The sequence below is a fragment of the Anthonomus grandis genome, chromosome 22 (assembly GCF_022605725.1).
Source record: "Anthonomus grandis grandis chromosome 22, icAntGran1.3, whole genome shotgun sequence".
In the NCBI taxonomy this organism is placed as follows: Eukaryota; Metazoa; Arthropoda; class Insecta; order Coleoptera; family Curculionidae; genus Anthonomus; species Anthonomus grandis.
Window position 1 is genome coordinate 40,797,565 of NC_065567.1, and position 144,179 is coordinate 40,941,743.

At 35.9% G+C, this 144,179-nt stretch overlaps 1 long non-coding RNA gene across 2 annotated transcripts in view; it reads left to right on the forward strand.

The window, feature by feature from the left end:
- The first annotated feature begins 143,024 nt into the window (after positions 1-143,024).
- Positions 143,025-144,179, forward strand: part of LOC126748555 (uncharacterized) — a 4,314-nt gene continuing 3,159 nt past the window's right edge. For both annotated transcript variants that reach the window (XR_007664761.1, XR_007664763.1), the window contains exon 1: positions 143,025-143,050. This is a non-coding gene — a long non-coding RNA (uncharacterized LOC126748555). The remainder of the gene's footprint in view (positions 143,051-144,179) is intronic.

The following is a 144,179-nucleotide window of genomic DNA, read 5'->3' on the forward strand; positions in this document are numbered from 1 at the left end:
GCTACTACTGACAGAAGTCGAGATATAGATTTCCAAACTTTGGGTTTTTGGTGCATATATATGGAAACTGAAAATTTGTATCTCGGTTAATAAAGGAGCTACGACTTTGCGAATAGTCTCGTTGGATTCAGAACGCTGAAACTAAGACAAAACCGTTGGATTTTTAAAGCTACTACTGACAGAAGTCGAGATATAGATTTCCAAACTTTGGGTTTTTGGTGCATATATATGGAAACTGAAAATTTGTATCTCGGTTAATAAAGGAGCTACGACTTTGGGAATAGTCGCGTTGGATTTAGAATAACGAAACTAAAATAAAACCGTTGGATTTTTAAAGCTAGTACTGACAGAAGTCGAGATATAGATTTCCAAACTTTGGGTTTTTGGTGCATATATATATGGAAACTGAAAATTTGTATCTCGGTTAATAAAGAAGCTACGACTTTGGGAATAGTCTCGTTGGATTCAGAACGACGAAGCTAAAATAAAAACGTTGGATTTTTAAAGCTACTACTGACAGAAGTCGAGATATAGATTTCCAAACTTTGGGTTTTTGGTGCATATATATGGAAACTGAAAATTTGTATCTCGGTTAATAAAGAAGCTACGACTTTGGGAATAGTCTCGTTGGATTTAGAACGACGAAGCTAAAATAAAAACGTTGGATTTTTAAAGCTACTACTGACAGAAGTCGAGATATAGATTTCCAAACTTTGGGTTTTTGGTGCATATATATGGAAACTGAAAATTTGTATCTCGGTTAATAAAGAAGCTACGACTTTGGGAATAGTCGCGTTGGATTTAGAACGACGAAGCTAAAATAAAAACGTTGGATTTTTTAAGCTACTACTGACAGAAGTCGAGATATAGATTTCCAAACTTTGGGTTTTTGGTGCATATATATGGAAACTGAAAATTTGTATCTCGGTTAATAAAGGAGCTACGACTTTGGGAATAGTCTCATTGGATTCAGAACGCTAAAACTAAGGCAAAACCGTTGGATTTTTAAAACTAGTACTGACAGAAGTCGAGATATAGATTTCCAAACTTTGGGTTTTTGGTGCATATATATGGAAACTGAAAATTTGTATCTCGGTTAATAAAGGAGCTACGACTTTGGGAATAGTCGCGTTGGATTTAGAATGACGAAACTAAAATAAAACCGTTGGATTTTTAAAGCTAGTACTGACAGAAGTCGAGATATAGATTTCCAAACTTTGGGTTTTTGGTGCATATATATATGGAAACTGAAAATTTGTATCTCGGTTAATAAAGAAGCTACGACTTTGGGAATAAACTCGTTGGATTCAGAACGACGAAACTAAGACAAAACCGTTGGATTTTTAAAGCTACTACTGACAGAAGTCGAGATATAGATTTCCAAACTTTGGGTTTTTGGTGCATATATATGGAAACTGAAAATTTGTATCTCGGTTAATAAGGGAGCTACGACTTTGGGAATAGTCGTGTTGGATTTAGAACGACGAAGCTAAAATAAAAACGTTGGATTTTTAAAGCTACTACTGACACAAGTCGAGATATAGATTTCCAAACTTTGGGTTTTTGGTGCACATATATGGAAACTGAAAATTTGTATCTCGGTTAATAAAGGAGCTACGACTTTGGGAATAGTCGCGTTGGATTTAGAACGACGAAACTAAAATAAAAACGTTGGATTTTTAAAGCTACTACTGACAGAAGTCGAGATATAGATTTCCAAACTTTGGGTTTTTGGTGCATATATATGGAAACTGAAAATTTGTATCTCGGTTAATAAAGGAGCTACGACTTTGGGAATAGTCTCGTTGGATTTAGAACGCTGAAACTAAGACAAAACCGTTGGATTTTTAAAGCTACTACTGACAGAAGTCGAGATATAGATTTCCAAACTTTGGGTTTTTGGTGCATATATATGGAAACTGAAAATTTGTATCTCGGGTAATAAGGGAGCTACGACATTGGGAATAGTCTCGTTGGATTCAGAACGCTGAAACTAAGACAAAACCGTTGGATTTTTAAAGTTACTACTGACAGAAGTCGAGATATAGATTTCCAAACTTTGGGTTTTTGGTGCACATATATGGAAACTGAAAATTTGTATCTCTGTTAATAAAGAAGCTACGACTTTGGGAATAGTCTCGTTGGATTCAGAACGACGAAACTAAGACAAAACCGTTGGATTTTTAAAACTAGTACTGACAGAAGTCGAGATATAGATTTCCAAACTTTGGGTTTTTGGTGCATATATATGGAAACTGAAAATTTGTATCTCGGTTAATAAAGGAGCTACGACTTTGGGAATAGTCGCGTTGGATTTAGAATGACGAAACTAAAATAAAACCGTTGGATTTTTAAAGCTAGTACTGACAGAAGTCGAGATATAGATTTCCAAACTTTGGGTTTTTGGTGCATATATATATGGAAACTGAAAATTTGTATCTCGGTTAATAAAGAAGCTACGACTTTGGGAATAGTCTCGTTGGATTCAGAACGACGAAACTAAGACAAAACCGTTGGATTTTTAAAGCTACTACTGACAGAAGTCGAGATATAGATTTCCAAACTTTGGGTTTTTGGTGCATATATATGGAAACTGAAAATTTGTATCTCGGTTAATAAGGGAGCTACGACTTTGGGAATAGTCGCGTTGGATTTAGAACGACGAAGCTAAAATAAAAACGTTGGATTTTTAAAGCTACTACTGACAGAAGTCGAGATATAGATTTCCAAACTTTGGGTTTTTGGTGCACATATATGGAAACTGAAAATTTGTATCTCGGTTAATAAAGGAGCTACGACTTTGGGAATAGTCGCGTTGGATTTAGAACGACGAAACTAAAATAAAAACGTTGGATTTTTAAAGCTACTTGATGTGTATGTATTTAATTTGAAATAATACACAACCTTAATTTATGAGAGTATATTTTCGACTGGCCGGGAGATACAATAAATGCCGTAAATGCCGTCGGTTTCGAGCCGGCAAAAAAAAGGTAACAAATAATAATACAGCTATGCGGTGTAATGTAAATAAACAACGGATATGGAACACTACTACTGACAGAAGTCGAGATATAGATTTCCAAACTTTGGGTTTTTGGTGCATATATATGGAAACTGAAAATTTGTATCTCGGTTAATAAAGGAGCTACGACTTTGGGAATAGTCTCGTTGGATTTAGAACGCTGAAACTAAGACAAAACCGTTGGATTTTTAAAGCTACTACTGACAGAAGTCGAGATATAGATTTCCAAACTTTGGGTTTTTGGTGCATATATATGGAAACTGAAAATTTGTATCTCGGGTAATAAGGGAGCTACGACTTTGGGAATAGTCTCGTTGGATTCAGAACGCTGAAACTAAGACAAAACCGTTGGATTTTTAAAGTTACTACTGACAGAAGTCGAGATATAGATTTCCAAACTTTGGGTTTTTGGTGCACATATATGGAAACTGAAAATTTGTATCTCTGTTAATAAAGAAGCTACGACTTTGGGAATAGTCTCGTTGGATTCAGAACGACGAAACTAAGACAAAACCGTTGGATTTTTAAAGCTAGTACTGACAGAAGTCGAGATATAGATTTCCAAACTTTGGGTTTTTGGTGCATATATATGGAAACTGAAAATTTGTATCTCGGTTAATAAAGGAGCTACGACTTTGGGAATAGTCTCGTTGGATTCAGAACGCTGAAACTAAGACAAAACCGTTGGATTTTTAAAGCTACTACTGACAGAAGTCGAGATATAGATTTCCAAACTTTGGGTTTTTGGTGCACATATATGGAAACTGAAAATTTGTATCTCGGTTAATAAAGGAGCTACGACTTTGGGAATAGTCGCGTTGGATTTAGAACGACGAAACTAAAATAAAAACGTTGGATTTTTAAAGCTACTACTGACAGAAGTCGAGATATAGATTTCCAAACTTTGGGTTTTTGGTGCACATATATGGAAACTGAAAATTTGTATCTCGGTTAATAAAGGAGCTACGACTTTGGGAATAGTCTCGTTGGATTCAGAACGCTGAAACTAAGACAAAACCGTTGGATTTTTAAAGCTAGTACTGACAGAAGTCGAGATATAGATTTCCAAACTTTGGGTTTTTGGTGCATATATATGGAAACTGAAAATTTGTATCTCGGTTAATAAAGGAGCTACGACTTTGGGAATAGTCTCATTGGATTCAGAACGCTGAAACTAAGGCAAATCCGTTGGATTTTTAAAACTAGTACTGACAGAAGTCGAGATATAGATTTCCAAACTTTGGGTTTTTGGTGCATATATATGGAAACTGAAAATTTGTATCTCGGTTAATAAGGGAGCTACGACTTTGGGAATAGTCTCATTGGATTCAGAACGCTGAAACTAAGATAAAACCGTTGGATTTTTAAAGCTAGTACTGACAGATTTTGGTGCATATATATGGAAACTGAAAATTTGTATCTCGGTTAATAAGGGAGCTACGACTTTGGGAATAGTCGCGTTGGATTTAGAACGACGAAACTAAAATAAAAACGTTGGATTTTTAAAGCTACTACTGACAGAAGTCGAGATATAGATTTCCAAACTTTGGGTTTTTGGTGCATATATATGGAAACTGAAAATTTGTATCTCGGTTAATAAAGGAGCTACGACTTTGGGAATAGTCTCGTTGAATTCAGAACGCTGAAACTAAGACAAAACCGTTGGATTTTTAAAGCTACTACTGACAGAAGTCGAGATATAGATTTCCAAACTTTGGGTTTTTGGTGCATATATATGGAAACTGAAAATTTGTATCTCGGTTAATAAAGGAGCTACGACTTTGGGAATAGTCTCGTTGAATTCAGAACGCTAAAACTAAGACAAAACCGTTGGATTTTTAAAGCTACTACTGACAGAAGTCGAGATATAGATTTCCAAACTTTGGGTTTTTGGTGCATATATATGGAAACTGAAAATTTGTATCTCGGTTAATAAAGGAGCTACGACTTTGGGAATAGTCTCGTTGAATTCAGAACGCTAAAACTAAGACAAAACCGTTGGATTTTTAAAGCTACTACTGACAGAAGTCGAGATATAGATTTCCAAACTTTGGGTTTTTGGTGCATATATATGGAAACTGAAAATTTGTATCTCGGTTAATAAAGGAGCTACGACTTTGGGAATAGTCTCGTTGGATTCAGAACGCTGAAACTAAGACAAAACCGTTGGATTTTTAAAGCTAGTACTGACAGAAGTCGAGATATAGATTTCCAAACTTTGGGTTTTTGGTGCATATATATGGAAACTGAAAATTTGTATCTCGGTTAATAAAGGAGCTACGACTTTGGGAATAGTCTCATTGGATTCAGAACGCTGAAACTAAGGCAAATCCGTTGGATTTTTAAAACTAGTACTGACAGAAGTCGAGATATAGATTTCCAAACTTTGGGTTTTTGGTGCATATATATGGAAACTGAAAATTTGTATCTCGGTTAATAAAGGAGCTACGACTTTGGGAATAGTCGCGTTGGATTTAGAATGACGAAACTAAAATAAAACCGTTGGATTTTTAAAGCTAGTACTGACAGAAGTCGAGATATAGATTTCCAAACTTTGGGTTTTTGGTGCATATATATGGAAACTGAAAATTTGTATCTCGGTTAATAAAGGAGCTACGACTTTGGGAATAGTCTCATTGGATTCAGAACGCTGAAACTAAGGCAAATCCGTTGGATTTTTAAAACTAGTACTGACAGAAGTCGAGATATAGATTTCCAAACTTTGGGTTTTTGGTGCATATATATGGAAACTGAAAATTTGTATCTCGGTTAGTAAACGAGCTACGACTTTGGGAATACTCTCATTATATTCAGAACGCTGAAACTAAGACAAAACCGTTGGATTTTTAAAGCTATTACTGACAGAAGTCGAGATATAGATTTCCAAACTTTGGGTTTTTGGTGCACATATATGGAAACTGAAAATTTGTATCTCGGTTAGTAAAGGAGCTACGACTTTGGGAATAGTCTCATTGGATTCAGAACGCTGAAACTAAGACAAAACCGTTGGATTTTTAAAGCTAGTACTGTCAGAAGTCGGGATATAGATTTCCAAACTTTGGGTTTTTGGTGCACATATATGGAAACTGAAAATTTGTATCTCGGTTAATAAAGGAACTACGACTTTGCGAATAGTCTCGTTGAATTCAGAACGCTAAAGCTAAGACAAAACCGTTGGATTTTTTAAGCTACTACTGACAGAAGTCGAGATATAGATTTCCAAACTTTGGGTTTTTGGTGCATATATATGGAAACTGAAAATTTGTATCTCGGTAAATAAAGGAGCTACGACTTTGGGAATAGTCTCGTTGGATTCAGAACGCTGAAACTAAGACAAAACCGTTGGATTTTTAAAGCTACTACTGACAGAAGTCGAGATATAGATTTCCAAACTTTGGGTTTTTGGTGCACATATATGGAAACTGAAAATTTGTATCTCGGTTAATAAAGAAGCTACGACTTTGGGAGTAGTCTCGTTGGATTCAGAACGACGAAACTAAGACAAAACCGTTGGATTTTTAAAGCTAGTACTGACAGAAGTCGAGATATAGATTTCCAAACTTTGGGTTTTTGGTGCATATATATGGAAACTGAAAATTTGTATCTCGGTTAATAAAGGAGCTACGACTTTGGGAATAGTCTCGTTGGATTCAGAACGCTGAAACTAAGACAAAACCGTTGGATTTTTAAAGCTACTACTGACAGAAGTCGAGATATAGATTTCCAAACTTTGGGTTTTTGGTGCATATATATGGAAACTGAAAATTTGTATCTCGGTTAATAAGGGAGCTACGACTTTGGGAATAGTCGCGTTGGATTTAGAACGACGAAACTAAAATAAAAACGTTGGATTTTTAAAGCTACTACTGACAGAAGTCGAGATATAGATTTCCAAACTTTGGGTTTTTGGTGCACATATATGGAAACTGAAAATTTGTATCTCGGTTAATAAAGGAGCTACGACTTTGGGAATAGTCGCGTTGGATTTAGAACGACGAAACTAAAATAAAAACGTTGGATTTTTAAAGCTACTACTGACAGAAGTCGAGATATAGATTTCCAAACTTTGGGTTTTTGGTGCACATATATGGAAACTGAAAATTTGTATCTCGGTTAATAAAGGAGCTACGACTTTGGGAATAGTCTCGTTGGATTCAGAATGCTGAAACTAAGACAAAACCGTTGGATTTTTGAAGCTAGTACTGACAGAAGTCGAGATATAGATTTCCATATTTTGGGTTTTTGGTGCACATATATGGAAACTGAAAATTTGTATCTCGGTTAATAAAGGAGCTACGACTTTGGGAATAGTCTCGTTGGATTCAGAACGCTGAAACTAAGACAAAACCGTTGGATTTTTAAAGCTACTACTGACAGAAGTCGAGATATAGATTTCCAAACTTTGGGTTTTTGGTGCATATATATGGAAACTGAAAATTTGTATCTCGGTTAATAAAGGAACTACGACTTTGCGAATAGTCTCGTTGAATTCAGAACGCTAAAACTAAGACAAAACCGTTGGATTTTTTAAGCTAGTACTGACAGAAGTCGAGATATAGATTTCCAAACTTTGGGTTTTTGGTGCATATATATGGAAACTGAAAATTTGTATCTCGGTTAGTAAAGGAGCTACGACTTTGGGAATAGTCGCGTTGGATTTAGAACGACGAAACTAAAATAAAAACGTTGGATTTTTAAAGCTACTACTGACAGAAGTCGAGATATAGATTTCCAAACTTTGGGTTTTTGGTGCATATATATGGAAACTGAAAATTTGTATCTCGGTTAATAAAGGAGCTACGACTTTGGGAATAGTCTCGTTGGATTTAGAACGCTGAAACTAAGACAAAACCGTTGGATTTTTAAAGCTACTACTGACAGAAGTCGAGATATAGATTTCCAAACTTTGGGTTTTTGGTGCATATATATGGAAACTGAAAATTTGTATCTCGGGTAATAAGGGAGCTACGACTTTGGGAATAGTCTCGTTGGATTCAGAACGCTGAAACTAAGACAAAACCGTTGGATTTTTAAAGTTACTACTGACAGAAGTCGAGATATAGATTTCCAAACTTTGGGTTTTTGGTGCACATATATGGAAACTGAAAATTTGTATCTCTGTTAATAAAGAAGCTACGACTTTGGGAATAGTCTCGTTGGATTCAGAACGACGAAACTAAGACAAAACCGTTGGATTTTTAAAGCTAGTACTGACAGAAGTCGAGATATAGATTTCCAAACTTTGGGTTTTTGGTGCATATATATGGAAACTGAAAATTTGTATCTCGGTTAATAAAGGAGCTACGACTTTGGGAATAGTCTCGTTGGATTCAGAACGCTGAAACTAAGACAAAACCGTTGGATTTTTAAAGCTACTACTGACAGAAGTCGAGATATAGATTTCCAAACTTTGGGTTTTTGGTGCACATATATGGAAACTGAAAATTTGTATCTCGGTTAATAAAGGAGCTACGACTTTTGGAATAGTCGCGTTGGATTTAGAACGACGAAACTAAAATAAAAACGTTGGATTTTTAAAGCTACTACTGACAGAAGTCGAGATATAGATTTCCAAACTTTGGGTTTTTGGTGCATATATATGGAAACTGAAAATTTGTATCTCGGTTAATAAAGGAGCTACGACTTTGGGAATAGTCTCGTTGGATTTAGAACGCTGAAACTAAGACAAAACCGTTGGATTTTTAAAGCTACTACTGACAGAAGTCGAGATATAGATTTCCAAACTTTGGGTTTTTGGTGCATATATATGGAAACTGAAAATTTGTATCTCGGGTAATAAGGGAGCTACGACTTTGGGAATAGTCTCGTTGGATTCAGAACGCTGAAACTAAGACAAAACCGTTGGATTTTTAAAGTTACTACTGACAGAAGTCGAGATATAGATTTCCAAACTTTGGGTTTTTGGTGCACATATATGGAAACTGAAAATTTGTATCTCTGTTAATAAAGAAGCTACGACTTTGGGAATAGTCTTGTTGGATTCAGAACGACGAAACTAAGACAAAACCGTTGGAGTTTTAAAGCTAGTACTGACAGAAGTCGAGATATAGATTTCCAAACTTTGGGTTTTTGGTGCATATATATGGAAACTGAAAATTTGTATCTCGGTTAATAAAGGAGCTACGACTTTGGGAATAGTCTCGTTGGATTTAGAACGCTGAAACTAAGACAAAACCGTTGGATTTTTAAAGCTACTACTGACAGAAGTCGAGATATAGATTTCCAAACTTTGGGTTTTTGGTGCATATATATGGAAACTGAAAATTTGTATCTCGGGTAATAAGGGAGCTACGACTTTGGGAATAGTCTCGTTGGATTCAGAACGCTGAAACTAAGACAAAACCGTTGGATTTTTAAAGTTACTACTGACAGAAGTCGAGATATAGATTTCCAAACTTTGGGTTTTTGGTGCACATATATGGAAACTGAAAATTTGTATCTCGGTTAATAAAGGAGCTACGACTTTGGGAATAGTCTCGTTGGATTCAGAACGCTAAAACTAAGACAAAACTGTTGGATTTTTAAAGCTACTACTGACAGAAGTCGAGATATAGATTTCCAAACTTTGGGTTTTTGGTGCACATATATGGAAACTGAAAATTTGTATCTCTGTTAATAAAGAAGCTACGACCTTGGGAATAGTCTCGTTGGATTCAGAACGACGAAACTAAGACAAAACCGTTGGATTTTTAAAGCTAGTACTGACAGAAGTCGAGATATAGATTTCCAAACTTTGGGTTTTTGGTGCATATATATGGAAACTGAAAATTTGTATCTCGGTTAATAAGGGAGCTACGACTTTGGGAATAGTCTCATTGGATTCAGAACGCTGAAACTAAGATAAAACCGTTGGATTTTTAAAGCTAGTACTGACAGATTTTGGTGCATATATATGGAAACTGAAAATTTGTATCTCGGTTAATAAGGGAGCTACGACTTTGGGAATAGTCGCGTTGGATTTAGAACGACGAAACTAAAATAAAAACGTTGGATTTTTAAAGCTACTACTGACAGAAGTCGAGATATAGATTTCCAAACTTTGGGTTTTTGGTGCATATATATGGAAACTGAAAATTTGTATCTCGGTTAATAAAGGAGCTACGACTTTGGGAATAGTCTCGTTGAATTCAGAACGCTGAAACTAAGACAAAACCGTTGGATTTTTAAAGCTACTACTGACAGAAGTCGAGATATAGATTTCCAAACTTTGGGTTTTTGGTGCATATATATGGAAACTGAAAATTTGTATCTCGGTTAATAAAGGAGCTACGACTTTGGGAATAGTCTCGTTGAATTCAGAACGCTAAAACTAAGACAAAACCGTTGGATTTTTAAAGCTACTACTGACAGAAGTCGAGATATAGATTTCCAAACTTTGGGTTTTTGGTGCACATATATGGAAACTGAAAATTTGTATCTCGGTTAATAAAGGAGCTACGACTTTGGGAATAGTCTCGTTGGATTCAGAACGCTGAAACTAAGACAAAACCGTTGGATTTTTAAAGCTAGTACTGACAGAAGTCGAGATATAGATTTCCAAACTTTGGGTTTTTGGTGCATATATATGGAAACTGAAAATTTGTATCTCGGTTAATAAAGGAGCTACGACTTTGGGAATAGTCTCATTGGATTCAGAACGCTGAAACTAAGGCAAATCCGTTGGATTTTTAAAACTAGTACTGACAGAAGTCGAGATATAGATTTCCAAACTTTGGGTTTTTGGTGCATATATATGGAAACTGAAAATTTGTATCTCGGTTAATAAAGGAGCTACGACTTTGGGAATAGTCGCGTTGGATTTAGAATGACGAAACTAAAATAAAACCGTTGGATTTTTAAAGCTAGTACTGACAGAAGTCGAGATATAGATTTCCAAACTTTGGGTTTTTGGTGCATATATATGGAAACTGAAAATTTGTATCTCGGTTAATAAAGGAGCTACGACTTTGGGAATAGTCTCATTGGATTCAGAACGCTGAAACTAAGGCAAATCCGTTGGATTTTTAAAACTAGTACTGACAGAAGTCGAGATATAGATTTCCAAACTTTGGGTTTTTGGTGCATATATATGGAAACTGAAAATTTGTATCTCGGTTAGTAAACGAGCTACGACTTTGGGAATACTCTCATTATATTCAGAACGCTGAAACTAAGACAAAACCGTTGGATTTTTAAAGCTACTACTGACAGAAGTCGAGATATAGATTTCCAAACTTTGGGTTTTTGGTGCACATATATGGAAACTGAAAATTTGTATCTCGGTTAGTAAAGGAGCTACGACTTTGAGAATAGTCTCATTGGATTCAGAACGCTGAAACTAAGACAAAACCGTTGGATTTTTAAAGCTAGTACTGTCAGAAGTCGGGATATAGATTTCCAAACTTTGGGTTTTTGGTGCACATATATGGAAACTGAAAATTTGTATCTCGGTTAATAAAGGAACTACGACTTTGCGAATAGTCTCGTTGAATTCAGAACGCTAAAGCTAAGACAAGACCGTTGGATTTTTTAAGCTACTACTGACAGAAGTCGAGATATAGATTTCCAAACTTTGGGTTTTTGGTGCATATATATGGAAACTGAAAATTTGTATCTCGGTAAATAAAGGAGCTACGACTTTGGGAATAGTCTCGTTGGATTCAGAACGCTGAAACTAAGACAAAACCGTTGGATTTTTAAAGCTACTACTGACAGAAGTCGAGATATAGATTTCCAAACTTTGGGTTTTTGGTGCACATATATGGAAACTGAAAATTTGTATCTCGGTTAATAAAGAAGCTACGACTTTGGGAGTAGTCTCGTTGGATTCAGAACGACGAAACTAAGACAAAACCGTTGGATTTTTAAAGCTAGTACTGACAGAAGTCGAGATATAGATTTCCAAACTTTGGGTTTTTGGTGCATATATATGGAAACTGAAAATTTGTATCTCGGTTAATAAAGGAGCTACGACTTTGGGAATAGTCTCGTTGGATTCAGAACGCTGAAACTAAGACAAAACCGTTGGATTTTTAAAGCTACTACTGACAGAAGTCGAGATATAGATTTCCAAACTTTGGGTTTTTGGTGCATATATATGGAAACTGAAAATTTGTATCTCGGTTAATAAGGGAGCTACGACTTTGGGAATAGTCGCGTTGGATTTAGAACGACGAAACTAAAATAAAAACGTTGGATTTTTAAAGCTACTACTGACAGAAGTCGAGATATAGATTTCCAAACTTTGGGTTTTTGGTGCACATATATGGAAACTGAAAATTTGTATCTCGGTTAATAAAGGAGCTACGACTTTGGGAATAGTCGCGTTGGATTTAGAACGACGAAACTAAAATAAAAACGTTGGATTTTTAAAGCTACTACTGACAGAAGTCGAGATATAGATTTCCAAACTTTGGGTTTTTGGTGCACATATATGGAAACTGAAAATTTGTATCTCGGTAAATAAAGGAGCTACGACTTTGGGAATAGTCTCGTTGGATTCAGAATGCTGAAACTAAGACAAAACCGTTGGATTTTTGAAGCTAGTACTGACAGAAGTCGAGATATAGATTTCCATATTTTGGGTTTTTGGTGCACATATATGGAAACTGAAAATTTGTATCTCGGTTAATAAAGGAGCTACGACTTTGGGAATAGTCTCGTTGGATTCAGAACGCTGAAACTAAGACAAAACCGTTGGATTTTTAAAGCTACTACTGACAGAAGTCGAGATATAGATTTCCAAACTTTGGGTTTTTGGTGCATATATATGGAAACGGAAAATTTGTATCTCGGTTAGTAAAGGAGCTACGACTTTGGGAATAGTCTCATTGGATTCAAAACGCTGAAACTAAGACAAAACCGTTGGATTTTTAAAGCTACTACTGACAGAAGTCGAGATATAGATTTCCAAACTTTGGGTTTTTGGTGCATATATATGGAAACTGAAAATTTGTATCTCGGTTAATAAAGGAACTACGACTTTGCGAATAGTCTCGTTGAATTCAGAACGCTAAAACTAAGACAAAACCGTTGGATTTTTTAAGCTAGTACTGACAGAAGTCGAGATATAGATTTCCAAACTTTGGGTTTTTGGTGCATATATATGGAAACTGAAAATTTGTATCTCGGTTAGTAAAGGAGCTACGACTTTGGGAATAGTCTTGTTGGATTCAGAACGCTGAAACTAAGACAAAACCGTTGGATTTTTAAAGCTACTACTGACAGAAGTCGAGATATAGATTTCCAAACTTTGGGTTTTTGGTGCATATATATGGAAACTGAAAATTTGTATCTCGGTTAATAAAGGAGCTACGACTTTGGGAATAGTCGCGTTGGATTAAGAACGCTGAAACTAAGGCAAAACCGTTGGATTTTTAAAACTAGTACTGACAGAAGTCGAGATATAGATTTCCAAACTTTGGGTTTTTGGTGCATATATATGGAAACTGAAAATTTGTATCTCGGTTAATAAAGGAGCTACGACTTTGGGAATAGTTGCGTTGGATTTAGAATGACGAAACTAAAATAAAACCGTTGGATTTTTAAAGCTAGTACTGACAGAAGTCGAGATATAGATTTCCAAACTTTGGGTTTTTGGTGCATATATATGGAAACTGAAAATTTGTATCTCGGTTAGTAAAGGAGCTACGACTTTGGGAATAGCCTCATTGGATTCAAAACGCTGAAACTAAGACAAAACCGTTGGATTTTTAAAGCTACTACTGACAGAAGTCGAGATATAGATTTCCAAACTTTGGGTTTTTGGTGCATATATATGGAAACTGAAAATTTGTATCTCAATTAATAAAGGAGCTACGACTTTGCGAATAGTCTCGTTGGATTCAGAACGCTGAAACTAAGACAAAACCGTTGGATTTTTTAAGCTAGTACTGACAGAAGTCGAGATATAGATTTCCAAACTTTGGGTTTTTGGTGCATATATATGGAAACTGAAAATTTGTATCTCGGTTAATAAAGAAGCTACGACTTTGGGAATAGTCTTGTTGGATTTAGAACGACGAAGCTAAGACAAAACCGTTGGATTTTTAAAGCTACTACTGACAGAAGTCGAGATATAGATTTCCAAACTTTGGGTTTTTGGTGCATATATATGGAAACTGAAAATTTGTATCTCGGTTAATAAAGGAGCTACGACTTTGGGAATAGTCGCGTTGGATTTAGAATGACGAAACTAAAATAAAACCGTTGGAGTTTTAAAGCTAGTACTGACAGAAGTCGAGATATAGATTTCCAAACTTTGGGTTTTTGGTGCATATATATGGAAACTGAAAATTTGTATCTCGGTTAGTAAAGGAGCTACGACTTTGGGAATAGTTGCGTTGGATTTAGAATGACGAAACTAAAATAAAACCGTTGGATTTTTAAAGCTAGTACTGACAGAAGTCGAGATATAGATTTCCAAACTTTGGGTTTTTGGTGCATATATATGGAAACTGAAAATTTGTATCTCGGTTAGTAAAGGAGCTACGACTTTGGGAATAGCCTCATTGGATTCAAAACGCTGAAACTAAGACAAAACCGTTGGATTTTTAAAGCTACTACTGACAGAAGTCGAGATATAGATTTCCAAACTTTGGGTTTTTGGTGCATATATATGGAAACTGAAAATTTGTATCTCGGTTAATAAAGGAGCTACGACTTTGGGAATAGTTGCGTTGGATTTAGAATGACGAAACTAAAATAAAACCGTTGGATTTTTAAAGCTAGTACTGACAGAAGTCGAGATATAGATTTCCAAACTTTGGGTTTTTGGTGCATATATATGGAAACTGAAAATTTGTATCTCGGTTAGTAAAGGAGCTACGACTTTGGGAATAGCCTCATTGGATTCAAAACGCTGAAACTAAGACAAAACCGTTGGATTTTTAAAGCTACTACTGACAGAAGTCGAGATATAGATTTCCAAACTTTGGGTTTTTGGTGCATATATATGGAAACTGAAAATTTGTATCTCGGTTAATAAAGGAGCTACGACTTTGCGAATAGTCTCGTTGGATTCAGAACGCTGAAACTAAGACAAAACCGTTGGATTTTTAAAGCTACTACTGACAGAAGTCGAGATATAGATTTCCAAACTTTGGGTTTTTGGTGCATATATATGGAAACTGAAAATTTGTATCTCGGTTAATAAAGGAGCTACGACTTTGCGAATAGTCTCGTTGGATTCAGAACGCTGAAACTAAGACAAAACCGTTACATTTTTAAAGCTACTACTGACAGAAGTCGAGATATAGATTTCCAAACTTTGGGTTTTTGGTGCATATATATGGAAACTGAAAATTTGTATCTCGGTTAGTAAAGGAGCTACGACTTTGGGAATAGTCTTGTTGGATTTAGAACGACGAAGCTAAGACAAAACCGTTGGATTTTTAAAGCTACTACTGACAGAAGTCGAGATATAGATTTCCAAACTTTGGGTTTTTGGTGCATATATATGGAAACTGAAAATTTGTATCTCGGTTAGTAAAGGAGCTACGACTTTGGGAATAGTCTTGTTGGATTTAGAACGACGAAGCTAAGACAAAACCGTTGGATTTTTAAAGCTACTACTGACAGAAGTCGAGATATAGATTTCCAAACTTTGGGTTTTTGGTGCATATATATGGAAACTGAAAATTTGTATCTCGGTTAATAAAGGAGCTACGACTTTGGGAATAGTTGCGTTGGATTTAGAATGACGAAACTAAAATAAAACCGTTGGATTTTTAAAGCTAGTACTGACAGAAGTCGAGATATAGATTTCCAAACTTTGGGTTTTTGGTGCATATATATGGAAACTGAAAATTTGTATCTCGGTTAGTAAAGGAGCTACGACTTTGGGAATAGCCTCATTGGATTCAAAACGCTGAAACTAAGACAAAACCGTTGGATTTTTAAAGCTACTACTGACAGAAGTCGAGATATAGATTTCCAAACTTTGGGTTTTTGGTGCATATATATGGAAACTGAAAATTTGTATCTCGGTTAATAAAGGAGCTACGACTTTGCGAATAGTCTCGTTGGATTCAGAACGCTGAAACTAAGACAAAACCGTTGGATTTTTAAAGCTACTACTGACAGAAGTCGAGATATAGATTTCCAAACTTTGGGTTTTTGGTGCATATATATGGAAACTGAAAATTTGTATCTCGGTTAATAAAGGAGCTACGACTTTGCGAATAGTCTCGTTGGATTCAGAACGCTGAAACTAAGACAAAACCGTTACATTTTTAAAGCTACTACTGACAGAAGTCGAGATATAGATTTCCAAACTTTGGGTTTTTGGTGCATATATATGGAAACTGAAAATTTGTATCTCGGTTAGTAAAGGAGCTACGACTTTGGGAATAGTCTTGTTGGATTTAGAACGACGAAGCTAAGACAAAACCGTTGGATTTTTAAAGCTACTACTGACAGAAGTCGAGATATAGATTTCCAAACTTTGGGTTTTTGGTGCATATATATGGAAACTGAAAATTTGTATCTCGGTTAGTAAAGGAGCTACGACTTTGGGAATAGTCTCATTGGATTCAAAATGCTGAAACTAAGACAAAACCGTTGGATTCTTAAAGCTACTACTGACAGAAGTCGAGATATAGATTTCCAAACTTTGGGTTTTTGGTGCATATATATGGAAACTGAAAATTTGTATCTCGGTTAGTAAAGGAGCTACGACTTTGGGAATAGTCTCATTGGATTCAGAACGCTGAAACTAAGGCAAAACCGTTGGATTTTTAAAACTAGTACTGACAGAAGTCGAGATATAGATTTCCAAACTTTGGGTTTTTGGTGCATATATATGGAAACTGAAAATTTGTATCTCGGTTAATAAAGGAGCTACGACTTTGGGAATAGTCGCGTTGGATTTAGAATGACGAAGCTAAGACAAAACCGTTGGATTTTTAAAGCTACTACTGACAGAAGTCGAGATATAGATTTCCAAACTTTGGGTTTTTGGTGCATATATATGGAAACTGAAAATTTGTATCTCGGTTAATAAAGGAGCTACGACTTTACGAATAGTCTCATTGGATTCAAAACGCTGAAACTAAGACAAAACCGTTGGATTCTTAAAGCTACTACTGACAGAAGTCGAGATATAGATTTCCAAACTTTGGGTTTTTGGTGCATATATATGGAAACTGAAAATTTGTATCTCGGTTAATAAAGGAGCTACGACTTTGCGAATAGTCTCGTTGGATTCAGAACGCTGAAACTAAGACAAAACCGTTGGATTTTTAAAGCTACTACTGACAGAAGTCGAGATATAGATTTCCAAACTTTGGGTTTTTGGTGCATATATATGGAAACTGAAAATTTGTATCTCGGTTAGTAAAGGAGCTACGACTTTGGGAATAGTCTTGTTGGATTTAGAACGACGAAGCTAAGACAAAACCGTTGGATTTTTAAAGCTACTACTGACAGAAGTCGAGATATAGATTTCCAAACTTTGGGTTTTTGGTGCATATATATGGAAACTGAAAATTTGTATCTCGGTTAGTAAAGGAGCTACGACTTTGGGAATAGTCTTGTTGGATTTAGAACGACGAAGCTAAGACAAAACCGTTGGATTTTTAAAGCTACTACTGACAGAAGTCGAGATATAGATTTCCAAACTTTGGGTTTTTGGTGCATATATATGGAAACTGAAAATTTGTATCTCGGTTAGTAAAGGAGCTACGACTTTGGGAATCGTCTCATTGGATTCAAAACGCTGAAACTAAGACAAAACCGTTGGATTCTTAAAGCTACTACTGACAGAAGTCGAGATATAGATTTCCAAACTTTGGGTTTTTGGTGCATATATATGGAAACTGAAAATTTGTATCTCGGTTAATAAAGGAGCTACGACTTTGCGAATAGTCTCGTTGGATTTAGAACGCTGAAACTAAGACAAAACCGTTGGATTTTTAAAGCTACTACTGACAGAAGTCGAGATATAGATTTCCAAACTTTGGGTTTTTGGTGCATATATATGGAAACTGAAAATTTGTATCTCGGTTAATAAAGGAGCTACGACTTTGCGAATAGTCTCGTTGGATTCAGAACGCTGAAACTAAGACAAAACCGTTGGATTTTTAAAGCTACTACTGACAGAAGTCGAGATATAGATTTCCAAACTTTGGGTTTTTGGTGCATATATATGGAAACTGAAAATTTGTATCTCGGTTAGTAAAGGAGCTACGACATTGCGAATAGTCTCGTTGGATTCAGAACGCTAAAACTAAGACAAAACCGTTGGATTTTTAAAGCTACTACCGACAGAAGTCGAGATATAGATTTCCAAACTTTGGGTTTTTGGTGCATATATATGGAAACTGAAAATTTGTATCTCGGTTAGTAAAGGAGCTACGACTTTGGGAATCGTCTCATTGGATTTAAAACGCTGAAACTAAGACAAAACCGTTGGATTCTTAAAGCTACTACTGACAGAAGTCGAGATATAGATTTCCAAACTTTGGGTTTTTGGTGCACATATATGGAAACTGAAAATTTGTATCTCGGTTAATAAAGGAGCTACGACTTTGCGAATAGTCTCGTTGGATTCAGAACGCTGAAACTAAGACAAAACCGTTGGATTCTTAAAGCTACTACTGACAGAAGTCGAGATATAGATTTCCAAACTTTGGGTTTTTGGTGCACATATATGGAAACTGAAAATTTGTATCTCGGTTAGTAAAGGAGCTACGACTTTGGGAATCGTCTCATTGGATTCAAAACGCTGAAACTAAGACAAAACCGTTGGATTCTTAAAGCTACTACTGACAGAAGTCGAGATATAGATTTCCAAACTTTGGGTTTTTGGTGCATATATATGGAAACTGAAAATTTGTATCTCGGTTAGTAAAGGAGCTACGACTTTGGGAATAGTCTTGTTGGATTTAGAACGACGAAGCTAAGACAAAACCGTTGGATTTTTAAAGCTACTACTGACAGAAGTCGAGATATAGATTTCCAAACTTTGGGTTTTTGGTGCATATATATGGAAACTGAAAATTTGTATCTCGGTTAGTAAAGGAGCTACGACTTTGGGAATAGTCTTGTTGGATTTAGAACGACGAAGCTAAGACAAAACCGTTGGATTTTTAAAGCTAGTACTGACAGAAGTCGAGATATAGATTTCCAAACTTTGGGTTTTTGGTGCATATATATGGAAACTGAAAATTTGTATCTCGGTTAGTAAAGGAGCTAGGACTTTGGGAATAATCTTGTTGGATTTAGAACGACGAAGCTAAGACAAAACCGTTGGATTTTTAAAGCTAGTACTGACAGAAGTCGAGATATAGATTTCCAAACTTTGGGTTTTTGGTGCATATATATGGAAACTGAAAATTTGTATCTCGGTTAATAAAGGAGCTACGACTTTGCGAATAGTCTCGTTGGATTTAAAACGCTGAAACTAAGACAAAACCGTTGGATTCTTAAAGCTACTACTGACAGAAGTCGAGATATAGATTTCCAAACTTTGGGTTTTTGGTGCACATATATGGAAACTGAAAATTTGTATCTCGGTTAATAAAGGAGCTACGACTTTGGGAATAGTCGCGTTGGATTTAGAACGACGAAACTAAAATAAAACCGTTGGATTTTTAAAGCTATTACTGACAGAAGTCGAGATATAGATTTCCAAACTTTGGGTTTTTGGTGCATATATATGGAAACTGAAAATTTGTATCTCGGTTAGTAAAGGAGCTACGACTTTGGGAAACGTCTCGTTGGATTCAGAACGCTGAAACTAAGACAAAACCGTTGGATTTTTAAAGCTACTACTGACAGAAGTCGAGATATAGATTTCCAAACTTTGGGTTTTTGGTGCACATATATGGAAACTGAAAATTTGTATCTCGGTTAGTAAAGGAGCTACGACTTTGGGAATCGTCTCATTGGATTTAAAACGCTGAAACTAAGACAAAACCGTTGGATTCTTAAAGCTACTACTGACAGAAGTCGAGATATAGATTTCCAAACTTTGGGTTTTTGGTGCACATATATGGAAACTGAAAATTTGTATCTCGGTTAATAAAGGAGCTACGACTTTGGGAATAGTCGCGTTGGATTTAGAACGACGAAACTAAAATAAAACCGTTGGATTTTTAAAGCTATTACTGACAGAAGTCGAGATATAGATTTCCAAACTTTGGGTTTTTGGTGCATATATATGGAAACTGAAAATTTGTATCTCGGTTAATAAAGGAGCTACGACTTTAGGAATAGTCTCGTTGGATTCAGAACGCTGAAACTAAGACAAAACCGTTGGATTTTTAAAGCTACTACTGACAGAAGTCGAGATATAGATTTCCAAACTTTGGGTTTTTGGTGCATATATATGGAAACTGAAAATTTGTATCTCGGTTAATAAAGGAGCTACGACTTTGCGAATAGTCTCGTTGGATTCAGAACGCTGAAACTAAGACAAAACCGTTGGATTTTTTAAGCTAGTACTGACAGAAGTCGAGATATAGATTTCCAAACTTTGGGTTTTTGGTGCATATATATGGAAACTGAAAATTTGTATCTCGGTTAGTAAAGGAGCTACGACTTTGGAAATAGTCTTGTTGGATTTAGAACGACGAAGCAAAGACAAAACCGTTGGATTTTTAAAGCTACTACTGACAGAAGTCGAGATATAGATTTCCAAACTTTGGGTTTTTGGTGCATATATATGGAAACTGAAAATTTGTATCTCGGTTAATAAAGGAGCTACGACTTTGCGAATAGTCTCGTTGGATTCAGAACGCTGAAACTAAGACAAAACCGTTGGATTTTTTAAGCTACTACTGACAGAAGTCGAGATATAGATTTCCAAACTTTGGGTTTTTGGTGCATATATATGGAAACTGAAAATTTGTATCTCGGTTAATAAAGGAGCTACGACTTTGCGAATAGTCTCGTTGGATTCAGAACGCTGAAACTAAGACAAAACCGTTGGATTTTCAAAGGTACTACTGACAGAAGTCGAGATATAGATTTCCAAACTTTGGGTTTTTGGTGCATATATATGGAAACTGAAAATTTGTATCTCGGTTAGTAAAGGAGCTACGACTTTGGGAATAGTCTCATTGGATTCAAAACGCTGAAACTAAGACAAAACCGTTGGATTCTTAAAGCTACTACTGCCAGAAGTCGAGATATAGATTTCCAAACTTTGGGTTTTTGGTGCATATATATGGAAACTGAAAATTTGTATCTCGGTTAGTAAAGGAGCTACGACTTTGGGAATAGTCTTGTTGGATTTAGAACGACGAAGCTAAGACAAAACCGTTGGATTTTTAAAGCTACTACTGACAGAAGTCGAGATATAGATTTCCAAACTTTGGGTTTTTGGTGCATATATATGGAAACTGAAAATTTGTATCTCGGTTAATAAAGGAGCTACGACTTTGGGAATAGTTGCGTTGGATTTAGAATGACGAAACTAAAATAAAACCGTTGGATTTTTAAAGCTAGTACTGACAGAAGTCGAGATATAGATTTCCAAACTTTGGGTTTTTGGTGCATATATATGGAAACTGAAAATTTGTATCTCGGTTAGTAAAGGAGCTACGACTTTGGGAATAGCCTCATTGGATTCAAAACGCTGAAACTAAGACAAAACCGTTGGATTTTTAAAGCTACTACTGACAGAAGTCGAGATATAGATTTCCAAACTTTGGGTTTTTGGTGCATATATATGGAAACTGAAAATTTGTATCTCGGTTAATAAAGGAGCTACGACTTTGCGAATAGTCTCGTTGGATTCAGAACGCTGAAACTAAGACAAAACCGTTGGATTTTTAAAGCTACTACTGACAGAAGTCGAGATATAGATTTCCAAACTTTGGGTTTTTGGTGCACATATATGGAAACTGAAAATTTGTATCTCGGTTAATAAAGGAGCTACGACTTTGGGAATAGTCTCGTTGGATTCAAAACGCTGAAACTAAGACAAAACCGTTGGATTTTTTAAGCTAGTACTGACAGAAGTCGAGATATAGATTTCCAAACTTTGGGTTTTTGGTGCATATATATGGAAACTGAAAATTTGTATCTCGGTTAGTAAAGGAGCTACGACTTTGGGAATAGTCTTGTTGGATTTAGAACGACGAAGCTAAGACAAAACCGTTGGATTTTTAAAGCTACTACTGACAGAAGTCGAGATATAGATTTCCAAACTTTGGGTTTTTGGTGCATATATATGGAAACTGAAAATTTGTATCTCGGTTAGTAAAGGAGCTACGACTTTGGGAATAGTCTTGTTGGATTTAGAACGACGAAGCTAAGACAAAACCGTTGGATTTTTAAAGCTACTACTGACAGAAGTCGAGATATAGATTTCCAAACTTTGGGTTTTTGGTGCATATATATGGAAACTGAAAATTTGTATCTCGGTTAGTAAAGGAGCTACGACTTTGGGAATAGTCTCATTGGATTCAGAACGCTGAAACTAAGGCAAAACCGTTGGATTTTTAAAACTAGTACTGACAGAAGTCGAGATATAGATTTCCAAACTTTGGGTTTTTGGTGCATATATATGGAAACTGAAAATTTGTATCTCGGTTAATAAAGGAGCTACGACTTTGGGAATAGTCGCGTTGGATTTAAAATGACGAAACTAAAATAAAACCGTTGGATTTTTAAAGCTAGTACTGACAGAAGTCGAGATATAGATTTCCAAACTTTGGGTTTTTGGTGCATATATATGGAAACTGAAAATTTGTATCTCGGTTAATAAAGGAGCTACGACTTTGCGAATAGTCTCGTTGGATTCAGAACGCTGAAACTAAGACAAAACCGTTGGATTTTTTAAGCTAGTACTGACAGAAGTCGAGATATAGATTTCCAAACTTTGGGTTTTTGGTGCATATATATGGAAACTGAAAATTTGTATCTCGGTTAATAAAGGAGCTACGACTTTGCGAATAGTCTCGTTGGATTCAGAACGCTGAAACTAAGACAAAACCGTTGGATTTTTTAAGCTAGTACTGACAGAAGTCGAGATATAGATTTCCAAACTTTGGGTTTTTGGTGCATATATATGGAAACTGAAAATTTGTATCTCGGTTAATAAAGGAGCTACGACTTTGCGAATAGTCTCGTTGGATTCAGAACGCTGAAACTAAGACAAAACCGTTGGATTTTTTAACCTACTACTGACAGAAGTCGAGATATAGATTTCCAAACTTTGGGTTTTTGGTGCATATATATGGAAACTGAAAATTTGTATCTCGGTTAATAAAGGAGCTACGACTTTGCGAATAGTCTCGTTGGATTCAGAACGCTGAAACTAAGACAAAACCGTTGGATTTTTAAAGCTACTACTGACAGAAGTCGAGATATAGATTTCCAAACTTTGGGTTTTTGGTGCATATATATGGAAACTGAAAATTTGTATCTCGGTTAGTAAAGGAGCTACGACTTTGGGAATAGTCTCATTGGATTCAAAACGCTGAAACTAAGACAAAACCGTTGGATTCTTAAAGCTACTACTGCCAGAAGTCGAGATATAGATTTCCAAACTTTGGGTTTTTGGTGCATATATATGGAAACTGAAAATTTGTATCTCGGTTAGTAAAGGAGCTACGACTTTGGGAATAGTCTTGTTGGATTTAGAACGACGAAGCTAAGACAAAACCGTTGGATTTTTAAAGCTACTACTGACAGAAGTCGAGATATAGATTTCCAAACTTTGGGTTTTTGGTGCATATATATGGAAACTGAAAATTTGTATCTCGGTTAATAAAGGAGCTACGACTTTGGGAATAGTTGCGTTGGATTTAGAATGACGAAACTAAAATAAAACCGTTGGATTTTTAAAGCTAGTACTGACAGAAGTCGAGATATAGATTTCCAAACTTTGGGTTTTTGGTGCATATATATGGAAACTGAAAATTTGTATCTCGGTTAGTAAAGGAGCTACGACTTTGGGAATAGCCTCATTGGATTCAAAACGCTGAAACTAAGACAAAACCGTTGGATTTTTAAAGCTACTACTGACAGAAGTCGAGATATAGATTTCCAAACTTTGGGTTTTTGGTGCATATATATGGAAACTGAAAATTTGTATCTCGGTTAATAAAGGAGCTACGACTTTGCGAATAGTCTCGTTGGATTCAGAACGCTGAAACTAAGACAAAACCGTTGGATTTTTAAAGCTACTACTGACAGAAGTCGAGATATAGATTTCCAAACTTTGGGTTTTTGGTGCACATATATGGAAACTGAAAATTTGTATCTCGGTTAATAAAGGAGCTACGACTTTGGGAATAGTCTCGTTGGATTCAAAACGCTGAAACTAAGACAAAACCGTTGGATTTTTTAAGCTAGTACTGACAGAAGTCGAGATATAGATTTCCAAACTTTGGGTTTTTGGTGCATATATATGGAAACTGAAAATTTGTATCTCGGTTAGTAAAGGAGCTACGACTTTGGGAATAGTCTTGTTGGATTTAGAACGACGAAGCTAAGACAAAACCGGTGGATTTTTAAAGCTACTACTGACAGAAGTCGAGATATAGATTTCCAAACTTTGGGTTTTTGGTGCATATATATGGAAACTGAAAATTTGTATCTCGGTTAGTAAAGGAGCTACGACTTTGGGAATAGTCTTGTTGGATTTAGAACGACGAAGCTAAGACAAAACCGTTGGATTTTTAAAGCTACTACTGACAGAAGTCGAGATATAGATTTCCAAACTTTGGGTTTTTGGTGCATATATATGGAAACTGAAAATTTGTATCTCGGTTAGTAAAGGAGCTACGACTTTGGGAATAGTCTCATTGGATTCAGAACGCTGAAACTAAGGCAAAACCGTTGGATTTTTAAAACTAGTACTGACAGAAGTCGAGATATAGATTTCCAAACTTTGGGTTTTTGGTGCATATATATGGAAACTGAAAATTTGTATCTCGGTTAATAAAGGAGCTACGACTTTGGGAATAGTCGCGTTGGATTTAAAATGACGAAACTAAAATAAAACCGTTGGATTTTTAAAGCTAGTACTGACAGAAGTCGAGATATAGATTTCCAAACTTTGGGTTTTTGGTGCATATATATGGAAACTGAAAATTTGTATCTCGGTTAATAAAGGAGCTACGACTTTGCGAATAGTCTCGTTGGATTCAGAACGCTGAAACTAAGACAAAACCGTTGGATTTTTTAAGCTAGTACTGACAGAAGTCGAGATATAGATTTCCAAACTTTGGGTTTTTGGTGCATATATATGGAAACTGAAAATTTGTATCTCGGTTAATAAAGGAGCTACGACTTTGCGAATAGTCTCGTTGGATTCAGAACGCTGAAACTAAGACAAAACCGTTGGATTTTTTAAGCTAGTACTGACAGAAGTCGAGATATAGATTTCCAAACTTTGGGTTTTTGGTGCATATATATGGAAACTGAAAATTTGTATCTCGGTTAATAAAGGAGCTACGACTTTGCGAATAGTCTCGTTGGATTCAGAACGCTGAAACTAAGACAAAACCGTTGGATTTTTTAAGCTACTACTGACAGAAGTCGAGATATAGATTTCCAAACTTTGGGTTTTTGGTGCATATATATGGAAACTGAAAATTTGTATCTCGGTTAATAAAGGAGCTACGACTTTGCGAATAGTCTCGTTGGATTCAGAACGCTGAAACTAAGACAAAACCGTTGGATTTTTAAAGCTACTACTGACAGAAGTCGAGATATAGATTTCCAAACTTTGGGTTTTTGGTGCATATATATGGAAACTGAAAATTTGTATCTCGGTTAGTAAAGGAGCTACGACTTTGGGAATAGTCTCATTGGATTCAAAACGCTGAAACTAAGACAAAACCGTTGGATTCTTAAAGCTACTACTGCCAGAAGTCGAGATATAGATTTCCAAACTTTGGGTTTTTGGTGCATATATATGGAAACTGAAAATTTGTATCTCGGTTAGTAAAGGAGCTACGACTTTGGGAATAGTCTTGTTGGATTTAGAACGACGAAGCTAAGACAAAACCGTTGGATTTTTAAAGCTACTACTGACAGAAGTCGAGATATAGATTTCCAAACTTTGGGTTTTTGGTGCATATATATGGAAACTGAAAATTTGTATCTCGGTTAATAAAGGAGCTACGACTTTGGGAATAGTTGCGTTGGATTTAGAATGACGAAACTAAAATAAAACCGTTGGATTTTTAAAGCTAGTACTGACAGAAGTCGAGATATAGATTTCCAAACTTTGGGTTTTTGGTGCATATATATGGAAACTGAAAATTTGTATCTCGGTTAGTAAAGGAGCTACGACTTTGGGAATAGCCTCATTGGATTCAAAACGCTGAAACTAAGACAAAACCGTTGGATTTTTAAAGCTACTACTGACAGAAGTCGAGATATAGATTTCCAAACTTTGGGTTTTTGGTGCATATATATGGAAACTGAAAATTTGTATCTCGGTTAATAAAGGAGCTACGACTTTGCGAATAGTCTCGTTGGATTCAGAACGCTGAAACTAAGACAAAACCGTTGGATTTTTAAAGCTACTACTGACAGAAGTCGAGATATAGATTTCCAAACTTTGGGTTTTTGGTGCATATATATGGAAACTGAAAATTTGTATCTCGGTTAATAAAGGAGCTACGACTTTGCGAATAGTCTCGTTGGATTCAGAACGCTGAAACTAAGACAAAACCGTTACATTTTTAAAGCTACTACTGACAGAAGTCGAGATATAGATTTCCAAACTTTGGGTTTTTGGTGCATATATATGGAAACTGAAAATTTGTATCTCGGTTAGTAAAGGAGCTACGACTTTGGGAATAGTCTTGTTGGATTTAGAACGACGAAGCTAAGACAAAACCGTTGGATTTTTAAAGCTACTACTGACAGAAGTCGAGATATAGATTTCCAAACTTTGGGTTTTTGGTGCATATATATGGAAACTGAAAATTTGTATCTCGGTTAGTAAAGGAGCTACGACTTTGGGAATAGTCTTGTTGGATTTAGAACGACGAAGCTAAGACAAAACCGTTGGATTTTTAAAGCTACTACTGACAGAAGTCGAGATATAGATTTCCAAACTTTGGGTTTTTGGTGCATATATATGGAAACTGAAAATTTGTATCTCGGTTAGTAAAGGAGCTACGACTTTGGGAATAGTCTCATTGGATTCAAAATGCTGAAACTAAGACAAAACCGTTGGATTCTTAAAGCTACTACTGACAGAAGTCGAGATATAGATTTCCAAACTTTGGGTTTTTGGTGCATATATATGGAAACTGAAAATTTGTATCTCGGTTAGTAAAGGAGCTACGACTTTGGGAATAGTCTCATTGGATTCAGAACGCTGAAACTAAGGCAAAACCGTTGGATTTTTAAAACTAGTACTGACAGAAGTCGAGATATAGATTTCCAAACTTTGGGTTTTTGGTGCATATATATGGAAACTGAAAATTTGTATCTCGGTTAGTAAAGGAGCTACGACTTTGGGAATAGTCTTGTTGGATTTAGAACGACGAAGCTAAGACAAAACCGTTGGATTTTTAAAGCTACTACTGACAGAAGTCGAGATATAGATTTCCAAACTTTGGGTTTTTGGTGCATATATATGGAAACTGAAAATTTGTATCTCGGTTAGTAAAGGAGCTACGACTTTGGGAATAGTCTTGTTGGATTTAGAACGACGAAGCTAAGACAAAACCGTTGGATTTTTAAAGCTACTACTGACAGAAGTCGAGATATAGATTTCCAAACTTTGGGTTTTTGGTGCATATATATGGAAACTGAAAATTTGTATCTCGGTTAGTAAAGGAGCTACGACTTTGGGAATCGTCTCATTGGATTCAAAACGCTGAAACTAAGACAAAACCGTTGGATTCTTAAAGCTACTACTGACAGAAGTCGAGATATAGATTTCCAAACTTTGGGTTTTTGGTGCATATATATGGAAACTGAAAATTTGTATCTCGGTTAATAAAGGAGCTACGACTTTGCGAATAGTCTCGTTGGATTTAGAACGCTGAAACTAAGACAAAACCGTTGGATTTTTAAAGCTACTACTGACAGAAGTCGAGATATAGATTTCCAAACTTTGGGTTTTTGGTGCATATATATGGAAACTGAAAATTTGTATCTCGGTTAATAAAGGAGCTACGACTTTGCGAATAGTCTCGTTGGATTCAGAACGCTGAAACTAAGACAAAACCGTTGGATTTTTAAAGCTACTACTGACAGAAGTCGAGATATAGATTTCCAAACTTTGGGTTTTTGGTGCATATATATGGAAACTGAAAATTTGTATCTCGGTTAGTAAAGGAGCTACGACTTTGCGAATAGTCTCGTTGGATTCAGAACGCTAAAACTAAGACAAAACCGTTGGATTTTTAAAGCTACTACCGACAGAAGTCGAGATATAGATTTCCAAACTTTGGGTTTTTGGTGCATATATATGGAAACTGAAAATTTGTATCTCGGTTAGTAAAGGAGCTACGACTTTGGGAATCGTCTCATTGGATTTAAAACGCTGAAACTAAGACAAAACCGTTGGATTCTTAAAGCTACTACTGACAGAAGTCGAGATATAGATTTCCAAACTTTGGGTTTTTGGTGCACATATATGGAAACTGAAAATTTGTATCTCGGTTAATAAAGGAGCTACGACTTTGCGAATAGTCTCGTTGGATTCAGAACGCTGAAACTAAGACAAAACCGTTGGATTCTTAAAGCTACTACTGACAGAAGTCGAGATATAGATTTCCAAACTTTGGGTTTTTGGTGCACATATATGGAAACTGAAAATTTGTATCTCGGTTAGTAAAGGAGCTACGACTTTGGGAATCGTCTCATTGGATTCAAAACGCTGAAACTAAGACAAAACCGTTGGATTCTTAAAGCTACTACTGACAGAAGTCGAGATATAGATTTCCAAACTTTGGGTTTTTGGTGCATATATATGGAAACTGAAAATTTGTATCTCGGTTAGTAAAGGAGCTACGACTTTGGGAATAGTCTTGTTGGATTTAGAACGACGAAGCTAAGACAAAACCGTTGGATTTTTAAAGCTACTACTGACAGAAGTCGAGATATAGATTTCCAAACTTTGGGTTTTTGGTGCATATATATGGAAACTGAAAATTTGTATCTCGGTTAGTAAAGGAGCTACGACTTTGGGAATAGTCTTGTTGGATTTAGAACGACGAAGCTAAGACAAAACCGTTGGATTTTTAAAGCTAGTACTGACAGAAGTCGAGATATAGATTTCCAAACTTTGGGTTTTTGGTGCATATATATGGAAACTGAAAATTTGTATCTCGGTTAGTAAAGGAGCTACGACTTTGGGAATAATCTTGTTGGATTTAGAACGACGAAGCTAAGACAAAACCGTTGGATTTTTAAAGCTAGTACTGACAGAAGTCGAGATATAGATTTCCAAACTTTGGGTTTTTGGTGCATATATATGGAAACTGAAAATTTGTATCTCGGTTAATAAAGGAGCTACGACTTTGCGAATAGTCTCGTTGGATTCAGAACGCTAAAACTAAGACAAAACCGTTGGATTTTTAAAGCTACTACCGACAGAAGTCGAGATATAGATTTCCAAACTTTGGGTTTTTGGTGCATATATATGGAAACTGAAAATTTGTATCTCGGTTAGTAAAGGAGCTACGACTTTGGGAATCGTCTCATTGGATTTAAAACGCTGAAACTAAGACAAAACCGTTGGATTCTTAAAGCTACTACTGACAGAAGTCGAGATATAGATTTCCAAACTTTGGGTTTTTGGTGCACATATATGGAAACTGAAAATTTGTATCTCGGTTAATAAAGGAGCTACGACTTTGGGAATAGTCGCGTTGGATTTAGAACGACGAAACTAAAATAAAACCGTTGGATTTTTAAAGCTATTACTGACAGAAGTCGAGATATAGATTTCCAAACTTTGGGTTTTTGGTGCATATATATGGAAACTGAAAATTTGTATCTCGGTTAGTAAAGGAGCTACGACTTTGGGAAACGTCTCGTTGGATTCAGAACGCTGAAACTAAGACAAAACCGTTGGATTTTTAAAGCTACTACTGACAGAAGTCGAGATATAGATTTCCAAACTTTGGGTTTTTGGTGCACATATATGGAAACTGAAAATTTGTATCTCGGTTAGTAAAGGAGCTACGACTTTGGGAATCGTCTCATTGGATTTAAAACGCTGAAACTAAGACAAAACCGTTGGATTCTTAAAGCTACTACTGACAGAAGTCGAGATATAGATTTCCAAACTTTGGGTTTTTGGTGCACATATATGGAAACTGAAAATTTGTATCTCGGTTAATAAAGGAGCTACGACTTTGGGAATAGTCGCGTTGGATTTAGAACGACGAAACTAAAATAAAACCGTTGGATTTTTAAAGCTATTACTGACAGAAGTCGAGATATAGATTTCCAAACTTTGGGTTTTTGGTGCATATATATGGAAACTGAAAATTTGTATCTCGGTTAATAAAGGAGCTACGACTTTAGGAATAGTCTCGTTGGATTCAGAACGCTGAAACTAAGACAAAACCGTTGGATTTTTAAAGCTACTACTGACAGAAGTCGAGATATAGATTTCCAAACTTTGGGTTTTTGGTGCATATATATGGAAACTGAAAATTTGTATCTCGGTTAATAAAGGAGCTACGACTTTGCGAATAGTCTCGTTGGATTCAGAACGCTGAAACTAAGACAAAACCGTTGGATTTTTTAAGCTAGTACTGACAGAAGTCGAGATATAGATTTCCAAACTTTGGGTTTTTGGTGCATATATATGGAAACTGAAAATTTGTATCTCGGTTAGTAAAGGAGCTACGACTTTGGAAATAGTCTTGTTGGATTTAGAACGACGAAGCTAAGACAAAACCGTTGGATTTTTAAAGCTACTACTGACAGAAGTCGAGATATAGATTTCCAAACTTTGGGTTTTTGGTGCATATATATGGAAACTGAAAATTTGTATCTCGGTTAATAAAGGAGCTACGACTTTGCGAATAGTCTCGTTGGATTCAGAACGCTGAAACTAAGACAAAACCGTTGGATTTTTTAAGCTAGTACTGACAGAAGTCGAGATATAGATTTCCAAACTTTGGGTTTTTGGTGCATATATATGGAAACTGAAAATTTGTATCTCGGTTAATAAAGGAGCTACGACTTTGCGAATAGTCTCGTTGGATTCAGAACGCTGAAACTAAGACAAAACCGTTGGATTTTTTAAGCTACTACTGACAGAAGTCGAGATATAGATTTCCAAACTTTGGGTTTTTGGTGCATATATATGGAAACTGAAAATTTGTATCTCGGTTAATAAAGGAGCTACGACTTTGCGAATAGTCTCGTTGGATTCAGAACGCTGAAACTAAGACAAAACCGTTGGATTTTTAAAGCTACTACTGACAGAAGTCGAGATATAGATTTCCAAACTTTGGGTTTTTGGTGCATATATATGGAAACTGAAAATTTGTATCTCGGTTAGTAAAGGAGCTACGACTTTGGGAATAGTCTCATTGGATTCAAAACGCTGAAACTAAGACAAAACCGTTGGATTCTTAAAGCTACTACTGCCAGAAGTCGAGATATAGATTTCCAAACTTTGGGTTTTTGGTGCATATATATGGAAACTGAAAATTTGTATCTCGGTTAATAAAGAAGCTACGACTTTGCGAATAGTCTCGTTGGATTCAGAACGCTGAAACTAAGACAAAACCGTTGGATTTTTTAAGCTAGTACTGATAGAAGTCGAGATATAGATTTCCAAACTTTGGGTTTTTGGTGCATATATATGGAAACTGAAAATTTGTATCTCGGTTAGTAAAGGAGCTACGACTTTGGGAATAGTCTTGTTGGATTTAGAACGACAAAGCTAAGACAAAACCGTTGGATTTTTAAAGCTACTACTGACAGAAGTCGAGATATAGATTTCCAAACTTTGGGTTTTTGGTGCATATATATGGAAACTGAAAATTTGTATCTCGGTTAATAAAGGAGCTACGACTTTGCGAATTGTCTCGTTGGATTCAGAACGCTGAAACTAAGACAAAACCGTTGGATTTTTAAAGCTACTACTGACAGAAGTCGAGATATAGATTTCCAAACTTTGGGTTTTTGGTGCATATATATGGAAACTGAAAATTTGTATCTCGGTTAGTAAAGGAGCTACGACTTTGGGAATAGTCTCATTGGATTCAAAACGCTGAAACTAAGACAAAACCGTTGGATTTTTAAAGCTACTACTGACAGAAGTCGAGATATAGATTTCCAAACTTTGGGTTTTTGGTGCACATATATGGAAACTGAAAATTTGTATCTCGGTTAATAAAGGAGCTACGACTTTGGGAATAGTCTCGTTGGATTCAAAACGCTGAAACTAAGACAAAACCGTTGGATTTTTTAAGCTAGTACTGACAGAAGTCGAGATATAGATTTCCAAACTTTGGGTTTTTGGTGCATATATATGGAAACTGAAAATTTGTATCTCGGTTAGTAAAGGAGCTACGACTTTGGGAATAGTCTTGTTGGATTTAGAACGACGAAGCTAAGACAAAACCGTTGGATTTTTAAAGCTACTACTGACAGAAGTCGAGATATAGATTTCCAAACTTTGGGTTTTTGGTGCATATATATGGAAACTGAAAATTTGTATCTCGGTTAGTAAAGGAGCTACGACTTTGGGAATAGTCTTGTTGGATTTAGAACGACGAAGCTAAGACAAAACCGTTGGATTTTTAAAGCTACTACTGACAGAAGTCGAGATATAGATTTCCAAACTTTGGGTTTTTGGTGCATATATATGGAAACTGAAAATTTGTATCTCGGTTAGTAAAGGAGCTACGACTTTGGGAATAGTCTCATTGGATTCAGAACGCTGAAACTAAGGCAAAACCGTTGGATTTTTAAAACTAGTACTGACAGAAGTCGAGATATAGATTTCCAAACTTTGGGTTTTTGGTGCATATATATGGAAACTGAAAATTTGTATCTCGGTTAATAAAGGAGCTACGACTTTGGGAATAGTCGCGTTGGATTTAAAATGACGAAACTAAAATAAAACCGTTGGATTTTTAAAGCTAGTACTGACAGAAGTCGAGATATAGATTTCCAAACTTTGGGTTTTTGGTGCATATATATGGAAACTGAAAATTTGTATCTCGGTTAGTAAAGGAGCTACGACTTTGGGAATAATCTCATTGGATTCAAAACGCTGAAACTAAGACATAACCGTTGGATTTTTAAAGCTACTACTGACAGAAGTCGAGATATAGATTTCCAAACTTTGGGTTTTTGGTGCATATATATGGAAACTGAAAATTTGTATCTCGGTTAATAAAGGAGCTACGACTTTGCGAATAGTCTCGTTGGATTCAGAACGCTGAAACTAAGGCAAAACCGTTGGATTTTCAAAACTAGTACTGACAGAAGTCGAGATATAGATTTCCAAACTTTGGGTTTTTGGTGCATATATATGGAAACTGAAAATTTATATCTCGGTTAATAAAGGAGCTACGACTTTGGGAATAGTCGCGTTGGATTTAAAATGACGAAACTAAAATAAAACCGTTGGATTTTTTAAGCTAGTACTGACAGAAGTCGAGATATAGATTTCCAAACTTTGGGTTTTTGGTGCATATATATGGAAACTGAAAATTTGTATCTCGGTTAGTAAAGGAGCTACGACTTTGGAAATAGTCTTGTTGGATTTAGAACGACGAAGCTAAGACAAAACCGTTGGATTTTTAAAGCTACTACTGACAGAAGTCGAGATATAGATTTCCAAACTTTGGGTTTTTGGTGCATATATATTGTAACGAAATTCGGGAACACACTTTTATTGTCAACGTCAAAAACACTAACCTAACTCGCTTTGACTGTCGTTTAATTGTTTCCAAGGTAAAAACTGACTAAACAATTAAAACTGCATGATTTGTCACGAAGCGCGTCCTTTTTAAAACCCGATGGAACAGTTTCGAAATATTTAGAATTATCTTCATTGTTTTTGCCCAAAGAGACCAATAATTTTAGGAGAATACTGACAGTCAAAGCAAGCAAGTATACAAATTCTAGAAAATTAGAACTACAGGGATTTACAATAATATAACCTAAATAACCTAAATTGGGGCCAAAATGGGGCTCTCAAACAAGATGAACTACCTAAAAACTAAACACTATAGATGAAAATAATAAACCAAACGTAAGTAGAACCCTAAAGAAACCCTACGAATCAACTTTAACTACACAATACTAATAAAATTGTACAAAAACTAGCAGAATAATTAACGTATTTACATTTTCATAATACTGCTCCCCTCTCAATTTTGATCGTCCCGATCAAACATGGGACCACCTGAGTCATGATAGGGCGCTAGCCGGACGATGTTTACAATTTTCATCTTCGCTGTCGGATGTCGCTGGATACGGTACACCACGTCGTTGATTCTGGTGACCACATTGAATGGACCTTCCCAATCCTTCTGGAGCTTTGGTGACTTGCCCTTCGTCCTCCGTGGATTGTATAACCAGACTTTATCCCCAGGATTAAAACCGGTAGAATTTGCCTTTATGTCATAACGTGATTTCATTCTGTTACTTTCTAGATGAAGTTTATCCCGTGCTTGTTCGTGAACAATTTGTAAACGCTCTTGTAAATGGTCGACGTACTCCTCCAGGGTTTCAGACTTATGGGGTCTTCCAGTAATAATGTCCAAAGGTAAACGAAGTTCATCACCGTAGACAACTTTTGCCGGGCTTTTTCCAGTTGACTTGTGGATAGAAGAACGATATGCCAATAGGAATGGTTGTATACAGGTATCCCAGTCGGTTTGCTTAGAGTTTACTACCATCCTTAAATAGGTTTCAAATGTCCGGTTAAATCTTTCAACCATTCCATCAGACTGAGGGTGTAGTGGGGTTGTACGGGTCTTATTGATTCCCAGCAACTGGCATACTTGTTGGAATATTTGTGACTCAAAGTTCCTTCCTTGGTCTGAATGTATCTCTCTGGGTACACCAAATCGACAAATCCAGTTCTGGAACAGCACTTCAGCTACTGTCGTTGCTTCTTGGTTTGGAATCGGATAAACCTCGGGCCACTTACTAAAGTAATCCATAACAACAAGAGCATATCGGTTTCCGGAGCTACTAGTAGGAAAGGGTCCTGCTACGTCTATGGCAATTCGTTCAAAAGGTGCACCAACAAGATACTGCATCATCTTTCCTCTTGTCCGGGTTTTTGGGCCCTTGCTTGACGAACACTGCTCACACTGTCGGCACCAGCGTTCAACATCTTGATGACTGTTCAGCCAGTAAAACCGTTCTCTCACTTTTGCCAAGGTCTTACTAACTCCAAAATGTCCTCCGCCGACACCGCCATGAACAGCTTCAAGGACTTCCGGAATACGTTTTCGAGGAAGGACTGTCAGATATGTCTTTTCTTTTCCATCTACGCTCTCCCAGACTCTTTTTAATAATCCATCTTTTATAACCAATGAATTCCATTGAGACCAATAAGCTTTAAGTTCTGGAGATTTGTCAGAAATGTCTTTCCATTCTGGTTTTGAAATTTCTCGAGATTTCAGTTCGTAAATAAGACCAAATACTGGGTCATCACACTGATCTTGGATTAAACTAGCTACATCCCACTCTTTAGAACTGTGAAGGCCAATACGATTACAAGTAAATATCTCTGGATGCTGTTTTGATTCCTTTTTAAAACAATGTTGACATGTTTCAATACAGGGTCTTCTCGATAAAGCATCGGCATTTTGGTGATATGCGCCTTTCCTATGTTCTATTGTAAAGTCATACTCTTGTAATCGTTGAAGCCACCTTGCTATTTGTCCTTCGGGGTTTTTAAACTGAAACAGCCATTTCAACGAAGCATGGTCGGTTCTAAGGATAAATCGTTGACCATACAAATATTTATGGAAATGTTCAATAGCTTTTACTGCTGACAATAGCTCTCGTCTAGTGACACAATAGTTTCTTTCTGGTTTTGATAATGTTTTACTGAAATAAGCTATTACTTGCTCGCCATCTTCATATTTTTGTGATAGAACGGCCCCAATTCCAACATTACTCGCATCGGTATCCAAAATAAAAGTTTGTCCAGGAATCGGATATGTTAAAATTGGAGATGTGCATAGTGCTCTCTTTAACTGTTGAAATGCTTCTTCACAGTCTGTTGACCAACTAAATACCACTTTGTCCTCCGTGAGCTTATGTAGAGGCTTTGCAAGATTAGCGAAATTTCTTACAAATCTTCTGTAATAGGTACAAAGGCCCAGAAAGCTTCTTAACTGGTGTTTGTCAGTGGGTCGTGGCCATTTTTCGATCGCCTCTACTTTATCTGGATCAGTCTTGACACCTTTTTCTGATATTACATGGCCAAGGTATCGAACTTCTTTTTGAAATAAGCAACATTTTTTAGGACTTAGCTTCAGGTTGGCCTCTCGCAGTTTAACAAATACCTTTTGAATATTCTTCAAATGATCTTCAAATGTTTTCCCCAGTATGATAACGTCATCCAGATAAACTAAACATGATTCCCAAGTCATTCCACGTAAAACTGTGTCCATAAGTCTCTCAAAGGTAGCTGGAGCATTGCAGAGTCCAAAGGGCATTACTGTAAACTGCCAAAGTCCTGTTCCAGTCGAGAATGCGGTCTTTTCCTTATCTTCTGGGTGCATCTTTACCTGCCAGTATCCACTCTTTAGATCGAGTGTTGAGAACCATTGTGAACCTGATAGCGTGTCCAGGGTGTCGTCAATTCTTGGTAGGGGATAACTGTCTTTCTTGGTAATATCATTCAGTCGCCGATAGTCTACACAAAATCTAGTGGATCCATCCTTTTTCTTCACTAGCACAACTGGAGATGTCCAAGGACTCTGAGAAGGCTCTATCACTCCTTGTGTCCTCATTTCTTGAAGCATTGAGGAAACTTCTCCTTGTTTAGCTATCGGAATTCTTCGAGGTGCTTGTTTAATCGGAGCATTGTCTCCAGTGTTAATTCGATGCTGCACCAAATCAGTTCTTCCCAGGTCTTTATCGTGCAAGGAAAACACATCTTGATTTTCTTCAAGAAGACGTCGCAATTTACTACACTGGTCCATGGTTAAATTGGCAGAAGATTCTTCAAATAGGTTTTGTAAACATACAGGAAAAGGTCTGTTTGAATAACGACTTCTATCAGCATTTTTCATGACTGCCACTACTTCAGAGCATACGCCAATGTTCTCTCCTTGTTTCAGGTGTTGATCATATCCTTTTAAATTTACCATTCGAACCAAAATAGTAGATTTCTTCTGCGTAGTTAATGTCTTGGCTGGAAAAATTCCTTGACCATATAGTTTGCAGTTTTCCATGGGCTCAATCAAAACAGTTTCTCCCTCTTTTCCTCCAGTTGTAGCATAAACCACCACCTCTGAATTACCTGGTATAGTAACATCCTTGAACACCTTAACGACTCTGGTATTAACTTTATCTTCATATAGGTGGTGCATAAAAATCTCTTCATTTCTCGTCGTCAATATCCGGTTATATACATCCATTTTAAACTGCTGAGCATTCATAACATCTAATCCTAATATGACATCATCCATGATTTCTGCCACTAGTACTGGCTGTTGGAATGTTGTTAAGCCAATGGTGACTGTAGCTTCGTGCAATCCAAGAATCGGGATCCTTTTTCCATTTGCAGACTCCAGAATTAAATTGGGTGGTGCTGAGAGCCTACAGTGTGCTACGATGTTCGGCTTCACGATAGTATGACTTGATCCTGTATCCACTACCATCTCACATTCACGGCCGCATATTTTTCCCGGTACTACCAAGCTCTCTCCAGGATGTGGCAGCCGGTTTAGTTTTATACGTGGGGCTTGGTAGCACCCAGCCAGCTTGAAGTTGAAGTTTTCCTGGTTCCTTGGATCTCTTAAAGGCTTGGGGCATTGACGTTTAAGGTGCCCCTCCTCATTGCAATTCCAGCATTGCAATGGTCTTTTAGGTTTCCTCGCTAATAATGATTCAAGCTTCTTTAGGCGGTCTTCGAGATCACTTTCCGAAGTTCTGATTTGTCTTATTCGTGTCTGCCTTCTAGTTGCTTGAAAAGCTGCCTCATACTCTAGTCCATGGGCCAAAGCTTCTGATATACTTTTATGATGAGCCATCCTTAGAGCGTGGTTAGTATCTGGATCTCGAACTCCGTCAATAAAACAATTTATAGAAATTTGTTCTCGGAACTCTGTTGGGGCTGAAGGGTAAGCCAGATTTACTAATCGAGCAACATCGGCCTCAAACTGTTGGAGTCCTTCCTCGGGTTGTTGTCTTCTAGATTTCAATTGAGCCTGGTACACTTGTTGTAGATGGGCTTCACCGTATCTCATCTCTAAGGTACGCACCAGTACGTCGAAATTGAGCTGATCCTCAGATGGCACCATTCTTAATATTTCTGTAGCTTCTCCTCTAAGGCTTAGCTTAAGATTGATTGCCTTTTCTTCGTTATCCCAGCGATTTCCCCTAGCAGCGGCCTCAAATTGATTCAAATAGGTACTCCAAGCTTCTTTGCCGTCGAATTTTGGTGGCTTTACTTTCATCATTGTTTGCATTCCAGGATCGGGATGAAGAGGAGTCCGTTTTACTTTCATCTCTAGTTCTTGGATCTTTTTTTGTACTTGCCCCAATTCTTCTTCTACTGTTGCTTCAAAGTTAGTCATTAATTGTTTCTGATTCTTCTCCAGATCTTCTTTAAGTTGTAAAACTCGTTCCTCTTGTTTTCTGTCTCGTTCCTCCTGCTCCTTTTTAAGATTATTTTTTAAATTAAGTAAGTCATCTTTCATGGTTCGAATCAGGTCTTCATTTTCTTTCTTTAGGTCATCTTTCATGGTCTTTATCAGGTCTTCATTTTCCTTCTTCAGGTCAGATTTAATTGTCTTTAGTAAATCTTCCTGTTTCTTGTCTCGCTCTTCTTGTTTGCGGTCTCGTTCTTCTTGTTCTTCCTTCAGTTTACGGTCTCGTTCTTCTTGTTCTACCTTCTGTTTACGGTCTCGTTCTTCTTGTTCTTTCTTCTGTTTACGGTCTCGTTCTTCTTGTTCTTCCTTCTGTTTACGGTCTCGTTGTTCTTGTTCTTCCTTCTGTTTACGGTCTCGTTCTTCTTGTTTGCGGTCTCGTTCTTCTTGTTCTTCCTTCTGTTTACGGTCTCGTTGTTCTTGTTCTTCCTTCTGTTTACGGTCTCGTTCTTCTTGTTCTACTTTTTGCTCGTCAAACTTCCTTAATAGCAGCTCCATCAATTTCTCGGTCTCCATCTTGGCCTGACTTCTTGTTAAAGGCATCCACTAAAATGAGCTTCCAAATATCCTTTACTTCTGACACCAATTGTAACGAAATTCGGGAACACACTTTTATTGTCAACGTCAAAAACACTAACCTAACTCGCTTTGACTGTCGTTTAATTGTTTCCAAGGTAAAAACTGACTAAACAATTAAAACTGCATGATTTGTCACGAAGCGCGTCCTTTTTAAAACCCGATGGAACAGTTTCGAAATATTTAGAATTATCTTCATTGTTTTTGCCCAAAGAGACCAATAATTTTAGGAGAATACTGACAGTCAAAGCAAGCAAGTATACAAATTCTAGAAAATTAGAACTACAGGGATTTACAATAATATAACCTAAATAACCTAAATTGGGGCCAAAATGGGGCTCTCAAACAAGATGAACTACCTAAAAACTAAACACTATAGATGAAAATAATAAACCAAACGTAAGTAGAACCCTAAAGAAACCCTACGAATCAACTTTAACTACACAATACTAATAAAATTGTACAAAAACTAGCAGAATAATTAACGTATTTACATTTTCATAATAATATGGAAACTGAAAATTTGTATCCCGGTTAATAAAGGAGCTACGACTTTGCGAATAGTCTCGTTGGATTCAGAACGCTGAAACTAAGACAAAACCGTTGGATTTTTAAAGCTACTACTGACAGAAGTCGAGATATAGATTTCCAAACTTTGGGTTTTTGGTGCATATATATGGAAACTGAAAATTTGTATCTCGGTTAGTAAAGGAGCTACGACTTTGGGAATAGTCTCATTGGATTCAAAACGCTGAAACTAAGACAAAACCGTTGGATTCTTAAAGCTACTACTGACAGAAGTCGAGATATAGATTTCCAAACTTTGGGTTTTTGGTGCATATATATGGAAACTGAAAATTTGTATCTCGGTTAATAAAGGAGCTACGACTTTGCGAATAGTCTCGTTGGATTCAGAACGCTGAAACTAAGACAAAACCGTTGGATTTTTTAAGCTAGTACTGATAGAAGTCGAGATATAGATTTCCAAACTTTGGGTTTTTGGTGCATATATATGGAAACTGAAAATTTGTATCTCGGTTAGTAAAGGAGCTACGACTTTGGGAATAGTCTTGTTGGATTTAGAACGACAAAGCTAAGACAAAACCGTTGGATTTTTAAAGCTACTACTGACAGAAGTCGAGATATAGATTTCCAAACTTTGGGTTTTTGGTGCATATATATGGAAACTGAAAATTTGTATCTCGGTTAATAAAGGAGCTACGACTTTGCGAATTGTCTCGTTGGATTCAGAACGCTGAAACTAAGACAAAACCGTTGGATTTTTAAAGCTACTACTGACAGAAGTCGAGATATAGATTTCCAAACTTTGGGTTTTTGGTGCATATATATGGAAACTGAAAATTTGTATCTCGGTTAGTAAAGGAGCTACGACTTTGGGAATAGTCTCATTGGATTCAAAACGCTGAAACTAAGACAAAACCGTTGGATTTTTAAAGCTACTACTGACAGAAGTCGAGATATAGATTTCCAAACTTTGGGTTTTTGGTGCACATATATGGAAACTGAAAATTTGTATCTCAATTAATAAAGGAGCTACGACTTTGGGAATAGTCTCGTTGGATTCAAAACGCTGAAACTAAGACAAAACCGTTGGATTTTTTAAGCTAGTACTGACAGAAGTCGAGATATAGATTTCCAAACTTTGGGTTTTTGGTGCATATATATGGAAACTGAAAATTTGTATCTCGGTTAGTAAAGGAGCTACGACTTTGGGAATAGTCTTGTTGGATTTAGAACGACGAAGCTAAGACACAACCGTTGGATTTTTAAAGCTACTACTGACAGAAGTCGAGATATAGATTTCCAAACTTTGGGTTTTTGGTGCATATATATGGAAACTGAAAATTTGTATCTCGGTTAGTAAAGGAGCTACGACTTTGGGAATAGTCTCATTGGATTCAGAACGCTGAAACTAAGGCAAAACCGTTGGATTTTTAAAACTAGTACTGACAGAAGTCGAGATATAGATTTCCAAACTTTGGGTTTTTGGTGCATATATATGGAAACTGAAAATTTGTATCTCGGTTAATAGAACATAGAACAAAACCGTTGGATTTTTAAAGCTACTACTGACAGAAGTCGAGATATAGATTTCCAAACTTTGGGTTTTTGGTGCATATATATGGAAACTGAAAATTTGTATCTCGGTTAGTAAAGGAGCTACGACTTTGGGAATAGTCGCGTTGGATTTAAAATGACGAAACTAAAATAAAACCGTTGGATTTTTAAAGCTAGTACTGACAGAAGTCGAGATATAGATTTCCAAACTTTGGGTTTTTGGTGCATATATATGGAAACTGAAAATTTGTATCTCGGTTAGTAAAGGAGCTACGACTTTGGGAATAGTCTTGTTGGATTTAGAACGACGAAGCTAAGACAAAACCGTTAGATTTTTAAAGCTACTACTGACAGAAGTCGAGATATAGATTTCCAAACTTTGGGTTTTTGGTGCATATATATGGAAACTGAAAATTTGTATCTCGGTTAGTAAAGGAGCTACGACTTTGGGAATAGTCTTGTTGGATTTAGAACGACGAAGCTAAGACAAAACCGTTAGATTTTTAAAGCTACTACTGACAGAAGTCGAGATATAGATTTCCAAACTTTGGGTTTTTGGTGCATATATATGGAAACTGAAAATTTGTATCTCGGTTAGTAAAGGAGCTACGACTTTGGGAATAGTCTTGTTGGATTTAGAACGACGAAGCTAAGACAAAACCGTTAGATTTTTAAAGCTACTACTGACAGAAGTCGAGATATAGATTTCCAAACTTTGGGTTTTTGGTGCATATATATGGAAACTGAAAATTTGTATCTCGGTTAGTAAAGGAGCTACGACTTTGGGAATAGTCTTGTTGGATTTAGAACGACGAAGCTAAGACAAAACCGTTAGATTTTTAAAGCTACTACTGACAGAAGTCGAGATATAGATTTCCAAACTTTGGGTTTTTGGTGCATATATATGGAAACTGAAAATTTGTATCTCGGTTAATAAAGGAGCTACGACTTTGGGAATAGTCGCGTTGGATTTAGAATGACGAAACTAAAATAAAACCGTTGGATTTTTAAAGCTACTACTGACAGAAGTCGAGATATAGATTTCCAAACTTTGGGTTTTTGGTGTATATATATGGAAACTGAAAATTTGTATCTCGGTTAATAAAGGAGCTACGACTTTGGGAATAGTCGCGTTGGATTCAGAACGCTGAAACTAAGACAAAACCGTTGGATTTTTAAAGCTAGTACTGACAGAAGTCGAGATATAGATTTCCATATTTTGGGTTTTTGGTGCACATATATGGAAACTGAAAATTTGTATCTCGGTTAATAAAGGAGCTACGACTTTGGGAATAGTCTCGTTGGATTCAGAACGCTGAAACTAAGACAAAACCGTTGGATTTTTAAAGCTAGTACTGACAGAAGTCGAGATATAGATTTCCAAACTTTGGGTTTTTAATGCACATATATGGAAACTGAAAATTTGTATCTCGGTTAGTAAAGGAGCTACGACTTTGGGAATAGTCTTGTTGGATTTAGAACGACGAAGCTAAGACAAAACCGTTGGATTTTTAAAGCTAGTACTGACAGAAGTCGAGATATAGATTTCCAAACTTTGGGTTTTTGGTGCACATATATGGAAACTGAAAATTTGTATCTCGGTTAGTAAAGGAGCTACGACTTTGGGAATAGTCTTGTTGGATTTAGAACGACGAAGCTAAGACAAAACCGTTGGATTTTTAAAGCTAGTACTGACAGAAGTCGAGATATAGATTTCCAAACTTTGGGTTTTTGGTGCACATATATGGAAACTGAAAATTTGTATCTCGGTTAGTAAAGGAGCTACGACTTTGGGAATAGTCTTGTTGGATTTAGAACGACGAAGCTAAGACAAAACCGTTGGATTTTTTACGCTAGTACTGACAGAAGTCGAGATATAGATTTCCAAACTTTGGGTTTTTGGTGCATATATATGGAAACTGAAAATTTGTATCTCGGTTAGTAAAGGAGCTACGACTTTGCGAATAGTCTCGTTGGATTCAGAACGCTAAAACTAAGACAAAACCGTTGGATTTTTAAAGCTACTACTGACAGAAGTCGAGATATAGATTTCCAAACTTTGGGTTTTTGGTGCATATATATGGAAACTGAAAATTTGTATCTCGGTTAGTAAAGGAGCTACGACTTTGGGAATCGTCTCATTGGATTTAAAACGCTGAAACTAAGACAAAACCGTTGGATTTTTAAAGCTACTACTGACAGAAGTCGAGATATAGATTTCCAAACTTTGGGTTTTTGGTGCACATATATGGAAACTGAAAATTTGTATCTCGGTTAATAAAGGAGCTACGACTTTAGGAATAGTCGCGTTGGATTTAGAACGACGAAACTAAAATAAAACCGTTGGATTTTTAAAGCTATTACTGACAGAAGTCGAGATATAGATTTCCAAACTTTGGGTTTTTGGTGCATATATATGGAAACTGAAAATTTGTATCTCGGTTAGTAAAGGAGCTACGACTTTGGGAAACGTCTCGTTGGATTCAGAACGCTGAAACTAAGACAAAACCGTTGGATTTTTAAAGCTACTACTGACAGAAGTCGAGATATAGATTTCCAAACTTTGGGTTTTTGGTGCATATATATGGAAACTGAAAATTTGTATCTCGGTTAATAAAGGAGCTACGACTTTGCGAATAGTCTCGTTGTATTCAGAACGCTAAAACTAAGACAAAACCGTTGGATTTTTAAAGCTACTACTGACAGAAGTCGAGATATAGATTTCCAAACTTTGGGTTTTTGGTGCATATATATGGAAACTGAAAATTTGTATCTCGGTTAATAAAGGAGCTACGACTTTAGAAATAGTCTCGTTGGATTCAGAACGCTGAAACTAAGACAAAACCGTTGGATTTTGAAAGCTACTACTGACAGAAGTCGAGATATAGATTTCCAAACTTTGGGTTTTTGGTGCATATATATGGAAACTGAAAATTTGTATCTCGGTTAATAAAGGAGCTACGACTTTGCGAATAGTCTCGTTGGATTCAGAACGCTGAAACTAAGACAAAACCGTTGGATTTTTAAAGCTACTACTGACAGAAGTCGGGATATAGATATCCAAACTTTGGGTTTTTGGTGCACATATATGGAAACTGAAAATTTGTATCTCGGTTAATAAGGGAGCTACGACTTTGGGAATAGTCGCGTTGGATTTAGAACGACGAAACTAAAATAAAACCGTTGGATTTTTAAAGCTAGTACTGACAGAAGTCGAGATATAGATTTCCATACTTTGGGTTTTTGGTGCATATATATGGAAACTGAAAATTTGTATCTCGGTTAGTAAAGGAGCTACGACTTTGGGAATAGTCTCATTGGATTCAGAACGCTGAAACTAAGACGAAACCGTTGGATTTTTAAAGCTAGTACTGACAGAAGTCGAGATATAGATTTCCAAACTTTGGGTTTTTGGTGCATATATATATGGAAACTAAAAATTTGTATCTCGGTTAATAAAGGAGCTACGACTTTGGAAATAGTCTCGTTGGATTCAGAACGCTGAAACTAAGACAAAACCGTTGGATATTTAAAGCTAGTACTGACAGAAGTCGAGATATAGATTTCCATACTTTGGGTTTTTGGTGCACATATATGGAAACTGAAAATTTGTATCTCGGTTAATAAAGGAGCTACGACTTTGGGAATAGTCTCGTTGGATTCAAAACGCTAAAACTAAGACAAAACCGTTGGACTTTTAAAGCTAGTACTGACAGAAGTCAAGATATAGATTTCCAAACTTTGGGTTTTTGGTGCATATATATGGAAACTGAAAATTTGTATCTCGGTTAATAAAGGAGCTACGACTTTGGAAATAGTCTCGTTGGATTCAGAACGCTGAAACTAAGACAAAACCGTTGGATTTTTAAAGCTAGTACTGACAGAAGTCGAGATATAGATTTCCATACTTTGGGTTTTTGGTGCACATATATGGAAACTGAAAATTTGTATCTCGGTTAATAAGGGAGCTACGACTTTGGAAATAGTCTCGTTGGATTCAGAACGCTGAAACTAAGACAAAACCGTTGGATTTTTAAAGCTAGTACTGACAGAAGTCAAGATATAGATTTCCAAACTTTGGGTTTTTGGTGCATATATATGGAAACTGAAAATTTGTATCTCGGTTAATAAAGGAGCTACGACTTTGGGAATAGTCTCGTTGTATTCAAAACGCTGAAACTAAGACAAAACCGTTGGATTTTTAAAGCTAGTACTGACAGAAGTCGAGATATAGATTTCCATACTTTGGGTTTTTGGTGCACATATATGGAAACTGAAAATTTGTATCTCGGTTAATAAGGGAGCTACGACTTTGGGAATAGTCGCGTTGGATTCAGAACGCTGAAACTAAGACAAAACCGTTAGATTTTTAAAGCTAGTACTGACAGAAGTCAAGATATAGATTTCCAAACTTTGGGTTTTTGGTGCATATATATGGAAACTGAAAATTTGTATCTCGGTTAATAAAGGAGCTACGACTTTGGGAATAGACTCGTTGGATTCAGAACGCTGAAACTAAGACAAAACCGTTGGATTTTTAAAGCTAGTACAGACAGAAGTCAAGATATAGATTTCCAAACTTTGGGTTTTTGGTGCATATATATGGAAACTGAAAATTTGTATCTCGGTTAATAAAGGAGCTACGACTTTGGGAATAGTCTCGTTGGATTCAAAACGCTGAAACTAAGACAAAACCGTTGGATTTTTAAAGCTAGTACTGACAGAAGTCGAGATATAGATTTCCATACTTTGGGTTTTTGGTGCACATATATGGAAACTGAAAATTTGTATCTCGGTTAATAAGGGAGCTACGACTTTGGGAATAGTCGCGTTGGATTTAGAATGACGAAACTAAAATAAAACCGTTGGATTTTTAAAGCTAGTACTGACAGAAGTCGAGATATAGATTTCCAAACTTTGGGTTTTTGGTGCATATATATGGAAACTGAAAATTTGTATCTCGGTTAGTAAAGGAGCTACGACTTTGGGAATAGTCTTATTGGATTCAGAACGCTGAAACTAAGACAAAACCGTTGGATTTTTAAAGCTACTACTGACAGAAGTCGAGATATAGATTTCCAAACTTTGGGTTTTTGGTGCATATATATATGGAAACTGAAAATTTGTATCTCGGTTAGTAAAGTAGCTACGACTTTGGGAACAGTCTCATTGGATTCAGAACGCTGAAACTAAGACGAAACCGTTGGATTTTTAAAGCTAGTACTGACAGAAGTCGAGATATAGATTTCCAAACTTTGGGTTTTTGGTGCATATATATATGGAAACTGAAAATTTGTATCTCGGTTAGTAAAGGAGCTACGACTTTGGAAATAGTCTCGTTGGATTCAGAACGCTGAAACTAAGACAAAACCGTTGGATTTTTAAAGCTAGTACTGACAGAAGTCAAGATATAGATTTCCAAACTTTGGGTTTTTGGTGCATATATATGGAAACTGAAAATTTGTATCTCGGTTAATAAAGGAGCTACGACTTTGGGAATAGTCTCGTTGTATTCAGAACGCTGAAACTAAGACAAAACCGTTGGATTTTTAAAGCTAGTACTGACAGAAGTCGAGATATAGATTTCCATACTTTGGGTTTTTGGTGCACATATATGGAAACTGAAAATTTGTATCTCGGTTAATAAGGGAGCTACGACTTTGGGAATAGTCGCGTTGGATTTAGAATGACGAAACTAAAATAAAACCGTTGGATTTTTAAAGCTAGTACTGACAGAAGTCGAGATATAGATTTCCAAACTTTGGGTGTTTGGTGCATATATATGGAAACTGAAAATTTGTATCTTGGTTAATAAAGGAGCTACGACTTTAGGAATAGTCTCGTTGGATTCAGAACGCTGAAACTAAGACAAAACCGTTGGATTTTTAAAGTTAGTACTGACAGAAGTCGAGATATAGATTTCCAAACTTTGGGTGTTTGGTGCATATATATGGAAACTGAAAATTTGTATCTCGGTTAATAAAGGAGCTACGACTTTAAGAATAGTCTCGTTGGATTCAGAACGCTGAAACTAAAATAAAACCGTTGGATTTTTAAAGCTACTACTGACAGAAGTCGAGATATAGATTTCCAAACTTTGGGTTTTTGGTGCATATATATGGAAACTGAAAATTTGTATCTCGGTTAATAAAGGAGCTACGACTTTGCGAATAGTCTCGTTGAATTTAGAACGACGAAACTAAAATAAAACCGTTGGATTTTTAAAGCTACTACTGACAGAAGTCGAGATATAGATTTCCAAACTTTGGGTTTTTGGTGCATATATATATGGAAACTAAAAATTTGTATCTCGGTTAATAAAGGAGCTACGACTTTGGAAATAGTCTCGTTGGATTCAGAACGCTGAAACTAAGACAAAACCGTTGGATATTTAAAGCTAGTACTGACAGAAGTCGAGATATAGATTTCCATACTTTGGGTTTTTGGTGCACATATATGGAAACTGAAAATTTGTATCTCGGTTAATAAAGGAGCTACGACTTTGGGAATAGTCTCGTTGGATTCAAAACGCTAAAACTAAGACAAAACCGTTGGATTTTTTAAGCTAGTACTGACAGAAGTCGAGATATAGATTTCCAAACTTTGGGTTTTTGGTGCATATATATGGAAACTGAAAATTTGTATCTCGGTTAATAAAGGAGCTACGACTTTGGAAATAGTCTCGTTGGATTCAGAACGCTGAAACTAAGACAAAACCGTTGGATTTTTAAAGCTAGTACTGACAGAAGTCAAGATATAGATTTCCAAACTTTGGGTTTTTGGTGCATATATATGGAAACTGAAAATTTGTATCTCGGTTAATAAAGGAGCTACGACTTTGGGAATAGTCTCGTTGTATTCAAAACGCTGAAACTAAGACAAAACCGTTGGATTTTTAAAGCTAGTACTGACAGAAGTCGAGATATAGATTTCCATACTTTGGGTTTTTGGTGCACATATATGGAAACTGAAAATTTGTATCTCGGTTAATAAAGGAGCTACGACTTTGGGAATAGACTCGTTGGATTCAGAACGCTGAAACTAAGACAAAACCGTTGGATTTTTAAAGCTAGTACAGACAGAAGTCAAGATATAGATTTCCAAACTTTGGGTTTTTGGTGCATATATATGGAAACTGAAAATTTGTATCTCGGTTAATAAAGAAGCTACGACTTTGGGAATAGTCTCGTTGGATTCAAAACGCTGAAACTAAGACAAAACCGTTGGATTTTTAAAGCTAGTACTGACAGAAGTCGAGATATAGATTTCCATACTTTGGGTTTTTGGTGCACATATATGGAAACTGAAAATTTGTATCTCGGTTAATAAGGGAGCTACGACTTTGGGAATAGTCGCGTTGGATTTAGAATGACGAAACTAAAGTAAAACCGTTGGATTTTTAAAGCTAGTACTGACAGAAGTCGAGATATAGATTTCCAAACTTTGGGTTTTTGGTGCATATATATGGAAACTGAAAATTTGTATCTCGGTTAGTAAAGGAGCTACGACTTTGGGAATAGTCTTATTGGATTCAGAACGCTGAAACTAAGACAAAACCGTTGGATTTTTAAAGCTACTACTGACAGAAGTCGAGATATAGATTTCCAAACTTTGGGTTTTTGGTGCATATAAATATGAAAACTGAAAATTTGTATCTCGGTTAATAAAGGAGCTACGACTTTAGGAATAGTCTCGTTGGATTCAGAACGCTGAAACTAAGACAAAACCGTTGGATTTTTAAAGCTAGTACTGACAGAAGTCGAGATATAGATTTCCAAACTTTGGGTTTTTGGTGCATATATATGGAAACTGAAAATTTGTATCTCGGTTAGTAAAGGAGCTACGACTTTGGGAAAAGTCTCGTTGGATTCAGAACGCTGAAACTAAGACAAAACCGTTGGATTTTTAAAGCTAGTACAGACAGAAGTCAAGATATAGATTTCCATACTTTGGGTTTTTGGTGCACATATATGGAAACTGAAAATTTGTATCTCGGTTAATAAACGAGCTACGACTTTGGGAATAGTCTCGTTGGATTCAAAACGCTAAAACTAAGACAAAACCGTTGGATTTTTAAAGCTAGTACTGACAGAAGTCGAAATATAGATTTCCAAACTTTGGGTTTTTGGTGCATATATATGGAAACTGAAAATTTGTATCTCGGTTAATAAAGGAGCTACGACTTTGGAAATAGTCTCGTTGGATTCAGAACGCTGAAACTAAGACAAAACCGTTGGATTTTTAAAGCTAGTACTGACAGAAGTCAAGATATAGATTTCCAAACTTTGGGTTTTTGGTGCATATATATGGAAACTGAAAATTTGTATCTCGGTTAATAAAGGAGCTACGACTTTGGGAATAGTCTCGTTGTATTCAGAACGCTGAAACTAAGACAAAACCGTTGGATTTTTAAAGCTAGTACTGACAGAAGTCGAGATATAGATTTCCATACTTTGGGTTTTTGGTGCACATATATGGAAACTGAAAATTTGTATCTCGGTTAATAAGGGAGCTACGACTTTGGGAATAGTCGCGTTGGATTTAGAATGACGAAACTAAAATAAAACCGTTGGATTTTTAAAGCTAGTACTGACAGAAGTCGAGATATAGATTTCCAAACTTTGGGTGTTTGGTGCATATATATGGAAACTGAAAATTTGTATCTTGGTTAATAAAGGAGCTACGACTTTAGGAATAGTCTCGTTGGATTCAGAACGCTGAAACTAAGACAAAACCGTTGGATTTTTAAAGTTAGTACTGACAGAAGTCGAGATATAGATTTCCAAACTTTGGGTGTTTGGTGCACATATATGGAAACTGAAAATTTGTATCTCGGTTAATAAAGGAGCTACGACTTTAAGAATAGTCTCGTTGGATTCAGAACGCTGAAACTAAAATAAAACCGTTGGATTTTTAAAGCTACTACTGACAGAAGTCGAGATATAGATTTCCAAACTTTGGGTTTTTGGTGCATATATATGGAAACTGAAAATTTGTATCTCGGTTAATAAAGGAGCTACGACTTTGCGAATAGTCTCGTTGAATTTAGAACGACGAAACTAAAATAAAACCGTTGGATTTTTAAAGCTACTACTGACAGAAGTCGAGATATAGATTTCCAAACTTTGGGTTTTTGGTGCATATATATGGAAACTGAAAATTTGTATCTCGGTTAATAAAGGAGCTACGACTTTAGGAATAGTCTCGTTGGATTCAGAACGACAAAACTAAGACAAAACCGTTGGATTTTTAAAGTTAGTACTGACAGAAGTCGAGATATAGATTTCCAAACTTTAGGTGTTTGGTGCACATATATGGAAACTGAAAATTTGTATCTCGGTTAATAAGGGAGCTACGAGTTTGGGAATAGTCGCGTTGGATTTAGAACGACGAAACTAAGACAAAACCGTTGGATTTTTAAAGCTAGTACAGACAGAAGTCAAGATATAGATTTCCAAACTTTGGGTTTTTGGTGCATATATATGGAAACTGAAAATTTGTATCTCGGTTAATAAAGGAGCTACGACTTTAGGAATAGTCTCGTTGGATTTAGAACGCTGAAACTAAGACAAAACCGTTGGATTTTTAAAGCTAGTACTGACAGAAGTCAAGATATAGATTTCCAAACTTTGGGTTTTTAGTGCATATATATGGAAACTGAAAATTTGTATCTCGGTTAATAAAGGAGCTACGACTTTGGGAATAGTCGCGTTGGATTTACAACGACGAAACTAAGACAAGACCGTTAGATTTTTAAAGCTAGTACTGACAGAAGTCGAGATATAGATTTCCAAACTTTGGGTGTTTGGTGCACATATATGGAAACTGAAAATTTGTATCTCGGTTAATAAAGGAGCTACGACTTTAAGAATAGTCTCGTTGGATTCAGAACGCTGAAACTAAAATAAAACCGTTGGATTTTTAAAGCTACTACTGACAGAAGTCGAGATATAGATTTCCAAACTTTGGGTTTTTGGTGCATATATATGGAAACTGAAAATTTGTATCTCGGTTAATAAAGGAGCTACGACTTTGCGAATAGTCTCGTTGAATTTAGAACGACGAAACTAAAATAAAACCGTTGGATTTTTAAAGCTACTACTGACAGAAGTCGAGATATAGATTTCCAAACTTTGGGTGTTTGGTGCATATATATGGAAACTGAAAATTTGTATCTCGGTTAATAAAGGAGCTACGACTTTAGGAATAGTCTCGTTGGATTTAGAACGCTGAGACTAAGACAAAACCGTTGGATTTTTAAAGTTAGTACTGACAGAAGTCGAGATATAGATTTCCAAACTTTGGGTGTTTGGTGCACATATATGGAAACTGAAAATTTGTATCTCGGTTAATAAAGGAGCTACGACTTTAAGAATAGTCTCGTTGGATTTACAACGACGAAACTAAGACAAGACCGTTAGATTTTTAAAGCTAGTACTGACAGAAGTCGAGATATAGATTTCCAAACTTTGGGTGTTTGGTGCACATGTATGGAAACTGAAAATTTGTATCTCGGTTAATAAAGGAGCTACGACTTTAAGAATAGTCTCGTTGGATTCAGAACGCTGAAACTAAAATAAAACCGTTGGATTTTTAAAGCTACTACTGACAGAAGTCGAGATATAGATTTCCAAACTTTGGGTGTTTGGTGCACATGTATGGAAACTGAAAATTTGTATCTCGGTTAATAAAGGAGCTACGACTTTAAGAATAGTCTCGTTGGATTTAGAACGCTGAAACTAAGACAAAACCGTTGGATTTTTTAAGCTAGTACTGACAGAAGTCGAGATAGAGATTTCCAAACTTTGGGTTTTTGGTGCATATATATGGAAACTGAAAATTTGTATCTCGGTTAATAAAGGAGCTACGACTTTGGAAATAGTCTCGTTGGATTCAGAACGCTGAAACTAAGACAAAACCGTTGGATATTTAAAGCTAGTACTGACAGAAGTCGAGATATAGATTTCCATACTTTGGGTTTTTGGTGCACATATATGGAAACTGAAAATTTGTATCTCGGTTAATAAAGGAGCTACGACTTTGGGAATAGTCTCGTTGGATTCAAAACGCTAAAACTAAGACAAAACCGTTGGATTTTTTAAGCTAGTACTGACAGAAGTCGAGATATAGATTTCCAAACTTTGGGTTTTTGGTGCATATATATGGAAACTGAAAATTTGTATCTCGGTTAATAAAGGAGCTACGACTTTGGAAATAGTCTCGTTGGATTCAGAACGCTGAAACTAAGACAAAACCGTTGGATTTTTAAAGCTAGTACTGACAGAAGTCAAGATATAGATTTCCAAACTTTGGGTTTTTGGTGCATATATATGGAAACTGAAAATTTGTATCTCGGTTAATAAAGGAGCTACGACTTTGGGAATAGTCTCGTTGTATTCAAAACGCTGAAACTAAGACAAAACCGTTGTATTTTTAAAGCTAGTACTGACAGAAGTCGAGATATAGATTTCCAAACTTTGGGTTTTTGGTGCATATATATGGAAACTGAAAATTTGTATCTCGGTTAATAAAGGAGCTACGACTTTAGGAATAGTCTCGTTGGATTCAGAACGACAAAACTAAGACAAAACCGTTGGATTTTTAAAGCTAGTACAGACAGAAGTCAAGATATAGATTTCCAAACTTTGGGTTTTTGGTGCATATATATGGAAACTGAAAATTTGTATCTCGGTTAATAAAGGAGCTACGACTTTAGGAATAGTCTCGTTGGACTTAGAACGCTGAAACTAAGACAAAACCGTTGGATTTTTAAAGCTAGTACTGACAGAAGTCAAGATATAGATTTCCAAACTTTGGGTTTTTGGTGCATATATATGGAAACTGAAAATTTGTATCTCGGTTAATAAAGGAGCTACGACTTTGGGAATAGTCTCGTTGTATTCAAAACGCTGAAACTAAGACAAAACCGTTGGATTTTTAAAGCTAGTACTGACACAAGTCGAGATATAGATTTCCAAACTTTGGGTTTTTGGTGCATATATATGGAAACTGAAAATTTGTATCTCGGTTAATAAAGGAGCTACGACTATAGGAATAGTCTCGTTGGATTCAGAACGACAAAACTAAGACAAAACCGTTGGATTTTTAAAGTTAGTACTGACAGAAGTCGAGATATAGATTTCCAAACTTTAGGTGTTTGGTGCACATATATGGAAACTGAAAATTTGTATCTCGGTTAATAAGGGAGCTACGAGTTTGGGAATAGTCGCGTTGGATTTAGAACGACGAAACTAAGACAAAACCGTTGGATTTTTAAAGCTAGTACAGACAGAAGTCAAGATATAGATTTCCAAACTTTGGGTTTTTGGTGCATATATATGGAAACTGAAAATTTGTATCTCGGTTAATAAAGGAGCTACGACTTTAGGAATAGTCTCGTTGGATTTAGAACGCTGAAACTAAGACAAAACCGTTGGATTTTTAAAGCTAGTACTGACAGAAGTCAAGATATAGATTTCCAAACTTTGGGTTTTTAGTGCATATATATGGAAACTGAAAATTTGTATCTCGGTTAATAAAGGAGCTACGACTTTGGGAATAGTCGCGTTGGATTTACAACGACGAAACTAAGACAAGACCGTTAGATTTTTAAAGCTAGTACTGACAGAAGTCGAGATATAGATTTCCAAACTTTGGGTGTTTGGTGCACATATATGGAAACTGAAAATTTGTATCTCGGTTAATAAAGGAGCTACGACTTTAAGAATAGTCTCGTTGGATTCAGAACGCTGAAACTAAAATAAAACCGTTGGATTTTTAAAGCTACTACTGACAGAAGTCGAGATATAGATTTCCAAACTTTGGGTTTTTGGTGCATATATATGGAAACTGAAAATTTGTATCTCGGTTAATAAAGGAGCTACGACTTTGCGAATAGTCTCGTTGAATTTAGAACGACGAAACTAAAATAAAACCGTTGGATTTTTAAAGCTACTACTGACAGAAGTCGAGATATAGATTTCCAAACTTTGGGTGTTTGGTGCATATATATGGAAACTGAAAATTTGTATCTCGGTTAATAAAGGAGCTACGACTTTAGGAATAGTCTCGTTGGATTTAGAACGCTGAGACTAAGACAAAACCGTTGGATTTTTAAAGTTAGTACTGACAGAAGTCGAGATATAGATTTCCAAACTTTGGGTGTTTGGTGCACATATATGGAAACTGAAAATTTGTATCTCGGTTAATAAAGGAGCTACGACTTTAAGAATAGTCTCGTTGGATTTACAACGACGAAACTAAGACAAGACCGTTAGATTTTTAAAGCTAGTACAGACAGAAGTCAAGATATAGATTTCCAAACTTTGGGTTTTTGGCACATATATCTGGAAACTGAAAATTTGTATCTCGGTTAATAAAGGAGCTACGACTTTAGGAATAGTCTCGTTGGATTTAGAACGCTGAAACTAAGACAAAACCGTTGGATTTTTAAAGCTAGTACTGACAGAAGTCAAGATATAGATTTCCAAACTTTGGGTTTTTAGTGCATATATATGGAAACTGAAAATTTGTATCTCGGTTAATAAAGGAGCTACGACTTTGGGAATAGTCGCGTTGGATTTACAACGACGAAACTAAGACAAGACCGTTAGATTTTTAAAGCTAGTACTGACAGAAGTCGAGATATAGATTTCCAAACTTTGGGTGTTTGGTGCACATATATGGAAACTGAAAATTTGTATCTCGGTTAATAAAGGAGCTACAACTTTAGGAATAACCTCGTTGGATTTAGAACGCTGAAACTAAGACAAAACCGTTGGATTTTTAAAGCTAGTACTGACAGAAGTCAAGATATAGATTTCCAAACTTTGGGTTTTTAGTGCATATATATGGAAACTGAAAATTTGTATCTCGGTTAATAAAGGAGCTACGACTTTGCGAATAGTCTCGTTGAATTTAGAACGACGAAACTAAAATAAAACCGTTGGATTTTTAAAGCTACTACTGACAGAAGTCGAGATATAGATTTCCAAACTTTGGGTGTTTGGTGCATATATATGGAAACTGAAAATTTGTATCTCGGTTAATAAAGGAGCTACGACTTTAGGAATAGTCTCGTTGGATTTAGAACGCTGAGACTAAGACAAAACCGTTGGATTTTTAAAGTTAGTACTGACAGAAGTCGAGATATAGATTTCCAAACTTTGGGTGTTTGGTGCACATATATGGAAACTGAAAATTTGTATCTCGGTTAATAAAGGAGCTACGACTTTAAGAATAGTCTCGTTGGATTTACAACGACGAAACTAAGACAAGACCGTTAGATTTTTAAAGCTAGTACAGACAGAAGTCAAGATATAGATTTCCAAACTTTGGGTTTTTGGTGCATATATATGGAAACTGAAAATTTGTATCTCGGTTAATAAAGGAGCTACGACTTTAGGAATAGTCTCGTTGGATTTAGAACGCTGAAACTAAGACAAAACCGTTGGATTTTTAAAGCTAGTACTGACAGAAGTCAAGATATAGATTTCCAAACTTTGGGTTTTTAGTGCATATATATGGAAACTGAAAATTTGTATCTCGGTTAATAAAGGAGCTACGACTTTGGGAATAGTCGCGTTGGATTTACAACGACGAAACTAAGACAAGACCGTTAGATTTTTAAAGCTAGTACTGACAGAAGTCGAGATATAGATTTCCAAACTTTGGGTGTTTGGTGCACATATATGGAAACTGAAAATTTGTATCTCGGTTAATAAAGGAGCTACGACTTTAAGAATAGTCTCGTTGGATTCAGAACGCTGAAACTAAAATAAAACCGTTGGATTTTTAAAGCTACTACTGATAGAAGTCGAGATATAGATTTCCAAACTTTGGGTTTTTGGTGCATATATATGGAAACTGAAAATTTGTATCTCGGTTAATAAAGGAGCTACGACTTTGGGAATAGTCTCGTTGTATTCAAAACGCTGAAACTAAGACAAAACCGTTGTATTTTTAAAGCTAGTACTGACAGAAGTCGAGATATAGATTTCCAAACTTTGGGTTTTTGGTGCATATATATGGAAACTGAAAATTTGTATCTCGGTTAATAAAGGAGCTACGACTTTAGGAATAGTCTCGTTGGATTCAGAACGACAAAACTAAGACAAAACCGTTGGATTTTTAAAGCTAGTACAGACAGAAGTCAAGATATAGATTTCCAAACTTTGGGTTTTTGGTGCATATATATGGAAACTGAAAATTTGTATCTCGGTTAATAAAGGAGCTACGACTTTAGGAATAGTCTCGTTGGACTTAGAACGCTGAAACTAAGACAAAACCGTTGGATTTTTAAAGCTAGTACTGACAGAAGTCAAGATATAGATTTCCAAACTTTGGGTTTTTGGTGCATATATATGGAAACTGAAAATTTGTATCTCGGTTAATAAAGGAGCTACGACTTTGGGAATAGTCTCGTTGTATTCAAAACGCTGAAACTAAGACAAAACCGTTGGATTTTTAAAGCTAGTACTGACAGAAGTCGAGATATAGATTTCCAAACTTTGGGTTTTTGGTGCATATATATGGAAACTGAAAATTTGTATCTCGGTTAATAAAGGAGCTACGACTTTGGGAATAGTCTCGTTGTATTCAAAACGCTGAAACTAAGACAAAACCGTTGGATTTTTAAAGCTAGTACTGACAGAAGTCGAGATATAGATTTCCAAACTTTGGGTTTTTGGTGCATATATATGGAAACTGAAAATTTGTATCTCGGTTAATAAGGGAGCTACGAGTTTGGGAATAGTCGCGTTGGATTTAGAACGACGAAACTAAGACAAAACCGTTGGATTTTTAAAGCTAGTACAGACAGAAGTCAAGATATAGATTTCCAAACTTTGGGTTTTTGGTGCATATATATGGAAACTGAAAATTTGTATCTCGGTTAATAAAGGAGCTACGACTTTAGGAATAGTCTCGTTGGATTTAGAACGCTGAAACTAAGACAAAACCGTTGGATTTTTAAAGCTAGTACTGACAGAAGTCAAGATATAGATTTCCAAACTTTGGGTTTTTAGTGCATATATATGGAAACTGAAAATTTGTATCTCGGTTAATAAAGGAGCTACGACTTTGGGAATAGTCGCGTTGGATTTACAACGACGAAACTAAGACAAGACCGTTAGATTTTTAAAGCTAGTACTGACAGAAGTCGAGATATAGATTTCCAAACTTTGGGTGTTTGGTGCACATATATGGAAACTGAAAATTTGTATCTCGGTTAATAAAGGAGCTACGACTTTAAGAATAGTCTCGTTGGATTCAGAACGCTGAAACTAAAATAAAACCGTTGGATTTTTAAAGCTACTACTGACAGAAGTCGAGATATAGATTTCCAAACTTTGGGTTTTTGGTGCATATATATGGAAACTGAAAATTTGTATCTCGGTTAATAAAGGAGCTACGACTTTGCGAATAGTCTCGTTGAATTAAGAACGACGAAACTAAAATAAAACCGTTGGATTTTTAAAGCTACTACTGACAGAAGTCGAGATATAGATTTCCAAACTTTGGGTGTTTGGTGCATATATATGGAAACTGAAAATTTGTATCTCGGTTAATAAAGGAGCTACGACTTTAGGAATAGTCTCGTTGGATTCAGAACGACAAAACTAAGACAAAACCGTTGGATTTTTAAAGTTAGTACTGACAGAAGTCGAGATATAGATTTCCAAACTTTAGGTGTTTGGTGCACATATATGGAAACTGAAAATTTGTATCTCGGTTAATAAGGGAGCTACGAGTTTGGGAATAGTCGCGTTGGATTTAGAACGACGAAACTAAGACAAAACCGTTGGATTTTTAAAGCTAGTACAGACAGAAGTCAAGATATAGATTTCCAAACTTTGGGTTTTTGGTGCATATATATGGAAACTGAAAATTTGTATCTCGGTTAATAAAGGAGCTACGACTTTAGGAATAGTCTCGTTGGATTTAGAACGCTGAAACTAAGACAAAACCGTTGGATTTTTTAAGCTAGTACTGACAGAAGTCGAGATATAGATTTCCAAACTTTGGGTTTTTGGTGCATATATATGGAAACTGAAAATTTGTATCTCGGTTAATAAAGGAGCTACGACTTTGGAAATAGTCTCGTTGGATTCAGAACGCTGAAACTAAGACAAAACCGTTGGATATTTAAAGCTAGTACTGACAGAAGTCGAGATATAGATTTCCATACTTTGGGTTTTTGGTGCACATATATGGAAACTGAAAATTTGTATCTCGGTTAATAAAGGAGCTACGACTTTGGGAATAGTCTCGTTGGATTCAAAACGCTAAAACTAAGACAAAACCGTTGGATTTTTTAAGCTAGTACTGACAGAAGTCGAGATATAGATTTCCAAACTTTGGGTTTTTGGTGCATATATATGGAAACTGAAAATTTGTATCTCGGTTAATAAAGGAGCTACGACTTTGGAAATAGTCTCGTTGGATTCAGAACGCTGAAACTAAGACAAAACCGTTGGATTTTTAAAGCTAGTACTGACAGAAGTCAAGATATAGATTTCCAAACTTTGGGTTTTTGGTGCATATATATGGAAACTGAAAATTTGTATCTCGGTTAATAAAGGAGCTACGACTTTGGGAATAGTCTCGTTGTATTCAAAACGCTGAAACTAAGACAAAACCGTTGGATTTTTAAAGCTAGTACTGACAGAAGTCGAGATATAGATTTCCATACTTTGGGTTTTTGGTGCACATATATGGAAACTGAAAATTTGTATCTCGGTTAATAAGGGAGCTACGACTTTGGGAATAGTCGCGTTGGATTCAGAACGCTGAAACTAAGACAAAACCGTTGGATTTTTAAAGCTGGTACTGACAGAAGTCGAGATATAGATTTCCATACTTTGGGTTTTTGGTGCACATATATGGAAACTGAAAATTTGTATCTCGGTTAATAAAGGAGCTACGACTTTGGGAATAGACTCGTTGGATTCAGAACGCTGAAACTAAGACAAAACCGTTGGATTTTTAAAGCTAGTACAGACAGAAGTCAAGATATAGATTTCCAAACTTTGGGTTTTTGGTGCATATATATGGAAACTGAAAATTTGTATCTCGGTTAATAAAGAAGCTACGACTTTGGGAATAGTCTCGTTGGATTCAAAACGCTGAAACTAAGACAAAACCGTTGGATTTTTAAAGCTAGTACTGACAGAAGTCGAGATATAGATTTCCATACTTTGGGTTTTTGGTGCACATATATGGAAACTGAAAATTTGTATCTCGGTTAATAAGGGAGCTACGACTTTGGGAATAGTCGCGTTGGATTTAGAATGACGAAACTAAAATAAAACCGTTAGATTTTTAAAGCTAGTACTGACAGAAGTCGAGATATAGATTTCCAAACTTTGGGTGTTTGGTGCATATATATGGAAACTGAAAATTTGTATCTTGGTTAATAAAGGAGCTACGACTTTAGGAATAGTCTCGTTGGATTCAGAACGCTGAAACTAAGACAAAACCGTTGGATTTTTAAAGTTAGTACTGACAGAAGTCGAGATATAGATTTCCAAACTTTGGGTGTTTGGTGCACATATATGGAAACTGAAAATTTGTATCTCGGTTAATAAAGGAGCTACGACTTTAAGAATAGTCTCGTTGGATTCAGAACGCTGAAACTAAAATAAAACCGTTGGATTTTTAAAGCTACTACTGACAGAAGTCGAGATATAGATTTCCAAACTTTGGGTTTTTGGTGCATATATATGGAAACTGAAAATTTGTATCTCGGTTAATAAAGGAGCTACGACTTTGCGAATAGTCTCGTTGAATTTAGAACGACGAAACTAAAATAAAACCGTTGGATTTTTAAAGCTACTACTGACAGAAGTCGAGATATAGATTTCCAAACTTTGGGTTTTTGGTGCATATATATGGAAACTGAAAATTTGTATCTCGGTTAATAAAGGAGCTACGACTTTAGGAATAGTCTCGTTGGATTCAGAACGACAAAACTAAGACAAAACCGTTGGATTTTTAAAGTTAGTACTGACAGAAGTCGAGATATAGATTTCCAAACTTTAGGTGTTTGGTGCACATATATGGAAACTGAAAATTTGTATCTCGGTTAATAAGGGAGCTACGAGTTTGGGAATAGTCGCGTTGGACTTAGAACGACGAAACTAAGACAAAACCGTTGGATTTTTAAAGCTAGTACAGACAGAAGTCAAGATATAGATTTCCAAACTTTGGGTTTTTGGTGCATATATATGGAAACTGAAAATTTGTATCTCGGTTAATAAAGGAGCTACGACTTTAGGAATAGTCTCGTTGGATTTAGAACGCTGAAACTAAGACAAAACCGTTGGATTTTTAAAGCTAGTACTGACAGAAGTCAAGATATAGATTTCCAAACTTTGGGTTTTTAGTGCATATATATGGAAACTGAAAATTTGTATCTCGGTTAATAAGGGAGCTACGAGTTTGGGAATAGTCGCGTTGGATTTAGAACGACGAAACTAAGACAAAACCGTTGGATTTTTAAAGCTAGTACTGACAAAAGTCGAGATATAGATTTCCAAACTTTGGGTTTTTGGTGCATATATATGGAAACTGAAAATTTGTATCTCGGTTAATAAAGGAGCTACGACTTTAGGAATAGTCTCGTTGGATTTAGAACGTTGAAGCTAAGACAAAACCGTTGGATTTTTAAAGCTACTACTGACAGAAGTCGGGATATAGATTTCCAAACTTTGGGTTTTTGGTGCACATATATGGAAACTGAAAATTTGTATCTCGGTTAATAAAGGAGCTACGACTTTAAGAATAGTCTCGTTGGATTCAGAACGCTGAAACTAAGATAAAACCGTTGGATTTTTAAAGCTACTACTGACAGAAGTCGAGATATAGATTTCCAAACTTTGGGTTTTTGGTGCATATATATGGAAACTGAAAATTTGTATCTCGGTTAATAAGGGAGCTACGAGTTTGGGAATAGTCGCGTTGGATTTAGAACGACGAAACTAAAATAAAACCGTTGGATTTTTAAAGCTACTACTGACAGAAGTCGAGATATAGATTTCCAAACTTTGGGTTTTTGGTGCATATATATGGAAACTGAAAATTTGTATCTCGGTTAATAAAGGAGCTACGACTTTAGGAATAGTCTCGTTGGATTCAGAACGCTGAAACTAAGACAAAACCGTTGGATTTTTAAAGCTACTACTGACAGAAGTCGAGATATAGATTTCCAAACTTTGGGTTTTTGGTGCATATATATGGAAACTGAAAATTTGTATCTCGGTTAATAAAGGAGCTACGACTTTGCGAATCGTTGGATTCAGAACGCTGAAGCTAAGACAAAACCGTTGGATTTTTAAAGCTAGTACTGACAGAAGTCGAGATATAGATTTCCAAACTTTGGGTTTTTGGTGCATATATATGGAAACTGAAAATTTGTATCTCGGTTAGTAAAGGAGCTAAGACTTTGGGAATAGTCTCGTTGGATTCAGAACGCTGAAACTAAGATAAAACCGTTGGATTTTTAAAGCTACTGCTGACAGAAGTCGAGATATAGATTTCCAAACTTTGGGTTTTTGGTGCATATATATGGAAACTGAAAATTTGTATCTCGGTTAGTAACGGAGCTAAGACTTTGGGAATAGTCTCATTGGATTCAGAACGCTGAAACTAAGACAAAACCGTTGGATTTTTAAAGCTACTACTGACAGAAGTCGAGATATAGATTTCCAAACTTTGGGTTTTTGGTGCATATATATAGAAACTGAAAATTTGTATCTCGGTTAGTAAAGGAGCTAAGACTTTGGGAATAGTCTCATTGGATTCAGAACGCTAAAACTAAGACAAAACCGTTGGATTTTTAAAGCTACTACTGACAGAAGTCGAGATATAGATTTCCAAACTTTGGGTTTTTGGTGCATATATATGGAAACTGAAAATTTGTATCTCGGTTAATAAAGGAGCTACGACTTTAGGAATAGTCTCGTTGGATTCAGAACGCTGAAACTAAGACAAAACCGTTGGATTTTTAAAGCTACTACTGACAGAAGTCGAGATATAGATTTCCAAACTTTGGGTTTTTGGTGCATATATATGGAAACTGAAAATTTGTATCTCGGTTAATAAAGGAGCTACGACTTTAGGAATAGTCTCGTTAGATTCAGAACGCTGAAACTAAGACAAAACCGTTGGATTTTTAAAGCTACTGCTGACAGAAGTCGAGATATAGATTTCCAAACTTTGGTTTTTTGGTGCATATATATGGAAACTGAAAATTTGTATCTCGGTTAATAAAGGAGCTACGATTTTGGAAATAGTCTCATTGGATTCAGAACGCTGAAACTAAGACAAAATCGTTGGATTTTTGAAGCTAGTACTGACAGAAGTCGAGATATAGATTTCCAAACTTTGGTTTTTTGGTGCATATATATGGAAGCTGAAAATTTGTATCTCGGTTAATAAAGGAGGTACGATTTTGGGAATAGTCTCATTGGATTCAGAACGCTGAAACTAAGACAAAACCGTTGGATTTTTAAAGTTACTACTGACAGAAGTCGAGATATAGATTTCCAAACTTTGGGTTTTTGGTGCATATATATGGAAACTGAAATATTGTATCTCGGTTAATAAAGGAGCTACGACTTTAGGAATAGTCTCGTTGGATTCAGAACGCTGAAACTAAGACAAAACCGTTGGATTTTTAAAGCTACTACTGACAGAAGTCGAGATATAGATTTCCAAACTTTGGGTTTTTGGTGCATATATATGGAAACTGAAAATTTGTATCTCGGTTAATAAAGGAGCTACGACTTTAGGAATAGTCTCGTTGGATTCAGCACGCTGAAACTAAGACAAAACCGTTGGATTTTTAAAGCTACTGCTGACAGAAGTCGAGATATAGATTTCCAAACTTTGGTTTTTTGGTGCATATATATGGAAACTGAAAATTTGTATCTCGGTTAATAAAGGAGCTACGATTTTGGGAATAGTCTCATTGGATTCAGAACGCTGAAACTAAGACAAAATCGTTGGATTTTTAAAGCTAGTACTGACAGAAGTCGAGATATAGATTTCCAAACTTTGGGTGTTTGGTGCACATATATGGAAACTGAAAATTTGTATCTCGGTTAATAAAGGAGCTACGACTTTGGGAATAGTCGCGTTGGATTTACAACGACGAAACTAAGACAAGACCGTTAGATTTTTAAAGCTAGTACTAACAGAAGTCGAGATATAGATTTCCAAATTTTGGGTGTTTGGTGCACATATATGGAAACTGAAAATTTGTATCTCGGTTAATAAAGGAGCTACGACTTTAAGAATAGTCTCGTTGGATTCAGAACGCTAAAACTAAGACAAAACCGTTGGATTTTTAAAGCTAGTACTGACAGAAGTCGAGATATAGATTTCCAAACTTTGGGTTTTTGGTGCACATATATGGAAACTGAAAATTTGTATCTCGGTTAATAAAGGAGCTACGACTTTGGGAATAGTCTTGTTGGATTTAGAACGGCGAAGTTAAGACAAAACCGTTGGATTTTTAAAGCTAGTACTGACAGAAGTCGAGATATAGATTTCCAAACTTTGGGTTTTTGGTGCACATATATGGAAACTGAAAATTTGTATCTCGGTTAATAAAGGAGCTACGACTTTGGGAATAGTTGCGTTGGATTTAGAACGACGAAACTAAGACAACCGTTGGATTTTTAAAGCTAGTACTGACAGAAGTCGAGATATAGATTTCCAAACTTTGGGTTTTTGGTGCACATATATGGAAACTGAAAATTTGTATCTCGGTTAATAAGGGAGCTACGACTTTGGGAATAGTCTCGTTGGATTCAGAACGACGAAGTTAAGACAAAACCGTTGGATTTTTAAAGCTAGTACTGACAGAAGTTGAGATATAGATTTCCAAACTTTGGGTTTTTGGTGCACATATATGGAAACTGAAAATTTGTATCTCGGTTAATAAAGGAGCTACGACTTTGGGAATAGTCTCGTTGGATTCAGAACGACGAAGTTAAGACAAAACCGTTGGATTTTTAAAGCTAGTACTGACAGAAGTTGAGATATAGATTTCCAAACTTTGGGTTTTTGGTGCACATATATGGAAACTGAAAATTTGTATCTCGGTTAATAAAGGAGCTACGACTTTGGGAATAGTCTCGTTGGATTCAGAACGACGAAGTTAAGACAAAACCGTTGGATTTTTAAAGCTAGTACTGACAGAAGTTGAGATATAGATTTCCAAACTTTGGGTTTTTGGTGCACATATATGGAAACTGAAAATTTGTATCTCGGTTATTAAAGGAGCTACGACTTTGGGAATAGTCTCATTGGATTCAGAACGCTGAAACTAAGACAAAACCGTTGGACTTTTAAAGCTAGTACTGACAGAAGTCGAGATATAGATTTCCAAACTTTGGGTTTTTGGTGCACATATATGGAAACTGAAAATTTGTATCTCGGTTAATAAAGGAGCTACGACTTTGGGAATAGTCGCGTTGGATTTAGAACGACGAAATTAAGACAAAACCGTTGGACTTTTAAAGCTAGTACTGACAGAAGTCGAGATATAGATTTCCAAACTTTGGGTTTTTGGTGCACATATATGGAAACTGAAAATTTGTATCTCGGTTAATAAAGGAGCTACGACTTTGGGAATAGTCTCATTGGATTCAGAACGACGAAGTTAAGACAAAACCGTTGCATTTTTAAAGTTAGTACTGACAGAAGTCGAGATATAGATTTCCAAACTTTGGGTTTTTGGTGCACATATATGGAAACTGAAAATTTGTATCTCGGTTAATAAGGGAGCTACGACTTTGGAAATAGTCGCGTTGGATTTAGAATGACGAAACTAAAATAAAACCGTTGGATTTTTAAAGCTAGTACTGACAAAAGTCGAGATATAGATTTCCAAACTTTGGGTTTTTGGTGCATATATATGGAAACTGAAAATTTGTATCTCGGTTAATAAAGGAGCTACGACTTTGCGAATAGTCTCGTTGGATTCAGAACGCTGAAACTAAGACAAAACCGTTGGATTTTTAAAGCTACTACTGACAGAAGTCGGGATATAGATTTCCAAACTTTGGGTTTTTGGTGCATATATATGGAAACTGAAAATTTGTATCTCGGTTAATAAAGGAGCTACGACTTTGCGAATAGTTGCGTTGAATTTAGAACGACGAAACTAAAATAAAACCGTGGGATTTTTAAAGCTACTACTGACAGAAGTCGAGATATAGATTTCCAAACTTTGGGTTTTTGGTGCATATATATGAAAACTGAAAATTTGTATCTCGGTTAATAAGGGAGCTACGAGTTTGGGAATAGTCGCGTTGGATTTAGAACGACAAAACTAAAATAAAACCGTGGGATTTTTAAAGCTACTACTGACAGAAGTCGAGATATAGATTTCCAAACTTTGGGTTTTTGGTGCATATATATGGAAACTGAAAATTTGTATCTCGGTTAGTAAAGGAGCTAAGACTTTGGGAATACTCTCATTTGATTCAGAACGCTAAAACTAAGACAAAACCGTTGGATTTTTAAAGCTAGTACTGACAGAAGTTGAGATATAGATTTCCAAACTTTGGGTTTTTGGTGCACATATATGGAAACTGAAAATTTGTATCTCGGTTAATAAAGGAGCTACGACTTTTGGAATAGTCTCATTGGATTCAGAACGCTGAAACTAAGACAAAACCGTTGGACTTTTAAAGCTAGTACTGACAGAAGTCGAGATATAGATTTCCAAACTTTGGGTTTTTGGTGCACATATATGGAAACTGAAAATTTGTATCTCGGTTAATAAAGGAGCTACGACTTTGGGAATAGTCTCGTTGGATTCAGAACGACAAAGTTAAGACAAAACCGTTGCATTTTTAAAGTTAGTACTGACAGAAGTCGAGATATAGATTTCCAAACTTTGGGTTTTTGGTGCACATATATGGAAACTGAAAATTTGTATCTCGGTTAATAAAGGAGCTACGACTTTGGGAATAGTCTCGTTGGATTCAGAACGACGAAGTTAAGACAAAACCGTTGCATTTTTAAAGTTAGTACTGACAGAAGTCGAGATATAGATTTCCAAACTTTGGGTTTTTGGTGCACATATATGGAAACTGAAAATTTGTATCTCGGTTAATAAAGGAGCTACGACTTTGCGAATAGTCTCGTTGGATTCAGAACGCTGAAACTAAGACAAAACCGTTGGATTTTTAAAGCTACTACTGACAGAAGTCGGGATATAGATTTCCAAACTTTGGGTTTTTGGTGCATATATATGGAAACTGAAAATTTGTATCTCGGTTAATAAAGGAGCTACGACTTTGCGAATAGTTGCGTTGGATTTAGAACGACGAAACTAAAATAAAACCGTGGGATTTTTAAAGCTACTACTGACAGAAGTCGAGATATAGATTTCCAAACTTTGGGTTTTTGGTGCATATATATGGAAACTGAAAATTTGTATCTCGGTTAATAAGGGAGCTACGAGTTTGGGAATAGTCGCGTTGGATTTAGAACGACGAAACTAAAATAAAACCGTTGGATTTTTAAAGCTACTACTGACAGAAGTCGAGATATAGATTTCCAAACTTTGGGTTTTTGGTGCATATATATGGAAACTGAAAATTTGTATCTCGGTTAATAAGGGAGCTACGAGTTTGGGAATAGTCGCGTTGGATTTAGAACGACAAAACTAAAATAAAACCGTGGGATTTTTAAAGCTACTACTGACAGAAGTCGAGATATAGATTTCCAAACTTTGGGTTTTTGGTGCATATATATGGAAACTGAAAATTTGTATCTCGGTTAGTAAAGGAGCTAAGACTTTGGGAATAGTCTCATTTGATTCAGAACGCTAAAACTAAGACAAAACCGTTGAATTTTTAAAGCTACTACTGACAGAAGTCGAGATATAGATTTCCAAACTTTGGGTTTTTGGTGCATATATATGGAAACTGAAAATTTGTATCTCGGTTAATAAAGGAGCTACGACTTTGCGAATCGTTGGATTCAGAACGCTGAAGCTAAGACAAAACCGTTGGATTTTTAAAGCTAGTACTGACAGAAGTCGAGATATAGATTTCCATACTTTGGGTTTTTGGTGCACATATATGGAAACTGAAAATTTGTATCTCGGTTAATAAGGGAGCTACGACTTTGGGAATAGTCTCGTTGGATTCAAAACGCTGAAACTAAGACAAAACCGTTGGATTTTTAAAGCTAGTACTGACAGAAGTCGAGATATAGATTTCCAAACTTTGGGTTTTTGGTGCATATATATGGAAACTGAAAATTTGTATCTCGGTTAATAAAGGAGCTACGACTTTAGGAATAGTCTCGTTGGATTCAGAACGCTGAAACTAAGACAAAACCGTTGGATTTTTAAAGCTACTGCTGACAGAAGTCGAGATATAGATTTCCAAACTTTGGTTTTTTGGTGCATATATATGGAAACTGAAAATTTGTATCTCGGTTAATAAAGGAGCTACGATTTTGGGAATAGTCTCATTGGATTCAGAATGCTGAAACTAAGACAAAATCGTTGGATTTTTAAAGCTACTACTGACAGAAGTCGAGATATAGATTTCCAAACTTTGGGTTTTTGGTGCATATATATGGAAACTGAAAATTTGTATCTCGGTTAATAAAGGAGCTACGACTTTAGGAATAGTCTCGTTGGATTCAGAACGCTGAAACTAAGACAAAACCGTTGGATTTTTAAAGCTACTGCTGACAGAAGTCGAGATATAGATTTCCAAACTTTGGTTTTTTGGTGCATATATATGGAAACTGAAAATTTGTATCTCGGTTAATAAAGGAGCTACGATTTTGGGAATAGTCTCATTGGATTCAGAATGCTGAAACTAAGACAAAATCGTTGGATTTTTAAAGCTAGTACTGACAGAAGTCGAGATATAGATTTCCAAACTTTGGTTTTTTGGTGCATATATATGGAAGCTGAAAATTTGTATCTCGGTTAATAAAGGAGGTACGATTTTGGGAATAGTCTCATTGGATTCAGAACGCTGAAACTAAGACAAAACCGTTGGATTTTTAAAGCTACTACTGACAGAAGTCGAGATATAGATTTCCAAACTTTGGGTTTTTGGTGCATATATATGGAAACTGAAATATTGTATCTCGGTTAATAAAGGAGCTACGACTTTAGGAATAGTCTCGTTGGATTCAGAACGCTGAAACTAAGACAAAACCGTTGGATTTTTAAAGCTACTACTGACAGAAGTCGAGATATAGATTTCCAAACTTTGGGTTTTTGGTGCATATATATGGAAACTGAAAATTTGTATCTCGGTTAATAAAGGAGCTACGACTTTGGGAATAGTCGCGTTGGATTTAGAACGACGAAATTAAGACAAAACCGTTGGATTTTTAAAGCTAGTACTGACAGAAGTTGAGATATAGATTTCCAAACTTTGGGTTTTTGGTGCACATATATGGAAACTGAAAATTTGTAGCTCGGTTATTAAAGGAGCTACGACTTTGGGAATAGTCTCATTGGATTCAGAACGCTGAAACTAAGACAAAACCGTTGGACTTTTAAAGCTAGTACTGACAGAAGTCGAGATATAGATTTCCAAACTTTGGGTTTTTGGTGCACATATATGGAAACTGAAAATTTGTATCTCGGTTAATAAAGGAGCTACGACTTTGGGAATAGTCTCATTGGATTCAGAACGCTGAAACTAAGACAAAACCGTTGGACTTTTAAAGCTAGTACTGACAGAAGTCGAGATATAGATTTCCAAACTTTGGGTTTTTGGTGCACATATATGGAAACTGAAAATTTGTATCTCGGTTAATAAAGGAGCTACGACTTTGGGAATAGTCTCGTTGGATTCAGAACGACGAAGTTAAGACAAAACCGTTGCATTTTTAAAGTTAGTACTGACAGAAGTCGAGATATAGATTTCCAAACTTTGGGTTTTTGGTGCACATATTTGGAAACTGAAAATTTGTATCTCGGTTAATAAAGGAGCTACGACTTTGGGAATAGTCGCGTTGGATTTAGAACGACGAAATTAAGACAAAACCGTTGGACTTTTAAAGCTAGTACTGACAGAAGTCGAGATATAGATTTCCAAACTTTGGGTTTTTGGTGCACATATATGGAAACTGAAAATTTGTATCTCGGTTAATAAAGGAGCTACGACTTTGGGAATAGTCTCGTTGGATTCAGAACGACGAAGTTAAGACAAAACCGTTGCATTTTTAAAGTTAGTACTGACAGAAGTCGAGATATAGATTTCCAAACTTTGGGTTTTTGGTGCACATATATGGAAACTGAAAATTTGTATCTCGGTTAATAAGGGAGCTACGACTTTGGGAATAGTCGCGTTGGATTTAGAATGACGAAACTAAAATAAAACCGTTGGATTTTTAAAGCTAGTACTGACAGAAGTCGAGATATAGATTTCCAAACTTTGGGTTTTTGGTGCATATATATAGAAACTGAAAATTTGTATCTCGGTTAGTAAAGGAGCTAAGACGTTGGGAATAGTCTCATTGGATTCAGAACGCTGAAACTAAGACAAAACCGTTGGATTTTTAAAGCTACTACTGACAGAAGTCGAGATATAGATTTCCAAACTTTGGGTTTTTGGTGCATATATATGGAAACTGAAAATTTGTATCTCGGTTAATAAAGGAGCTACGACTTTAAGAATAGTCTCGTTGGATTCAGAACGCTAAAACTAAGACAAAACCGTTGGATTTTTAAAGCTACTGCTGACAGAAGTCGAGATATAGATTTCCAAACTTTGGGTTTTTGGTGCACATATATGGAAACTGAAAATTTGTATCTCGGTTAATAAGGGAGCTACGACTTTGGGAATAGTCGCGTTGGATTTAGAATGACGAAACTAAAATAAAACCGTTGGATTTTTAAAGCTAGTACTGACAGAAGTCGAGATATAGATTTCCAAACTTTGGGTTTTTGGTGCATATATATGGAAACTGAAAATTTGTATCTCGGTTAATAAAGGAGCTACGACTTTGCGAATAGTTGCGTTGAATTTAGAACGACGAAACTAAAATAAAACCGTGGGATTTTTAAAGCTACTACTGACAGAAGTCGAGATATAGATTTCCAAACTTTGGGTTTTTGGTGCATATATATGGAAACTGAAAATTTGTATCTCGGTTAATAAGGGAGCTACGAGTTTGGGAATAGTCGCGTTGGATTTAGAACGACGAAACTAAAATAAAACCGTTGGATTTTTAAAGCTACTACTGACAGAAGTCGAGATATAGATTTCCAAACTTTGGGTTTTTGGTGCATATATATGGAAACTGAAAATTTGTATCTCGGTTAGTAAAGGAGCTAAGACGTTGGGAATAGTCTCATTGGATTCAGAACGCTGAAACTAAGACAAAACCGTTGGATTTTTAAAGCTAGTACTGACAGAAGTTGAGATATAGATTTCCAAACTTTGGGTTTTTGGTGCACATATATGGAAACTGAAAATTTGTAGCTCGGTTATTAAAGGAGCTACGACTTTGGGAATAGTCTCATTGGATTCAGAACGCTGAAACTAAGACAAAACCGTTGGACTTTTAAAGCTAGTACTGACAGAAGTCGAGATATAGATTTCCAAACTTTGGGTTTTTGGTGCACATATATGGAAACTGAAAATTTGTATCTCGGTTAATAAAGGAGCTACGACTTTGGGAATAGTCTCGTTGGATTCAGAACGACGAAGTTAAGACAAAACCGTTGCATTTTTAAAGTTAGTACTGACAGAAGTCGAGATATAGATTTCCAAACTTTGGGTTTTTGGTGCACATATATGGAAACTGAAAATTTGTATCTCGGTTAATAAAGGAGCTACGACTTTGGGAATAGTCGCGTTGGATTTAGAACGACGAAATTAAGACAAAACCGTTGAACTTTTAAAGCTAGTACTGACAGAAGTCGAGATATAGATTTCCAAACTTTGGGTTTTTGGTGCACATATATGGAAACTGAAAATTTGTATCTCGGTTAATAAAGGAGCTACGACTTTGGGAATAGTCTCGTTGGATTCAGAACGACGAAGTTAAGACAAAACCGTTGCATTTTTAAAGTTAGTACTGACAGAAGTCGAGATATAGATTTCCAAACTTTGGGTTTTTGGTGCACATATATGGAAACTGAAAATTTGTATCTCGGTTAATAAGGGAGCTACGACTTTGGGAATAGTCGCGTTGGATTTAGAATGACGAAACTAAAATAGAACCGTTGGATTTTTAAAGCTAGTACTGACAAAAGTCGAGATATAGATTTCCAAACTTTGGGTTTTTGGTGCATATATATGGAAACTGAAAATTTGTATCTCGGTTAATAAAGGAGCTACGACTTTGCGAATAGTCTCGTTGGATTCAGAACGCTGAAACTAAGACAAAACCGTTGGATTTTTAAAGCTACTACTGACAGAAGTCGAGATATAGATTTCCAAACTTTGGGTTTTTGGTGCATATATATAGAAACTGAAAATTTGTATCTCGGTTAGTAAAGGAGCTAAGACGTTGGGAATAGTCTCATTGGATTCAGAACGCTGAAACTAAGACAAAACCGTTGGATTTTTAAAGCTACTACTGACAGAAGTCGAGATATAGATTTCCAAACTTTGGGTTTTTGGTGCATATATATGGAAACTGAAAATTTGTATCTCGGTTAATAAAGGAGCTACGACTTTAAGAATAGTCTCGTTGGATTCAGAACGCTAAAACTAAGACAAAACCGTTGGATTTTTAAAGCTACTGCTGACAGAAGTCGAGATATAGATTTCCAAACTTTGGGTTTTTGGTGCACATATATGGAAACTGAAAATTTGTATCTCGGTTAATAAGGGAGCTACGACTTTGGGAATAGTCGCGTTGGATTTAGAATGACGAAACTAAAATAAAACCGTTGGATTTTTAAAGCTAGTACTGACAGAAGTCGGGATATAGATTTCCAAACTTTGGGTTTTTGGTGCATATATATGGAAACTGAAAATTTGTATCTCGGTTAATAAGGGAGCTACGACTTTGGGAATAGTCGCGTTGGATTTAGAATGACGAAACTAAAATAAAACCGTTGGATTTTTAAAGCTAGTACTGACAGAAGTCGGGATATAGATTTCCAAACTTTGGGTTTTTGGTGCATATATATGGAAACTGAAAATTTGTATCTCGGTTAATAAAGGAGCTACGACTTTGCGAATAGTTGCGTTGGATTTAGAACGACGAAACTAAAATAAAACCGTGGGATTTTTAAAGCTACTACTGACAGAAGTCGAGATATAGATTTCCAAACTTTGGGTTTTTGGTGCATATATATGGAAACTGAAAATTTGTATCTCGGTTAATAAAGGAGCTACGAGTTTGGGAATAGTCTTGTTGGATTTAGAACGACGAAACTAAAATAAAACCGTTGGATCTTTAAAGCTACTACTGACAGAAGTCGAGATATAGATTTCCAAACTTTGAATTTTTGGTGCACATATATGGAAACTGAAAATTTGTATCTTGGTTAATAAAGGAGCTACGACTTTGGGAATAGTCTCGTTGGATTCAGAACGCTGAAACTAAGATAATACTGTTGGATTTTTAAAGCTGCTACTGACAGAAGTCGAGATATAGATTTCCAAACTTTGGGTTTTTGGTGCATATATATGGAAACTGAAAATTTGTATCTCGGTTAATAAAGGAGCTACGACTTTGGGAATAGTCTTGTTGGATTTAGAACGACGAAACTAAAATAAAACCGTTGGATCTTTAAAGCTACTACTGACAGAAGTCGAGATATAGATTTCCAAACTTTGAATTTTTGGTGCACATATATGGAAACTGAAAATTTGTATCTTGGTTAATAAAGGAGCTACGACTTTGGGAATAGTCTCGTTGGATTCAGAACGCTGAAACTAAGATAATACTGTTGGATTTTTAAAGCTGCTACTGACAGAAGTCGAGATATAGATTTCCAAACTTTGGGTTTTTGGTGCATATATATGGAAACTGAAAATTTGTATCTCGGTTAGTAAAAAAGCTAAGACTTTGGGAATAGTCTCATTTGATTCAGAACGCTAAAACCAAGACAAAACCGTTGGATTTTTAAAGCTACTACTGACAGAAGTCGAGATATAGATTTCCAAACTTTGGGTTTTTGGTGCATATATATGGAAACTGAAAATTTGTATCTCGGTTAATAAAGGAGCTACGACTTTAGGAATAGTCTTGTTGGATTCAGAACGCTGAAACTAAGACAAAACCGTTGGATTTTTAAAGCTACTACTGACAGAAGTCGAGATATAGATTTCCAAACTTTGGGTTTTTGGTGCATATATATGGAAACTGAAAATTTGTATCTCGGTTAATAAAGGAGCTACGACTTTCAGAATAGTCTCGTTGGATTCAGAACGACAAAACTAAGACAAAACCGTTAGATTTTTAAAGCTAGTACTGTCAGAAGTCGAGATATAGATTTCCAAACTTTGGGTTTTTGGTGCACATATATGGAAACTGAAAATTTGTATCTCGGTTAATAAGGGAGCTACGAGTTTGGGAATAGTCGCGTTGGATTTAGAACGACGAAACTAAAATAAAACCGTTGGATTTTTAAAGCTACTACTGACAGAAGTCGAGATATAGATTTCCAAACTTTGGGTTTTTGGTGCATATATATGGAAACTGAAAATTTGTATCTCGGTTAATAAAGGAGCTACGACTTTGCGAATCGTTGGATTCAGAACGCTGAAGCTAAGACAAAACCGTTGGATTTTTAAAGTTAGTACTGACAGAAGTCGAGATATAGATTTCCAAACTTTGGGTTTTTGGTGCATATATATGGAAACTGAAAATTTGTATCTCGGTTAGTAAAGGAGCTAAGACTTTGGGAATAGTCTCGTTGGATTCAGAACGCTGAAACTAAGATAAAACCGTTGGATTTTTAAAGCTACTACTGACAGAAGTCGAGATATAGATTTCCAAACTTTGGGTTTTTGGTGCATATATATGGAAACTGAAAATTTGTATCTCGGTTAATAAAGGAGCTACGACTTTGGGAATAGTCGCGTTGGATTTACAACGACGAAACTAAGACAAAACCGTTAGATTTTTAAAGCTACTACTGACAGAAGTCGAGATATAGATTTCCAAACTTTGGGTTTTTGGTGCATATATATGGAAACTGAAAATTTGTATCTCGGTTAGTAAAGGAGCTAAGACTTTGGGAATAGTCTCGTTGGATTCAGAACGCTGAAACTAAGATAAAACCGTTGGATTTTTAAAGCTACTACTGACAGAAGTCGAGATATAGATTTCCAAACTTTGGGTTTTTGGTGCATATATATGGAAACTGAAAATTTGTATCTCGGTTAGTAACGGAGCTAAGACTTTGGGAATAGTCTCATTGGATTCAGAACGCTGAAACTAAGACAAAACCGTTGGATTTTTAAAGCTACTACTGACAGAAGTCGAGATATAGATTTCCAAACTTTGGGTTTTTGGTGCATATATATAGAAACTGAAAATTTGTATCTCGGTTAGTAAAGGAGCTAAGACGTTGGGAATAGTCTCATTGGATTCAGAACGCTGAAACTAAGACAAAACCGTTGGATTTTTAAAGCTACTACTGACAGAAGTCGAGATATAGATTTCCAAACTTTGGGTTTTTGGTGCATATATATGGAAACTGAAAATTTGTATCTCGGTTAATAAAGGAGCTACGACTTTAAGAATAGTCTCGTTGGATTCAGAACGCTAAAACTAAGACAAAACCGTTGGATTTTTAAAGCTACTGCTGACAGAAGTCGAGATATAGATTTCCAAACTTTGGTTTTTTGGTGCATATATATGGAAACTGAAAATTTGTATCTCGGTTAATAAAGGAGCTACGACTTTAGGAATAGTCTCGTTGGATTCAGAACGCTGAAACTAAGACAAAACCGTTGGATTTTTAAAGCTACTGCTGACAGAAGTCGAGATATAGATTTCCAAACTTTGGTTTTTTGGTGCATATATATGGAAACTGAAAATTTGTATCTCGGTTAATAAAGGAGCTACGACTTTAGGAATAGTCTCGTTGGATTCAGAACGCTGAAACTAAGACAAAACCGTTGGATTTTTAAAGCTACTGCTGACAGAAGTCGAGATATAGATTTCCAAACTTTGGTTTTTTGGTGCACATATATGGAAACTGAAAATTTGTATCTCGGTTAATAAAGGAGCTACGATTTTGGGAATAATCTCATTGGATTCAGAACGCTAAAACTAAGACAAAATCGTTGGATTTTTAAAGCTAGTACTGACAGAAGTCGAGATATAGATTTCCAAACTTTGGGTTTTTGGTGCATATATATGGAAACTGAAATATTGTATCTCGGTTAATAAAGGAGCTACGATTTTGGGAATAGTCTCATTGGATTCAGAACGCTGAAACTAAGACAAAACCGTTGGATTTTTAAAGCTACTGCTGACAGAAGTCGAGATATAGATTTCCAAACTTTGGTTTTTTGGTGCACATATATGGAAACTGAAAATTTGTATCTCGGTTAATAAAGGAGCTACGATTTTAAGAATAATCTCATTGGATTCAGAACGCTGAAACTAAGACAAAATCGTTGAATTTTTAAAGCTAGTACTGACAGAAGTCGAGATATAGATTTCCAAACTTTGGTTTTTTGGTGCATATATATGGAAACTGAAAATTTGTATCTCGGTTAATAAAGGAGCTACGACTTTAGGAATAGTCTCGTTGGATTCAGAACGCTGAAACTAAGACAAAACCGTTGGATTTTTAAAGCTACTGCTGACAGAAGTCGAGATATAGATTTCCAAACTTTGGTTTTTTGGTGCACATATATGGAAACTGAAAATTTGTATCTCGGTTAATAAAGGAGCTACGATTTTGGGAATAATCTCATTGGATTCAGAACGCTAAAACTAAGACAAAATCGTTGGATTTTTAAAGCTAGTACTGACAGAAGTCGAGATATAGATTTCCAAACTTTGGGTTTTTGGTGCATATATATGGAAACTGAAATATTGTATCTCGGTTAATAAAGGAGCTACGATTTTGGGAATAGTCTCATTGGATTCAGAACGCTGAAACTAAGACAAAACCGTTGGATTTTTAAAGCTACTGCTGACAGAAGTCGAGATATAGATTTCCAAACTTTGGTTTTTTGGTGCACATATATGGAAACTGAAAATTTGTATCTCGGTTAATAAAGGAGCTACGATTTTAAGAATAATCTCATTGGATTCAGAACGCTGAAACTAAGACAAAATCGTTGAATTTTTAAAGCTAGTACTGACAGAAGTCGAGATATAGATTTCCAAACTTTGGGTTTTTGGTGCATATATATGGAAACTGAAAATTTGTATCTCGGTTAATAAACTAGCTACGATTTTGGGAATAGTCTCGTTGGATTCAGAACGCTGAAACTAAGATAAAACCGTTGGATTTTTAAAGCTACTGCTGACAGAAGTCGAGATATAGATTTCCAAACTTTGGGTGTTTGGTGCACATATATGGAAACTGAAAATTTGTATCTCGGTTAATAAAGGAGCTACGATTTTGGGAATAGTCTCATTGGATTCAGAACGCTGAAACTAAGACAAAACCGTTGGATTTTTAAAGCTACTGCTGACAGAAGTCGAGATATAGATTTCCAAACTTTGGGTGTTTGGTGCACATATATGGAAACTGAAAATTTGTATCTCGGTTAATAAAGGAGCTACGACTTTGGGAATAGTCGCGTTGGATTTACAACGACGAAACTAAGACAAGACCGTTAGATTTTTAAAGCTAGTACTAACAGAAGTCGAGATATAGATTTCCAAACTTTGGGTGTTTGGTGCACATATATGGAAACTGAAAATTTGTATCTCGGTTAATAAAGGAGCTACGACTTTGGGAATAGTCTTGTTGGATTTAGAACGACGAAGTTAAGACAAAACCGTTGGATTTTTAAAGCTAGTACTGACAGAAGTCGAGATATAGATTTCCAAACTTTGGGTTTTTGGTGCACATATATGGAAACTGAAAATTTGTATCTCGGTTAATAAAGGAGCTACGACTTTGGGAATAGTCTCGTTGGATTCAGAACGACGAAGTTAAGACAAAACCGTTGCATTTTTAAAGTTAGTACTGACAGAAGTCGAGATATAGATTTCCAAACTTTGGGTTTTTGGTGCACATATATGGAAACTGAAAATTTGTATCGCGGTTAATAAAGGAGCTACGACTTTGGGAATAGTCTCGTTGGATTCAGAACGACGAAGTTAAGACAAAACCGTTGCATTTTTAAAGTTAGTACTGACAGAAGTCGAGATATAGATTTCCAAACTTTGGGTTTTTGGTGCACATATATGGAAACTGAAAATTTGTATCTCGGTTAATAAAGGAGCTACGACTTTGGGAATAGTCGCGTTGGATTTAGAACGACGAAATTAAGACAAAACCGTTGGATTTTTAAAGCTAGTACTGACAGAAGTTGAGATATAGATTTCCAAACTTTGGGTTTTTGGTGCACATATATGGAAACTGAAAATTTGTATCTCGGTTAATAAAGGAGCTACGACTTTGGGAATAGTCTCGTTGGATTCAGAACGACGAAGTTAAGACAAAACCGTTGCATTTTTAAAGTTAGTACTGACAGAAGTCGAGATATAGATTTCCAAACTTTGGGTTTTTGGTGCACATATATGGAAACTGAAAATTTGTATCGCGGTTAATAAAGGAGCTACGACTTTGGGAATAGTCTCGTTGGATTCAGAACGACGAAGTTAAGACAAAACCGTTGCATTTTTAAAGTTAGTACTGACAGAAGTCGAGATATAGATTTCCAAACTTTGGGTTTTTGGTGCACATATATGGAAACTGAAAATTTGTATCTCGGTTAATAAAGGAGCTACGACTTTGGGAATAGTCGCGTTGGATTTAGAACGACGAAATTAAGACAAAACCGTTGGATTTTTAAAGCTAGTACTGACAGAAGTTGAGATATAGATTTCCAAACTTTGGGTTTTTGGTGCACATATATGGAAACTGAAAATTTGTATCTCGGTTAATAAAGGAGCTACGACTTTGGGAATAGTCTCGTTGGATTCAGAACGACGAAGTTAAGACAAAACCGTTGCATTTTTAAAGTTAGTACTGACAGAAGTCGAGATATAGATTTCCAAACTTTGGGTTTTTGGTGCACATATATGGAAACTGAAAATTTGTATCGCGGTTAATAAAGGAGCTACGACTTTGGGAATAGTCTCGTTGGATTCAGAACGACGAAGTTAAGACAAAACCGTTGCATTTTTAAAGTTAGTACTGACAGAAGTCGAGATATAGATTTCCAAACTTTGGGTTTTTGGTGCACATATATGGAAACTGAAAATTTGTATCTCGGTTAATAAAGGAGCTACGACTTTGGGAATAGTTGCGTTGGATTTAGAACGACGAAACTAAGACAACCGTTGGATTTTTAAAGCTACTACTGACAGAAGTCGAGATATAGATTTCCAAACTTTGGGTTTTTGGTGCATATATATGGAAACTGAAAATTTGTATCTCGGTTAATAAGGGAGCTACGACTTTGGGAATAGTCTCATTGGATTCAGAACGCTAAAACTAAGACAAAACCGTTGGATTTTTAAAGCTACTACTGACAGAAGTCGGGATATAGATTTCCAAACTTTGGGTTTTTGGTGCATATATATGGAAACTGAAAATTTGTATCTCGGTTAATATAGGAGCTACGACTTTGCGAATAGTCTCGTTGGATTTAGAACGCTGAAACTAAGATAAAACCGTTAGATTTTTAAAGCTACTACGGACAGAAGTCGAGATATAGATTTCCATACTTTGGGTTTTTGGTGCACATATATGGAAACTGAAAATTTGTATCTCGGTTAATAAGGGAGCTACGACTTTGGGAATAGTCGCGTTGGATTTAGAATGACGAAACTAAAATAAAACCGTTGGATTTTTAAAGCTAGTACTGACAAAAGTCGAGATATAGATTTCCAAACTTTGGGTTTTTGGTGCATATATATGGAAACTGAAAATTTGTATCTCGGTTAATAAAGGAGCTACGACTTTAGGAATAGTCTCGTTGGATTTAGAACGACGAAACTAAAATAAAACCGTTGGATTTTTAAAGCTACTACTGACAGAAGTCGAGATATAGATTTCCAAACTTTGGGTTTTTGGTGCACATATATGGAAACTGAAAATTTGTATCTTGGTTAATAAAGGAGCTACGACTTTGGGAATAGTCTCGTTGGATTCAGAACGCTGAAACTAAGATAAAACCGTTGGATTTTTAAAGCTGCTACTGACAGAAGTCGAGATATAGATTTCCAAACTTTGGGTTTTTGGTGCACATATATGGAAACTGAAAATTTGTATCTTGGTTAATAAAGGAGCTACGACTTTGGGAATAGTCTCATTTGATTCAGAACGCTAAAACTAAGACAAAACCGTTGGATTTTTAAAGCTACTACTGACAGAAGTCGAGATATAGATTTCCAAACTTTGGGTTTTTGGTGCATATATATGGAAACTGAAAATTTGTATCTCGGTTAATAAAGGAGCTACGACTTTAGGAATAGTCTCGTTGGATTCAGAACGCTGAAACTAAGACAAAACCGTTGGATTTTTAAAGCTACTGCTGACAGAAGTCGAGATATAGATTTCCAAACTTTGGGTTTTTGGTGCACATATATGGAAACTGAAAATTTGTATCTCGGTTAATAAAGGAGCTACGACTTTGGGAATAGTCTCGTTGGATTCAGAACGACGAAGTTAAGACAAAACCGTTGCATTTTTAAAGTTAGTACTGACAGAAGTCGAGATATAGATTTCCAAACTTTGGGTTTTTGGTGCACATATATAGAAACTGAAAATTTGTATCTCGGTTAATAAAGGAGCTACGACTTTGGGAATAGTCGCGTTGGATTTAGAACGACGAAATTAAGACAAAACCGTTGGATTTTTAAAGCTAGTACTGACAGAAGTTGAGATATAGATTTCCAAACTTTGGGTTTTTGGTGCACATATATGGAAACTGAAAATTTGTATCTCGGTTAATAAAGGAGCTACGACTTTGGGAATAGTCTCGTTGGATTCAGAACGACGAAGTTAAGACAAAACCGTTGCATTTTTAAAGTTAGTACTGACAGAAGTCGAGATATAGATTTCCAAACTTTGGGTTTTTGGTGCACATATATGGAAACTGAAAATTTGTATCGCGGTTAATAAAGGAGCTACGACTTTGGGAATAGTCTCGTTGGATTCAGAACGACGAAGTTAAGACAAAACCGTTGCATTTTTAAAGTTAGTACTGACAGAAGTCGAGATATAGATTTCCAAACTTTGGGTTTTTGGTGCACATATATGGAAACTGAAAATTTGTATCTCGGTTAATAAAGGAGCTACGACTTTGGGAATAGTCGCGTTGGATTAAGAACGACGAAATTAAGACAAAACCGTTGGATTTTTAAAGCTAGTACTGACAGAAGTTGAGATATAGATTTCCAAACTTTGGGTTTTTGGTGCACATATATGGAAACTGAAAATTTGTAGCTCGGTTATTAAAGGAGCTACGACTTTAAGAATAGCCTGATTGGATTCAGAACGCTGAAACTAAGACAAAACCGTTGGACTTTTAAAGCTAGTACTGACAGAAGTCGAGATATAGATTTCCAAACTTTGGGTTTTTGGTGCACATATATGGAAACTGAAAATTTGTATCTCGGTTAATAAAGGAGCTACGACTTTGGGAATAGTCTCATTGGATTCAGAACGCTGAAACTAAGACAAAACCGTTGGACTTTTAAAGCTAGTACTGACAGAAGTCGAGATATAGATTTCCAAACTTTGGGTTTTTGGTGCACATATATGGAAACTGAAAATTTGTATCTCGGTTAATAAAGGAGCTACGACTTTGGGAATAGTCTCATTGGATTCAGAACGCTGAAACTAAGACAAAACCGTTGGACTTTTAAAGCTAGTACTGACAGAAGTCGAGATATAGATTTCCAAACTTTGGGTTTTTGGTGCACATATATGGAAACTGAAAATTTGTATCTCGGTTAATAAAGGAGCTACGACTTTGGGAATAGTCTCATTGGATTCAGAACGCTGAAACTAAGACAAAACCGTTGGACTTTTAAAGTTAGTACTGACAGAAGTCGAGATATAGATTTCCAAACTTTGGGTTTTTGGTGCACATATATGGAAACTGAAAATTTGTATCTCGGTTAATAAAGGAGCTACGACTTTGGGAATAGTCGCGTTGGATTTAGAACGACGAAATTAAGACAAAACCGTTGGACTTTTAAAGCTAGTACTGACAGAAGTCGAGATATAGATTTCCAAACTTTGGGTTTTTGGTGCACATATATGGAAACTGAAAATTTGTATCTCGGTTAATAAAGGAGCTACGACTTTGGGAATAGTCTCGTTGGATTCAGAACGACGAAGTTAAGACAAAACCGTTGCATTTTTAAAGTTAGTACTGACAGAAGTCGAGATATAGATTTCCAAACTTTGGGTTTTTGGTGCACATATATGGAAACTGAAAATTTGTATCTCGGTTAATAAGGGAGCTACGACTTTGGGAATTGTCGCGTTGGATTTAGAATGACGAAACTAAAATAAAACCGTTGGATTTTTAAAGTTAGTACTGACAGAAGTCGAGATATAGATTTCCAAACTTTGGGTTTTTGGTGCATATATATGGAAACTGAAAATTTGTATCTCGGTTAATAAGGGAGCTACGAGTTTGGGAATAGTCGCGTTGGATTCAGAAGTCGAGATATAGATTTCCAAACTTTGGGTTTTTGGTGCACATATATGGAAACTGAAAATTTGTATCTCGGTTAATAAAGGAGCTACGACTTTGGGAATAGTCGCGTTGGATTTAGAACGACGAAATTAAGACAAAACCGTTGGACTTTTAAAGCTAGTACTGACAGAAGTCGAGATATAGATTTCCAAACTTTGGGTTTTTGGTGCACATATATGGAAACTGAAAATTTGTATCTCGGTTAATAAAGGAGCTACGACTTTGGGAATAGTCTCGTTGGATTCAGAACGACGAAGTTAAGACAAAACCGTTGCATTTTTAAAGTTAGTACTGACAGAAGTCGAGATATAGATTTCCAAACTTTGGGTTTTTGGTGCACATATATGGAAACTGAAAATTTGTATCTCGGTTAATAAGGGAGCTACGACTTTGGGAATAGTCGCGTTGGATTTAGAATGACGAAACTAAAATAAAACCGTTGGATTTTTAAAGCTAGTACTGACAAAAGTCGAGATATAGATTTCCAAACTTTGGGTTTTTGGTGCATATATATGGAAACTGAAAATTTGTATCTCGGTTAATAAAGGAGCTACGACTTTGCGAATAGTCTCGTTGGATTCAGAACGCTGAAACTAAGACAAAACCGTTGGATTTTTAAAGCTACTACTGACAGAAGTCGAGATATAGATTTCCAAACTTTGGGTTTTTGGTGCATATATATAGAAACTGAAAATTTGTATCTCGGTTAGTAAAGGAGCTAAGACGTTGGGAATAGTCTCATTGGATTCAGAACGCTGAAACTAAGACAAAACCGTTGGATTTTTAAAGCTACTACTGACAGAAGTCGAGATATAGATTTCCAAACTTTGGGTTTTTGGTGCATATATATGGAAACTGAAAATTTGTATCTCGGTTAATAAAGGAGCTACGACTTTAAGAATAGTCTCGTTGGATTCAGAACGCTAAAACTAAGACAAAACCGTTGGATTTTTAAAGCTACTGCTGACAGAAGTCGAGATATAGATTTCCAAACTTTGGGTTTTTGGTGCACATATATGGAAACTGAAAATTTGTATCTCGGTTAATAAGGGAGCTACGACTTTGGGAATAGTCGCGTTGGATTTAGAATGACGAAACTAAAATAAAACCGTTGGATTTTTAAAGCTAGTACTGACAGAAGTCGGGATATAGATTTCCAAACTTTGGGTTTTTGGTGCATATATATGGAAACTGAAAATTTGTATCTCGGTTAATAAAGGAGCTACGACTTTGCGAATAGTTGCGTTGGATTTAGAACGACGAAACTAAAATAAAACCGTGGGATTTTTAAAGCTACTACTGACAGAAGTCGAGATATAGATTTCCAAACTTTGGGTTTTTGGTGCATATATATGGAAACTGAAAATTTGTATCTCGGTTAATAAGGGAGCTACGAGTTTGGGAATAGTCGCGTTGGATTCAGAACGCTGAAACTAAGATAATACTGTTGGATTTTTAAAGCTGCTACTGACAGAAGTCGAGATATAGATTTCCAAACTTTGGGTTTTTGGTGCATATATATGGAAACTGAAAATTTGTATCTCGGTTAATAAAGGAGCTACGACTTTGGGAATAGTCTTGTTGGATTTAGAACGACGAAACTAAAATAAAACCGTTGGATCTTTAAAGCTACTACTGACAGAAGTCGAGATATAGATTTCCAAACTTTGAATTTTTGGTGCACATATATGGAAACTGAAAATTTGTATCTTGGTTAATAAAGGAGCTACGACTTTGGGAATAGTCTCGTTGGATTCAGAACGCTGAAACTAAGATAATACTGTTGGATTTTTAAAGCTGCTACTGACAGAAGTCGAGATATAGATTTCCAAACTTTGGGTTTTTGGTGCATATATATGGAAACTGAAAATTTGTATCTCGGTTAGTAAAAAAGCTAAGACTTTGGGAATAGTCTCATTTGATTCAGAACGCTAAAACTAAGACAAAACCGTTGGATTTTTAAAGCTACTACTGACAGAAGTCGAGATATAGATTTCCAAACTTTGGGTTTTTGGTGCATATATATGGAAACTGAAAATTTGTATCTCGGTTAATAAAGGAGCTACGACTTTAGGAATAGTCTTGTTGGATTCAGAACGCTGAAACTAAGACAAAACCGTTGGATTTTTAAAGCTACTACTGACAGAAGTCGAGATATAGATTTCCAAACTTTGGGTTTTTGGTGCATATATATGGAAACTGAAAATTTGTATCTCGGTTAATAAAGGAGCTACGACTTTCAGAATAGTCTCGTTGGATTCAGAACGACAAAACTAAGACAAAACCGTTAGATTTTTAAAGCTAGTACTGTCAGAAGTCGAGATATAGATTTCCAAACTTTGGGTTTTTGGTGCACATATATGGAAACTGAAAATTTGTATCTCGGTTAATAAGGGAGCTACGAGTTTGGGAATAGTCGCGTTGGATTTAGAACGACGAAACTAAAATAAAACCGTTGGATTTTTAAAGCTACTACTGACAGAAGTCGAGATATAGATTTCCAAACTTTGGGTTTTTGGTGCATATATATGGAAACTGAAAATTTGTATCTCGGTTAATAAAGGAGCTACGACTTTGCGAATCGTTGGATTCAGAACGCTGAAGCTAAGACAAAACCGTTGGATTTTTAAAGTTAGTACTGACAGAAGTCGAGATATAGATTTCCAAACTTTGGGTTTTTGGTGCATATATATGGAAACTGAAAATTTGTATCTCGGTTAGTAAAGGAGCTAAGACTTTGGGAATAGTCTCGTTGGATTCAGAACGCTGAAACTAAGATAAAACCGTTGGATTTTTAAAGCTACTACTGACAGAAGTCGAGATATAGATTTCCAAACTTTGGGTTTTTGGTGCATATATATGGAAACTGAAAATTTGTATCTCGGTTAATAAAGGAGCTACGACTTTGGGAATAGTCGCGTTGGATTTACAACGACGAAACTAAGACAAAACCGTTAGATTTTTAAAGCTACTACTGACAGAAGTCGAGATATAGATTTCCAAACTTTGGGTTTTTGGTGCATATATATGGAAACTGAAAATTTGTATCTCGGTTAGTAAAGGAGCTAAGACTTTGGGAATAGTCTCGTTGGATTCAGAACGCTGAAACTAAGATAAAACCGTTGGATTTTTAAAGCTACTACTGACAGAAGTCGAGATATAGATTTCCAAACTTTGGGTTTTTGGTGCATATATATGGAAACTGAAAATTTGTATCTCGGTTAGTAACGGAGCTAAGACTTTGGAAATAGTCTCATTGGATTCAGAACGCTGAAACTAAGACAAAACCGTTGGATTTTTAAAGCTACTACTGACAGAAGTCGAGATATAGATTTCCAAACTTTGGGTTTTTGGTGCATATATATAGAAACTGAAAATTTGTATCTCGGTTAGTAAAGGAGCTAAGACGTTGGGAATAGTCTCATTGGATTCAGAACGCTGAAACTAAGACAAAACCGTTGGATTTTTAAAGCTACTACTGACAGAAGTCGAGATATAGATTTCCAAACTTTGGGTTTTTGGTGCATATATATGGAAACTGAAAATTTGTATCTCGGTTAATAAAGGAGCTACGACTTTAAGAATAGTCTCGTTGGATTCAGAACGCTAAAACTAAGACAAAACCGTTGGATTTTTAAAGCTACTGCTGACAGAAGTCGAGATATAGATTTCCAAACTTTGGTTTTTTGGTGCATATATATGGAAACTGAAAATTTGTATCTCGGTTAATAAAGGAGCTACGACTTTAGGAATAGTCTCGTTGGATTCAGAACGCTGAAACTAAGACAAAACCGTTGGATTTTTAAAGCTACTGCTGACAGAAGTCGAGATATAGATTTCCAAACTTTGGTTTTTTGGTGCATATATATGGAAACTGAAAATTTGTATCTCGGTTAATAAAGGAGCTACGACTTTAGGAATAGTCTCGTTGGATTCAGAACGCTGAAACTAAGACAAAACCGTTGGATTTTTAAAGCTACTGCTGACAGAAGTCGAGATATAGATTTCCAAACTTTGGTTTTTTGGTGCACATATATGGAAACTGAAAATTTGTATCTCGGTTAATAAAGGAGCTACGATTTTGGGAATAATCTCATTGGATTCAGAACGCTAAAACTAAGACAAAATCGTTGGATTTTTAAAGCTAGTACTGACAGAAGTCGAGATATAGATTTCCAAACTTTGGGTTTTTGGTGCATATATATGGAAACTGAAATATTGTATCTCGGTTAATAAAGGAGCTACGATTTTGGGAATAGTCTCATTGGATTCAGAACGCTGAAACTAAGACAAAACCGTTGGATTTTTAAAGCTACTGCTGACAGAAGTCGAGATATAGATTTCCAAACTTTGGTTTTTTGGTGCACATATATGGAAACTGAAAATTTGTATCTCGGTTAATAAAGGAGCTACGATTTTAAGAATAATCTCATTGGATTCAGAACGCTGAAACTAAGACAAAATCGTTGAATTTTTAAAGCTAGTACTGACAGAAGTCGAGATATAGATTTCCAAACTTTGGGTTTTTGGTGCATATATATGGAAACTGAAAATTTGTATCTCGGTTAATAAACTAGCTACGATTTTGGGAATAGTCTCGTTGGATTCAGAACGCTGAAACTAAGATAAAACCGTTGGATTTTTAAAGCTAGTACTGACAGAAGTCGAGATATAGATTTCCAAACTTTGGGTGTTTGGTGCACATATATGGAAACTGAAAATTTGTATCTCGGTTAATAAAGGAGCTACGACTTTGGGAATAGTCGCGTTGGATTTACAACGACGAAACTAAGACAAGACCGTTAGATTTTTAAAGCTAGTACTAACAGAAGTCGAGATATAGATTTCCAAACTTTGGGTGTTTGGTGCACATATATGGAAACTGAAAATTTGTATCTCGGTTAATAAAGGAGCTACGACTATAAGAATAGTCTCGTTGGATTCAGAACGCTAAAACTAAGACAAAACCGTTGGACTTTTAAAGCTAGTACTGACAGAAGTCGAGATATAGATTTCCAAACTTTGGGTTTTTGGTGCACATATATGGAAACTGAAAATTTGTATCTCGGTTAATAAAGGAGCTACGACTTTGGGAATAGTCTTGTTGGATTTAGAACGACGAAGTTAAGACAAAACCGTTGGATTTTTAAAGCTAGTACTGACAGAAGTCGAGATATAGATTTCCAAACTTTGGGTTTTTGGTGCACATATATGGAAACTGAAAATTTGTATCTCGGTTAATAAAGGAGCTACGACTTTGGGAATAGTCTCGTTGGATTCAGAACGACGAAGTTAAGACAAAACCGTTGCATTTTTAAAGTTAGTACTGACAGAAGTCGAGATATAGATTTCCAAACTTTGGGTTTTTGGTGCACATATATGGAAACTGAAAATTTGTATCGCGGTTAATAAAGGAGCTACGACTTTGGGAATAGTCTCGTTGGATTCAGAACGACGAAGTTAAGACAAAACCGTTGCATTTTTAAAGTTAGTACTGACAGAAGTCGAGATATAGATTTCCAAACTTTGGGTTTTTGGTGCACATATATGGAAACTGAAAATTTGTATCTCGGTTAATAAAGGAGCTACGACTTTGGGAATAGTCGCGTTGGATTTAGAACGACGAAATTAAGACAAAACCGTTGGATTTTTAAAGCTAGTACTGACAGAAGTTGAGATATAGATTTCCAAACTTTGGGTTTTTGGTGCACATATATGGAAACTGAAAATTTGTATCTCGGTTAATAAAGGAGCTACGACTTTGGGAATAGTCTCGTTGGATTCAGAACGACGAAGTTAAGACAAAACCGTTGCATTTTTAAAGTTAGTACTGACAGAAGTCGAGATATAGATTTCCAAACTTTGGGTTTTTGGTGCACATATATGGAAACTGAAAATTTGTATCGCGGTTAATAAAGGAGCTACGACTTTGGGAATAGTCTCGTTGGATTCAGAACGACGAAGTTAAGACAAAACCGTTGCATTTTTAAAGTTAGTACTGACAGAAGTCGAGATATAGATTTCCAAACTTTGGGTTTTTGGTGCACATATATGGAAACTGAAAATTTGTATCTCGGTTAATAAAGGTGCTACGACTTTAGGAATAGTCTCGTTGGATTCAGAACGCTGAAACTAAGACAAAACCGTTGGATTTTTAAAGCTACTGCTGACAGAAGTCGAGATATAGATTTCCAAACTTTGGTTTTTTGGTGCATATATATGGAAACTGAAAATTTGTATCTCGGTTAATAAAGGAGCTACGACTTTAGGAATAGTCTCGTTGGATTCAGAACGCTGAAACTAAGACAAAACCGTTGGATTTTTAAAGCTACTGCTGACAGAAGTCGAGATATAGATTTCCAAACTTTGGTTTTTTGGTGCACATATATGGAAACTGAAAATTTGTATCGCGGTTAATAAAGGAGCTACGACTTTGGGAATAGTCTCGTTGGATTCAGAACGACGAAGTTAAGACAAAACCGTTGCATTTTTAAAGTTAGTACTGACAGAAGTCGAGATATAGATTTCCAAACTTTGGGTTTTTGGTGCACATATATGGAAACTGAAAATTTGTATCTCGGTTAATAAAGGAGCTACGACTTTGGGAATAGTCGCGTTGGATTTAGAACGACGAAATTAAGACAAAACCGTTGGATTTTTAAAGCTAGTACTGACAGAAGTTGAGATATAGATTTCCAAACTTTGGGTTTTTGGTGCACATATATGGAAACTGAAAATTTGTATCTCGGTTAATAAAGGAGCTATGACTTTGGGAATAGTCTCGTTGGATTCAGAACGACGAAGTTAAGACAAAACCGTTGCATTTTTAAAGTTAGTACTGACAGAAGTCGAGATATAGATTTCCAAACTTTGGGTTTTTGGTGCACATATATGGAAACTGAAAATTTGTATCTCGGTTAATAAAGGAGCTACGACTTTGGGAATAGTCGCGTTGGATTTAGAACGACGAAATTAAGACAAAACCGTTGGATTTTTAAAGCTAGTACTGACAGAAGTTGAGATATAGATTTCCAAACTTTGGGTTTTTGGTGCACATATATGGAAACTGAAAATTTGTATCTCGGTTAATAAAGGAGCTACGACTTTGGGAATAGTCTCGTTGGATTCAGAACCACGAAGTTAAGACAAAACCGTTGCATTTTTAAAGTTAGTACTGACAGAAGTCGAGATATAGATTTCCAAACTTTGGGTTTTTGGTGCACATATATGGAAACTGAAAATTTGTATCGCGGTTAATAAAGGAGCTACGACTTTGGGAATAGTCTCGTTGGATTCAGAACGACGAAGTTAAGACAAAACCGTTGCATTTTTAAAGTTAGTACTGACAGAAGTCGAGATATAGATTTCCAAACTTTGGGTTTTTGGTGCACATATATGGAAACTGAAAATTTGTATCTCGGTTAATAAAGGAGCTACGACTTTGGGAATAGTTGCGTTGGATTTAGAACGACGAAACTAAGACAACCGTTGGATTTTTAAAGCTACTACTGACAGAAGTCGAGATATAGATTTCCAAACTTTGGGTTTTTGGTGCATATATATGGAAACTGAAAATTTGTATCTCGGTTAATATAGGAGCTACGACTTTGCGAATAGTCTCGTTGGATTCAGAACGCTGAAACTAAGACAAAACCGTTGGATTTTTAAAGCTACTACTGACAGAAGTCGAGATATAGATTTCCAAACTTTGGGTTTTTGGTGCATATATATGGAAACTGAAAATTTGTATCTCGGTTAATAAGGGAGCTACGACTTTGGGAATAGTCGCGTTGGATTTAGAACGACAAAACTAAAATAAAACCGTTGGATTTTTAAAGCTACTACTGACAGAAGTCGAGATATAGATTTCCAAACTTTGGGTTTTTGGTGCATATATATGGAAACTGAAAATTTGTATCTCGGTTAATAAGGGAGCTACGACTTTGGGAATAGTCTCATTGGATTCAGAACGCTAAAACTAAGACAAAACCGTTGGATTTTTAAAGCTACTACTGACAGAAGTCGGGATATAGATTTCCAAACTTTGGGTTTTTGGTGCATATATATGGAAACTGAAAATTTGTATCTCGGTTAATATAGGAGCTACGACTTTGCGAATAGTCTCATTGGATTCAGAACGCTAAAACTAAGACAAAACCGTTGGATTTTTAAAGCTACTACTGACAGAAGTCGGGATATAGATTTCCAAACTTTGGGTTTTTGGTGCATATATATGGAAACTGAAAATTTGTATCTCGGTTAATATAGGAGCTACGACTTTGCGAATAGTCTCGTTGGATTCAGAACGCTGAAACTAAGACAAAACCGTTGGATTTTTAAAGCTACTACTGACAGAAGTCGAGATATAGATTTCCAAACTTTGGGTTTTTGGTGCATATATATGGAAACTGAAAATTTGTATCTCGGTTAATAAGGGAGCTACGAGTTTGGGAATAGTCGCGTTGGATTTAGAACGACAAAACTAAAATAAAACCGTTGGATTTTTAAAGCTACTACTGACAGAAGTCGAGATATAGATTTCCAAACTTTGGGTTTTTGGTGCATATATATGGAAACTGAAAATTTGTATCTCGGTTAATAAAGGAGGTACGATTTTGGGAATAGTCTCGTTGGATTTAGAACGACGAAACTAAAATAAAACCGTTGGATTTTTAAAGCTACTACTGACAGAAGTCGAGATATAGATTTCCAAACTTTGGGTTTTTGGTGCACATATATGGAAACTGAAAATTTGTATCTCGGTTAATAAAGGAGCTACGACTTTGGGAATAGTTGCGTTGGATTTAGAACGACGAAACTAAGACAACCGTTGGATTTTTAAAGCTACTACTGACAGAAGTCGAGATATAGATTTCCAAACTTTGGGTTTTTGGTGCATATATATGGAAACTGAAAATTTGTATCTCGGTTAATATAGGAGCTACGACTTTGCGAATAGTCTCGTTGTATTCAGAACGCTGAAACTAAGACAAAACCGTTGGATTTTTAAAGCTACTACTGACAGAAGTCGAGATATAGATTTCCAAACTTTGGGTTTTTGGTGCATATATATGGAAACTGAAAATTTGTATCTCGGTTAATAAGGGAGCTACGACTTTGGGAATAGTCTCATTGGATTCAGAACGCTAAAACTAAGACAAAACCGTTGGATTCTTAAAGCTACTACTGACAGAAGTCGGGATATAGATTTCCAAACTTTGGGTTTTTGGTGCATATATATGGAAACTGAAAATTTGTATCTCGGTTAATATAGGAGCTACGACTTTGCGAATAGTCTCGTTGGATTCAGAACGCTGAAACTAAGATAAAACCGTTAGATTTTTAAAGCTACTACGGACAGAAGTCGAGATATAGATTTCCATACTTTGGGTTTTTGGTGCACATATATGGAAACTGAAAATTTGTATCTCGGTTAATAAGGGAGCTACGACTTTGGGAATAGTCGCGTTGGATTTAGAATGACGAAACTAAAATAAAACCGTTGGATTTTTAAAGCTAGTACTGACAAAAGTCGAGATATAGATTTCCAAACTTTGGGTTTTTGGTGCATATATATGGAAACTGAAAATTTGTATCTCGGTTAATAAAGGAGCTACGACTTTAGGAATAGTCTCGTTGGATTTAGAACGACGAAACTAAAATAAAACCGTTGGATTTTTAAAGCTACTACTGACAGAAGTCGAGATATAGATTTCCAAACTTTGGGTTTTTGGTGCACATATATGGAAACTGAAAATTTGTATCTTGGTTAATAAAGGAGCTACGACTTTGGGAATAGTCTCGTTGGATTCAGAACGCTGAAACTAAGATAAAACCGTTGGATTTTTAAAGCTACTACTGACAGAAGTCGAGATATAGATTTCCAAACTTTGGGTTTTTGGTGCATATATATGGAAACTGAAAATTTGTATCTCGGTTAGTAAAGGAGCTAAGACTTTGGGAATAGTCTCATTTGATTCAGAACGCTAAAACTAAGACAAAACCGTTGGATTTTTAAAGCTACTACTGACAGAAGTCGAGATATAGATTTCCAAACTTTGGGTTTTTGGTGCATATATATGGAAACTGAAAATTTGTATCTCGGTTAATAAAGGAGCTACGACTTTGGGAATAGTCTCGTTGGATTCAGAACGACGAAGTTAAGACAAAACTGTTGCATTTTTAAAGTTAGTACTGACAGAAGTCGAGATATAGATTTCCAAACTTTGGGTTTTTGGTGCACATATATAGAAACTGAAAATTTGTATCTCGGTTAATAAAGGAGCTACGACTTTGGGAATAGTCGCGTTGGATTTAGAACGACGAAATTAAGACAAAACCGTTGCATTTTTAAAGTTAGTACTGACAGAAGTCGAGATATAGATTTCCAAACTTTGGGTTTTTGGTGCACATATATGGAAACTGAAAATTTGTATCTCGGTTAATAAAGGAGCTACGACTTTGGGAATAGTCTCATTGGATTCAGAACGCTGAAACTAAGACAAAACCGTTGGACTTTTAAAGCTAGTACTGACAGAAGTCGAGATATAGATTTCCAAACTTTGGGTTTTTGGTGCACATATATGGAAACTGAAAATTTGTATCTCGGTTAATAAAGGAGCTACGACTTTGGGAATAGTCTCGTTGGATTCAGAACGACGAAGTTAAGACAAAACCGTTGCATTTTTAAAGTTAGTACTGACAGAAGTCGAGATATAGATTTCCAAACTTTGGGTTTTTGGTGCACATATATGGAAACTGAAAATTTGTATCGCGGTTAATAAAGGAGCTACGACTTTGGGAATAGTCTCGTTGGATTCAGAACGATGAAGTTAAGACAAAACCGTTGCATTTTTAAAGTTAGTACTGACAGAAGTCGAGATATAGATTTCCAAACTTTGGGTTTTTGGTGCACATATATGGAAACTGAAAATTTGTATCTCGGTTAATAAAGGAGCTACGACTTTGGGAATAGTTGCGTTGGATTTAGAACGACGAAACTAAGACAACCGTTGGATTTTTAAAGCTACTACTGACAGAAGTCGAGATATAGATTTCCAAACTTTGGGTTTTTGGTGCATATATATGGAAACTGAAAATTTGTATCTCGGTTAATATAGGAGCTACGACTTTGCGAATAGTCTCGTTGGATTCAGAACGCTGAAACTAAGACAAAACCGTTGGATTTTTAAAGCTACTACTGACAGAAGTCGAGATATAGATTTCCAAACTTTGGGTTTTTGGTGCATATATATGGAAACTGAAAATTTGTATCTCGGTTAATAAGGGAGCTACGACTTTGGGAATAGTCTCATTGGATTCAGAACGCTAAAACTAAGACAAAACCGTTGGATTTTTAAAGCTACTACTGACAGAAGTCGGGATATAGATTTCCAAACTTTGGGTTTTTGGTGCATATATATGGAAACTGAAAAGTTGTATCTCGGTTAATATAGGAGCTACGACTTTGCGAATAGTCTCGTTGGATTCAGAACGCTGAAACTAAGACAAAACCGTTGGATTTTTAAAGCTACTACTGACAGAAGTCGAGATATAGATTTCCAAACTTTGGGTTTTTGGTGCATATATATGGAAACTGAAAATTTGTATCTCGGTTAATAAGGGAGCTACGACTTTGGGAATAGTCGCGTTGGATTTAGAACGACAAAACTAAAATAAAACCGTTGGATTTTTAAAGCTACTACTGACAGAAGTCGAGATATAGATTTCCAAACTTTGGGTTTTTGGTGCATATATATGGAAACTGAAAATTTGTATCTCGGTTAATAAGGGAGCTACGACTTTGGGAATAGTCTCATTGGATTCAGAACGCTAAAACTAAGACAAAACCGTTGGATTTTTAAAGCTACTACTGACAGAAGTCGGGATATAGATTTCCAAACTTTGGGTTTTTGGTGCATATATATGGAAACTGAAAATTTGTATCTCGGTTAATATAGGAGCTACGACTTTGCGAATAGTCTCATTGGATTCAGAACGCTAAAACTAAGACAAAACCGTTGGATTTTTAAAGCTACTACTGACAGAAGTCGGGATATAGATTTCCAAACTTTGGGTTTTTGGTGCATATATATGGAAACTGAAAATTTGTATCTCGGTTAATATAGGAGCTACGACTTTGCGAATAGTCTCGTTGGATTCAGAACGCTGAAACTAAGACAAAACCGTTGGATTTTTAAAGCTACTACTGACAGAAGTCGAGATATAGATTTCCAAACTTTGGGTTTTTGGTGCACATATATGGAAACTGAAAATTTGTATCTTGGTTAATAAAGGAGCTACGACTTTGGGAATAGTCTCGTTGGATTTCAGAACGACCAAAACTAAAATAAAACCGTTGGATTTTTAAGCTACTACTGACAGAAGTCGAGATATAGATTTCCAAACTTTGGGTTTTTGGTGCATATATATGGAAACTGAAAATTTGTATCTCGGTTAATAAAGGAGCTACGACTTTGCGAATCGTTGGATTCAGAACGCTGAAGCTAAGACAAAACCGTTGGATTTTTAAAGCTACTACTAACAGAAGTCGAGATATAGATTTTCAAACTTGGGTTTTTGGTGCATATATATGGAAACTGAAAATTTGTATCTCGGTTAGTAACGGAGCTACGACTTTGGGAATAGTCTCGTTGGATTCAGAACGACGAAGTTAAGACAAAAACCCGTTGCATTTTTAAAGTTAGTACTGACAGAAGTCGAGATATAGATTTCCAAACTTTGGGTTTTTGGTGCACATATATGGAAACTGAAAATTTGTATCGCGGTTAATAAAGGAGCTACGACTTTGGGAATAGTCTCGTTGGATTCAGAACGACGAAGTTAAGACAAAACCGTTTGCATTTTTTAAAGTTAGTACTGACAGAAGTCGAGATATAGATTTCCAAACTTTGGGTTTTTGGTGCACATATATGGAAACTGCAAAATTTGTATCTCGGTTAATAAAGGAGCTACGACTTTGGGAATAGTCGCGTTGGATTTAGAACGACGAAATTAAGACAAAACCGTTGGATTTTTTAAAGCTAGTACTGACAGAAGTTGAGATATAGATTTCCAAACTTTGGGTTTTTGGTGCACATATATGGAAACTGAAAATTTGTATCGCGGTTAATAAAGGAGCTACGACTTTGGGAATAGTTGCGTTGGATTTAGAACGACGAAACTAAGACAACCGTTGGATTTTTAAAGCTACTACTGACAGAAGTCGAGATATAGATTTCCAAACTTTGGGTTTTTGGTGCATATATATGGAAACTGAAAATTTGTATCTCGGTTAATATAGGAGCTACGACTTTGCGAATAGTCTCGTTGGATTCAGAACGCTGAAACTAAGACAAAACCGTTGGATTTTTAAAGCTACTACTGACAGAAGTCGAGATATAGATTTCCAAACTTTGGGTTTTTGGTGCATATATATGGAAACTGAAAATTTGTATCTCGGTTAATAAGGGAGCTACGACTTTGGGAATAGTCTCATTGGATTCAGAATGCTAAAACTAAGACAAAACCGTTGGATTTTTAAAGCTACTACTGACAGAAGTCGGGATATAGATTTCCAAACTTTGGGTTTTTGGTGCATATATATGGAAACTGAAAAGTTGTATCTCGGTTAATATAGGAGCTACGACTTTGCGAATAGTCTCGTTGGATTCAGAACGCTGAAACTAAGACAAAACCGTTGGATTTTTGAAGCTACTACTGACAGAAGTCGAGATATAGATTTCCAAACTTTGGGTTTTTGGTGCATATATATGGAAACTGAAAATTTGTATCTCGGTTAATAAGGGAGCTACGACTTTGGAAATAGTCGCGTTGGATTTAGAACGACAAAACTAAAATAAAACCGTTGGATTTTTAAAGCTACTACTGACAGAAGTCGAGATATAGATTTCCAAACTTTGGGTTTTTGGTGCATATATATGGAAACTGAAAATTTGTATCTCGGTTAATAAGGGAGCTACGACTTTGGGAATAGTCTCATTGGATTCAGAACGCTAAAACTAAGACAAAACCGTTGGATTTTTAAAGCTACTACTGACAGAAGTCGGGATATAGATTTCCAAACTTTGGGTTTTTGGTGCATATATATGGAAACTGAAAATTTGTATCTCGGTTAATATAGGAGCTACGACTTTGCGAATAGTCTCATTGGATTCAGAACGCTAAAACTAAGACAAAACCGTTGGATTTTTAAAGCTACTACTGACAGAAGTCGGGATATAGATTTCCAAACTTTGGGTTTTTGGTGCATATATATGGAAACTGAAAATTTGTATCTCGGTTAATATAGGAGCTACGACTTTGCGAATAGTCTCGTTGGATTCAGAACGCTGAAACTAAGACAAAACCGTTGGATTTTTAAAGCTACTACTGACAGAAGTCGAGATATAGATTTCCAAACTTTGGGTTTTTGGTGCATATATATGGAAACTGAAAATTTGTATCTCGGTTAATAAGGGAGCTACGAGTTTGGGAATAGTCGCGTTGGATTTAGAACGACAAAACTAAAATAAAACCGTTGGATTTTTAAAGCTACTACTGACAGAAGTCGAGATATAGATTTCCAAACTTTGGGTTTTTGGTGCATATATATGGAAACTGAAAATTTGTATCTCGGTTAATAAAGGAGGTACGATTTTGGGAATAGTCTCGTTGGATTTAGAACGACGAAACTAAAATAAAACCGTTGGATTTTTAAAGCTACTACTGACAGAAGTCGAGATATAGATTTCCAAACTTTGGGTTTTTGGTGCACATATATGGAAACTGAAAATTTGTATCTTGGTTAATAAAGGAGCTACGACTTTGGGAATAGTCTCGTTGGATTCAGAACGCTGAAACTAAGATAAAACCGTTGGATTTTTAAAGCTACTACTGACAGAAGTCGAGATATAGATTTCCAAACTTTGGGTTTTTGGTGCATATATATGGAAACTGAAAATTTGTATCTCGGTTAATAAAGGAGCTACGACTTTGCGAATCGTTGGATTCAGAACGCTGAAGCTAAGACAAAACCGTTGGATTTTTAAAGCTACTACTGACAGAAGTCGAGATATAGATTTCCAAACTTTGGGTTTTTGGTGCACATATATGGAAACTGAAAATTTGTATCTCGGTTAGTAAAGGAGCTAAGACTTTGGGAATAGTCTCATTTGATTCAGAACGCTAAAACTAAGACAAAACCGTTGGATTTTTAAAGCTGCTACTGACAGAAGTCGAGATATAGATTTCCAAACTTTGGGTTTTTGGTGCACATATATGGAAACTGAAAATTTGTATCTCGGTTAGTAAAGGAGCTAAGACTTTGGGAATAGTCTCATTTGATTCAGAACGCTGAAACTAAGACAAAACCGTTGGATTTTTAAAGCTACTACTAACAGAAGTCGAGATATAGATTTTCAAACTTTGGGTTTTTGGTGCATATATATGGAAACTGAAAATTTGTATCTCGGTTAATAAAGGAGCTACGACTTTGGGAATAGTCTCGTTGGATTCAAAACGCTGAAACTAAGATAAAACCGTTGGATTTTTAAAGCTACTACTGACAGAAGTCGAGATATAGATTTCCAAACTTTGGGTTTTTGGTGCACATATATGGAAACTGAAAATTTGTATCTTGGTTAATAAAGGAGCTACGACTTTGGGAATAGTCTCGTTGGATTCAGAACGCTGAAACTAAGATAAAACCGTTGGATTTTTAAAGCTACTACTGACAGAAGTCGAGATATAGATTTCCAAACTTTGGGTTTTTGGTGCACATATATGGAAACTGAAAATTTGTATCTCGGTTAATAAAGGAGCTACGACTTTGGGAATAGTCTCGTTGGATTCAAAACGCTGAAACTAAGATAAAACCGTTGGATTTTTAAAGCTACTACTAACAGAAGTCGAGATATAGATTTTCAAACTTTGGGTTTTTGGTGCATATATATGGAAACTGAAAATTTGTATCTCGGTTAGTAACGGAGCTAAGACTTTGGGAGTAGTCTCATTGGATTCAGAACGCTGAAACTAAGACAAAACCGTTGGATTTTTAAAGCTACTACTGACAGAAGTCGAGATATAGATTTCCAAACTTTGGGTTTTTGGTGCATATATATAGAAACTGAAAATTTGTATCTCGGTTAGTAAAGGAGCTAAGACTTTGGGAATAGTCTCGTTGGATTCAAAACGCTGAAACTAAGATAAAACCGTTGGATTTTTAAAGCTACTACTAACAGAAGTCGAGATATAGATTTTCAAACTTTGGGTTTTTGGTGCATATATATGGAAACTGAAAATTTGTATCTCGGTTAGTAACGGAGCTAAGACTTTGGGAATAGTCTCATTGGATTCAGAACGCTGAAACTAAGACAAAACCGTTGGATTTTTAAAGCTACTACTGACAGAAGTCGAGATATAGATTTCCAAACTTTGGGTTTTTGGTGCATATATATAGAAACTGAAAATTTGTATCTCGGTTAGTAAAGGAGCTAAGACTTTGGGAATAGTCTCATTGGATTCAGAACGCTGAAACTAAGACAAAACCGTTGGATTTTTAAAGCTACTACTGACAGAAGTCGAGATATAGATTTCCAAACTTTGGGTTTTTGGTGCATATATATGGAAACTGAAAATTTGTATCTCGGTTAATAAAGGAGCTACGACTTTAGGAATAGTCTCGTTGGATTCAGAACGCTGAAACTAAGACAAAACCGTTGGATTTTTAAAGCTACTGCTGACAGAAGTCGAGATATAGATTTCCAAACTTTGGTTTTTTGGTGCATATATATGGAAACTGAAAATTTGTATCTCGGTTAATAAAGGAGCTACGATTTTGGGAATAGTCTCATTGGATTCAGAACGCTGAAACTAAGACAAAATCGTTGGATTTTTAAAGCTAGTACTGACAGAAGTCGAGATATAGATTTCCAAACTTTGGTTTTTTGGTGCATATATATGGAAGCTGAAAATTTGTATCTCGGTTAATAAAGGAGGTACGATTTTGGGAATAGTCTCATTGGATTCAGAACGCTGAAACTAAGACAAAACCGTTGGATTTTTAAAGCTACTACTGACAGAAGTCGAGATATAGATTTCCAAACTTTGGGTTTTTGGTGCATATATATGGAAACTGAAATATTGTATCTCGGTTAATAAAGGAGCTACGACTTTAGGAATAGTCTCGTTGGATTCAGAACGCTGAAACTAAGACAAAACCGTTGGATTTTTAAAGCTACTACTGACAGAAGTCGAGATATAGATTTCCAAACTTTGGGTTTTTGGTGCATATATATGGAAACTGAAAATTTGTATCTCGGTTAATAAAGGAGCTACGACTTTAGGAATAGTCTCGTTGGATTCAGAACGCTGAAACTAAGACAAAACCGTTGGATTTTTAAAGCTACTGCTGACAGAAGTCGAGATATAGATTTCCAAACTTTGGTTTTTTGGTGCATATATATGGAAACTGAAAATTTGTATCTCGGTTAATAAAGGAGCTACCATTTTGGGAATAGTCTCATTGGATTCAGAACGCTGAAACTAAGACAAAATCGTTGGATTTTTAAAGCTAGTACTGACAGAAGTCGAGATATAGATTTCCAAACTTTGGGTGTTTGGTGCACATATATGGAAACTGAAAATTTGTATCTCGGTTAATAAAGGAGCTACGACTTTGGGAATAGTCGCGTTGGATTTACAACGACGAAACTAAGACAAGACCGTTAGATTTTTAAAGCTAGTACTAACAGAAGTCGAGATATAGATTTCCAAATTTTGGGTGTTTGGTGCACATATATGGAAACTGAAAATTTGTATCTCGGTTAATAAAGGAGCTACGACTTTAAGAATAGTCTCGTTGGATTCAGAACGCTAAAACTAAGACAAAACCGTTGGATTTTTAAAGCTAGTACTGACAGAAGTCGAGATATAGATTTCCAAACTTTGGGTTTTTGGTGCACATATATGGAAACTGAAAATTTGTATCTCGGTTAATAAAGGAGCTACGACTTTGGGAATAGTCTCGTTGGATTCAGAACGACGAAGTTAAGACAAAACCGTTGCATTTTTAAAGTTAGTACTGACAGAAGTCGAGATATAGATTTCCAAACTTTGGGTTTTTGGTGCACATATATAGAAACTGAAAAATTGTATCTCGGTTAATAAAGGAGCTACGACTTTGGGAATGGTCGCGTTGGATTTAGAACGACGAAATTAAGACAAAACCGTTGGATTTTTAAAGCTAGTACTGAGAGAAGTTGAGATATAGATTTCCAAACTTTGGGTTTTTGGTGCATATCTATGGAAACTGAAAATTTGTATCTCGGTTAGTAAAGGAGCTACGACTTTGGGAATAGTCGTTGAATTTTTAAAGCTAGTACTGACAGAAGTCGAGATATAGATTTCTAAACTTTGGGTGTTTGGTGCACATATATGGAAACTGAAAATTTGTATCTCGGTTAATAAAGGAGCTACGACTTTGGGAATAGTCTCATTGGATTCAGAACGCTGAAACTAGGACAAAACCGTTGGATTTTTAAAGCTAGTACTGACAGAAGTTGAGATATAGATTTCCATACTTTGGGTTTTTGGTGCACATATATGGAAACTGAAAATTTGTATCTCGGTTAATAAAGGAGCTACGACTTTGGGAATAGTCGCGTTGGATTTAGAACGACGAAATTAAGACAAAACCGTTGGACTTTTAAAGCTAGTACGGACAGAAGTCGAGATATAGATTTCCAAACTTTGGGTTTTTGGTGCACATATATGGAAACTGAAAATTTGTATCTCGGTTAATAAAGGAGCTACGACTTTGGGAATAGTCGCGTTGGATTTAGAACGACGAAATTAAGACAAAACCGTTGGACTTTTAAAGCTAGTACTGACAGAAGTCGAGATATAGATTTCCAAACTTTGGGTTTTTGGTGCACATATATGGAAACTGAAAATTTGAATCTCGGTTAATAAAGGAGCTACGACTTTGGGAATAGTCTCGTTGGATTCAGAACGACGAAGTTAAGACAAAACCGTTGCATTTTTAAAGTAAGTACTGACAGAAGTCGAGATATAGATTTCCAAACTTTGGGTTTTTGGTGCACATATATGGAAACTGAAAATTTGTATCTCGGTTAATAAAGGAGCTACGACTTTGGGAATAGTCTCGTTGGATTCAGAACGACGAAGTTAAGACAAAACCGTTGCATTTTTAAAGTTAGTACTGACAGAAGTCGAGATATAGATTTCCAAACTTTGGGTTTTTGGTGCACATATATGGAAACTGAAAATTTGTATCTCGGTTAATAAAGGAGCTACGACTTTGGGAATAGTCTCGTTGGATTCAGAACGACGAAGTTAAGACAAAACCGTTGCATTTTTAAAGTTAGTACTGACAGAAGTCGAGATATAGATTTCCAAACTTTGGGTTTTTGGTGCACATATATGGAAACTGAAAATTTGTATCTCGGTTAATAAAGGAGCTACGACTTTGCGAATAGTCTCGTTGGATTCAGAACGCTGAAACTAAGACAAAACCGTTAAATTTTTAAAGCTACTACTGACAGAAGTCGGGATATAGATTTCCAAACTTTGGGTTTTTGGTGCACATATATGGAAACTGAAAATTTGTATCTCGGTTAATAAAGGAGCTACGACTTTGGGAATAGTCGCATTGGATTTAGAACGACGAAACTAAAACAAAACCGTTGGATTTTTAAAGCTAGTACTGACAGAAGTCGAGATATAGATTTCCAAACTTTGGGTTTTTGGTGCATATATATGGAAACTGAAAATTTGTATCTCGGTTAGTAAAGGAGCTACGACTTTAGGAATAGTCTCGTTGGATTCAGAACGCTGAAACTAAGACAAAACCGTTAAATTTTTAAAGCTACTACTGACAGAAGTCGGGATATAGATTTCCAAACTTTGGGTTTTTGGTGCACATATATGGAAACTGAAAATTTGTATCTCGGTTAATAAAGGAGCTACGACTTTGGGAATAGTCGCATTGGATTTAGAACGACGAAACTAAAACAAAACCGTTGGATTTTTAAAGCTAGTACTGACAGAAGTCGAGATATAGATTTCCAAACTTTGGGTTTTTGGTGCATATATATGGAAACTGAAAATTTGTATCTCGGTTAATAAAGGAGCTACGACTTTGGGAATAGTCGCATTGGATTTAGAACGACGAAACTAAAACAAAACCGTTGGATTTTTAAAGCTAGTACTGACAGAAGTCGAGATATAGATTACCAAACTTTGGGTTTTTGGTGCACATATATGGAAACTGAAAATTTGTATCTCGGTTAATAAAGGAGCTACGACTTTGAGAATAGTCTCGTTGGATTCAGAACGCTAAGACTAAGATAAAACCGTTAGATTTTTAAAGCTAGTACTGACAGAAGTCGAGATATAGATTTCCAAACTTTGGGTGTTTGGTGCACATATATGGAAACTGAAAATTTGTATCTCGGTTAATAAAGGAGCTACGACTTTGGGAATAGTTGCGTTGGATTTAGAACGACGAAACTAAGACAAGATCTTTAGATTTTTAAAGCTAGTACTGACAGAAGTCAAGATATAGATTTCCAAACTTTGGGTGTTTGGTGCACATATATGGAAACTGAAAATTTGTATCTCGGTTAGTAAAGGAGCTACGACTTTGAGAATAGTCTCGTTGGATTCAGAACGCTAAGACTAAGATAAAACCGTTAGATTTTTAAAGCTAGTACTGACAGAAGTCGAGATATAGATTTCCAAACTTTGGGTGTTTGGTGCACATATATGGAAACTGAAAATTTGTATCTCGGTTAATAAAGGAGCTACGACTTTGGGAATAGTCTCGTTGGATTCAGAACGACGAAGTTAAGACAAAACCGTTGCATTTTTAAAGTTAGTACTGACAGAAGTCGAGATATAGATTTCCAAACTTTGGTTTTTTGGTGCACATATATGGAAACTGAAAATTTGTATCTCGGTTAATAAAGGAGCTACGATTTTGGGAATAATCTCATTGGATTCAGAACGCTAAAACTAAGACAAAATCGTTGGATTTTTAAAGCTAGTACTGACAGAAGTCGAGATATAGATTTCCAAACTTTGGGTTTTTGGTGCATATATATGGAAGCTGAAAATTTGTATCTCGGTTAATAAAGGAAGTACGATTTTGGGAATAGTCTCATTGGATTCAGAACGCTAAAACTAAGACAAAACCGTTGGATTTTTAAAGCTACTACTGACAGAAGTCGAGATATAGATTTCCAAACTTTGGTTTTTTGGTGCACATATATGGAAACTGAAAATTTGTATCTCGGTTAATAAAGGAGCTACGATTTTAAGAATAGTCTCATTGGATTCAGAACGCTGAAACTAAGACAAAATCGTTGGATTTTTAAAGCTAGTACTGACAGAAGTCGAGATATAGATTTCCAAACTTTGGGTTTTTGGTGCATATATATGGAAACTGAAAATTTGTATCTCGGTTAATAAACTAGCTACGATTTTGGGAATAGTCTCGTTGGATTCAGAACGCTGAAACTAAGATAAAACCGTTGGATTTTTAAAGCTAGTACTGACAGAAGTCGAGATATAGATTTCCAAACTTTGGGTGTTTGGTGCACATATATGGAAACTGAAAATTTGTATCTCAATTAATAAACTAGCTACGATTTTGGGAATAGTCTCGTTGGATTCAGAACGCTGAAACTAAGACAAAATCGTTGGATTTTTAAAGCTAGTACTGACAGAAGTCGAGATATAGATTTCCAAACTTTGGGTGTTTGGTGCACATATATGGAAACTGAAAATTTGTATCTCGGTTAATAAAGGAGCTACGACTTTGGGAATAGTCTCGTTGGATTCAGAACGACGAAGTTAAGACAAAACCGTTGCATTTTTAAAGTTGGTACTGACAGAAGTCGAGATATAGATTTCCAAACTTTGGGTTTTTGGTGCACATATATGGAAACTGAAAATTTGTATCTCGGTTAATAAAGGAGCTACGACTTTGGGAATAGTCTCGTTGGATTCAGAACGACGAAGTTAAGACAAAACCGTTGCATTTTTAAAGTTAGTACTGACAGAAGTCGAGATATAGATTTCCAAACTTTGGGTTTTTGGTGCACATATATGGAAACTGAAAATTTGTATCGCGGTTAATAAAGGAGCTACGACTTTGGGAATAGTCTCGTTGGATTCAGAACGACGAAGTTAAGACAAAACCGTTGCATTTTTAAAGTTAGTACTGACAGAAGTCGAGATATAGATTTCCAAACTTTGGGTTTTTGGTGCACATATATGGAAACTGAAAATTTGTATCTCGGTTAATAAAGGAGCTACGACTTTGGGAATAGTCGCGTTGGATTTAGAACGACGAAATTAAGACAAAACCGTTGGATTTTTAAAGCTAGTACTGACAGAAGTTGAGATATAGATTTCCAAACTTTGGGTTTTTGGTGCACATATATGGAAACTGAAAATTTGTATCTCGGTTAATAAAGGAGCTACGACTTTGGGAATAGTCTCGTTGGATTCAGAACGACGAAGTTAAGACAAAACCGTTGCATTTTTAAAGTTAGTACTGACAGAAGTCGAGATATAGATTTCCAAACTTTGGGTTTTTGGTGCACATATATGGAAACTGAAAATTTGTATCGCGGTTAATAAAGGAGCTACGACTTTGGGAATAGTCTCGTTGGATTCAGAACGATGAAGTTAAGACAAAACCGTTGCATTTTTAAAGTTAGTACTGACAGAAGTCGAGATATAGATTTCCAAACTTTGGGTTTTTGGTGCACATATATGGAAACTGAAAATTTGTATCTCGGTTAATAAAGGAGCTACGACTTTGGGAATAGTTGCGTTGGATTTAGAACGACGAAACTAAGACAACCGTTGGATTTTTAAAGCTACTACTGACAGAAGTCGAGATATAGATTTCCAAACTTTGGGTTTTTGGTGCATATATATGGAAACTGAAAATTTGTATCTCGGTTAATATAGGAGCTACGACTTTGCGAATAGTCTCGTTGGATTCAGAACGCTGAAACTAAGACAAAACCGTTGGATTTTTAAAGCTACTACTGACAGAAGTCGAGATATAGATTTCCAAACTTTGGGTTTTTAGTGCATATATATGGAAACTGAAAATTTGTATCTCGGTTAATAAGGGAGCTACGACTTTGGGAATAGTCTCATTGGATTCAGAACGCTAAAACTAAGACAAAACCGTTGGATTTTTAAAGCTACTACTGACAGAAGTCGGGATATAGATTTCCAAACTTTGGGTTTTTGGTGCATATATATGGAAACTGAAAAGTTGTATCTCGGTTAATATAGGAGCTACGACTTTGCGAATAGTCTCGTTGGATTCAGAACGCTGAAACTAAGACAAAACCGTTGGATTTTTAAAGCTACTACTGACAGAAGTCGAGATATAGATTTCCAAACTTTGGGTTTTTGGTGCATATATATGGAAACTGAAAATTTGTATCTCGGTTAATAAGGGAGCTACGACTTTGGGAATAGTCGCGTTGGATTTAGAACGACAAAACTAAAATAAAACCGTTGGATTTTTAAAGCTACTACTGACAGAAGTCGAGATATAGATTTCCAAACTTTGGGTTTTTGGTGCATATATATGGAAACTGAAAATTTGTATCTCGGTTAATAAGGGAGCTACGACTTTGGGAATAGTCTCATTGGATTCAGAACGCTAAAACTTAGACAAAACCGTTGGATTTTTAAAGCTACTACTGACAGAAGTCGGGATATAGATTTCCAAACTTTGGGTTTTTGGTGCATATATATGGAAACTGAAAATTTGTATCTCGGTTAATATAGGAGCTACGACTTTGCGAATAGTCTCATTGGATTCAGAACGCTAAAACTAAGACAAAACCGTTGGATTTTTAAAGCTACTACTGACAGAAGTCGGGATATAGATTTCCAAACTTTGGGTTTTTGGTGCATATATATGGAAACTGAAAATTTGTATCTCGGTTAATATAGGAGCTACGACTTTGCGAATAGTCTCGTTGGATTCAGAACGCTGAAACTAAGACAAAACCGTTGGATTTTTAAAGCTACTACTGACAGAAGTCGAGATATAGATTTCCAAACTTTGGGTTTTTGGTGCATATATATGGAAACTGAAAATTTGGATCTCGGTTAATAAAGGAGGTACGATTTTGGGAATAGTCTCGTTGGATTTAGAACGACGAAACTAAAATAAAACCGTTGGATTTTTAAAGCTACTACTGACAGAAGTCGAGATATAGATTTCCAAACTTTGGGTTTTTGGTGCACATATATGGAAACTGAAAATTTGTATCTTGGTTAATAAAGGAGCTACGACTTTGGGAATAGTCTCGTTGGATTCAGAACGCTGAAACTAAGATAAAACCGTTGGATTTTTAAAGCTACTACTGACAGAAGTCGAGATATAGATTTCCAAACTTTGGGTTTTTGGTGCATATATATGGAAACTGAAAATTTGTATCTCGGTTAGTAAAGGAGCTAAGACTTTGGGAATAGTCTCATTTGATTCAGAACGCTAAAACTAAGACAAAACCGTTGGATTTTTAAAGCTACTACTGACAGAAGTCGAGATATAGATTTCCAAACTTTGGGTTTTTGGTGCATATATATGGAAACTGAAAATTTGTATCTCGGTTAATAAAGGAGCTACGACTTTGCGAATCGTTGGATTCAGAACGCTGAAGCTAAGACAAAACCGTTGGATTTTTAAAGCTACTACTAACAGAAGTCGAGATATAGATTTTCAAACTTTGGGTTTTTGGTGCATATATATGGAAACTGAAAATTTGTATCTCGGTTAGTAACGGAGCTACGACTTTGGGAATAGTCTCGTTGGATTCAGAACGACGAAGTTAAGACAAAACCGTTGCATTTTTAAAGTTAGTACTGACAGAAGTCGAGATATAGATTTCCAAACTTTGGGTTTTTGGTGCACATATATGGAAACTGAAAATTTGTATCGCGGTTAATAAAGGAGCTACGACTTTGGGAATAGTCTCGTTGGATTCAGAACGACGAAGTTAAGACAAAACCGTTGCATTTTTAAAGTTAGTACTGACAGAAGTCGAGATATAGATTTCCAAACTTTGGGTTTTTGGTGCACATATATGGAAACTGAAAATTTGTATCTCGGTTAATAAAGGAGCTACGACTTTGGGAATAGTCGCGTTGGATTTAGAACGACGAAATTAAGACAAAACCGTTGGATTTTTAAAGCTAGTACTGACAGAAGTTGAGATATAGATTTCCAAACTTTGGGTTTTTGGTGCACATATATGGAAACTGAAAATTTGTATCGCGGTTAATAAAGGAGCTACGACTTTGGGAATAGTTGCGTTGGATTTAGAACGACGAAACTAAGACAACCGTTGGATTTTTAAAGCTACTACTGACAGAAGTCGAGATATAGATTTCCAAACTTTGGGTTTTTGGTGCATATATATGGAAACTGAAAATTTGTATCTCGGTTAATATAGGAGCTACGACTTTGCGAATAGTCTCGTTGGATTCAGAACGCTGAAACTAAGACAAAACCGTTGGATTTTTAAAGCTACTACTGACAGAAGTCGAGATATAGATTTCCAAACTTTGGGTTTTTGGTGCATATATATGGAAACTGAAAATTTGTATCTCGGTTAATAAGGGAGCTACGACTTTGGGAATAGTCTCATTGGATTCAGAACGCTAAAACTAAGACAAAACCGTTGGATTTTTAAAGCTACTACTGACAGAAGTCGGGATATAGATTTCCAAACTTTGGGTTTTTGGTGCATATATATGGAAACTGAAAAGTTGTATCTCGGTTAATATAGGAGCTACGACTTTGCGAATAGTCTCGTTGGATTCAGAACGCTGAAACTAAGACAAAACCGTTGGATTTTTGAAGCTACTACTGACAGAAGTCGAGATATAGATTTCCAAACTTTGGGTTTTTGGTGCATATATATGGAAACTGAAAATTTGTATCTCGGTTAATAAGGGAGCTACGACTTTGGAAATAGTCGCGTTGGATTTAGAACGACAAAACTAAAATAAAACCGTTGGATTTTTAAAGCTACTACTGACAGAAGTCGAGATATAGATTTCCAAACTTTGGGTTTTTGGTGCATATATATGGAAACTGAAAATTTGTATCTCGGTTAATAAGGGAGCTACGACTTTGGGAATAGTCTCATTGGATTCAGAACGCTAAAACTAAGACAAAACCGTTGGATTTTTAAAGCTACTACTGACAGAAGTCGGGATATAGATTTCCAAACTTTGGGTTTTTGGTGCATATATATGGAAACTGAAAATTTGTATCTCGGTTAATATAGGAGCTACGACTTTGCGAATAGTCTCATTGGATTCAGAACGCTAAAACTAAGACAAAACCGTTGGATTTTTAAAGCTACTACTGACAGAAGTCGGGATATAGATTTCCAAACTTTGGGTTTTTGGTGCATATATATGGAAACTGAAAATTTGTATCTCGGTTAATATAGGAGCTACGACTTTGCGAATAGTCTCGTTGGATTCAGAACGCTGAAACTAAGACAAAACCGTTGGATTTTTAAAGCTACTACTGACAGAAGTCGAGATATAGATTTCCAAACTTTGGGTTTTTGGTGCATATATATGGAAACTGAAAATTTGTATCTCGGTTAATAAGGGAGCTACGAGTTTGGGAATAGTCGCGTTGGATTTAGAACGACAAAACTAAAATAAAACCGTTGGATTTTTAAAGCTACTACTGACAGAAGTCGAGATATAGATTTCCAAACTTTGGGTTTTTGGTGCATATATATGGAAACTGAAAATTTGTATCTCGGTTAATAAAGGAGGTACGATTTTGGGAATAGTCTCGTTGGATTTAGAACGACGAAACTAAAATAAAACCGTTGGATTTTTAAAGCTACTACTGACAGAAGTCGAGATATAGATTTCCAAACTTTGGGTTTTTGGTGCACATATATGGAAACTGAAAATTTGTATCTTGGTTAATAAAGGAGCTACGACTTTGGGAATAGTCTCGTTGGATTCAGAACGCTGAAACTAAGATAAAACCGTTGGATTTTTAAAGCTACTACTGACAGAAGTCGAGATATAGATTTCCAAACTTTGGGTTTTTGGTGCATATATATGGAAACTGAAAATTTGTATCTCGGTTAATAAAGGAGCTACGACTTTGCGAATCGTTGGATTCAGAACGCTGAAGCTAAGACAAAACCGTTGGATTTTTAAAGCTACTACTGACAGAAGTCGAGATATAGATTTCCAAACTTTGGGTTTTTGGTGCACATATATGGAAACTGAAAATTTGTATCTCGGTTAGTAAAGGAGCTAAGACTTTGGGAATAGTCTCATTTGATTCAGAACGCTAAAACTAAGACAAAACCGTTGGATTTTTAAAGCTACTACTGACAGAAGTCGAGATATAGATTTCCAAACTTTGGGTTTTTGGTGCACATATATGGAAACTGAAAATTTGTATCTCGGTTAGTAAAGGAGCTAAGACTTTGGGAATAGTCTCATTTGATTCAGAACGCTAAAACTAAGACAAAACCGTTGGATTTTTAAAGCTACTACTGACAGAAGTCGAGATATAGATTTCCAAACTTTGGGTTTTTGGTGCACATATATGGAAACTGAAAATTTGTATCTCGGTTAATAAAGGAGCTACGACTTTGGGAATAGTCTCGTTGGATTCAAAACGCTGAAACTAAGATAAAACCGTTGGATTTTTAAAGCTACTACTAACAGAAGTCGAGATATAGATTTTCAAACTTTGGGTTTTTGGTGCATATATATGGAAACTGAAAATTTGTATCTCGGTTAGTAACGGAGCTAAGACTTTGGGAGTAGTCTCATTGGATTCAGAACGCTGAAACTAAGACAAAACCGTTGGATTTTTAAAGCTACTACTGACAGAAGTCGAGATATAGATTTCCAAACTTTGGGTTTTTGGTGCATATATATAGAAACTGAAAATTTGTATCTCGGTTAGTAAAGGAGCTAAGACTTTGGGAATAGTCTCGTTGGATTCAAAACGCTGAAACTAAGATAAAACCGTTGGATTTTTAAAGCTACTACTAACAGAAGTCGAGATATAGATTTTCAAACTTTGGGTTTTTGGTGCATATATATGGAAACTGAAAATTTGTATCTCGGTTAGTAACGGAGCTAAGACTTTGGGAATAGTCTCATTGGATTCAGAACGCTGAAACTAAGACAAAACCGTTGGATTTTTAAAGCTACTACTGACAGAAGTCGAGATATAGATTTCCAAACTTTGGGTTTTTGGTGCATATATATAGAAACTGAAAATTTGTATCTCGGTTAGTAAAGGAGCTAAGACTTTGGGAATAGTCTCATTGGATTCAGAACGCTGAAACTAAGACAAAACCGTTGGATTTTTAAAGCTACTACCGACAGAAGTCGAGATATAGATTTCCAAACTTTGGGTTTTTGGTGCATATATATGGAAACTGAAAATTTGTATCTCGGTTAATAAAGGAGCTACGACTTTAGGAATAGTCTCGTTGGATTCAGAACGCTGAAACTAAGACAAAACCGTTGGATTTTTAAAGCTACTGCTGACAGAAGTCGAGATATAGATTTCCAAACTTTGGTTTTTTGGTGCATATATATGGAAACTGAAAATTTGTATCTCGGTTAATAAAGGAGCTACGATTTTGGGAATAGTCTCATTGGATTCAGAACGCTAAAACTAAGACAAAATCGTTGGATTTTTAAAGCTAGTACTGACAGAAGTCGAGATATAGATTTCCAAACTTTGGTTTTTTGGTGCATATATATGGAAGCTGAAAATTTGTATCTCGGTTAATAAAGGAGGTACGATTTTGGGAATAGTCTCATTGGATTCAGAACGCTAAAACTAAGACAAAATCGTTGGATTTTTAAAGCTAGTACTGACAGAAGTCGAGATATAGATTTCCAAACTTTGGTTTTTTGGTGCATATATATGGAAGCTGAAAATTTGTATCTCGGTTAATAAAGGAGGTACGATTTTGGGAATAGTCTCATTGGATTCAGAACGCTGAAACTAAGACAAAACCGTTGGATTTTTAAAGCTACTGCTGACAGAAGTCGAGATATAGATTTCCAAACTTTGGTTTTTTGGTGCATATATATGGAAACTGAAAATTTGTATCTCGGTTAATAAAGGAGCTACCATTTTGGGAATAGTCTCATTGGATTCAGAACGCTGAAACTAAGACAAAATCGTTGGATTTTTAAAGCTACTACTGACAGAAGTCGAGATATAGATTTCCAAACTTTGGGTTTTTGGTGCATATATATGGAAACTGAAATATTGTATCTCGGTTAATAAAGGAGCTACGACTTTAGGAATAGTCTCGTTGGATTCAGAACGCTGAAACTAAGACAAAACCGTTGGATTTTTAAAGCTACTACTGACAGAAGTCGAGATATAGATTTCCAAACTTTGGGTTTTTGGTGCATATATATGGAAACTGAAATATTGTATCTCGGTTAATAAAGGAGCTACGACTTTAGGAATAGTCTCGTTGGATTCAGAACGCTGAAACTAAGACAAAACCGTTGGATTTTTAAAGCTACTGCTGACAGAAGTCGAGATATAGATTTCCAAACTTTGGGTTTTTGGTGCATATATATGGAAACTGAAATATTGTATCTCGGTTAATAAAGGAGCTACGACTTTAGGAATAGTCTCGTTGGATTCAGAACGCTGAAACTAAGACAAAACCGTTGGATTTTTAAAGCTACTACTGACAGAAGTCGAGATATAGATTTCCAAACTTTGGGTTTTTGGTGCATATATATGGAAACTGAAAATTTGTATCTCGGTTAATAAAGGAGCTACGACTTTAGGAATAGTCTCGTTGGATTCAGAACGCTGAAACTAAGACAAAACCGTTGGATTTTTAAAGCTACTGCTGACAGAAGTCGAGATATAGATTTCCAAACTTTGGTTTTTTGGTGCATATATATGGAAACTGAAAATTTGTATCTCGGTTAATAAAGGAGCTACCATTTTGGGAATAGTCTCATTGGATTCAGAACGCTGAAACTAAGACAAAATCGTTGGATTTTTAAAGCTAGTACTGACAGAAGTCGAGATATAGATTTCCAAACTTTGGGTGTTTGGTGCACATATATGGAAACTGAAAATTTGTATCTCGGTTAATAAAGGAGCTACGACTTTGGGAATAGTCTCGTTGGATTCAGAACGACGAAGTTAAGACAAAACCGTTGCATTTTTAAAGTTAGTACTGACAGAAGTCGAGATATAGATTTCCAAACTTTGGGTTTTTGGTGCACATATATAGAAACTGAAAATTTGTATCTCGGTTAATAAAGGAGCTACGACTTTGGGAATAGTCGCGTTGGATTTACAACGACGAAACTAAGACAAGACCGTTAGATTTTTAAAGCTAGTACTAACAGAAGTCGAGATATAGATTTCCAAATTTTGGGTGTTTGGTGCACATATATGGAAACTGAAAATTTGTATCTCGGTTAATAAAGGAGCTACGACTTTAAGAATAGTCTCGTTGGATTCAGAACGCTAAAACTAAGACAAAACCGTTGGATTTTTAAAGCTAGTACTGACAGAAGTCGAGATATAGATTTCCAAACTTTGGGTTTTTGGTGCACATATATGGAAACTGAAAATTTGTATCTCGGTTAATAAAGGAGCTACGACTTTGGGAATAGTCTCGTTGGATTCAGAACGACGAAGTTAAGAGAAAACCGTTGCATTTTTAAAGTTAGTACTGACAGAAGTCGAGATATAGATTTCCAAACTTTGGGTTTTTGGTGCACATATATAGAAACTGAAAATTTGTATCTCGGTTAATAAAGGAGCTACGACTTTGGGAATGGTCGCGTTGGATTTAGAACGACGAAATTAAGACAAAACCGTTGGATTTTTAAAGCTAGTACTGACAGAAGTTGAGATATAGATTTCCAAACTTTGGGTTTTTGGTGCACATATATGGAAACTGAAAATTTGTATCTCGGTTAATAAAGGAGCTACGACTTTGGGAATAGTCTCGTTGGATTCAGAACGACGAAGTTAAGACAAAACCGTTGCATTTTTAAAGTTAGTACTGACAGAAGTCGAGATATAGATTTCCAAACTTTGGGTTTTTGGTGCACATATATGGAAACTGAAAATTTGTATCTCGGTTAATAAAGGAGCTACGACTTTGGGAATAGTCGCGTTGGATTTAGAACGACGAAATTAAGACAAAACCGTTGGATTTTTAAAGCTAGTACTGACAGAAGTTGAGATATAGATTTCCAAACTTTGGGTTTTTGGTGCACATATATGGAAACTGAAAATTTGTATCTCGGTTATTAAAGGAGCTACGACTTTGGGAATAGTCTCATTGGATTCAGAACGCTGAAACTAAGACAAAACCGTTGGACTTTTAAAGCTAGTACTGACAGAAGTCGAGATATAGATTTCCAAACTTTGGGTTTTTGGTGCACATATATGGAAACTGAAAATTTGTATCTCGGTTAATAAAGGAGCTACGACTTTGGGAATAGTCTCATTGGATTCAGAACGCTGAAACTAAGACAAAACCGTTGGACTTTTAAAGCTAGTACTGACAGAAGTCGAGATATAGATTTCCAAACTTTGGGTTTTTGGTGCACATATATGGAAACTGAAAATTTGTATCTCGGTTAATAAAGGAGCTACGACTTTGGGAATAGTCTCATTGGATTCAGAACGCTAAAACTAAGACAAAACCGTTGGATTTTTAAAGCTACTACTGACAGAAGTCGGGATATAGATTTCCAAACTTTGGGTTTTTGGTGCATATATATGGAAACTGAAAATTTGTATCTCGGTTAATATAGGAGCTACGACTTTGCGAATAGTCTCGTTGGATTCAGAACGCTGAAACTAAGACAAAACCGTTGGATTTTTAAAGCTACTACTGACAGAAGTCGAGATATAGATTTCCAAACTTTGGGTTTTTGGTGCATATATATGGAAACTGAAAATTTGTATCTCGGTTAATAAGGGAGCTACGAGTTTGGGAATAGTCGCGTTGGATTTAGAACGACAAAACTAAAATAAAACCGTTGGATTTTTAAAGCTACTACTGACAGAAGTCGAGATATAGATTTCCAAACTTTGGGTTTTTGGTGCATATATATGGAAACTGAAAATTTGTATCTCGGTTAATAAAGGAGGTACGATTTTGGGAATAGTCTCGTTGGATTTAGAACGACGAAACTAAAATAAAACCGTTGGATTTTTAAAGCTACTACTGACAGAAGTCGAGATATAGATTTCCAAACTTTGGGTTTTTGGTGCACATATATGGAAACTGAAAATTTGTATCTTGGTTAATAAAGGAGCTACGACTTTGGGAATAGTCTCGTTGGATTCAGAACGCTGAAACTAAGATAAAACCGTTGGATTTTTAAAGCTACTACTGACAGAAGTCGAGATATAGATTTCCAAACTTTGGGTTTTTGGTGCATATATATGGAAACTGAAAATTTGTATCTCGGTTAATAAAGGAGCTACGACTTTGCGAATCGTTGGATTCAGAACGCTGAAGCTAAGACAAAACCGTTGGATTTTTAAAGCTACTACTGACAGAAGTCGAGATATAGATTTCCAAACTTTGGGTTTTTGGTGCACATATATGGAAACTGAAAATTTGTATCTCGGTTAGTAAAGGAGCTAAGACTTTGGGAATAGTCTCATTTGATTCAGAACGCTAAAACTAAGACAAAACCGTTGGATTTTTAAAGCTACTACTGACAGAAGTCGAGATATAGATTTCCAAACTTTGGGTTTTTGGTGCACATATATGGAAACTGAAAATTTGTATCTCGGTTAGTAAAGGAGCTAAGACTTTGGGAATAGTCTCATTTGATTCAGAACGCTAAAACTAAGACAAAACCGTTGGATTTTTAAAGCTACTACTGACAGAAGTCGAGATATAGATTTCCAAACTTTGGGTTTTTGGTGCACATATATGGAAACTGAAAATTTGTATCTCGGTTAATAAAGGAGCTACGACTTTGGGAATAGTCTCGTTGGATTCAAAACGCTGAAACTAAGATAAAACCGTTGGATTTTTAAAGCTACTACTAACAGAAGTCGAGATATAGATTTTCAAACTTTGGGTTTTTGGTGCATATATATGGAAACTGAAAATTTGTATCTCGGTTAGTAACGGAGCTAAGACTTTGGGAGTAGTCTCATTGGATTCAGAACGCTGAAACTAAGACAAAACCGTTGGATTTTTAAAGCTACTACTGACAGAAGTCGAGATATAGATTTCCAAACTTTGGGTTTTTGGTGCATATATATAGAAACTGAAAATTTGTATCTCGGTTAGTAAAGGAGCTAAGACTTTGGGAATAGTCTCGTTGGATTCAAAACGCTGAAACTAAGATAAAACCGTTGGATTTTTAAAGCTACTACTAACAGAAGTCGAGATATAGATTTTCAAACTTTGGGTTTTTGGTGCATATATATGGAAACTGAAAATTTGTATCTCGGTTAGTAACGGAGCTAAGACTTTGGGAATAGTCTCATTGGATTCAGAACGCTGAAACTAAGACAAAACCGTTGGATTTTTAAAGCTACTACTGACAGAAGTCGAGATATAGATTTCCAAACTTTGGGTTTTTGGTGCATATATATAGAAACTGAAAATTTGTATCTCGGTTAGTAAAGGAGCTAAGACTTTGGGAATAGTCTCATTGGATTCAGAACGCTGAAACTAAGACAAAACCGTTGGATTTTTAAAGCTACTACCGACAGAAGTCGAGATATAGATTTCCAAACTTTGGGTTTTTGGTGCATATATATGGAAACTGAAAATTTGTATCTCGGTTAATAAAGGAGCTACGACTTTAGGAATAGTCTCGTTGGATTCAGAACGCTGAAACTAAGACAAAACCGTTGGATTTTTAAAGCTACTGCTGACAGAAGTCGAGATATAGATTTCCAAACTTTGGTTTTTTGGTGCATATATATGGAAACTGAAAATTTGTATCTCGGTTAATAAAGGAGCTACGATTTTGGGAATAGTCTCATTGGATTCAGAACGCTGAAACTAAGACAAAATCGTTGGATTTTTAAAGCTAGTACTGACAGAAGTCGAGATATAGATTTCCAAACTTTGGTTTTTTGGTGCATATATATGGAAGCTGAAAATTTGTATCTCGGTTAATAAAGGAGGTACGATTTTGGGAATAGTCTCATTGGATTCAGAACGCTGAAACTAAGACAAAACCGTTGGATTTTTAAAGCTACTACTGACAGAAGTCGAGATATAGATTTCCAAACTTTGGGTTTTTGGTGCATATATATGGAAACTGAAATATTGTATCTCGGTTAATAAAGGAGCTACGACTTTAGGAATAGTCTCGTTGGATTCAGAACGCTGAAACTAAGACAAAACCGTTGGATTTTTAAAGCTACTACTGACAGAAGTCGAGATATAGATTTCCAAACTTTGGGTTTTTGGTGCATATATATGGAAACTGAAAATTTGTATCTCGGTTAATAAAGGAGCTACGACTTTAGGAATAGTCTCGTTGGATTCAGAACGCTGAAACTAAGACAAAACCGTTGGATTTTTAAAGCTACTGCTGACAGAAGTCGAGATATAGATTTCCAAACTTTGGTTTTTTGGTGCATATATATGGAAACTGAAAATTTGTATCTCGGTTAATAAAGGAGCTACCATTTTGGGAATAGTCTCATTGGATTCAGAACGCTGAAACTAAGACAAAATCGTTGGATTTTTAAAGCTAGTACTGACAGAAGTCGAGATATAGATTTCCAAACTTTGGGTGTTTGGTGCACATATATGGAAACTGAAAATTTGTATCTCGGTTAATAAAGGAGCTACGACTTTGGGAATAGTCTCGTTGGATTCAGAACGACGAAGTTAAGACAAAACCGTTGCATTTTTTTAGTTAGTACTGACAGAAGTCGAGATATAGATTTCCAAACTTTGGGTTTTTGGTGCACATATATAGAAACTGAAAATTTGTATCTCGGTTAATAAAGGAGCTACGACTTTGGGAATAGTCGCGTTGGATTTACAACGACGAAACTAAGACAAGACCGTTAGATTTTTAAAGCTAGTACTAACAGAAGTCGAGATATAGATTTCCAAATTTTGGGTGTTTGGTGCACATATATGGAAACTGAAAATTTGTATCTCGGTTAATAAAGGAGCTACGACTTTAAGAATAGTCTCGTTGGATTCAGAACGCTAAAACTAAGACAAAACCGTTGGATTTTTAAAGCTAGTACTGACAGAAGTCGAGATATAGATTTCCAAACTTTGGGTTTTTGGTGCACATATATGGAAACTGAAAATTTGTATCTCGGTTAATAAAGGAGCTACGACTTTGGGAATGGTCGCGTTGGATTTAGAACGACGAAGTTAAGACAAGACCGTTAGATTTTTAAAGCTAGTACTAACAGAAGTCGAGATATAGATTTCCAAATTTTGGGTGTTTGGTGCACATATATGGAAACTGAAAATTTGTATCTCGGTTAATAAAGGAGCTACGACTTTAGGAATAGTCTCGTTGGATTCAGAACGCTGAAACTAAGACAAAACCGTTGGATTTTTAAAGCTACTGCTGACAGAAGTCGAGATATAGATTTCCAAACTTTGGTTTTTTGGTGCATATATATGGAAACTGAAAATTTGTATCTCGGTTAATAAAGGAGCTACGATTTTGGGAATAGTCTCATTGGATTCAGAACGCTGAAACTAAGACAAAATCGTTGGATTTTTAAAGCTAGTACTGACAGAAGTCGAGATATAGATTTCCAAACTTTGGTTTTTTGGTGCATATATATGGAAGCTGAAAATTTGTATCTCGGTTAATAAAGGAGGTACGATTTTGGGAATAGTCTCATTGGATTCAGAACGCTGAAACTAAGACAAAACCGTTGGATTTTTAAAGCTACTACTGACAGAAGTCGAGATATAGATTTCCAAACTTTGGGTTTTTGGTGCATATATATGGAAACTGAAATATTGTATCTCGGTTAATAAAGGAGCTACGACTTTAGGAATAGTCTTGTTGGATTCAGAACGCTGAAACTAAGACAAAACCGTTGGATTTTTAAAGCTACTACTGACAGAAGTCGAGATATAGATTTCCAAACTTTGGGTTTTTGGTGCATATATATGGAAACTGAAAATTTGTATCTCGGTTAATAAAGGAGCTACGACTTTAGGAATAGTCTCGTTGGATTCAGAACGCTGAAACTAAGACAAAACCGTTGGATTTTTAAAGCTACTGCTGACAGAAGTCGAGATATAGATTTCCAAACTTTGGTTTTTTGGTGCATATATATGGAAACTGAAAATTTGTATCTCGGTTAATAAAGGAGCTACCATTTTGGGAATAGTCTCATTGGATTCAGAACGCTGAAACTAAGACAAAATCGTTGGATTTTTAAAGCTAGTACTGACAGAAGTCGAGATATAGATTTCCAAACTTTGGGTGTTTGGTGCACATATATGGAAACTGAAAATTTGTATCTCGGTTAATAAAGGAGCTACGACTTTGGGAATAGTCTCGTTGGATTCAGAACGACGAAGTTAAGACAAAACCGTTGCATTTTTAAAGTTAGTACTGACAGAAGTCGAGATATAGATTTCCAAACTTTGGGTTTTTGGTGCACATATATAGAAACTGAAAATTTGTATCTCGGTTAATAAAGGAGCTACGACTTTGGGAATGGTCGCGTTGGATTTAGAACGACGAAATTAAGACAAAACCGTTGGATTTTTAAAGCTAGTACTGACAGAAGTTGAGATATAGATTTCCAAACTTTGGGTTTTTGGTGCACATATATGGAAACTGAAAATTTGTATCTCGGTTAATAAAGGAGCTACGACTTTGGGAATAGTCTCGTTGGATTCAGAACGACGAAGTTAAGACAAAACCGTTGCATTTTTAAAGTTAGTACTGACAGAAGTCGAGATATAGATTTCCAAACTTTGGGTTTTTGGTGCACATATATGGAAACTGAAAATTTGTATCTCGGTTAATAAAGGAGCTACGACTTTGGGAATAGTCGCGTTGGATTTAGAACGACGAAATTAAGACAAAACCGTTGGATTTTTAAAGCTAGTACTGACAGAAGTTGAGATATAGATTTCCAAACTTTGGGTTTTTGGTGCACATATATGGAAACTGAAAATTTGTATCTCGGTTATTAAAGGAGCTACGACTTTGGGAATAGTCTCATTGGATTCAGAACGCTGAAACTAAGACAAAACCGTTGGACTTTTAAAGCTAGTACTGACAGAAGTCGAGATATAGATTTCCAAACTTTGGGTTTTTGGTGCACATATATGGAAACTGAAAATTTGTATCTCGGTTAATAAAGGAGCTACGACTTTGGGAATAGTCTCATTGGATTCAGAACGCTGAAACTAAGACAAAACCGTTGGACTTTTAAAGCTAGTACTGACAGAAGTCGAGATATAGATTTCCAAACTTTGGGTTTTTGGTGCACATATATGGAAACTGAAAATTTGTATCTCGGTTAATAAAGGAGCTACGACTTTGGGAATAGTCTCGTTGGATTCAGAACGCTGAAACTAAGACAAAACCGTTGGACTTTTAAAGCTAGTACTGACAGAAGTCGAGATATAGATTTCCAAACTTTGGGTTTTTGGTGCATATATATGGAAACTGAAAATTTGTATCTCGGTTAATAAAGGAGCTACGACTTTGGGAATAGTCGCGTTGGATTTAGAACGACGAAATTAAGACAAAACCGTTGGACTTTTAAAGCTAGTACTGACAGAAGTCGAGATATAGATTTCCAAACTTTGGGTTTTTGGTGCACATATATGGAAACTGAAAATTTGTATCTCGGTTAATAAAGGAGCTACGACTTTGGGAATAGTCTCGTTGGATTCAGAACGACGAAGTTAAGACAAAACCGTTGCATTTTTAAAGTTAGTACTGACAGAAGTCGAGATATAGATTTCCAAACTTTGGGTTTTTGGTGCACATATATGGAAACTGAAAATTTGTATCTCGGTTAATAAAGGAGCTACGACTTTGGGAATAGTCTCGTTGGATTCAGAACGACGAAGTGAAGACAAAACCGTTGCATTTTTAAAGTTAGTACTGACAGAAGTCGAGATATAGATTTCCAAACTTTGGGTTTTTGGTGCACATATATGGAAACTGAAAATTTGTATCTCGGTTAATAAAGGAGCTACGACTTTGGGAATAGTCTCGTTGGATTCAGAACGACGAAGTTAAGACAAAACCGTTGCATTTTTAAAGTTAGTACTGACAGAAGTCGAGATATAGATTTCCAAACTTTGGGTTTTTGGTGCACATATATGGAAACTGAAAATTTGTATCTCGGTTAATAAAGGAGCTACGACTTTGCGAATAGTCTCGTTGGATTCAGAACGCTGAAACTAAGACAAAACCGTTAAATTTTTAAAGCTACTACTGACAGAAGTCGGGATATAGATTTCCAAACTTTGGGTTTTTGGTGCATATATATGGAAACTGAAAATTTGTATCTCGGTTAATAAAGGAGCTACGACTTTGGGAATAGTCGCATTGGATTTAGAACGACGAAACTAAAACAAAACCGTTGGATTTTTAAAGCTAGTACTGACAGAAGTCGAGATATAGATTTCCAAACTTTGGGTTTTTGGTGCATATATATGGAAACTGAAAATTTGTATCTCGGTTAGTAAAGGAGCTACGACTTTAGGAATAGTCTCGTTGGATTCAGAACGCTGAAACAAAGACAAAACCGTTAAATTTTTAAAGCTACTTCTGACAGAAGTCGGGATATAGATTTCCAAACTTTGGGTTTTTGGTGCACATATATGGAAACTGAAAATTTGTATCTCGGTTAATAAAGGAGCTACGACTTTGGGAATAGTCGCATTGGATTTAGAACGACGAAACTAAAACAAAACCGTTAGATTTTTAAAGCTAGTACTGACAGAAGTCGAGATATAGATTTCCAAACTTTGGGTTTTTGGTGCACATATATGGAAACTGAAAATTTGTATCTCGGTTAATAAAGGAGCTACGACTTTGGGAATAGTCGCATTGGATTTAGAACGACGAAACTAAAACAAAACCGTTAGATTTTTAAAGCTAGTACTGACAGAAGTCGAGATATAGATTTCTAAACTTTGGGTGTTTGGTGCACATATATGGAAACTGAAAATTTGTATCTCGGTTAATAAAGGAGCTACGACTTTGTGAATAGTTGCGTTGGATTTAGAACGACGAAACTAAGACAAGACCGTTAGATTTTTAAAGCTAGTACTGACAGAAGTCGAGATATAGATTTCCAAACTTTGGGTTTTTGGTGCACATATATGGAAACTGAAAATTTGTATCTCGGTTAATAAAGGAGCTACGACTTTGGGAATAGTCTCATTGGATTCAGAACGCTGAAACTAGGACAAAACCGTTGGATTTTTAAAGCTAGTACTGACAGAAGTTGAGATATAGATTTCCAAACTTTGGGTTTTTGGTGCACATATATGGAAACTGAAAATTTGTATCTCGGTTAATAAAGGAGCTACGACTTTGGGAATAGTCGCGTTGGATTTAGAACGACGAAATTAAGACAAAACCGTTGGACTTTTAAAGCTAGTACTGACAGAAGTCGAGATATAGATTTCCAAACTTTGGGTTTTTGGTGCACATATATGGAAACTGAAAATTTGAATCTCGGTTAATAAAGGAGCTACGACTTTGGGAATAGTCTCGTTGGATTCAGAACGACGAAGTTAAGACAAAACCGTTGCATTTTTAAAGTTAGTACTGACAGAAGTCGAGATATAGATTTCCAAACTTTGGGTTTTTGGTGCACATATATGGAAACTGAAAATTTGTATCTCGGTTAATAAAGGAGCTACGACTTTGGGAATAGTCTCGTTGGATTCAGAACGACGAAGTTAAGACAAAACCGTTGCATTTTTAAAGTTAGTACTGACAGAAGTCGAGATATAGATTTCCAAACTTTGGGTTTTTGGTGCACATATATGGAAACTGAAAATTTATATCTCGGTTAATAAAGGAGCTACGACTTTGCGAATAGTCTCGTTGGATTCAGAACGCTGAAACTAAGACAAAACCGTTTAATTTTTAAAGCTACTACTGACAGAAGTCGGGATATAGATTTCCAAACTTTGGGTTTTTGGTGCACATATATGGAAACTGAAAATTTGTATCTCGGTTAATAAAGGAGCTACGACTTTGGGAATAGTCGCATTGGATTTAGAACGACGAAACTAAAACAAAACCGTTGGATTTTTAAAGCTAGTACTGACAGAAGTCGAGATATAGATTTCCAAACTTTGGGTTTTTGGTGCATATATATGGAAACTGAAAATTTGTATCTCGGTTAGTAAAGGAGCTACGACTTTAGGAATAGTCTCGTTGGATTCAGAACGCTGAAACTAAGACAAAACCGTTAAATTTTTAAAGCTACTACTGACAGAAGTCGGGATATAGATTTCCAAACTTTGGGTTTTTGGTGCACATATATGGAAACTGAAAATTTGTATCTCGGTTAATAAAGGAGCTACGACTTTGGGAATAGTCACATTGGATTTAGAACGACGAAACTAAAACAAAACCGTTGGATTTTTAAAGCTAGTACTGACAGAAGTCGAGATATAGATTTCCAAACTTTGGGTTTTTGGTGCATATATATGGAAACTGAAAATTTGTATCTCGGTTAATAAAGGAGCTACGACTTTGGGAATAGTCGCATTGGATTTAGAACGACGAAACTAAAACAAAACCGTTGGATTTTTAAAGCTAGTACTGACAGAAGTCGAGATATAGATTACCAAACTTTGGGTTTTTGGTGCACATATATGGAAACTGAAAATTTGTATCTCGGTTAATAAAGGAGCTACGACTTTGGGAATAGTCTCGTTGGATTCAGAACGACGAAGTTAAGACAAAACCGTTGCATTTTTAAAGTTAGTACTGACAGAAGTCGAGATATAGATTTCCAAACTTTGGGTTTTTGGTGCACATATATGGAAACTGAAAATTTGTATCTCGGTTAATAAAGGAGCTACGACTTTGGGAATAGTTGCGTTGGATTTAGAACGACGAAACTAAGACAACCGTTGGATTTTTAAAGCTACTACTGACAGAAGTCGAGATATAGATTTCCAAACTTTGGGTTTTTGGTGCATATATATGGAAACTGAAAATTTGTATCTCGGTTAATAAAGGAGCTACGACTTTGCGAATAGTCTTGTTGGATTCAGAACGCTGAAACTAAGACAAAACCGTTGGATTTTTAAAGCTACTACTGACAGAAGTCGGGATATAGATTTCCAAACTTTGGGTTTTTGGTGCACATATATGGAAACTGAAAATTTGTATCTCGGTTAATAAAGGAGCTACGACTTTGGGAATAGTCGCATTGGATTTAGAACGACGAAACTAAAACAAAACCGTTGGATTTTTAAAGCTAGTACTGACAGAAGTCGAGATATAGATTTCCAAACTTTGGGTTTTTGGTGCATATATATGGAAACTGAAAATTTGTATCTCGGTTAATAAAGGAGCTACGACTTTGGGAATAGTCGCATTGGATTTAGAACGACGAAACTAAAACAAAACCGTTGGATTTTTAAAGCTAGTACTGACAGAAGTCGAGATATAGATTACCAAACTTTGGGTTTTTGGTGCACATATATGGAAACTGAAAATTTGTATCTCGGTTAATAAAGGAGCTACGACTTTGGGAATAGTCTCGTTGGATTCAGAACGACGAAGTTAAGACAAAACCGTTGCATTTTTAAAGTTAGTACTGACAGAAGTCGAGATATAGATTTCCAAACTTTGGGTTTTTGGTGCACATATATGGAAACTGAAAATTTGTATCTCGGTTAATAAAGGAGCTACGACTTTGGGAATAGTTGCGTTGGATTTAGAACGACGAAACTAAGACAACCGTTGGATTTTTAAAGCTACTACTGACAGAAGTCGAGATATAGATTTCCAAACTTTGGGTTTTTGGTGCATATATATGGAAACTGAAAATTTGTATCTCGGTTAATATAGGAGCTACGACTTTGCGAATAGTCTCGTTGGATTCAGAACGCTGAAACTAAGACAAAACCGTTGGATTTTTAAAGCTACTACTGACAGAAGTCGAGATATAGATTTCCAAACTTTGGGTTTTTGGTGCATATATATGGAAACTGAAAATTTGTATCTCGGTTAATAAGGGAGCTACGACTTTGGGAATAGTCTCATTGGATTCAGAACGCTAAAACTAAGACAAAACCGTTGGATTTTTAAAGCTACTACTGACAGAAGTCGGGATATAGATTTCCAAACTTTGGGTTTTTGGTGCATATATATGGAAACTGAAAATTTGTATCTCGGTTAATATAGGAGCTACGACTTTGCGAATAGTCTCGTTGGATTCAGAACGCTGAAACTAAGACAAAACCGTTGGATTTTTAAAGCTACTTCTGACAGAAGTCGAGATATAGATTTCCAAACTTTGGGTTTTTGGTGCATATATATGGAAACTGAAAATTTGTATCTCGGTTAATAAGGGAGCTACGAGTTTGGGAATAGTCGCGTTGGATTTAGAACGACAAAACTAAAATAAAACCGTTGGATTTTTAAAGCTACTACTGACAGAAGTCGAGATATAGATTTCCAAACTTTGGGTTTTTGGTGCATATATATGGAAACTGAAAATTTGTATCTCGGTTAATAAAGGAGGTACGATTTTGGGAATAGTCTCGTTGGATTTAGAACGACGAAACTAAAATAAAACCGTTGGATTTTTAAAGCTACTACTGACAGAAGTCGAGATATAGATTTCCAAACTTTGGGTTTTTGGTGCACATATATGGAAACTGAAAATTTGTATCTTGGTTAATAAAGGAGCTACGACTTTGGGAATAGTCTCGTTGGATTCAGAACGCTGAAACTAAGATAAAACCGTTGGATTTTTAAAGCTACTACTGACAGAAGTCGAGATATAGATTTCCAAACTTTGGGTTTTTGGTGCATATATATGGAAACTGAAAATTTGTATCTCGGTTAGTAAAGGAGCTAAGACTTTGGGAATAGTCTCATTTGATTCAGAACGCTAAAACTAAGACAAAACCGTTGGATTTTTAAAGCTACTACTGACAGAAGTCGAGATATAGATTTCCAAACTTTGGGTTTTTGGTGCATATATATGGAAACTGAAAATTTGTATCTCGGTTAATAAAGGAGCTACGACTTTGCGAATCGTTGGATTCAGAACGCTGAAGCTAAGACAAAACCGTTGGATTTTTAAAGCTACTACTGACAGAAGTCGAGATATAGATTTCCAAACTTTGGGTTTTTGGTGCACATATATGGAAACTGAAAATTTGTATCTCGGTTAATAAAGGAGCTACGACTTTGGGAATAGTCTCGTTGGATTCAAAACGCTGAAACTAAGATAAAACCGTTGGATTTTTAAAGCTACTACTAACAGAAGTCGAGATATAGATTTTCAAACTTTGGGTTTTTGGTGCATATATATGGAAACTGAAAATTTGTATCTCGGTTAGTAACGGAGCTAAGACTTTGGGAGTAGTCTCATTGGATTCAGAACGCTGAAACTAAGACAAAACCGTTGGATTTTTAAAGCTACTACTGACAGAAGTCGAGATATAGATTTCCAAACTTTGGGTTTTTGGTGCATATATATGGAAACTGAAAATTTGTATCTCGGTTAGTAACGGAGCTAAGACTTTGGGAGTAGTCTCATTGGATTCAGAACGCTGAAACTAAGACAAAACCGTTGGATTTTTAAAGCTACTACTGACAGAAGTCGAGATATAGATTTCCAAACTTTGGGTTTTTGGTGCATATATATAGAAACTGAAAATTTGTATCTCGGTTAGTAAAGGAGCTAAGACTTTGGGAATAGTCTCGTTGGATTCAAAACGCTGAAACTAAGATAAAACCGTTGGATTTTTAAAGCTACTACTAACAGAAGTCGAGATATAGATTTTCAAACTTTGGGTTTTTGGTGCATATATATGGAAACTGAAAATTTGTATCTCGGTTAGTAACGGAGCTAAGACTTTGGGAATAGTCTCATTGGATTCAGAACGCTGAAACTAAGACAAAACCGTTGGATTTTTAAAGCTACTACTGACAGAAGTCGAGATATAGATTTCCAAACTTTGGGTTTTTGGTGCATATATATAGAAACTGAAAATTTGTATCTCGGTTAGTAAAGGAGCTAAGACTTTGGGAATAGTCTCATTGGATTCAGAACGCTGAAACTAAGACAAAACCGTTGGATTTTTAAAGCTACTACCGACAGAAGTCGAGATATAGATTTCCAAACTTTGGGTTTTTGGTGCATATATATGGAAACTGAAAATTTGTATCTCGGTTAATAAAGGAGCTACGACTTTAGGAATAGTCTCGTTGGATTCAGAACGCTGAAACTAAGACAAAACCGTTGGATTTTTAAAGCTACTGCTGACAGAAGTCGAGATATAGATTTCCAAACTTTGGTTTTTTGGTGCATATATATGGAAACTGAAAATTTGTATCTCGGTTAATAAAGGAGCTACGATTTTGGGAATAGTCTCATTGGATTCAGAACGCTGAAACTAAGACAAAATCGTTGGATTTTTAAAGCTAGTACTGACAGAAGTCGAGATATAGATTTCCAAACTTTGGGTTTTTGGTGCATATATATGGAAACTGAAAATTTGTATCTCGGTTAATAAAGGAGCTACGACTTTGGGAATAGTCGCGTTGGATTTAGAACGACGAAATTAAGACAAAACCGTTGGACTTTTAAAGCTAGTACTGACAGAAGTCGAGATATAGATTTCCAAACTTTGGGTTTTTGGTGCACATATATGGAAACTGAAAATTTGTATCTCGGTTAATAAAGGAGCTACGACTTTGGGAATAGTCTCGTTGGATTCAGAACGACGAAGTTAAGACAAAACCGTTGCATTTTTAAAGTTAGTACTGACAGAAGTCGAGATATAGATTTCCAAACTTTGGGTTTTTGGTGCACATATATGGAAACTGAAAATTTGTATCTCGGTTAATAAAGGAGCTACGACTTTGGGAATAGTCTCGTTGGATTCAGAACGACGAAGTGAAGACAAAACCGTTGCATTTTTAAAGTTAGTACTGACAGAAGTCGAGATATAGATTTCCAAACTTTGGGTTTTTGGTGCACATATATGGAAACTGAAAATTTGTATCTCGGTTAATAAAGGAGCTACGACTTTGGGAATAGTCTCGTTGGATTCAGAACGACGAAGTTAAGACAAAACCGTTGCATTTTTAAAGTTAGTACTGACAGAAGTCGAGATATAGATTTCCAAACTTTGGGTTTTTGGTGCACATATATGGAAACTGAAAATTTGTATCTCGGTTAATAAAGGAGCTACGACTTTGCGAATAGTCTCGTTGGATTCAGAACGCTGAAACTAAGACAAAACCGTTAAATTTTTAAAGCTACTACTGACAGAAGTCGGGATATAGATTTCCAAACTTTGGGTTTTTGGTGCATATATATGGAAACTGAAAATTTGTATCTCGGTTAATAAAGGAGCTACGACTTTGGGAATAGTCGCATTGGATTTAGAACGACGAAACTAAAACAAAACCGTTGGATTTTTAAAGCTAGTACTGACAGAAGTCGAGATATAGATTTCCAAACTTTGGGTTTTTGGTGCATATATATGGAAACTGAAAATTTGTATCTCGGTTAGTAAAGGAGCTACGACTTTAGGAATAGTCTCGTTGGATTCAGAACGCTGAAACAAAGACAAAACCGTTAAATTTTTAAAGCTACTTCTGACAGAAGTCGGGATATAGATTTCCAAACTTTGGGTTTTTGGTGCACATATATGGAAACTGAAAATTTGTATCTCGGTTAATAAAGGAGCTACGACTTTGGGAATAGTCGCATTGGATTTAGAACGACGAAACTAAAACAAAACCGTTAGATTTTTAAAGCTAGTACTGACAGAAGTCGAGATATAGATTTCCAAACTTTGGGTTTTTGGTGCACATATATGGAAACTGAAAATTTGTATCTCGGTTAATAAAGGAGCTACGACTTTGGGAATAGTCGCATTGGATTTAGAACGACGAAACTAAAACAAAACCGTTAGATTTTTAAAGCTAGTACTGACAGAAGTCGAGATATAGATTACCAAACTTTGGGTTTTTGGTGCATATCTATGGAAACTGAAAATTTGTATCTCGGTTAGTAAAGGAGCTACGACTTTGGGAATAGTCGTTGAATTTTTAAAGCTAGTACTGACAGAAGTCGAGATATAGATTTCTAAACTTTGGGTGTTTGGTGCACATATATGGAAACTGAAAATTTGTATCTCGGTTAATAAAGGAGCTACGACTTTGTGAATAGTTGCGTTGGATTTAGAACGACGAAACTAAGACAAGACCGTTAGATTTTTAAAGCTAGTACTGACAGAAGTCGAGATATAGATTTCCAAACTTTGGGTTTTTGGTGCACATATATGGAAACTGAAAATTTGTATCTCGGTTAATAAAGGAGCTACGACTTTGGGAATAGTCTCATTGGATTCAGAACGCTGAAACTAGGACAAAACCGTTGGATTTTTAAAGCTAGTACTGACAGAAGTTGAGATATAGATTTCCAAACTTTGGGTTTTTGGTGCACATATATGGAAACTGAAAATTTGTATCTCGGTTAATAAAGGAGCTACGACTTTGGGAATAGTCGCGTTGGATTTAGAACGACGAAATTAAGACAAAACCGTTGGACTTTTAAAGCTAGTACTGACAGAAGTCGAGATATAGATTTCCAAACTTTGGGTTTTTGGTGCACATATATGGAAACTGAAAATTTGAATCTCGGTTAATAAAGGAGCTACGACTTTGGGAATAGTCTCGTTGGATTCAGAACGACGAAGTTAAGACAAAACCGTTGCATTTTTAAAGTTAGTACTGACAGAAGTCGAGATATAGATTTCCAAACTTTGGGTTTTTGGTGCACATATATGGAAACTGAAAATTTGTATCTCGGTTAATAAAGGAGCTACGACTTTGGGAATAGTCTCGTTGGATTCAGAACGACGAAGTTAAGACAAAACCGTTGCATTTTTAAAGTTAGTACTGACAGAAGTCGAGATATAGATTTCCAAACTTTGGGTTTTTGGTGCACATATATGGAAACTGAAAATTTATATCTCGGTTAATAAAGGAGCTACGACTTTGCGAATAGTCTCGTTGGATTCAGAACGCTGAAACTAAGACAAAACCGTTTAATTTTTAAAGCTACTACTGACAGAAGTCGGGATATAGATTTCCAAACTTTGGGTTTTTGGTGCACATATATGGAAACTGAAAATTTGTATCTCGGTTAATAAAGGAGCTACGACTTTGGGAATAGTCGCATTGGATTTAGAACGACGAAACTAAAACAAAACCGTTGGATTTTTAAAGCTAGTACTGACAGAAGTCGAGATATAGATTTCCAAACTTTGGGTTTTTGGTGCATATATATGGAAACTGAAAATTTGTATCTCGGTTAGTAAAGGAGCTACGACTTTAGGAATAGTCTCGTTGGATTCAGAACGCTGAAACTAAGACAAAACCGTTAAATTTTTAAAGCTACTACTGACAGAAGTCGGGATATAGATTTCCAAACTTTGGGTTTTTGGTGCACATATATGGAAACTGAAAATTTGTATCTCGGTTAATAAAGGAGCTACGACTTTGGGAATAGTCACATTGGATTTAGAACGACGAAACTAAAACAAAACCGTTGGATTTTTAAAGCTAGTACTGACAGAAGTCGAGATATAGATTTCCAAACTTTGGGTTTTTGGTGCATATATATGGAAACTGAAAATTTGTATCTCGGTTAATAAAGGAGCTACGACTTTGGGAATAGTCGCATTGGATTTAGAACGACGAAACTAAAACAAAACCGTTGGATTTTTAAAGCTAGTACTGACAGAAGTCGAGATATAGATTACCAAACTTTGGGTTTTTGGTGCACATATATGGAAACTGAAAATTTGTATCTCGGTTAATAAAGGAGCTACGACTTTGGGAATAGTCTCGTTGGATTCAGAACGACGAAGTTAAGACAAAACCGTTGCATTTTTAAAGTTAGTACTGACAGAAGTCGAGATATAGATTTCCAAACTTTGGGTTTTTGGTGCACATATATGGAAACTGAAAATTTGTATCTCGGTTAATAAAGGAGCTACGACTTTGGGAATAGTTGCGTTGGATTTAGAACGACGAAACTAAGACAACCGTTGGATTTTTAAAGCTACTACTGACAGAAGTCGAGATATAGATTTCCAAACTTTGGGTTTTTGGTGCATATATATGGAAACTGAAAATTTGTATCTCGGTTAATAAAGGAGCTACGACTTTGCGAATAGTCTTGTTGGATTCAGAACGCTGAAACTAAGACAAAACCGTTGGATTTTTAAAGCTACTACTGACAGAAGTCGGGATATAGATTTCCAAACTTTGGGTTTTTGGTGCACATATATGGAAACTGAAAATTTGTATCTCGGTTAATAAAGGAGCTACGACTTTGGGAATAGTCGCATTGGATTTAGAACGACGAAACTAAAACAAAACCGTTGGATTTTTAAAGCTAGTACTGACAGAAGTCGAGATATAGATTTCCAAACTTTGGGTTTTTGGTGCATATATATGGAAACTGAAAATTTGTATCTCGGTTAATAAAGGAGCTACGACTTTGGGAATAGTCGCATTGGATTTAGAACGACGAAACTAAAACAAAACCGTTGGATTTTTAAAGCTAGTACTGACAGAAGTCGAGATATAGATTACCAAACTTTGGGTTTTTGGTGCACATATATGGAAACTGAAAATTTGTATCTCGGTTAATAAAGGAGCTACGACTTTGGGAATAGTCTCGTTGGATTCAGAACGACGAAGTTAAGACAAAACCGTTGCATTTTTAAAGTTAGTACTGACAGAAGTCGAGATATAGATTTCCAAACTTTGGGTTTTTGGTGCACATATATGGAAACTGAAAATTTGTATCTCGGTTAATAAAGGAGCTACGACTTTGGGAATAGTTGCGTTGGATTTAGAACGACGAAACTAAGACAACCGTTGGATTTTTAAAGCTACTACTGACAGAAGTCGAGATATAGATTTCCAAACTTTGGGTTTTTGGTGCATATATATGGAAACTGAAAATTTGTATCTCGGTTAATATAGGAGCTACGACTTTGCGAATAGTCTCGTTGGATTCAGAACGCTGAAACTAAGACAAAACCGTTGGATTTTTAAAGCTACTACTGACAGAAGTCGAGATATAGATTTCCAAACTTTGGGTTTTTGGTGCATATATATGGAAACTGAAAATTTGTATCTCGGTTAATAAGGGAGCTACGACTTTGGGAATAGTCTCATTGGATTCAGAACGCTAAAACTAAGACAAAACCGTTGGATTTTTAAAGCTACTACTGACAGAAGTCGGGATATAGATTTCCAAACTTTGGGTTTTTGGTGCATATATATGGAAACTGAAAATTTGTATCTCGGTTAATATAGGAGCTACGACTTTGCGAATAGTCTCGTTGGATTCAGAACGCTGAAACTAAGACAAAACCGTTGGATTTTTAAAGCTACTACTGACAGAAGTCGAGATATAGATTTCCAAACTTTGGGTTTTTGGTGCATATATATGGAAACTGAAAATTTGTATCTCGGTTAATAAGGGAGCTACGAGTTTGGGAATAGTCGCGTTGGATTTAGAACGACAAAACTAAAATAAAACCGTTGGATTTTTAAAGCTACTACTGACAGAAGTCGAGATATAGATTTCCAAACTTTGGGTTTTTGGTGCATATATATGGAAACTGAAAATTTGTATCTCGGTTAATAAAGGAGGTACGATTTTGGGAATAGTCTCGTTGGATTTAGAACGACGAAACTAAAATAAAACCGTTGGATTTTTAAAGCTACTACTGACAGAAGTCGAGATATAGATTTCCAAACTTTGGGTTTTTGGTGCACATATATGGAAACTGAAAATTTGTATCTTGGTTAATAAAGGAGCTACGACTTTGGGAATAGTCTCGTTGGATTCAGAACGCTGAAACTAAGATAAAACCGTTGGATTTTTAAAGCTACTACTGACAGAAGTCGAGATATAGATTTCCAAACTTTGGGTTTTTGGTGCATATATATGGAAACTGAAAATTTGTATCTCGGTTAGTAAAGGAGCTAAGACTTTGGGAATAGTCTCATTTGATTCAGAACGCTAAAACTAAGACAAAACCGTTGGATTTTTAAAGCTACTACTGACAGAAGTCGAGATATAGATTTCCAAACTTTGGGTTTTTGGTGCATATATATGGAAACTGAAAATTTGTATCTCGGTTAATAAAGGAGCTACGACTTTGCGAATCGTTGGATTCAGAACGCTGAAGCTAAGACAAAACCGTTGGATTTTTAAAGCTACTACTGACAGAAGTCGAGATATAGATTTCCAAACTTTGGGTTTTTGGTGCACATATATGGAAACTGAAAATTTGTATCTCGGTTAATAAAGGAGCTACGACTTTGGGAATAGTCTCGTTGGATTCAAAACGCTGAAACTAAGATAAAACCGTTGGATTTTTAAAGCTACTACTAACAGAAGTCGAGATATAGATTTTCAAACTTTGGGTTTTTGGTGCATATATATGGAAACTGAAAATTTGTATCTCGGTTAGTAACGGAGCTAAGACTTTGGGAGTAGTCTCATTGGATTCAGAACGCTGAAACTAAGACAAAACCGTTGGATTTTTAAAGCTACTACTGACAGAAGTCGAGATATAGATTTCCAAACTTTGGGTTTTTGGTGCATATATATGGAAACTGAAAATTTGTATCTCGGTTAGTAACGGAGCTAAGACTTTGGGAGTAGTCTCATTGGATTCAGAACGCTGAAACTAAGACAAAACCGTTGGATTTTTAAAGCTACTACTGACAGAAGTCGAGATATAGATTTCCAAACTTTGGGTTTTTGGTGCATATATATAGAAACTGAAAATTTGTATCTCGGTTAGTAAAGGAGCTAAGACTTTGGGAATAGTCTCGTTGGATTCAAAACGCTGAAACTAAGATAAAACCGTTGGATTTTTAAAGCTACTACTAACAGAAGTCGAGATATAGATTTTCAAACTTTGGGTTTTTGGTGCATATATATGGAAACTGAAAATTTGTATCTCGGTTAGTAACGGAGCTAAGACTTTGGGAATAGTCTCATTGGATTCAGAACGCTGAAACTAAGACAAAACCGTTGGATTTTTAAAGCTACTACTGACAGAAGTCGAGATATAGATTTCCAAACTTTGGGTTTTTGGTGCATATATATAGAAACTGAAAATTTGTATCTCGGTTAGTAAAGGAGCTAAGACTTTGGGAATAGTCTCATTGGATTCAGAACGCTGAAACTAAGACAAAACCGTTGGATTTTTAAAGCTACTACCGACAGAAGTCGAGATATAGATTTCCAAACTTTGGGTTTTTGGTGCATATATATGGAAACTGAAAATTTGTATCTCGGTTAATAAAGGAGCTACGACTTTAGGAATAGTCTCGTTGGATTCAGAACGCTGAAACTAAGACAAAACCGTTGGATTTTTAAAGCTACTGCTGACAGAAGTCGAGATATAGATTTCCAAACTTTGGTTTTTTGGTGCATATATATGGAAACTGAAAATTTGTATCTCGGTTAATAAAGGAGCTACGATTTTGGGAATAGTCTCATTGGATTCAGAACGCTGAAACTAAGACAAAATCGTTGGATTTTTAAAGCTAGTACTGACAGAAGTCGAGATATAGATTTCCAAACTTTGGTTTTTTGGTGCATATATATGGAAGCTGAAAATTTGTATCTCGGTTAATAAAGGAGGTACGATTTTGGGAATAGTCTCATTGGATTCAGAACGCTGAAACTAAGACAAAACCGTTGGATTTTTAAAGCTACTACTGACAGAAGTCGAGATATAGATTTCCAAACTTTGGGTTTTTGGTGCATATATATGGAAACTGAAATATTGTATCTCGGTTAATAAAGGAGCTACGACTTTAGGAATAGTCTCGTTGGATTCAGAACGCTGAAACTAAGACAAAACCGTTGGATTTTTAAAGCTACTACTGACAGAAGTCGAGATATAGATTTCCAAACTTTGGGTTTTTGGTGCATATATATGGAAACTGAAAATTTGTATCTCGGTTAATAAAGGAGCTACGACTTTAGGAATAGTCTCGTTGGATTCAGAACGCTGAAACTAAGACAAAACCGTTGGATTTTTAAAGCTACTGCTGACAGAAGTCGAGATATAGATTTCCAAACTTTGGTTTTTTGGTGCATATATATGGAAACTGAAAATTTGTATCTCGGTTAATAAAGGAGCTACCATTTTGGGAATAGTCTCATTGGATTCAGAACGCTGAAACTAAGACAAAATCGTTGGATTTTTAAAGCTAGTACTGACAGAAGTCGAGATATAGATTTCCAAACTTTGGGTGTTTGGTGCACATATATGGAAACTGAAAATTTGTATCTCGGTTAATAAAGGAGCTACGACTTTGGGAATAGTCGCGTTGGATTTACAACGACGAAACTAAGACAAGACCGTTAGATTTTTAAAGCTAGTACTAACAGAAGTCGAGATATAGATTTCCAAATTTTGGGTGTTTGGTGCACATATATGGAAACTGAAAATTTGTATCTCGGTTAATAAAGGAGCTACGACTTTAAGAATAGTCTCGTTGGATTCAGAACGCTAAAACTAAGACAAAACCGTTGGATTTTTAAAGCTAGTACTGACAGAAGTCGAGATATAGATTTCCAAACTTTGGGTTTTTGGTGCACATATATGGAAACTGAAAATTTGTATCTCGGTTAATAAAGGAGCTACGACTTTGGGAATAGTCTCGTTGGATTCAGAACGACGAAGTTAAGACAAAACCGTTGCATTTTTAAAGTTAGTACTGACAGAAGTCGAGATATAGATTTCCAAACTTTGGGTTTTTGGTGCACATATATAGAAACTGAAAATTTGTATCTCGGTTAATAAAGGAGCTACGACTTTGGGAATGGTCGCGTTGGATTTAGAACGACGAAATTAAGACAAAACCGTTGGATTTTTAAAGCTAGTACTGACAGAAGTTGAGATATAGATTTCCAAACTTTGGGTTTTTGGTGCACATATATGGAAACTGAAAATTTGTATCTCGGTTAATAAAGGAGCTACGACTTTGGGAATAGTCTCGTTGGATTCAGAACGACGAAGTTAAGACAAAACCGTTGCATTTTTAAAGTTAGTACTGACAGAAGTCGAGATATAGATTTCCAAACTTTGGGTTTTTGGTGCACATATATGGAAACTGAAAATTTGTATCTCGGTTAATAAAGGAGCTACGACTTTGGGAATAGTCGCGTTGGATTTAGAACGACGAAATTAAGACAAAACCGTTGGATTTTTAAAGCTAGTACTGACAGAAGTTGAGATATAGATTTCCAAACTTTGGGTTTTTGGTGCACATATATGGAAACTGAAAATTTGTATCTCGGTTATTAAAGGAGCTACGACTTTGGGAATAGTCTCATTGGATTCAGAACGCTGAAACTAAGACAAAACCGTTGGACTTTTAAAGCTAGTACTGACAGAAGTCGAGATATAGATTTCCAAACTTTGGGTTTTTGGTGCATATATATGGAAACTGAAAATTTGTATCTCGGTTAATAAAGGAGCTACGACTTTGGGAATAGTCGCGTTGGATTTAGAACGACGAAATTAAGACAAAACCGTTGGACTTTTAAAGCTAGTACTGACAGAAGTCGAGATATAGATTTCCAAACTTTGGGTTTTTGGTGCACATATATGGAAACTGAAAATTTGTATCTCGGTTAATAAAGGAGCTACGACTTTGGGAATAGTCTCGTTGGATTCAGAACGACGAAGTTAAGACAAAACCGTTGCATTTTTAAAGTTAGTACTGACAGAAGTCGAGATATAGATTTCCAAACTTTGGGTTTTTGGTGCACATATATGGAAACTGAAAATTTGTATCTCGGTTAATAAAGGAGCTACGACTTTGGGAATAGTCTCGTTGGATTCAGAACGACGAAGTTAAGACAAAACCGTTGCATTTTTAAAGTTAGTACTGACAGAAGTCGAGATATAGATTTCCAAACTTTGGGTTTTTGGTGCACATATATGGAAACTGAAAATTTGTATCTCGGTTAATAAAGGAGCTACGACTTTGCGAATAGTCTCGTTGGATTCAGAACGCTGAAACTAAGACAAAACCGTTAAATTTTTAAAGCTACTACTGACAGAAGTCGGGATATAGATTTCCAAACTTTGGGTTTTTGGTGCACATATATGGAAACTGAAAATTTGTATCTCCGTTAATAAAGGAGCTACGACTTTGGGAATAGTCGCATTGGATTTAGAACGACGAAACTAAAACAAAACCGTTGGATTTTTAAAGCTAGTACTGACAGAAGTCGAGATATAGATTTCCAAACTTTGGGTTTTTGGTGCATATATATGGAAACTGAAAATTTGTATCTCGGTTAGTAAAGGAGCTACGACTTTAGGAATAGTCTCGTTGGATTCAGAACGCTGAAACAAAGACAAAACCGTTAAATTTTTAAAGCTACTTCTGACAGAAGTCGGGATATAGATTTCCAAACTTTGGGTTTTTGGTGCACATATATGGAAACTGAAAATTTGTATCTCGGTTAATAAAGGAGCTACGACTTTGGGAATAGTCGCATTGGATTTAGAACGACGAAACTAAAACAAAACCGTTGGATTTTTAAAGCTAGTACTGACAGAAGTCGAGATATAGATTTCCAAACTTTGGGTTTTTGGTGCACATATATGGAAACTGAAAATTTGTATCTCGGTTAATAAAGGAGCTACGTTTTTGGGAATAGTCGCATTGGATTTAGAACGACGAAACTAAAACAAAACCGTTAGATTTTTAAAGCTAGTACTGACAGAAGTCGAGATATAGATTACCAAACTTTGGGTTTTTGGTGCATATCTATGGAAACTGAAAATTTGTATCTCGGTTAGTAAAGGAGCTACGACTTTGGGAATAGTCGTTGAATTTTTAAAGCTAGTACTGACAGAAGTCGAGATATAGATTTCTAAACTTTGGGTGTTTGGTGCACATATATGGAAACTGAAAATTTGTATCTCGGTTAATAAAGGAGCTACGACTTTGTGAATAGTTGCGTTGGATTTAGAACGACGAAACTAAGACAAGACCGTTAGATTTTTAAAGCTAGTACTGACAGAAGTCGAGATATAGATTTCCAAACTTTGGGTTTTTGGTGCACATATATGGAAACTGAAAATTTGTATCTCGGTTAATAAAGGAGCTACGACTTTGGGAATAGTCTCATTGGATTCAGAACGCTGAAACTAGGACAAAACCGTTGGATTTTTAAAGCTAGTACTGACAGAAGTTGAGATATAGATTTCCAAACTTTGGGTTTTTGGTGCACATATATGGAAACTGAAAATTTGTATCTCGGTTAATAAAGGAGCTACGACTTTGGGAATAGTCGCGTTGGATTTAGAACGACGAAATTAAGACAAAACCGTTGGACTTTTAAAGCTAGTACTGACAGAAGTCGAGATATAGATTTCCAAACTTTGGGTTTTTGGTGCACATATATGGAAACTGAAAATTTGTATCTCGGTTAATAAAGGAGCTACGACTTTGGGAATAGTCGCGTTGGATTTAGAACGACGAAATTAAGACAAAACCGTTGGACTTTTAAAGCTAGTACTGACAGAAGTCGAGATATAGATTTCCAAACTTTGGGTTTTTGGTGCACATATATGGAAACTGAAAATTTGAATCTCGGTTAATAAAGGAGCTACGACTTTGGAAATAGTCTCGTTGGATTCAGAACGACGAAGTTAAGACAAAACCGTTGCATTTTTAAAGTTAGTACTGACAGAAGTCGAGATATAGATTTCCAAACTTTGGGTTTTTGGTGCACATATATGGAAACTGAAAATTTGTATCTCGGTTAATAAAGGAGCTACGACTTTGGGAATAGTCTCGTTGGATTCAGAACGACGAAGTTAAGACAAAACCGTTGCATTTTTAAAGTTAGTACTGACAGAAGTCGAGATATAGATTTCCAAACTTTGGGTTTTTGGTGCACATATATGGAAACTGAAAATTTGTATCTCGGTTAATAAAGGAGCTACGACTTTGGGAATAGTCTCGTTGGATTCAGAACGACGAAGTTAAGACAAAACCGTTGCATTTTTAAAGTTAGTACTGACAGAAGTCGAGATATAGATTTCCAAACTTTGGGTTTTTGGTGCACATATATGGAAACTGAAAATTTGTATCTCGGTTAATAAAGGAGCTACGACTTTGCGAATAGTCTCGTTGGATTCAGAACGCTGAAACTAAGACAAAACCGTTAAATTTTTAAAGCTACTACTGACAGAAGTCGGGATATAGATTTCCAAACTTTGGGTTTTTGGTGCACATATATGGAAACTGAAAATTTGTATCTCGGTTAATAAAGGAGCTACGACTTTGGGAATAGTCGCATTGGATTTAGAACGACGAAACTAAAACAAAACCGTTGGATTTTTAAAGCTAGTACTGACAGAAGTCGAGATATAGATTTCCAAACTTTGGGTTTTTGGTGCATATATATGGAAACTGAAAATTTGTATCTCGGTTAGTAAAGGAGCTACGACTTTAGGAATAGTCTCGTTGGATTCAGAACGCTGAAACTAAGACAAAACCGTTAAATTTTTAAAGCTACTACTGACAGAAGTCGGGATATAGATTTCCAAACTTTGGGTTTTTGGTGCACATATATGGAAACTGAAAATTTGTATCTCGGTTAATAAAGGAGCTACGACTTTGGGAATAGTCGCATTGGATTTAGAACGACGAAATTAAGACAAAACCGTTGGACTTTTAAAGCTAGTACTGACAGAAGTCGAGATATAGATTTCCAAACTTTGGGTTTTTGGTGCATATATATGGAAACTGAAAATTTGTATCTCGGTTAGTAAAGGAGCTACGACTTTGGGAATAGTCGCATTGGATTTAGAACGACGAAACTAAAACAAAACCGTTGGATTTTTAAAGCTAGTACTGACAGAAGTCGAGATATAGATTACCAAACTTTGGGTTTTTGGTGCACATATATGGAAACTGAAAATTTGTATCTCGGTTAATAAAGGAGCTACGACTTTGGGAATAGTCGCATTGGATTTAGAACGACGAAACTAAAACAAAACCGTTGGATTTTTAAAGCTAGTACTGACAGAAGTCGAGATATAGATTACCAAACTTTGGGTTTTTGGTGCACATATATGGAAACTGAAAATTTGTATCTCGGTTAATAAAGGAGCTACGACTTTGGGAATAGTTGCGTTGGATTTAGAACGACGAAACTAAGACAAGATCTTTAGATTTTTAAAGCTAGTACTGACAGAAGTCGAGATATAGATTTCCAAACTTTGGGTGTTTGGTGCACATATATGGAAACTGAAAATTTGTATCTCGGTTAGTAAAGGAGCTACGACTTTGAGAATAGTCTCGTTGGATTCAGAACGCTAAGACTAAGATAAAACCGTTAGATTTTTAAAGCTAGTACTGACAGAAGTCGAGATATAGATTTCCAAACTTTGGGTGTTTGGTGCACATATATGGAAACTGAAAATTTGTATCTCGGTTAGTAAAGGAGCTACGACTTTGGGAATAGTCGCATTGGATTTAGAACGACGAAACTAAAACAAAACCGTTGGATTTTTAAAGCTAGTACTGACAGAAGTCGAGATATAGATTACCAAACTTTGGGTTTTTGGTGCACATATATGGAAACTGAAAATTTGTATCTCGGTTAATAAAGGAGCTACGACTTTGGGAATAGTCGCATTGGATTTAGAACGACGAAACTAAAACAAAACCGTTGGATTTTTAAAGCTAGTACTGACAGAAGTCGAGATATAGATTACCAAACTTTGGGTTTTTGGTGCACATATATGGAAACTGAAAATTTGTATCTCGGTTAATAAAGGAGCTACGACTTTGGGAATAGTTGCGTTGGATTTAGAACGACGAAACTAAGACAAGATCTTTAGATTTTTAAAGCTAGTACTGACAGAAGTCGAGATATAGATTTCCAAACTTTGGGTGTTTGGTGCACATATATGGAAACTGAAAATTTGTATCTCGGTTAGTAAAGGAGCTACGACTTTGAGAATAGTCTCGTTGGATTCAGAACGCTAAGACTAAGATAAAACCGTTAGATTTTTAAAGCTAGTACTGACAGAAGTCGAGATATAGATTTCCAAACTTTGGGTGTTTGGTGCACATATATGGAAACTGAAAATTTGTATCTCGGTTAGTAAAGGAGCTACGACTTTGGGAATAGTCGCATTGGATTTAGAACGACGAAACTAAAACAAAACCGTTGGATTTTTAAAGCTAGTACTGACAGAAGTCGAGATATAGATTACCAAACTTTGGGTTTTTGGTGCACATATATGGAAACTGAAAATTTGTATCTCGGTTAATAAAGGAGCTACGACTTTGGGAATAGTCGCGTTGGATTTAGAACGACGAAATTAAGACAAAACCGTTGGACTTTTAAAGCTAGTACTGACAGAAGTCGAGATATAGATTTCCAAACTTTGGGTGTTTGGTGCACATATATGGAAACTGAAAATTTGTATCTCGGTTAATAAAGGAGCTACGACTTTGGGAATAGTCGCGTTGGATTTAGAACGACGAAACTAAGACAAAACCGTTAGATTTTCAAAGCTAGTACTGTCAGAAGTCGAGATATAGATTTCCAAACTTTGGGTTTTTGGTGCACAGATATGGAAACTGAAAATTTGTATCTCGGTTAATAAAGAAGCTACGACTTTGGGAATAGTCTCGTTGGATTCAGAACGACGAAACTAAAACAAAACCGTTGGATTTATAAAGCTAGTACTGACAGAAGTTGAGATATAGATTTCCAAACTTAAGGTTTTTGGTGCATATATATGGAAACTAAAAATTTGTATCTCGGTTAGTAAAAGAGCTATGACTTTGGGAATAGTCTCGTTATATTCAGAACGCTGAATCTAAGATAAAACTGTTGGATTTTTAAAGCTGGTATTTACAGAAGCCGAGATATAGACTTCCAAACTTTGGGTTTTTGGTGCACATATATGGAAACTAAAAATTTGTATCTCGGTTAATAAAGGAGCTACGACTTTGGGTATGGTCTCGTTGGATTCAGAACGACAAAACTGCAGCACATTTTCGGGGAAATCGAGAAGGAAATCACCGATTTGGAGCGGAAGTGTCGTCAGAATAAAGCGGAAGTGGTGAACAAGGATGACGCGAAACCGGGAACAAGCGGGTCTAGTGGGTTTCATGAAAATGGTGAGTATTTACTTCCGATTTTACTGTTTTATTGTAAAAATGTGCTCTTTTTACTACTGTACCTTGGTTTTTTGTATTTTTTTTTGTTTAGTCCTAAAGTGCGCTTTTATTAACAATTAAACAAATATAAGAAATCTGTTCTCCATTGATTTTTATTCTGTTGTTTTAGCCTTTGTAAGTGTGAATCTGCGGTTCTTAATGCCCGGTAAATAACGTAAAAATCAAGCGGTCAAAGGGTTTTATAAGACTTTTTTAAAGGTTTTTGAGCGATTTATCGAATTATTAAAAAAAAAATAATTTTCTTAAAAAAAAATTTTTTTGCACAAAAATTATTTAATTTTTCGAAAATCTTTTATAACTTCTTTATTTTTCGATTTACGTCAAAATGTTATTCTATATGATTTGTTCTATTTTTAATTGTGAATCTAATGCTAAAAGAAAATTTTCCAATTTCCAACTAGTTTTTAAGAAAATTAGGAAAAACTGTTTAGAGGTTTCTATCAATTTTCTGGAAAACTGTTAGACCTAAAAATTATTTTTCTATTGCATCTGATGCGTATTGAAATTCGCAACAACTTTTGTTTTAACAATTTCTTTCTACGACTAATAGTTTTCCAAATAAAAATAAAAACCGAAATCATGAACATTTTTCCAGGGGATCCTTTGGATTTTTTGACGAAGACTTTTTGGGTATAACTTTTTTCTGGTACATTTTTCAAAAATGTTTTAAAAGACTTTTTTGACGCATTTTGAGTGAGTTATCGATTTGCCCAAAAAAAATTAAATTTTTTCGAAAAATTTTTTTTTTCAATTTTGCACTTCAATTCTACACTTTTTCATTTTCTCGAAAATCCTCCATAACTTCTTTATTTTTCGATTTAGGGAAAAATGTTATTCCATATGATTTGTTCTATTTTCGATTGTGAATCTTATGCAGAATGAAAAATTTCCATTTTCCTACCAGTTTTCGAGAAAATGAGGAAAAACCTGTTCAGAGATTCTAAATTTTCCAGGCATTTATTTTTATATTTTTTCATTCTATTTTTATACTGGTAAATTCGTTCCAAACGTATTTTTACCCATGTAGTTATATGTTTTTACACGTAAAATTTTCCCAATCTTTAAAAAATGGGTGCACGTGAGTCTGACCTCGCGGTTAATTTTCAAGGTCACTAGAAGGTCGACCCAAGGTGATAGGGTTGGAAAAAAATTGGTGAAAGTGAGTTTGACCTCGCGGATAATTTTCAAGGTCACTAGAAGGTCGAGACAAGGTGACAGGGTCGAAGAAAAATTGGTGTAAGTGATTTTGACCTCGCGGTTAATTTTCAAGGTCACTAGAAGGTCGACACAAGGTGAGAGGGTCCAAGAAACACTGGTGCAAGTGAGTTTAACCTCGTGGATAATTTTCAAGGTCGCTACAAGGTCGACACAAGGTAAGTAGCTCTTAGAAAAATTGGTGCAAGTAAGTTTGACCTCGCGGTTAATTCTCAAGGTCACTAGAAGGTCGACATAAGGCGACAGGGTCTAAGAAACATTGGTGCAAGTGAGTCTGACCTCGCGGATAATTTTCAAGGTCACTAGAAGGACGAGACAAGGTGACAGGGTCGAAGAAAAATTGGTGCAAGTGAGTTTGACCTCGCGGATAATTTTCAAGGTCACTAGAAGGTTGACACAAGGTGACAGGGTCGAAGAAAAATTGGTGCAAGGGATTTTGACCTCGCGAATAATTTTTAAGGTCACTAGAAGGACGAGACAAGGTGGCAGGGTCGAAGAAAAATTGGTGCAAGTAAGTCTGACCTCGCGGATAATTTTCAAGGTCACTAGAAGGTCGAGACAAGGTGATAGGATCGAAGAAAAATTGGTGCAAGTGATTTTGACCTCGCGGTTAATTCTCAAGGTCACTAGAAGGTCGACATAAGGCGACAGGGTCTAAGAAACATTGGTGCAAGTGAGTCTGACCTCGCGGATAATTTTCAAGGTCACTAGAAGGTCGAGACAAGGTGATAGGATCGAAGAAAAATTGGTGCAAGTGATTTTGACCTCGCGGTTAATTCTCAAGGTCACTAGAAGGTCGACATAAGGCGACAGGGTCTAAGAAACATTGGTGCAAGTGAGTCTGACCTCGCGGATAATTTTCAAGGTCACTAGAAGGTCGAGACAAGGTGATAGGATCGAAGAAAAATTGGTGCAAGTGATTTTGACCTCGCGGTTAATTCTCAAGGTCACTAGAAGGTCGACATAAGGCGACAGGGTCTAAGAAACATTGGTGCAAGTGAGTCTGACCTCGCGGATAATTTTCAAGGTCACTAGAAGGTCGAGACAAGGTGATAGGATCGAAGAAAAATTGGTGCAAGTGATTTTTACCTCGCGGTTAATTCTCAAGGTCACAAGAAGGTCGAT